The sequence below is a fragment of the Gasterosteus aculeatus genome, chromosome 4 (assembly GCF_964276395.1).
Source record: "Gasterosteus aculeatus chromosome 4, fGasAcu3.hap1.1, whole genome shotgun sequence".
NCBI lineage: Eukaryota > Metazoa > Chordata > Actinopteri > Perciformes > Gasterosteidae > Gasterosteus > Gasterosteus aculeatus.
In genome coordinates this window covers 34,847,066-34,987,806 of record NC_135691.1, presented here as the reverse complement: position 1 = coordinate 34,987,806, position 140,741 = coordinate 34,847,066, and the positions used below count along the sequence as shown (strand labels likewise).

The window sequence follows — 140,741 nt, the reverse complement described above, 5'->3', positions numbered from 1 at the left end:
TTGTAGTGGTCATTTAAAAGAATGTAAGTTTAATGTCACTGTAATGCAATCATCAATGTTAACTCTTTACAGCTGTAGTTATACTGCACTAGACTTCATCTAATAGCACAAAGAGAACATTACTATGGTCTGTATTTGCTCCAGCATCCCTCCTATGGACGGTTCCTTCAAGTAGGGCTTTACCACCTCAGAAGAGGTGCTGTCAAGCTGTTCCTTGGCCTACAAGAAAAGAAGGAACAATATTACCATCAAGACACAAAGAACTGTGCATTATGGTGGACGGAGACAACAGGATATGTTATTGTCTAAAGACTAAATAGATCGGTAGGTACATAGACGTGATTATGAATTCCACCTCTTTTCTGTGACATTTTTCAAGTTATATTTAGCGTTGTTGAGTGAGTAAAACACATGACCTTGTTTCTTGCGACAACCACAACGATGCCACAGATCAGCATGATGATCATTCCAACGCCCATGAAGCCTGCAAACTGCAAATGGAACCACATTCAAAGGTATATGTTGATTTGCTCATTGATTGAACAAACTAAACATATTATTTGTGCGATTCTACGTACTATTTTGAGGGCGATACTGTTCTCGGAACATCCCGCGTAGATTCCGAGGCCGGCGACCCCGAAGACAGCGATGGCGAACACCCAACCCCAACCCAGGCTTGGGCCGCCAACCATCGACATCTGCTCCGCCACCACAGGGAACAGGGGAACAACACAAACATCAGATCGATCCAAAGAGAGGACCAGGGAACAATACAAACATTGGATCGATCCAAAGAGAGGACCAGGGAACATCACAAACATCGGATCGATCCAAAGAGAGGACCAGGGAACAATACAAACATTGGATCGATCCAAAGAGAGGACCAGGGAACAATACAAACATTGGATCGATCCAAAGAGAGGACCAGGGAACAATACAAACATTGGATCGATCCAAAGAGAGGACCAGGGAACATCACAAACATCGGATCGATCCAAAGAGAGGACCAGGGAACAATACAAACATTGGATCGATCCAAAGAGAGGACCAGGGAACAATACAAACATTGGATCGATCCAAAGAGAGGACCAGGGAACAATACAAACATTGGATCGATCCAAAGAGAGGACCAGGGAACATCACAAACATTGGATCGATCCAAAGAGAGGACCAGGGAACATCACAAACATTGGATCGATCCAAAGAGAGGACCAGGGAACAATACAAACATTGGATCTATCCAAAGAGAGGACCAGGGAACAATACAAACATTGGATCGATCCAAAGAGAGGACCAGGGAACAACACAAACATCGGATCGATCCAAAGAGAGGACCAGGGAACATCACAAACATCGGATCGATCCAAAGAGAGGACCAGGGAACATCACAAACATCGGATCGATCCAAAGAGAGGACCAGGGAACAACACAAACATTGGATCGATCCAAAGAGAGGACCTCCCCCCTCGTTAGCAGTCTGTTATGCCATCGTTGAGCCCTGCTCCTTTTCCTGTAGCAGAGAGAGTCGACTGCGAGTGGAAAATATCCCCCTGTTCACATCTGCTTTGCATTAGAACAGAAATGTCTGGTCTTGGCAGGCCGCCCGCGTCCCAAATCAACACTCTGAAACGTTCACCTCCACGTTCCTAAACGTGTAAGAATACGTGTTCAAGAATTGGACCGTGGTCGGGGTTATCAAAAATTCGTAGAGGAGGACCTTCCAGCCCCCCGCATCTAAAGATCCGGTCACATCCGATGTCCGGACTCCTGACTCAACGTAAACATCAGCGAACAGTGTGTATGTTGAATAGTGTTGGTGTGTCTCTAACCCCCCTTTGGCTGGCACATCGGCTAGTTGACCCGCAGACCTTACATTCCTCAGCCAGGACAGAGACTGACTCCCCATCCTGTCAGACCCGGGTCTGCCTGCTCGGCACATCCTGCGTCCCCCCCTTACCTAACTCTTAAAACAAGACAAGACAGCGAACCCCCAACTAAGCCCATGAAAACAACTTTTCATTATCAAACGGAAAGAAATAGCTGCTTTTGTTTTATTCCAAAAATCTCCAGTTCACAGTATTTATGCTTTCATTTGCATTACAGTAAACAACACGAACCAACCCTGTACCCCCCCGTCCCCCCGTCCCCCTCTTAACGGATTCAGCTGTTTCACTCCGCGAATTTACGGTAAACCCGCCGCTCGCTGTGTACAGGCGCCCTGTACGCTGCAAATGTTTGCCAGAGACCAGCTGTGCGTAGTTACCACGAGGGGGAGGATTCATCCGGCACAGCCCGCCTCCCCTCTCTGTTAGGCCTTAGTCTGACTCATGTTTATGTTTTCCTGGGAAGCGGGAAAAGTGCGGCGTTGTCGTGGTCTGCCGGGAAAAAGTCCCGGGAAACCTTTTCAATCGGCAACAAACTTTGTTCAACACTCAAACCACATTTCCAAAACTCTTCACACATTCAGCGACACACAAGTGCACATGGACCCAACGAGGATTTTGAAACGGGTTGTTGTTGTTGTTGTTTACCTGGTTGCTGTAGCTGGTGGCCTTTGCCATCAGGAAGATCAGCACACATCCGAGGACCTGAAGGAACGTCACATTAATTAGTTTGTGTAGAAACAAAATGAAAGCCCAGCGTATGGAGGCAAAGGTCTGCAACCAAACATGGATCCTTAGGACAAACGAAAACAAAGAGTGCATGAAGTAGAAAGTATGTGGAACACAAGACAATGTGGAATAAAAAAGAGAACTTGCAGCGTGCAACATGCGATTGATTATTAATTAATAATTTAGTTGACAAAAAGTTTCAAAAGTTCACAACTTCAGAAGTGTGTTTACGGTCTGCGTTGTTCCCGTCGGGCTGTTTCATTCATTACTATTTCCTCTCTTTGGTTTCCTGCTGGAGTTCATGTCATTGCTGCTTTGAGCCACTGAAGGGAGACAAAGACTGAACGGAGACAAAGACTGAACGGAGACAAATACTGAACGGAGACAAATACTGAACGGAGACAAAGACTAAAGGGAGACAAATACTAAAGGGAGAAAAAGACTGAAGGGACAACTGCAGTCTCCTGCAAACACGGTTAAACGGTTCAATCTGGACACATTTTTTAACTCTCTGCCTCCATTGTTTTCATACCTACATTATTCAATATTCAATTTTTAAGTGGCTACAAAATAACAATATGATGTATCTAATTTAATGTAAAAAAAAGACACTTTCAAAAACAATCAATTGGAAAATATGAAATGAGGAAAATCCAGAAGAAAGAAGAAAAGTGTGAAGGTTGAAGAGGGAAAAGAAAAGGGTTTCAGTTGATGTGATTTATGTTGTTATGTTAGTGGTTTATAACACACACAGTTACATTCTTCACGCGGCCTTTTATTGTTTTTTATACAAAGGAAAAAAAAAGAAAAAGTCCTCAGATGAGCTCTGATTGGACACGGCCCTGAAGCTCCGCCCCCTTGAGGATGAAAACATGTCTATGCAGAAGAAAGGAATGAAACTTAATTAGAGAATAAAAGGGGGTTTAAGTGAAACTTAACTCGTGTCCTCACAGTCGCTGCAGGTATGCGGCTGCTTACGGTGTTTTACACCAAAACTCATGTGTACAAATTCCCTTTCACAAAAACAACATCCAGCACTTTGGCCACTTTGATAAGGAAAGAAAAAGGGAGATTTCTGTCTCTTTTTAAGCATCATAAACTTTTTCCCGCCCATTTTGTTAAAGCTGAAAAAGAAGAAGTCTTTTCTTTCTTCTTTCACTCAAATGCAAAACCCTTCTTTTTCATGAACATGGGGTTCAATAGAACCCAAATAAAAATCTCTAATTAATCATGAAACATATCTGGTGGAGTTTCTCTTTTTTAAATCTTTTTAAATAGAAAAATCCCCCCACAAAGGATCCGAAGGTGGTCTTCTACTCACTGCGTACAGCACATTGAAGAAGATAAAGAGGCACTTCAGGCATCCGTTGATTTTCCCCATCTTCGTTTTTTTGGGATCGCTTCTCAGAGATGTGAGCGTGTCGTGTGAGGAGGTCTGTGTGCGTCCGTGTGAGTCTGTGTGCGTCCGTGTGAGTCTGTGTGTACCCCCGAGGCTGAGCACAGAGCCACAACGCACAGAGCTGCAACACTAGAAATGAGACGTGCGCAGGACGTTTCTGGCTTTTAGCTTCAGAACTACCTGATGTGCTTTTTCCATCAAAATGGCTGATATGACACCAGCATTATTTTACACACTATTCATGTCCAGAACAAACTGTGCAAAAAGATGAATGTGTGCACATCTGTCTTTACACTTTGTGACTCTCTGGTTCCAGCAGAACTCAAATCTATAGTTTCACGTTGTGAAAAAATACATTTTCATTTAACAAGGGGACTATTTCCAGCGGCGGATTGATCTACATTTGATGGTGTTTGTGGGACCAAATTAACCACAAAGATGTGTTTTGATGGAAATCTATGGTTGGAGGTTGGCTTCAGTTTAGGGAAGAGAAACTGCTCAATTCTGGAGGGATTGTAACAGAAAGCAGATGGGCAGTGAAACGTGTTCTCAGGTGTCACACGTTTCCACAGAAACGTAAAAACAGGACTTTCGCTCTTTAGCGTTTGCATGCACACATTCATACGTTGTTCTCTTTACTGTGTATATATATATTTATCTTTAATCCAATTTTTCTTTTTGTATTCATTATTTTAATCAATATCCTGAATCTTGACTCTTGAAAGGAGGCCGATGCGTTGAGTTCACGCTTGTTGCGTAACGTCAGAGAGGAAAGAAGCTGTGAAATTTGGAGCTTTTTTGAAGAGAAGTTATTAGTTAAGTCACATTATTACCGACATGTGTTGAAGACATCCGTGAAGACATCCGGTGTCTCCACGTCCTCCTCGGTCCTTATATGGTCAACTTCATGTTCAATGTCCAAACACACCGTTTTATTAATATATATATATTAATTTATGTATACGGGTAAAATAAGTACTGAACACGTCTCTTTTTCTCAGTAAAGATATTTCTAAAGGTGCATTTGGCACAATGTTCATCAGATGTTGATAACAGAGTCTTTCAGAAATGTGTAATAGTGTAATATGTGTAATAAAGTGTTGGTACGAAAGCCTTCGTTGCTGATGAAGCTTCGTGACGCCTCCTGTGTGATTTCAGCTCATTCACTCAAACACCTCAAAGGTTCCGTTGGCTTCTATTAATCCTGTTTTTGGTTCTTTCCACAGAATCTCCATTGGATTCAAGGTGATTGGCGGGAAGATTCTAGCAGCTGAGCTTCTCCTCGGCGGCGTGTTCGGGGGTCACAGGTCCGGTGTTTTTGGGGGGGATGTGCAGCACCATCGGACCTCCACACGTGTTGTGAGTTCTCTTTTACTCTCGTGACCTGACTAGCCATCTTTAAACGAGTTTCAACAAGCTCGTTCTTCATTGCCAACCCGCTGTCGTCTTCTTTGAAACAATTGTACCTGCTGATTCCAGGTCTTTGTGAAGCTCGTCTTCTCTTCACTCGTCTGTCAGCGATGACCTGCTTTCCACTTCCTGATTGCTCTGAGGTGTGAATTTCATCAGAAGACCAAGAACTCGCACAGGAAGGACACACAAGCAGACTGAGAGACGGACGATGCACCGCCTGCCTGCAAAGACGGACAGAGCGGTTTTATTATATTACATTACAGGTCAGGTCGGTTTCACTGTAACCAAAGCGACTCGTGGTGACTTGCCTTGAGTGAACCGTCGACTTGGAAAGTCCCAAATGAAGCCTGTCTAAGCGTGCGTAGACGGTGTGCGTGTGTGTGTGTGCGTGTAAAATAGTTCTCTGATGTTTCCCAGAGGGGACAAACAAGTTTAATGTTTAAAAGTCGTCAGATCGTGAAAGAAAGAAACTTTGGCGCAACGTTGAAAAACTGTTTTGTAGAATAAAATAAAAACGAATGAACCATTAAAACAGTTGTTTGTCCTCTCTAACTTCTCTGGATCTATGAAGTGAAAACTACAGTATGCATGCAGGAGAATACACCCACTCAAGTGTGTGTGTGTGTGTGTGTGTGTGTGTGTGTGTGTGTGTGTGTGTGTGTGTGTGTGTGTGTGTGTGTGTGTGTGTGTGTGTGTGTTACAATGGCTCCACCATTCCTGTTTTCCCAGAGAAACAAAAGGTCCAATGAAAACATGTGTGAAGGAAACCTCATCCCAGTGGAGGAAGGGAATATAAATGGAAAAGGTTAGAGTATTATGAATGTGATATATACATATACATATATATATATAAAAGTATGTGATGGAAAAAGTTGTGACTGTAAGTAAAAAGGGGGGAAAGTACCAAAGGAAAAGTCCGGGGAGCCGAGTGAAGACGTTGAGGCATCGAGAGGCGATCTGCTGCAGATGTGACCAGTCGGCAGATGTAGATGTAGATGTTTCTTTAGTTTACTGTTAATAATGTAGACAAAGTAGAGTTAAAAAGCTAAAACGTTCACACACCACCAGGAAGTTTTATTGGGTTTTTAATTAGGAAAAAGTAGCAGAATTGGTGGTTTCCAGAGCAGACGACCTTTTACGTTGGTTCAATTACTGATTAATGCAACGTGGTTCCAGCAGAGTGTGTTTACGTCATTTTGAGGTACTTTTACTTAACTTGAGTATTCTATGAAATGCTACTAAATCGTTTACTGCATTACTAAACTACTAATATACCAAATAGTACAAGTACAAGTTGGCTTTAAATAGAAGACCTGCAACATTAAAATGCACATATGCAATAGTGATTCATATTACACTTTATAACATTGAAACACCTTCACAGTTAAACAAAAGTGAAACCTGATTCAGTGGCTGAAACTAAGGCAGGAAGAAGAAAATCAGTGACTGATGCTGACGGTAAATACTAAACTTTATGAACGTTCATTATCTGTTTCCAGGGAAATGGAGTTCTTTAGTCGTTAGACAACAGTATTTACAGGTATGTGTGCGGCGTAGATGAGTGGATTCTGGTGTAGAAGAAGAGTCCGGATTTCATGTGTCTTTGTTAGTGTTTACGAGGGAGAAGGGGGGAGAGCTCGGACAGGACGGGGGGGACCACGGGGGGACACTTAAATGTCAACGAATGCACGCAATGTTGCTGTGGAAATAGTTCACTTTCATATTGTTATTACTGTAATAACGGCTCAGTAGCTTCTCTTTGAAAGAGGTCGGTGACCTCTGGAGACGCCTGTAGAGGGATGAAACATTCACTGTGCGAGAAATCAACCAGCAAATCCTGACAAAGTATAAAAATAGTCATCTCGTCTTTCTGCACGAGGGATCTAAATCGGTCTGATGGTCAAATCTTTGGGTCGAGTCGATTGATGGTGACAGGACCCTAAAAAAAGTAAGAAACAATTGAAAACTACACTCACTTAAAAGCTGAACCTCCATTGTTCTCCCGTCTTATGGAGCTTTGTGTTGCTGATGAGAGGAAGTGGAAGTGTGAGGTGCGGTTGGACTTCTTGTGAGCTCACAGGCCTCTTACAGACCCGAGGTCCTCAACCTTCTGGAGCTGAAGACCAACTTCTGATTGTTTGTAAAGAAAACTGGTTTCACACGAATGAACGTCTATGGAGATGGAGAACGAACGGTGCTGTTAGCCGTGATTCAATCATCTATTTGAAATCATTCATCTTTTATTTTACAACAATTTATAAACTCCCTTTTTTATATGTGACTTTAAATTAAATACATATAAAGTAAACCTGAGATCAGGTCAATGAAAAGTCCTCCAGCTTTGTTCTTCTTCAGACACGATCAGACAAAGTGCTCTGCATGTACACAGGTACTAATACATGTACACAGGTACTAATGCATGTACACAGGTACTAATGCATGTACACAGGTACTAATACATGTACACAGGTACTAATGCATGTACACAGGTACTAATGCATGTACACAGGTACTAATGCATGCACACAGGTACTAATACATGTACACAGGTACTAATACATGCACACAGGTGCTACAGTTTTTTCCGGTTGCTAAACGTCAGCGGGCACAGCTGGAGTCACATGTGCAAAACTGTGACTCCATCTGCACAGCAGCAGCTCTCCACACTGATCACATGACATCTCCACAACCTGCACAACACTGTGGATTTACAGCACTTTGTTCAGATGCAACACACTGCTGTCAAAACTGAACCACACTTTCAACACGGAATGAGCCTTTAAAACACTGATGATTCTATTTCAGCTGAAAGGCTGAGCAGGTGTCTTGTTTAGACTATATATATATATATATATATATATATATATATATATATATATATATATATATATATATATAGGGTTAGGGTTAGGGGTCAGCTCTACATATATATACTGTAATATATTTATATATATACTGTAACATGTTACAGTATATATATAAATATATATACTGTTACATGTTAACATGTAACATGTTACAGTATATATATAAATATATTATAGTATATATATGTAGAGCTGAGAAAGACTTGTAAATGGAAGAAGGAAGACGGGTCGGTGGAGGGAGACAAAGAAGAGCTGTTGGAATAAGGCTTCACTTATGGACCATGTGGTGAACCACGTCTCTCACTCAGAGCGTTGAGGGTGGAACCCGATCTGCAAACATCCACAGTGGCAAGAATTGTTATGTTCTATAAATGTTAATAAATCTTGTGAAAAAATCTCACTCTTTGAAGAAAATCTTACTTTGTATGACGTCACTGAAATGGTTCAAAGTGTAAAGATGAACAGTGAGTATTTTGTGTGCTGGTGTTTGTACTCTCAGTGTGTGTTGTGAGTGACAGTGTGTGTTGTGAGTGACAGTGTGTGTTGTGAGTGACAGTGTGTGTTCTCAGTGTTTGCTGCACTGAGCCTGTTTGTGTTAAGAGTTGTGTTGCTTGCAGTGAGTTGTGCAGGTGATGTGAGCGGTTGAGCTCAGGTGACTGTTGGTGCTGCAGACTGGAGTCAGAGGTTTGCACATGTGACTCGTGCCCACTGACGTTTAGCAATCGCAAAAAACTGTAGTACAGGTACCCAGGTACTAATACATGTACTTTTCATCACATTTTAAATCCTTGATTCAAGTGTGACACCTAAAGAGAAAGTAGTTCAGGGCATTTGTGGTTTCCTGTTGAAACACGATCAGCACCTGCTGTGTGTGCAGCTATGAACAGCTTATTTAGTCGTAGTACTTTACCCAAACTCAAAGGTGCAATATCCCTTATGAATCTGTTAGATGATTTCATAAAATCCCCTCTAGAATCCGTTCTAGTAATGATGAGCTTATTCTTCTAAACTGAAAAGAAAAGGGGAAGTTGTTTATTCTTTATATATCTTGGTATTCAAGAAAGATGCATAAACTGTAATTATATCACAAAGAAATAATCGCACTCAGGATCAACTTGTGTGTGCTTCTCGAATTTGCTTGAGTTCCTCCACGTGAGGAGGTGTAAAACCTTTGTCCGGCCTTATTGGCCTCCACGTTGCTCCCACACACCTTCTCACTGCCGTGACCTCGTTACTCCCATAAAACCTTCAATGCTTCAACACTTTATTTATTACGCTTATTCCAGCCGTTGTTGCTTTAAAGACTTCTTTTTCTTTCTTCAATGCATGTCTACAATTCTTCTATTTTAGACATTTTAAATTTAATTCAGTTCTTAGTAACTTATTGCTGACCTCTTGTTTATATAACAACTTTTATTCACTCTGAATAAACAGGTTGACTAAACAATTCTCTGATATCTCCTTGTTGTCTCGCTTGTAAACCTGTTGTTGGATCATTGACCCCAAACTGCTTTTCTGTGTGCGTGTCTCACCCTTATGCTGTTTTCATTAAGCCCATTTGTTAACATATCAATTTATTTAGATTTGTCAAAATAAGGACTTGTGTGAACCCCAAACCACACAAAATCATTAAACCATTAAAATAAAAGTACATTTGCTACGCCCACTCTGTTAATTCCTTTCTTGCACTGGACTTTTCTAACGTTCTGTGTTTAACGCTGTTGGGATCAATAATCACACAACTTTATAAGAATTTATTTTTTCTTTCCACAGAATCTCCCTTTAGCTGCTATCACGCATGTGCATGTGCTTGTGCATGTGCATGTGCATGTGCATGTGCATGTGCATGTGCATGTGCTTGTGCTTGTGCATGTGCATGTGCATGTGCATGTGCATGTGCTTGTTCCTTGTCTCCTCACAATGAGCTTGCTGTGCAGCTGCAGGCCCGTTGGTTGAGAATCGGTCTCTCCTGCAGACATTCCTCTTTCCTGCATCTGTACAACCTACTGCACACATTGTTTGTTGCATGTTTCCTTTATTCTAGGTGTTTTTTTTTCTAACCCTAACCCTCTTAAACGGGGTGAAACCCGGATTTCCCTCTTTGCATCCATCCCACATCGTTATGGTTTCCTCGGTTTTCCCCACATTTTCACAGGTTATTTTGTTTGTTCACACGTGGCTTTAGAACATAAGAGAAATGACGCAATGCCCAATACTGTGAACTCAACCGAGGAGCTTCTACTGTATTAGAGGAATACGCCGCTCGATTGTTGAGGCTTATATCACTAGTTCCCTTGTATTGTTTTATATTGTATATGTCCTCTCGCCACAACATGAGATCAAATCAATGTGTGGTCTTGTAACATATGTGAACATAAGGAACAAAGCGTGAGTGTTTTATGGTGCTTGGTGTGTCTGTAAATCTCATTCTTATCAGATCTGGTCTGTTTCCTCTGACCTTGACCTCCTCAAGACAGTGACTCCCTACATGAGCAGTGGGAAAACCTTTGTGTACATGTACACATGTGTACATGTACAATACATGTATACAGGTACTAATACATGTACACAGGTACTAATACATGTAAAATGGTACTAATACATGTATACAGGTACTAATAGATGTACTAATAGATGTACAGAGGTACTAATAGATGTACTAATACATGTACACAGGTACTAACATGTACTAATACATGTACACATGTACTAATACATGTACACAGGTACTAATACAGGTATACAGGTAAATGTACTAATACATGTACATAGGTACTAATACATGTACACAGGTACTAATACATGTACACAGGTACTAATACAGGTATACAGGTAAATGTACTAATACATGTACATAGGTACTAATACATGTACACAGGTACTAACACATGTACACAGGTACTAATACATGTATACAGGTAATAACACATGTACACAGGTACTAATACAGGTATATAGGTACTAATACAGGTATACAGGTTCAAATACAAGCACAAATACAGGTATAAATACGGCTATTTTCATGGACCATCTTCTTAACCGCTTGTAAGAAAAGGACGTAAACGCCACGACGTCACTGATTGCTTCGTGGACTCGGTTTTGCAAACAGTGAACAGGAAGTTGACCGTATGAGGACTGAAGAGGACGTGGGGGACACTGTACACGTCTCATGAGCCTTTGCCAGCGTTGTTGGAGGTGAACAAGGGACAAGAGATCAGATTTACAACTTCTGAATGTGTATTTTTACAAAGATTAATCTTTCACTTCAGGTTGAGGGAGGTTCAAACCGAACATCAAGGTGTACAGTTCTGATCTGGTGCATCCTGGGAGTTGTAGTTCTCTCAGCGTTCCAGCTCGAATGGAGTTACTCAATAGCTTCTCCCCACACCTCAGAGGATCACGCGGATGTTTTTACTGCATCATCCGCTGCAGTTACTTGCTGCAGTTACTTTTTTGTTAATCCGGTTTAACCGGTTATCCGGCTCAGTGTCAGTGGATCAAACTATTCAATCATTTTTATTCGCGGGTCTGTTTTACTGCTTATTTTATTTGTGCTTTAATATAATATTGGTTTAGCAAGGATTGATTCACTCTTTATTTCAGTATGTGTTTTATTTTTTTATTCTTAATAATTAATTTGGTGGAAATTAAAAAATTAAAAAACGAACAATGATCTCATTATGGGTAAAAATGAAGGTGGAAAAGTGAGTCGTCGTTTAAACCACCCGCACCTCAGTGACCAAAACAACCAAATGAGTGAATCACCGGCGCCCTCTGGAGGACGCTAAAGAGCACACAACCCGCCGTGATAAAATAAACTTTATTAATATCAAACATTCAGTCACAGGCTGCTCCGTTCCTTCTTTAGGACTCTTATTTATTCCCTCCGCATGAACAGCTTCATGGAGCTCAGGCTGGACGGGTCCCTGGTTTTGGGGGTCAGGGGTCAGAGGTCAGGTGAGGGAGGGTTTGGGTTGGTACTTGACTCTGTCGAAGTCGTCGACCGTGGTTTCCACCGGGGGGGGCGTCCAGTACTCCTCCAGGCCGAGCGCCAGGCAGAGCGCCACGGCCGCCATCTGCAACGGCACGCCATGTCCGACTGATTGAACATTGACCAACTAACTCATGAACATTCTAGAGAGTCGAAATAACTCATTTATCTTTTCAAGTAACTCATAAACTGAACATTGAACTCCGAGGCTTCTGAAATGTTAAATAAACGTTCCTATGAAACATGTCTTCTAAAATATCTAGAAACTCTGGCACAAAAAAAAGAATTTCAAACAGTGAATGTTTATATTTCTATATTAAGTTCTAAAGTGCCTTAAAGACGGAATAGAAGGAACTCGTTGTGGCATTTTACCGCGATGGTGGTGAAGGCCGAGATGATTCCTATCCTCAGTTTGATGGGGAAGCTCAGGTAGCTCTTCAGGATGGGGCCGCAGGGCTGCGGGTCAAAGGTCAACATTAACATATTTAAAAGCAACGAAAAACACAAAACAAAGAGAAACACCTGGAGGGAAAGGTGGGGAAGGTCACAGCAAGAAAGTGAAGAAGATGGTGATGAAGACATGTTGTGTTACCTCGGAGTGAACCCACAGCCGGTCGGAGACCTGAGAGGTGGGAGGGTAAAGGTCACTGCCCACCAGCACACAGGAACCCCCCGAGCTCACGTTACCGGACTGAGAGCTGAGAGACAAAGAGTGAGAGAACAAATAACCGTTTGGCCATATATTTGTAGCAAAAGGAAAAATTACTCAACTTCCTGTTCACTGTTTGCAAAACCGAGTCCACGAAGTTTACGTCCATTTCTTACAAACAGTTAAGAAGATGACCCATGGAAATAGCCGTATTTATAGCTGTATTTGTGCTTGTATTTCTACCTGTATACCTCTATTAGTACCTACATACCTGTATTAGTACCTGTATACCTGTATTAGTATCTGTATACCTGTATCAGTACCTGTATACCTGTATTAGTACCTATATACCTGTATCAGTACCTGTATACCTGTATTAGTACCTGTATACCTGTATCAGTACCTGTATACCTGTATTAGTACCTGTATACCTGTATCAGTACCTGTATACCTGTATTAGTACCTATATACCTGTATTAGTACCTGTATACCTGTATTAGTACCTGTATACCTGTATTAGTACCTGTATACCTGTATTAGTACCTATATACCTGTATTAGTACCTGTATACCTGTATTAGTACCTGTATACCTGTATCAGTACCTGTATACCTGTATTAGTACCTGTATACCTGTATCAGTACCTGTATACCTGTATTAGTACCTGTATACCTGTATCAGTACCTATATACCTGTATTAGTACCTATATACCTGTATCAGTACCTGTATACCCGTATTAGTACCTGTATACCTGTATCAGTACCTGTATACCTGTATTAGTACCTGTATACCTGTATTAGTACCTATATACCTGTATCAGTACCTGTATACCTGTATTAGTACCTGTATACCTGTATCAGTACCTGTATACCTGTATTAGTACCTATATACGGGGCTCAAGTGTCACGCATTGAGCGAGACAGGGACGGCGAAAGGCTTCGGATTAAGAAGGTTAAAAGACAGACAGTCCGTCTGTCCAATCAGAAGGGTCCGCCCTCTGCTAAAAGGCCCTCCCCTTTGGACTTAATGTCGTTGTGTTTTCCTGTTTCCAATGTGACTTAAAGTCATTGAATGGTGTTTATTGGTGATTATCTTTCTGGATGAAACGTTTGTCAGAGTCTGAATCCCTCTCAGCTCTTTTGAGGACGTCTCGTGTCTCCGTCTCACCTCGGCTGCCAGTTGGAGACGGCGGGTTTGCAAAAACAAGAGACAGGAAGTTGATTCTCCCAATCCTCAAAACTCCTCAAGCCACAGCAGGAGTCCTGAGGAGCACAAGTCACGTCAGGAACCTTTAGTCAGGTTCAATTAAAAACTCAAACCGCCGCATCCATCACAACTAAATCCTGAAAGGCGTCATTGTATTTCACAGGGATACAATGTAAAGTTAATAAATGACTTGTTCTTTGCTGGTGGTGTTTCTGTGAGGGAGATGAAGAGCATTTACAATGTCGTTTTTAAGAGTTTATCTCTTAGAAATATTTAAAGAAAACTGTGAATCTCTTTAAATATTTACCTGAGCTAACAGGCTACGCTAACGCCCCCATGGGGGGCGGGGTCAAAACCATGCGTTACCACGGTGACAAGCATCCCTCTTTCTCTACGTTGTGATCTTTCCATGTGACTCTTGTTGTTCCCTTACGGAGGCCTGCAGCTTGCTCAGTTCGCTCTGGATGTAGCGATCCGCTCGGTGGAGGGGCGTCACGTTCAGGAACACCTCGTCCACCGCGCCGTCCATCTGCACGCAACAACAACAACAACAACATCAACAACAAGTAGTTAAGTTAATATTCTCTAAAAGCTGCTGTCATAAATCTAAAAAGGGCTTCAAAGGAAGTTGCAGAAATGCCCAAACTGTCCTCCAGGGGGCAGCAGTGTCTCCCACGGGCTGCACAACAAAGGTGGAGTTACCACAAGGGACGCTGACGGGTGGAGTTAGCAGGAGGGACGCTGACGGGTGGAGTTACCTGGGCTTGGACCTGAACCAGCGGGGAGGCGACGACCATCAGAGCCACGAACTCCACGAATATCAGCCCAGAAAACTGGAGGAGACATGACAGGTCAGCTCCGCCCTCTTGTGTGTGTGTGCGTGTGTGTGTGTGTGTGTGTGTGTGTGTGTGTGTGTGTGTGTGCGTGTCTCACCAGCAGCAGCAGAGGCTTGTGGTGCAGTGACGTAGCACAGACACCCAGAACGGACAGAACCACGGTGACCAGGCCGAACACCTTCAGCACCATCAGGCCGCCGCTGGTGGAGAGCTGCTCGAACAGCTGGAGAGGAAATCAATGTTTAATCAATCAAGCAATTGGATGCTGAATACTGAAATGCACCCTGGGAGTCGTAGTTGCCAAACGCTCAAAGTACTGATGTATTCTACATTCACATTCTTCAATACTTTATTTACGTTTTGTGGATTTTTAACGGACAGCTACAAAATAAATCCACGTTTTTCATTTTAGATCATTAAATGTACACACCTCAAAAATACTTATTTTATGATTTCTTCATAGTTTTAGATGCATATTTAAAATATCCTTTTTATTCAATTCAGGTGATTGTTTAATTCCTTCTCCAGTGAGGAGATTATCCAATTATGTTGCTCAGACAAACAGACCAGCAGGCGGCACACGGCACTAAAACCTTTAATTGCATTTGCTGAAGTCACGCACACACACACACACACACACACACACACACACACACACACACACACACACGGTTACCTCGGCAACCGGTGTGTTGCCCTCGATGGAGGAAAACCCGACGCCGATCATCACCACGCCGGACACCTGCAGGGAGGTAACGGAGATTAAACTGAGTGTTAGTTGGAGGAGGGGGAGGAAGAGGAGGGGGAGGAAGAGGAGGGGAGGGGGGGGGGGGGAGTCTGAAGCAACATTCCTGGGAAACTGTTGTTTCCCCCGGAGACGCTCATCAGACTCTCGTCACTTTAAAGTTTGAAATAAACCTCCGTCTGTTTTCCTCAGTTTAAGGTTTCCAGAATAAATCTTCTCACACGGACTCGTTTGTTTTCAACGAGACTCCAGCTGGACTTTGTGCTTTAGTTTCAAGTTATTTATTAAAATAGATCATAGATGTAAGAGTTAAAGTAGAAAGTGGAAGGTTGAATTCTAAATGCAACAGTGAATATAAACATGATCAGATTTTAAAGCATCAAAGCAAAAATTGAAGGTGATAATAAACCATTAAAATGTCCCTGGACCTGTGAACACATACGTTATACAATAATGAAAACTATTATTATTATATTAATATGGTAAAATAGAGCCTTTAACACAAACAAGCAGGTATTTTCCTACAATAAGTTATAAATGTTGGTGTAATCAGTTGATAAACACAAGAGTCAAAAGAGGAAAACAGCAATAAATGGAATATTGTCAGAATTGGTTTGTTACTGCGATTGAAAATAATAGAATTCGTTTTACTCCAATGTTTTGTCACAAATATTTAATTATTATTGTAAGAAAGAAAGACGAGTGCACAGAGGAAAGGAAATAAACAAGAAGCAAACGTGTCATCATCATCACGTCATCATAAATGGCCCCACAAACGATCCCTGAGGGACATCGCAACTATTTACACAATGAAACTAACACAACTGCTTCAGAGAGACTACGTCATTAAACTGGATCAACATCTCGCTTGTTGTTGTTGTTGTTGTTTAAACGTCTTTGATAGAGCGAGTTAAATGCTGGAGCTCGATAACAATCCAATCATATTTGTTTTTGGGAAGTAAAATATTATTTTTGCTCCGTGGTTGCAGATCCTCAGTTCCTCAACGTCACACATTCAGGCCTCTAAAAGAGGCAGTAAAAATAATACGAGACGTCCTGCATCCAAACACTATGAACACTATTAATCCAAAGCAACACAAAGCAAAATAATGAGCAGGAAGAAGAACTTAATTTAGAGCTGGTGGTCCTCACAAGCACACACGAGCTGCCTGCAGGTAGCCGTTAGCTCACCAGTAGCAGCACAGTGACACAGATGGCGAGTCCTCGTAAGTAACTCCTGCAGCGAGCCATGACCTTCTCCTGAGAGGGTCCAGATACACTGCACACACAGTGGAGACCCGAGGGGGGGGCAGATGTTTAAAGCTCTGCTGCAGAACGAAGAACATGACCAAGTTTGGAAGATCAGCTGGAGAGAGAGAGAGAGAGAGAGAGAGAGAGAGAGAGAGAGAGAGAGAGAGAGAGTTGTGGAGGAGGTGAGGAAGCAGGAGAGGAGATAAGGGGGCAGAATAAAGGAAAGGAGGGGAGGAATTGGGTGAGGAGAGGAGAGGTCAGTTATATCTCATTTAAGGGAGGATTCATTGAGAGCTGGATATGAAGAGAAGGAAAAACAGGCAGAAGGGAGAAGAAAGTGAAAGTGATGAAGATGAAAGAAGGAACAAGTGCAACTGAGGAGAGAAGAACATAGAGAACGTTTCATTAATAACTATTGACAAGGCTGCGATCAGCATCACGTGACCTTTAATGTGGAACATCTGACATGCAGGAGCTGCTGTTGCTCCACTCTAGAAGGATGATGTAGCGCAGCGACGTCGGGTTGTCACAGTGTTGTTTATATTTTATTCAACGGAAAAGTTCTGTTAGATGAAATAAAGAACAGGAAGGAATTCAGTGGAGTCATTAAGCTGTGAGCGGTGTTGACTTTAGACTAAAAATAACTAAAAGGGACGGACTCTGCGCGCGCGCGCGCGCGTGTGTGTGTGCGTGTGCGCGCTTCTCAGCAGACTCTCGGCCTGTTTCCATGACGTATAAATATCCTTACATAGTGATGATGATGATGATGATAAACAGCGGGGGACACTTCAGCTGCCGCGGTCACGCGCGATGGAACATCTTCATCCATCACTCACGCCCGACGTGCGCACCGACGCGCACGTGCACTGTCCGGACGGCCGGTGCGTGTTTTTCCGTCGTGTAGTTCACGCGCCGCCTGCAGGGGGCGCGGCCGGGACTTCAGGACATGACGTCATTGTTTGCTCTGACTTTCTCGTCGCCGGTTTAGAACCACGTGATGTGACTGGAGCGGTTTTGAGTCTGTGTGTTAAAATGAAGCCATCATTTGGGACGTGGATTAAAAGGTCTTTGTCTTAAAAGTAAATGATGACAAACCGCCGGCGGTCAAATGGAAACTAGACGTCTTATTAGCAACACCGTAATGTTTAAGTAGAGAAATAACACAGCAGGTTTCCAGAGGTATTACAGTTTTTATTTCAGTGTCAGAGAAAAGGCACTAAACCAAACCGGGAGAGTGACGCTGAATAAGAAAGAGATGCAGAGGAGTCATCTTTAAATGAACAGATTATAATACATAATATATATTATAAATACAGCAGGCTGGGAGACACCGGGGGACATTTAGTCAAAAGGACTCCACTGCATTCTGCCCTCACGTAGGGACGTTTGATTATTAACTCCTGCAACGACAAAATAACCGCTGGGACCTCTCAAAGAAAAGAGAAATTACGATGTTGTCTGAGAAGGTTCAGGATGTGACGGTGAAGACCTCCAGCGCCACAGAGCGGTCATGTGACCCGCTGCACAGGCGGGTTGGAGATGTGACGATTGTCTTTCATCAACTGCTACAACTTGAATTAAACCAAAGCTTATACACGGTTTCACAATGATTGGATCGTAGTGCGTTAAATGTTCTTCTTCCTCCTGTTAGCGGTGCTGTAAACAGAGCAACAAACCGAGGACACAAGACTGCAGATTCATTCATTGTCAGTTGAATTGGCTACAGAAATAAAATTGAATTTATGGGTCGAAATCCATATAGTCGATATTTAAAGTCGTACTTGAATAAGTCTCAAGTTACAATTCTTCTCAAAAAGTCATAATTCTTTTAAAACTATTAAAAAACAACAGTTATATGAGGATAACCTCATATTAATAATTAGACTAAATACCAGTTTATCAGAACTTTCTCCCCAAAATATTAACTTCTTATATATTCTATTTTTGTGATTGACCGTCTGAACTCTCCTCTCTGACTCCATCTTGTGTCCAGGGTTTGTCTTCATTTGTAGTTGACGATTTACTTGGTTGTTTGTTTTCAGAGGCACAGAAACAAAAGCTCCTCAGACGTGTTTTAAACGTGCAACTTCCTTCATATATCGGAGTGTTACATGTACATAAAGAAAATATCATATTTTGCATTTAAACCCACCAGAACTTCAGATCAGTAAAAACGACCAGCTTTTCTTTCTCACGCAAACAAATGGGGGGAGGCGGGGCGGGCGGGTCGGGCGGGGGTCGTGGGGGGGTCGGCGGTCCGCCGGTCACAGCTGGTCTTTGTAGTAGCCGAGCTTGGCGCAGGACATTTCACGGCGGAGCTGCATCACCTCCCAGAACATCTGCTCCGCTGCAAACACAGCAGGTCACATGGTCAGTTCATCCATTCATATCCTCTGATACGTCAGCGGCGAACCGCATGACGAGAGGTGTGTGTGTGTGTGTGTGTGTGTGTGTCTCACCGTCCTGCTGTTTGACCAGCCCTTGGTAGATGTAGCGAATGTAGGTGAAGAAGTTACAAACGGTTGTGATCTAAAAAGAACAATTCACACAATGTGATGAAACACACTGTTTATTTACATGGAGACATGCGTGTCTAAATATGTGACATAAGACTAAAAGACATAAGACGAGCCGTGTATTTATATTTAATTTAATGTGGCTTTATTGATCAGTATAAATATAATAATATGGTTAAATAGTTCTGAGGACATTTTTAGAGTTGTCATTGCACTCTTTACATTTCAGGAGGACTATTATCTTGGTTCTGTTGACAGAGGCGGAGCCTGTGTTGCCGTGGTTACTCACTTTATATCTACAATAGGGAGACACGTAGTAATAGTTGGACGAGTCCCCGAACTTGATTCTGTGCTTACAGGTTTTGGTCTGACCGCTCAGGGCACATTTTCTACCAGAGAGACAGAGACAGAGAGACAGAGACATCAGGTTATCTGTGGGTTCAAACTGGTAGAACAGAATGAGGACCAGGAGAGCGGGGAGGCCGTTATGGAAGGTTTGTCTCTTTGATAAACCCGGACAGAAGGATATTCATGAGGGGGCGGAGCCTCAGGGGAGACATTGAGAGATGCTGATGGGAGAGAGAAACTCACGTCACAAGCTCGTCCTTTCGCCCACTAGAGGAGGAAAGTGAGATGAAAGAAGATGGAGATGAAAGAGTGACAGCTTGATGAAGAGGAGAAAGCGCTTGTTTTTATGTGTGTGTGTGTGTGTGTGTTCTCACTTTGGTCCTCCACACTCCACCGCCGAGGCTTTGACCACCGGCAGCGGCTGGAAGCCGACCGGCTCCACGCTGAGCGTGTTCTGCTCCACGGCGTCCAAGATGGCCGACCCGAGCTGAGTGACATCACAAGACCAGCGCTTTATTAAAGGACTTCAATTTAGGTCTATTTGCCATTTAAAATGGAAATAAGCATTTTATTTTCTTAATCTGTTTGTTGTTGCATGCTACGATTAACAGTAATACTTTATTCCAGTTTCTATACATGAAATATTGCAGTAAATGAATTGGTCAGATTGTGACTTAATCTTTCGCATTGATTAAAATCTTGAGATTCAATACTGTGGGAGCTATTATTTAGTTATTTATTTTTGAATATAGTTTGCTTAATTGTATCACTAATTGGTTACTTAGGGGCATAGTCAGGTGGGACCAGCATGCACCTGGGTGACCAATAGTCTTTAACAGTGAGACGGAGCAACAGAGCCCTGCATAGGACGGCAGACAAGTTGTATCGTATGTGTTGGGAATGCTGTGCAATAAAAGCGAAACAAAGGATAACTTGGTGCAGCAGTTTCCCTTTGAGACGTACAGATTGGTTAGTAAAAGGACAAATGGCCACTACAAATACCATCGAAGGACTATTTAGTCTTCCATCCAACGACTTGTATATTATATAAAAAAGTATCTCACAATAAAAAGGGGAAAAGTGGGGCTCAAACTGCTCAGGATTACATGAACATGACTTTGCTTTGATTGGTACGTCCGTGCTGCGTGAAGCGAGGTCTTTGCGTACCTCGCCCTTGTTGAAGGTGAGGCAGGGGTAGATGTCCTCGCGGTAAACCCTCTCCAGGAAGCAGCAGCTCCGGTCCAGCGTCGGCTCCTCCCTCCACGCCTTGAAGTCGCTGAACAGCTGACCGTCCACCTGCGCCACACAGGTGAGGGGGCAGAGGTCAGGCGACGCAGACTGAACGCGCTCAGAGATTTCCATCTCTCCGACGGTCCTTGAAGACGTCGCCCCTCGGGGATACCTCTCTACACTCGCGTACGATGGGCTGCGTGGCCGCCGGGTCGGGCTGCGTGCCCATCATGGCGGAGGAGGTGCTCTTGTTCCTGCTGTGGCCCTTCCTGAAGGGCGTCTTCGCCCCGCTCCCTGCAGAGGGGAGTTCGCCCAGCGGGGAGGTGGGGGAGGAGAGCACCAGGGTCTTCAGGGCCTGGACCTCCGCCTGGAGGACGTCGATCTGGAGCGCGGGAGGAAGGCGGTGTGACGGGTGGAAACAAGCTAAAGGTTCACTCATGTCGGAACGTGTGAATCATCTCGTTACTCCTCAGTGTCGAGATGGTTCCACGGGGGCGAGTGACATGAAGACAAGGTCAAGCTAAACTTGTTATTCAACATCACTTCGCAGGCTTTAGTTGGTGAAACTAAACTGTGTTATATTGGTATATTCTGTTGTGTGTCACCTTTCCCAGCGCTTCTTTCAGTTGTTTCTCAGCGTTGGCCTGTTTGACGTTTGCTTCTCGGACCATTTTGTGCGCCTCCTGAAAGAAACACGCAAATGATTTGATGTTTTGGGATATTTTCTTCACTGTGGTGGGATTTAATTTTCATTGTGAGAGCGAAGCAGCATCAACACGAGGTTCAGGGCTTTTAAAGGAGGACATGAAAGTAAAGTAAGAAAGACAAAGTAAATGAACTGTTGAACACACACACACACACACACACAGTCTCAGAACCTTCCAAGAGAAGGAGGATGAGGAGGAAAGTAAAGAACACGTGGTGAAGGACAGCCAGACAGATTCTTCATGAGCAGCACAGAAACCTTCCTCTGGTCGCTTATTGATCGACCTGATTGATCTATGAATCCTTTGGTTTCTACGCCAGAAAAAAGTAAAAAATAAAAAGGAATCTCAATCTGAGGCAATCAAATATCAACAGTTGAAAAGCAAAATACTATTAAATTTACTGTGATTTAAGAAGCAAACTCTCCCATCTGCTCTTAGAACCCGGATCAGTTATCGGAATAAAAGCCCAATTAAATTCATGCAAATAAATATCTCTGAAGCTCGTTGGATTTCGAGGTTTTGTGAAGATGCTAAATACGATGTTTGAATCATCGGCAACAAGCTGCTAACGTGCTAGCTGCTAACGTGCTAGCTGCATCTTGTGAAGTTTCCGCCACATGTTGCTCCCCATTGACTCTGCTGCCGAAGAAAAGAGAGCAAAGACGTTCTTCATAGAGTTTAGGCCTCAGGAGGAAGGGAACAGGAAGCAGGAGACAGGAAGCGGAGGAGACGGAGCGACGGACGGAGGAGGAGAGGGCGAACCGACCTGGAAGAGACTGGCGGTGAGCTCCTCCAGCTCCTGGCCGAGCTGGTCTCTGACTTTAGACAATCTCTCACACTCCTCATCCTTCAACAGCAGATCCTTGCACACGCACACACACACAAAACAACACAAAACAGGAAAAACAACCGCCGAATGAAAAACACGTTACGGTGAAATCATATCAACAAAGAAAGGGATGAAGAACATAAAATTTGGGAAATATGTTTGACGAGCGGTTTCCTTTTTAAACAATAAAAACACGAAACAAAAATGAATCCTAAAATAACGAAGTGTTACGTGATGTCAATGTAAACAATGAGAGCGAGGAGATGACGTGAAGTCGTACAAACACACATTTTAAATGACAGGGACGTTGTCACGGTGACGTGAGGCGGCAACGTGCTGTAACATTCACATTTGCACCATTTAAAGCCCTCACAGACGCTCACACTCAACCGTGCACCAGGTGGTGAGTTAACCCGCCTCAGGGTCAGGGGTCAGAGGTCAGGGGGGGGGGCATTGGGCCTGTGTGCGTCCTACCCTCTGGGCCTTGGCCAGCTCCTCCTTCAGCCTCTCGTTTCCTTTCTCTCGGATCTCCATCACCGACGGGCTGCGAAGCTGCGCCAGGCTCTCGCTCAGAGCGCCGCACTCCTCCGCGCCCTCCGCACACAGGAAGCCGCCCTCGGCAGGCTCCGCCTCCTGGCCGGGCACACTGGCAGAACGTTTGGGGGGGAAAAGTGTGAGCCGAGGTGAGGCTGACAACTTCACAAATAAAACGTTTGTGTTAATCGACAGATAACGGACTGTTTTTTATTCGACTATTAACACTCGTGGTTCTCTTTACCTTCCATTGTGGCTCTGCCGCGGTGTGGAGTACACCGGCTGCGTGGGGAGCTGGTCGGCCCGCAGGGAGGTGGGGCGTCCGGCGGGGGGGGCTCCCAGGGAGTGGGTGCGGTACAGAGAGGCGGGCGGGGCGCTGTGACGGGCGGGGGGGCGCTGCTCCGCTTGGTTCTGGACGAACGACGTGGGAAGAAGAGGAAGAGCGGTCGTCTTCAGGTTGAAGGGAGAGATCGGTCACACCCGCAAACGCCCGAGAACAAAGCTCCGCCTACCTGGAGGTCGGGGGTCGTGGGCGAGGCCAAGTTCACCTCATGGAAGCCCTCCAGGTTTTCTGCATTGCTCTGACCACCGCTGCAGGCCATAGCAGCTGCTCTCAGACATCATCCACTCTGCAGGCATCACACACACACACACACACACACACACACACACACGCACACGCACACGCACCTGTTAGCGATGTTACAAAGTGTCGTGGGTGGGCGTAAAAGGTGGAGGTGTGCGTCGTACCATCGTGCAGCAGTGGGTGGACTGACGGAGGCTCTCAGACAGTCAGACAGGAACGAGAGGAACAGGAAGAACATCGGGTGAACGAGGGACTTGGCAACAGGTAAAGACACCTGAGACAGAGGGGGGGGGGGGGGGGGGACTTTAGTTTGGTATTTGTGACTTCGTGGCGTGACGATCCGATAGCGGCCCCTCTGAAGTGAGTCCTCGTGGGCATCAGCTTTATAGCCCCATGGACTGTGGCTTCGCCTTCTGGGTCAAAGTCCAACAGAAGGGAGGTTCACCTGCAGCAAGCGAGTGAAGACGAGTCCTCAACAAAGCACCTGGGACATCAGGTGGAGTAACCTCAGGGACACCTTGTTTCTGCCCGTCCTACCTTTTGTTTTGCCCTCCTCAGCAGCTGTTTTGACCACACACCGGTCTCACCTGCTCCGCGTCGCGTGTTACTGCGTGTGTGTGTGTGTGTGTTAAGTGGGTGTGTAACACTGAGTACATATATACAAAAGACTAAATTCAGCAAATGCCTCCAGAAGACAAATAAAGCCGTTGTGACTCACAAAAACGTCACAGAGTTTATTTAAAGATCCAGCTGGAGAACAAGATCTTTGTTTTTGTTTTTTACATCAGTTTCATTATGTCAAAGACACTCCTTCTTCCGTCAGACATTCCTAATAACTTGATTGCTTGGGATGATTCATTCTTTACAATAATTAATGGTTGGCATCATTGTTTTGGTTTCTCTGTTGTGTGATAAAATGCAGCTGATGGACTGCTGATGCATTCAAGGGCAATCGGACAACAGAGCTGAACAAAAACATCCTCTTATGCAAATTTGCTAACAAAATGTTGTAATTGGTCAAATTTCCACTTGCAAATTCAGTTAAAAAGGTACAATCCACATAGACATACAGATATATCATATAGTGATATGTATATATATATATATATATATATATATATATATAGGGTCGACGGGTGGGGGGTGGACGCTACGGCCCCGCTGAGCGGAGCGTGCCGGCACTCAGACATTCTCTCGGAGCGTTTCGCATAACAAACGGTTTCAAGGAAACATATTTGACATATTTTCTGCTGTATATTGGGGGGGAAACGACCGCCCCAAAGGATGCGTGGTTACGCCCTCGTATCAGTGTGAGAAAAAAGTTACACTTGGCTGATTCTGATTAATTTCAATCACATCGCAGTATTACGTTTATAAATAAGCAACAAACACAAACAACGCGCTGTTGGAGCATGCAGGCAGACAGACACACACGCAGACAGACACGCAGACAGACACAGATGGCATCGCAGGTGAAACCCCACCTGCCTCAAACCAACCAACCCCCGTTTTGCCCCCCTCTGCCCGTTTCCATGGAGACCAGTGCAGAGAACACTTGGTAACCCGACCCAGGGAGGGATGCTGGGTAATGGATCCAGTAACTCCGGCCTCCTGGAAACGGCTCATTTAGGCTCATATATATAATCCCTGACCAAGATGTTCTACCTCCGTTTTGTATCAATTCATTTATATCATTTTCTGTATATTCGACCTCTGCGAAGCAGCACTGTTGCGTTGTTGAAGTGTGAGTGTGTTTTTCTGTGTGTGTGTGTGTGTGTGTGTGTGTTGAACGATGGGAGCAGTAGGAGGAGGAGAGAACATCCATTGTTCCACTGATTGTTTTCAATACTGAAGAAATAAAGATCGCTTATAAAAACAAAGCAAGTCTAAATGTTTTACTTTGGCTAAAGACGTTCCAGCAGCAGCGGACGGGAACGGATGGTGGGGTCACGTGACGCCAGCAGGAGGAAGATGGCTGTCGCGGCATCAGTGCGCGAGCCTCTCGTTGAAGCGCCCGTGTGACGGAGAGGGAGGCGGGCTGCGTTGGAACGCACCTGTTCCAGGTGGCGCAGACGGCTAGCACCGGGCTAATGTTGGGCTAGCTGCTGTCTATTCAGTATTAGCAGGCGGGCTAACACGCTACTTGAACACGGGACGGGGGGGGGGGGCGCTAACGGTAAAACGGTGCGTTAGCATCGGATTAGCTGGCTAATGCTAGCGGACTCACTTAGAGTACATTCATTGTTGCAGGTGTGGTATTTGTGCCGAAGGGTCGGGATGAACTAACCCGAATTGGAATGTGTCCAACGGGTGTTTCACTACGACGCATTTGTCTTTTTCAAGTGTTAAAATGCATCTGTCTATTTCACTCATAATGAGAGGGGAAGCCCCACTTCCATTATCGGCCAACGGCTCTAACCCTGGACACGGCTAGCTAATTCCACTAATATGACTCGGAAAAAAAGGATGTATTGTTAATAACTCTGGTTTTAGTAACATAAGATATGGAAAAAACGCTGCTTTTTAGTGTAGATTGTCGATTGGTTGTGAGAAAACGGAATAAATAGAGCGCCCGACAGCTCTCTGTCCGATGATGGGCGCATTTAGCTGACGCTAAATGGACCATTTGCATTACGGCAAGCTAGCTGACCCATAGCTTAGCAAAGAGTAACAACAACCCCGACGTTAATAACACCTTCGGACAGACTCACCGGACCTCTGTGAACACAGCAGCCGGGCCGGCCGGGTCTTGCTCCCGGTAACGTGTAGAACAAACAAACAACCGGACACACCGGAGCGGTTGTTGACGCAGACCGGAGCAGGTTACTCCAAATGCCTGGAGGTGCGTTCAGGTACAATTGGGAAACAAGAGTGCCGTTTTCGCCTTATTCTTACGTCGTTCGATATGGGCAAAGAACCACAATGAAAACGTATGATAAATAAATGGAATATATACCCAATACAGTACATCAATGAGCCTTTCGTCGTACAATAAAACTGTCTTTTGTATTATATATATATATATATATATATATATTTTTTTTTTTCAGCAATCAGGAAACATTTATTGCCAAAATATGTCAAACTTACAAGGAATTTGTCTTGGCGGTTGGTGCGTGACAGACAACAAGACAGCAGTGCACAAGTAATAAAATAAAGTAAAATGAAATGCTAATGCAATGGGTTATATATATATATATATATATATATATATATATATATATATATATATATATATATATATATATATATATATATATAAAACTCGTACGTAACTATCATAAGATAAAACAGATCATATTTACATAGTCATGCATAAACAGTTGTCCATATAATCCCCCTAATAGCTGGAGTGTCTGTGTTTTACTCGTCAGCTCACTTCAACGGATCACGTCCATCATTAATGAAACATGTCACTTATTTCTCTTCAGGATGGTCATCGGTTCTGTGTAAATGATCCTGGATCAATATCATCAATATTTTGGCCAACAGACAGGAAGAAAGAGACTTAGAGCGACCACAAAGAGATCACGTGGTCTGAAATCCCATAAAAGAACCCGTATGCACATATTTCAATTCACACACAGTGCGGATGAGCTTCCGCGCTGCAGCCGGCAGGTGGCGCTCAAAACACACGAATCACGAGTGATACTCGGTGTCAATGAACGCTTACTTCATCATCCAGGAATTGAGCACATTCTTTGTCCTTAACATATGTGTATTATTTTTGTTTTAATTTTAACATCTCAAGATCAGTTATGTTTGAATTCAGATCTGATCAAACTGTATTTTTGTTGGGCCTTTTGTTTTTTTATAATAAAACGAAGATTAATGTTCGATCACAAATATCTACATTGTCCTCCTGTTTAAAAATATGTTCTTGTAACGTAATCATTTCTGGAAGAACTATTTGTGTTCCTTACTAAAATACCAATATCTCAATATATTAATACCTTCTGATAATAATCAAAACAGTATTATCAGCAAAATACCGAAAAGTAACAGAGTGGCTCCTGTTGATGTTATTTTATGATGTTATGTTATCATATTATTAGAGGTTAACATGACAGCTCATAATAATAATACAAATGTAAATGTTTACATTGTGTGCTCTTATTTTGAGGTGCAACGTGAGACAACATGTCAACAATCAATTTATATTCTAATATAAACCCTTTTTTGTATTTATTACCCGATTCCGTTTCCCTGAACACATTTGAATTTTACCCCACAATGTTAACACAGAAATGAAAGTGATCCTTTGATGACACAACAAGATGATGTGGAAAGATTCCAAGGACACAAAATCTCCGTGAGTCCAAAAAAAATGGACAAATGTCCCACTGCTCGTGAACTCATCGCAGTGAAACTCCGCGGTGGGTGTGTGAGATGACTTTCCACTGTGTCACCGCAGTCACCTCGCAACACTTGTTCACACACCTTGAATGAAAATACACACGCACGCACGCGCGCACACACACACGCCCTCCTGGCGGCCGTGGGCGGAGCCTCCTCGAGGTTATAAATCGGCGGCGTAACGTGCCGACGTGGTGACATTACGCACACGGACGCGGTCCCGGTCCCGGTCTTACCTGCGAGGTGTCGGCGCTCCTTGTCCACGCGGACTCTCTGAAGACTTTGCTGAAGACACGCGCGTGGAGCTGCGGGTAAGTCACCACGAGTCCTTCGGTTTGTGTTTCCACCATGGAGCGTTTCAACTAACAGGGAGGATGGAGGTCTCTGCAGGGACTTGTAATACTCCCACTCCTAATATTAATAATAATAGTATACATATATATCACGCGATATAGCATAATTAGGGCCTCCTTGTTTTATTTCAGAATATGATGCTAAATGTTCCAACGACATCGTTTGTTCCTTTTATATAGACTTTTTATTGAAGATATCCGCTGCATTATCGAGGACACATATAACGCGTAGCTGATGTCCCACATTGTCCATTGTACTTGTTCAGAAACAACAACGCATTAGTAATACACACTTGTAGTACATGGCCTCGGTGCTGCTAGCGTTCTGTTTGCTGATCCATTGGATAAATAAAAAGAAAACAATGATCATATTACAAGTTTAAATTATATTAATATCTGGTTTGAAAATCCTTCGGTAAAATAAATCGTGGGGGGAAAAAACTTTTACGCGAAAGAACCATAAAGATGATTCCGATACATCATCAGAATCACCGCATATTTGTTTTTGCGAATGATCCCCAAAAAGTGACTCAGTTTCTTACATCCAAGTGACTGAGGGAAACTTAAATGTACCCAGAAGTTCTTGTATTTCCACATACATACTTTCCTCAAACCTCTACAAGGAACTCTTTCTTTTGGAATTCGTCTGAGGTATTTATCAGATCAGCGTCACAGAGGAATGCGTCCAAAAGAAAAACCTCCCTGGTTTCGGCTCCAGGAGCCAGTTTGTCTCCTACCTGTTCCAGGCGAACTGGTCCATCAGGTGTGTCTCTCTGCTGCAGTGCTGAGTGCTGGACTTTAGTAGACGCTCTTATTTTGAAGGGTTTTTTTCTTTTTTTCTCTGACAACAATCTCATGACCCCTTTGATTAATCCGCCGACCCTATGAGGGGCCCTGACCCTATGTTGAGAACCTCTGGACCTGCAAACAAAGTAACTATTTTAACCCTAACCCTAACCCTAACATAATGAATACTTTTACTTTTGTACCTCAATTTTATTACAGGGATACTGCTTTTAAAGCAGTATGTTTACATTTTTATATTCTTGTACTGAAGTAAAGGATCTGAGTACTTCTTCTTTTGGTCTTCACAAAGTACACTGCTCCCCTCACAATGCTGTGACCTTGATTGACCTCTCCGCTCAGCTGATCATCATCTCTGTCTCCAGAATCTCGTTGGAAAGAAGATTAGATGATTGAGAGCGAGAAGAGATGTGATTGTTACCGCCCTCGGACCCCCGGATACTCCCTGCGATGTCCCAATGACCTCTGACCCTCGCACCATGGACGCCCGTCTCCACGGCCTCCCTAAGCTCCAGCACGGGGTCAACAGTGGTGGCGGTCAAAGCCCCCGACCAGGCGTAAGTCTCTCAGAACTTCAACCAACGCTCCACTGGACTCGCCTTGCAACATATTTCTTTTAGATATTTGCAAACAAAACAAAGTCCGATTTATTTGTGACCCCTGAGGACAAAGGCTCGTATAACTAAACCCTCATGGTCTCGTCCCTGTAAACACAATTATAAATGGATGGCTTCGCACAACTTTGTCATTATTGACGCACAAAGCGACACACAAACTGGTTCAGCTGCAGTTTTTCAAGGTCAATATGCGCCGTTGAGTCCGGCTGAAACCAGCAGACCGGCGTGTTGATCTCTTACTGTTTCAGTTGGGTGTTGCTGCAGGTGTAGTCGTGTGTGTGTGTGTGTGCTTGTGTGTCTGCGTGCAAAGAAAAAACAAGGCAACATCAGCAACAAACCCTGTTGCCGGCAAAGGTCGTCACCTTGAAATGTCCCTGAAATCAGCCGCTTCCCTTCGGTGGCTTTGTGATTTCAGTGGGACGCGGCTCGAGATCAGAAGGTCCCTTTAAAGTCTCCTTGTGCGTCACTCAGGTGATGCTCACTGTGAAGAAACCAGAGTTATCGTGGGTTCAGTTTTAGGGAGTTCTCTTATTCTCTTTGTCTCAGAGTTGAGAAGAAGACTGAAACCTCATCTGTCCAGATAATGTGAGCTTAAACGGGAGGACTGGGATCTTCATCAGGACAGAAGTCCAACCACCTCCCCCCTCTCCATCCTGACGCGTCCCATTTAGCTTTTATTTGGTCTCAGACCCGGTCTGAGCTGGACAGATAGCCGTAGATGTACCTATGTATGTAAGTGTGTGGCGTTTGAGCCCAATTTGGGGTTGGAAAGCAGCGCTTTGGGTTGGGACGCGGAACAAACGGACCTGTGTCCGGCCTGCACACATGACCCCTGTGTGAGGGAGTCTGAGCGCCTCGCTGCGTGTTACAGAACTGTAATCCAGTGGAAAAAGTCTTTCGAAACACAGAATTACTTAATCTTGAGAAACTATTTTTTAAATCTTGCCCTCTTAAATAACAGTCCAATTATATCTTATTTTGGTTATTTGGTATTTATGGGGATTCACAAGTATGTTAAAGAGGTAAAGACACCTCAGACCCTACTGAAAGAAAGCAGAAAAAGTATTTTATTGAAAATATTTTGATCACACAACTGATCTCCTTGTTCCCCATTGGCCTCGACAGGAAGACGATCCTCTGCACTACCTGAGCCGAGAGGAGCAGGAGTGCCTAAAGTTCTTCGAGAAGACCATTGACTCGTTGGATGAGAGCCTGGGGCCGGTTGACGGACCCCAGACCGCTAATCCCTCCCTCTCAGCCAGACGTCCAGGACCCAAAGACCAGGACATCATTTACCTGGTCCGCCCAGAACCAGACCTGGTGCAAAACAAAGCGCCGGCCTTCAATCCCAACAGCCCAGGTAGATCTTGTGGCCAAGACGACAATTATGGTTTATTCCATTCATACGCCGGTCTACAGTCAGCAAATGGCTCCAACTGCAGCTCTGAAAGGAGCCGCAGCTTCCCTTCTATCTTAGATTTTCACTTTGCAATTTGTTCCTCCAACCACAGATTTTAAGAGTATGATGCAGAACCCAGAGAGCCACGTCGAGATGAGGCCGAGGCGTGAAGCGCTGGACGGCCTGCCTTCGGAGTACAACCCTCCTCTCCCAAGTGGCAGCTATGGGCCGACAGACCAGCACTCCTCGTACCATCCTCCGGGCAGCATCCCCACCCCGGTGCTCATCGCACAGCAGATGGCCGATAACAGGGGAGGTGGAGCCTCCAACTTGCAACCCTCCTCCTTCCTCCGTAGTCACAATCAGGACCACGACAAGCCACAGAGCCCTGTGGGCGATCCTCACGCCAAATATGGTCCTCCTACCTCTGCTAAGGCATCCCGCTTCCCCACTAACATTAGCGTGACTCCCCACGGCAACAAGGAGAGCCAGAACCAGTCGCTGGGTAACGTGAAACTCCAAGAGAGGCGGTCGCAGATGCTGGCTAACCTGTCTGGAACGCCGAACGCTCTACTGCAGGAAGACCCTCAGCTGGCCCTGGATCCGTCGCCTCGGAATGCTCCCGCCCGCAGCTTCTCCTTCAAGGACTCCTCGCCGGACCAGTCCAGGAACCGAGCCATATCGGGAACGCCGAGTGCTCTGCTGCAGGAAGACCCTCAGCTGGCTCTGGAGCCGTCAGCTCGGAATGCTCCCACCCGCAGCATCTCCTTCAAGGACCCCTCGCCGGACCAGTCCAGGATGGAGGCCCTATCCAAGTTGGGCCTGAACAGGAACCGAGCTGGTGGCCGGACGTCCTTGCGCGACGTCCCCGACGGCACTCCTCAGAGTCCTCCGATGGACAAGGGAACCAGCAGCAAACCGCCGGAGGCCAGCAAACCGCCGGAGGCCAGCAAACTACCAGAGGCCGGCGCTCCCCAGACGCCAGACCTTAAAGTGCCAAAAAAAAACGTTGCGATGCCGCAGCAGAGTCTGATTCAGACTGAAACGAAAACAGAGATTCAGCGGTCGGATTCTCTGAGGAGGTTTGACGAGAGAAGGCATCTGCTGAGCCTCTCGTCTCTGTCGGTCGCCCAGAGCACCGCCTATCTGCCGCCTCCTTTGGACGACATGGCGTCTTTCCCTCCTCCGCCCGAAGTCACCTCACACGAGTTAAACAGCTACGGGGTGCGGTCCATCAACGTGAACCCCTCCGTCTCCACCAGGAGGGAACTCGCAGCGCCGCCTAGCCACGGACCCAAAGTCCTCCCGACCGGGCTGTCCAACCCCAGCGAGTTCAACTCCTACGGCGGGAAGACCAAGGTCATGAACCCCGCCCCCGTAGTTGGGACCAGGAGCAACCTCCCCGACCTCCTCGCCCCTCACGTTGACCGCAGTCAGACCTTACCCACCAGATCCGAGCCGCCGCAGCCCACCGAGCTCAACAGCTTCGGCGGAAAGAGCCGAACCTTTAACCCCGCAGGCGGGCTGGACCGCCCTACGGACAGACCGGCGAGGAGCTCCAGAGCTCCGCCGCCTACCCCGGCCCCGAGACCCGGCCGCCACTCCTACCACGGCGGCGGCATCGTCCCTCCTCACAAACCGGTGCCGCGAGCATCGTCCCCGGAACACCGCCGGAAGTCCGCCTCCACGTTCCGCCCCCAGGGCATCACAGTGCAGTTCTCCGGGAAGGGGGCGACTGACGAGTCGCGCAGGGAGGCGCTGAGGAAACTGGGGCTGCTCAAAGAGCCTTGAGGAAACTGTGGAGAGAAGCCGGTTGTGGCTTCCTGCAGAGGTTGCTCCTGGAAAGATGAACTTATTTAAATCACAAAACGTTTGACTCCAATGAGGCTGATTGTGAAAAGCCATTGCCTGAAAAGTTCTTCTCGAAAAAAGGGTTGGAAATATTTTTTATTTGATGTCAACAAATCCCGATGAAAAGAGATCAAAACCAATAATGTGGGCAGAAATCCTTTCAACTCCCGGAAGGTTGATTTGGCAAAAATTGCAGTTTTACGCTGCAGGATACTCAATAGTAGCTAATTATGCACTCGATAAAAAATTGTTAAATTATACATTATTCTATCAGCACATTTTATTTGAAATATTTTTAATATATTATACTCAAACAGATGTTTCTGTATCCAGTTTAAGTCATATTTGTTTTATGGTATAAATTAAAGCAGCTCACAGCACAGTGAAATTAATGTTCGAACACATGCTGTGAAAATACTATGGAGCCTTTGGCGGGTGAGGGGGGGGGGGGGTTGTTTACAAAGTTAAAATCATCAATGTCCTTAATCTCCCCATCGATGCCCTTAACCTCCCCATCGGTGTCCAACCTCCCCATCGGTGTCCAACCTCCCCATCGATGTCCAACCTCCCCATCGATGTCCTTAACCTCCCCATCGATGTCCTTAACCTCCCCATCGATGTCCTTAACCTCCCCATCGATGCCCTTAACCTCCCCATCGATGCCCTTAACCTCCCCATCGATGTCCAACCTCCCCATCGATGTCCAACCTCCCCATCGATGCCCTTAACCTCCCCATCGATGCCCTTAACCTCCCCATCGATGCCCTTAACCTCCCCATCGATGCCCTTAACCTCCCCATCGATGTCCAACCTCCCCATCGATGTCCAACCTCCCCATCGATGTCCAACCTCCCCATCGATGCCCTTAACCTCCCCATCGATGTCCAACCTCCCCATCGATGTCCAACCTCCCCATCGATGCCCTTAACCTCCCCATCGATGCCCTTAACCTCCCCATCGATGCCCTTAACCTCCCCATCGATGTCCAACCTCCCCATCGATGTCCTTAACCTCCCCATCGATGTCCTTAACCTCCCCATCGATGCCCTTAACCTCCCCATCGATGTCCAACCTCCCCATCGATGTCCAACCTCCCCATCGATGTCCAACCTCCCCATCGATGTCCTTAACCTCGCCATCGATGTCCTTAACCTCCCCATCGATGCCCTTAACCTCGCCATCGATGCCCTTAACCTCGCCATCGATGCCCTTAACCTCCCCATCGGTGTCCCTAACCTCCCCATCGGTGTCCCTAACCTCCCCATCGGTGTCCCTAACCTCCCCATCGGTGTCCAACCTCCCCATCGGCGTGTCCAACCTCCCCATCGATGTCCCTAACCTCCCCATCGGTCTCCCTAACCTCCCCATCGGTGTCCCTAACCTCCCCATCGATGTCCCTAACCTCCCCATCGATGTCCCTAACCTCCCCATCGATGTCCAACCTCCCCATCGATGTCCCTAACCTCCCCATCGATGACCTTGGACAACGATGCTGCATTGGTCGCAGTAAAGAGCTTCCTACAAACACACGACGCTGGAGGATATTTTTACTCCTCACACACCAGCCGCAGGCTGTGGGGGTGTGGGGGGTAGGGGGGGACTGGGTGGGACGGGGACGGGGGGGACGGGGGTACTTAAAGTGCTCTTCAGGACGAGCACATTGTACCAAACATAAGCACTGAAAACCGCAGTCCAGAAATACATCCTGGTTCACTCGTCTGGATTCCTGTCGAGCTGTTGTCAAATGCTTTGGGACATTTTGCAAGAGTGTGTGTGTGTGTGTGTGTGTGTGTGTGTGTGTGTACATGTGTGTACGTGTGTGTGTGTGTGCGCGTGTGTGTGTGTGTGTGTGTGTGTGCTGGTTTTACCAAGACTCCGGCCTCTGTGGCTCGCCTACAGTATCTTTCGAAGTATATTTTATTTCCACAAAGAAGTACAAAGGTGCTTTTCTTGTGTGAATATTTAGTTTTGTTTACAGACTCCGGTTCTCTGTAGTTCAGCTGCAGTCATTTTGAAGGATCTAAAGGTGCGTACAGACAGCGTAGGAAGACGTTTGTGCACAGGAGCACGGAACAGGGACTTTGAGAAGTGCATGCGTGTGTTTGGTGAATGGGATCATGTGAGCGGAACAACACCCGCCTACTTTCTGAATTATTTAAAATGTCCATGTTATAAACTGTATTAAGTCTGCTTGAAATGTATCATTAATATTGTTATCGATCATTAAACAGAATAACGTCTTCACTAAAGCTGTTTTTAATTGACTCTGGAATGTAAGGAACAGAGAAGTGCTGCTCAGCGATTGGACGGAATAATTCACCTGAGCGGAAACTCACAGGATTCTTTAAAGGTGATGAGGCAACTTTCTGAAAAGGCATCACGCGTATTTACACATAAAAAATCAGTTCACTTTAAAATGTTTCCCAGCCTCCGAGGGAAGAAGGAGAATTCTGGCAGCTTGCTTTTTAGCGGACGGTTGCCGCTTAGCTTAGCTTAGCTTAGCTTACTTTAGCATAAAGGCTGGAAAGAGAATGTGTTTCCATTAAACGTCTGACCAGTCTGGGAGAGCGACGCCAGCTTAAAGCGTCGGAAACAGAATCGCACAAAGATGCTTTTTGTTACGTCAGGCGTTCGTGCTTCACCATTGACTCTCTCGATGGAGCGTAAACGTCGCTCAGCGAGTCGCCGCCTCGTTACGGCGCATTCCTCACTGTCACCTCCAGGTATGCAGATCGCGTTGAGACGCCGGGCGGAACTGGAGAACAAAGACATTTAGTCAATTAACCGGTTCACTGGCTGCATTATTTAAAGGGCTGTTCCATGAAGGGTGGGTGTGCGACGTACTTCTACGCCGCATTGGACACTCGCCTCTTTTTTGGCCGCTCTGAAAATGGCGGCCATGATAAAACGTGTAATAACTCTGGAACTACTTTGTCTATTTGTACAATTTATGTTTGTAGGGGTAAAGGAACCACTGTAAGTGCTATAATGTGTAACAATCAGTGTTACTGTTGAAAAAATCTATCAATATTATGGTCCTGGTTCTGAGCTGGTTCTGGCTCTCGTTTCCAAAGGGAAACACAAGTTTACTCTACATGTAGAATATTTTCCCCTCTTGAAGACATTCATTCACGACGTGTGTCCCTCACACCCGATTTAGGAATGAAACTGAGGTGTTTAAGCATCAGATCACAAACACTCCATTCACTTGATGATCTAAAGTGATTAAAAAACCCACACAAACCTTGTGTTTACTTTAATTACATTTAATGTCAACTGTGTCCTTTGTCTTTTTAATTGTTACAGCAGGAAGAACCTGTTTGTGTCCCTGAAGGCTTCCGGGTGCAGCGTGAACTCAGCAGAGCTGCACAGACGTTCAGAGGCAGGAAGCAGGGACGTATTTATGTTTCCTCGCCCTGTAATTAGGACCTGGACCAACGCCCCCCCCCCCCAAGAACACACAACCTCATTCCTCACTTCCTTGAAGAAACAGCAGTGACCTTCAAACATTTATTGTGAAGATTCTGTCATGAATCTACTTCCGCGTGGGGGGGGGTCACTACAAATGACAAAAAGAGCCATGCAGCCGAGTATAATAATAACAACCATTCCCTCCACTACAGTTACACTTCAAAGCAAACCGAATATTGACCAGGAAAGAAAATCAAGTGGAATTCAAGCCACGCTAACTGCTCCCCCCCACTCACAGTCTTTGTGCTAAGCTACGCTAACAGCAGCGTCACATGTTCACAGTACAGATGATTAGTAGCGTGTTTGCACTGGATGGTAAATGATTATTAATTGAAACTACATCTCATAATTTACAGCATTTATCGGAATAAACAGTTGGCAACTCTTTATTTTAGGGGTCTCTTCATTTCACATAGTTTTGTAAAAGCGCTTATCAGTAAACATTTTGTAGGTAAAATCCTGGAAAATAATAAATATATATTCTCTTTATGAATGTAAGGAAAATGTTTTGTTTTTTTATTATTATTGATTATTTTCTCATTTAATATTTTTCGATTTATAAACTGTAAAAAAGAAAAAACAATTCACGGCCCAAAAACACCAAATATTTTGGACTGATGACAATATAAAATAGAAGCTACAGAAGTCCGGAATGTTTCTTTAACAAAAAATGATTTAAAGGAACAGTCAATCCCAAAAATAAATCTGCTTTTCTTTTCAGAAATCATGTTTTTTCATCAACTATTTTATTTCTAGGGAACTGCGCTGGGCGACCTGGACACGAGCTTCCTCCTGCGCGGAGCTAATCAATGCAGTTCCGAAGAAAGAAAACCGGTGGCTGTGGTTTTTATTTGGGGGTGTACTGTCCCTTTAACTGTTATGAACCAATCATACGGCCTCAGATCATCGTCTATTTTCGTCACGAGTTACTTTTTTTTTTCTTTACAGAAACTAAAACAAAGTGTTACCGAATTATAACGACCCAAAATAACGATTAATATCCTCTATGTAACCAGACAACCACTCCGGATCAACGTCTCGCACCAGCGGCCCACGTTTCAAAACACACCTGTGTTGAAGCCCCGCCCCCTCTGTGTTGCCTTGACGACCGTGTGCAGGTGTTTCCTTCAAAAGTTGCAAAACGGCAACCAACCTCCCCCACTCGCCGTTTTTCTCTTCTTGTTCCTGCAGCGCGGGGAGGTGGCTTGGGTTGCGGGGAGGGTTCGGGGGGGTCAGGGAGGGGTCGGCAACTCCGTCTTCCTGACTTCCTGTCCCTCCATCGCCGCTTCCCGTCGTCACGCCGCTGATACGGCTTTTGTAGTTCCGATCCAGACAGATTTTTTTTTCATTTTACATCTCAGCCAAACAGAAAAAAGAGGGAGGTCACCCCCCCCCCTCCCCCTCCTCCCACATACACACACACACCTCGTGACCTCTGACCCTTTAGGTTTAGTCTCTCCTCGTTGAGGCTTCGCGGCCTTTCGGGAGGGGGGGAGCTGTGTGATCCGGTCCAGGGTTTTCTTTCTGGCCTGTCCTGGCTTCCGGAGGGGTGGGGGGGGACTTCGGGGGCTGGGGGGGGGCGTCTGGAGGACTCGTTCCCTCTTTAGACCGGCTTCCCCTCTCATCTCTCTCCCCCTCTCTCTCTCTCGCTCTCTCTCGCTCTCCCTCTTCCTTGCTTGCTTGTTCAATCGCTCGCTCGTTCGATCAGCCCGGACCGGGACTCCCGTCAGCGTCTCCTGGGGACAGAGCAGACATTTACTGTAGACGGGACGAGCCAACGGGGGACAGCCGGGCGGGAGACACCAGCAAGTCCCTCTGGCTTTTGTTTTTTAGGAAAACAAATGTCAACCGCAATGAATTTGTCGTGACTCAATTGTGGCACAAATTAAACATGACGACGTTTGGTAATTTAATGGATTATTATGGGTTTTTTTCAAACAAAATGAGGACGCGGACACGTGGGACATTCGGATCAGGATGTGTTCTTCTTTCCTTCGGATCTTTCCTTCGCCTCATGGAGTTTATAATAAATGCCACGAAAAGTACGGAAGCTCGTAGAAGTCAGAAGGGCTTTAACCGAATAATCACTTCAAATGTAGTTTTACAATCGGTAATCTGTGTTTTAATTTACATAACTTGCTGCCACATAATATTAGTTGATGATGAAATTACAACTCACCATAAAAACCTCGTCCTGTTTAGCACATATTAGGCTAGTGGTGCCTTTCTGCCTCTTCTGGTGGAAACTGGTATTACAACAACAATAAACACTTAGAAATAAAAATAAAAAACATAACCTGTCTTCGCAGATGCTTTCCTGGCAAATAAAGAGTCGCTGGATGACATCAAGTAAGATATCATCATATAAGTTAGCTCGATAGCTAGCATGCTAACGGCCATGTTGGTGGCGTGGCGAGAGGTCGAAGTTCATCGAACGTTTCACACAAAAGTAAATAACTGTACCTCGGAGTTACCGCTTTGATTAAATAAAAAATGCTTTGTGTAGTTTATGGCACAGATAAAACAGCACGGCGTTAAGTTATTGTGTTACTGTTAGCTGGCGCTAACTGAGCCCGACGAATGATTGTGAGTCATGAAGCTGAAGGAATACAACAATGACGATAAGTCACGAATTGTGTGATAACACAGACACGTAAGTTATAGAAGATTTTTAGATTATTACGTCGTTCAGAACCAAATGTCAAAAACTGGGAAGAAATGCAGAGAAAAACCTTCTTGGATTAAATAATCCAGTCAATAAAAAAACCTGACGAAACCCTCTGCAGGACAAAGACAGTATTTTTATTATTTTTATCTGGATATTGTTACTTGTAATGTTTCCTTTTACTTACCTTTCGATACTGTTTAATAATATACTATTAAATAAACACATCCCAAAAAAATGTGTCACAATAATTATTCATTTGCTAAAATATCAGATTTTATGTTAATTAAATCAGAATAAATAAATTAAAAGACTTGAGTATGTAAATCAGAAATATATGAATAAATTAAAAAAACATTACAGGAATTGAGTATTTATTGTGTATATGAATACTTTGTGACATTTGAAGAACTGGCTTTTAGTTTCTATAATGTATATTGTTACATTTGAGAAATCCTTTAGTTTGAAGGTCGATTATCATAAAATCTCTATATTGCACTGTATTACAGACATGTATATATATATATATATATATATATATATACATACACACGTGTATTTAACACTTGAGAGGCCAATGAGGATGGCAAACAAATATATTCTATGCTTTTAATCCAAGTTCTCAGTCTGATATGAATTTATATTTTGCTTTGTCTTTTTAAATATCTTTATTTCCATGTGTGACAACAGCTTTGACATTTACTCAAATCTTTTCTTTTTTAATTCAAACAATTTATAATACTTATGAAATATCTAAATTATGAATCAAAATACATTTTTACTAGTTTACACAGAATTTAGAAAAATGATTCTGGCAAAACCTTTCAAGTCGCAAACGAAGAAAAAATGAATTTGTATCCCCAGAATCTTTTTTCTTGCTTCGCTCTTTTTTGACGCACGGAGACGTGAATCTTTAAAATGTCCCATGTACGTTTTCCAGGGACTACTTTCGGAGGCGGATGGATCTGTATTTGCAGGGTCGATGGAGATGAAGCAACAACAGGCTCTTTGATGTGTTTTTTAATGGAGCTCAAGGTTTGTTACACACACACTTGTTATAAACGTTTTATTACTGAAGCCAAATCACACATTTCGCTGTGCGCCTCCTGCACAGCGCCCTCTTCCTGTCTCTGTCCTCCCTCTCTGTTCCTTTATCATCCTCCACAAATTAAAAAATAGACCAATTTGCTTTAAAAACGCTCAGTACATGACATGAGAAAAAAAAGAGAAAAGAAGCGGTTCATGTTGTGTCGTCGTTCCACTTTACAGAAGCAAGAAAGACACACAAGGTGCTGTTGATGTTTACAAAGACTAAACTTCAAGTGATCTTTATTTTCCAAACGTATCCAGAGCTTTAAAAAACAACAACAACAACAACAACTGAAAACCAGAATCAGTTAAAAGTGCAAATACAAACAGGGGCTCCTCAAATATCCTCATTTCTGTCTGTCTGAGTCTTTTCTAACCAGCTCGTCTTTCCTGTCTCGCCTCTCCTGTCTGCCTCTTTGCCTCTTTGCCTCCTCGCTCCGTTCACAGAGACGCCGGCGAGGCGGAGAGAGCGAGGGGGGGACCGTCGGCGCAAACAGGCGCCCAAATCCCACGCGCTTGCATTTGGTTTTGTTTTGTTTTTGTTTTGCTTTGTTTCGTTTCGTTTGTTTGTTTGTTTTTTTAGCGCCGGGGCCCGGCCGCTCCAGCGAGCGCGTCTCACCTTCCCCCGGTCTTGAAGATGAGGTCGGCGTTGGGGGCGCCTTTCGGGTGCTGGTAGCGAGGCCGGCGCTCCCGGTTGGTGTTGGCCGGAGCCGGACGCTGCGCGAGGGACTGCATCATCTCTGCAACAGCAGACGCAAAAGACACAACGGGGACAAGTGGATGAAAACAACAGGCCGCGTGGCTGGCGTGCAAATGGCCGGCGACATGAAACAAGACGTCAGGATGTGGAAACACGAGAGCCCCGTCGTACCCTGGTAGTCCTCCTGCTCCTGCCTCTCGTTGATGTCCAGCGTGAGCTTCTTCATCTTCATGCGCTCCTCCTGCTCGGCCTGCTGCTGGTTGAAGTGGTTCGCCGCCAGGTGGGACGAGAGGGGCACGTTCAGGATCTTGTACTGCGGGCCCAAAACACACACACACACACGCACACACACACACACGTTTTTTCACATACACAAGAACAGGGACAAATTCGTGACGTTTTTAAAAGTTAAAAAGGTGCTGGATTTGTTTCATCGCCTCCATTCCTAATGCTAAGCTAAGCGGCTCCTCATCTGACCGTTGAAATGCCCCACGCTAAGCTAAGCGCTAACAGGCACACGCGGCATGGTGGGGGAGAAAAGCCATTTCCTCACGCACACAAAGATGCTCTGTGTTCCCTCTGAAAACGAGAGTGAAGGCGCTCGGCGCACAAGCCGGACACACCCTGCTGCCCTCAAACCACACATTCCACAGCGCCACTAAACACACACACACACACGGCACAGTCAATATTGTTCCTGGGCTCAGTGGGATTGTGTGAGAGAAGCAGTGAACGTTTATATACCTGCTGCTTGTTGCCCTTGCGTGTCAGCATGACAAACTGCATGGTGTCGGAGGCGTCGGCCTCGTCCTCGCCGATGCACGGCTCCCTGGAGCCGCCCTTCTTCAGCTGACTCTTCAGCTGCAGGGGAATGGCCACGTCCAGCTGGTGCACCTTCACCGTCTCGCCGCTGCGCTGCTGCAGGTCGAACAAACCCGCCCCCAAGAAAAGAACACAAGTTTCACCTCGAGGTCACTACCGCGATTGGTGGAAAGGTTCTTGTGTTTCTGTAGATTAAGATTCTGGTTAAAGTCACTACAGGTGATGTTGTTTCCATAGCAACACGTACCTGCAGGTTCTCCAGCATCATCTTGTCCAGAGCCTGGATGAAGTCCTCGTCCTCGGCGCACGCCACGTGCTTCAGTCCGCCGCCGCGGATGGTGACCTCCTGAACACATCAAAGGAAGCGTTACGCCGGGAGACAAAGGTTTCTGTAGAGAGGCCTGCGGGGCCGGACGTCTACGCCGCGCTCACGTTGTTCTCCTCGTCGGTCTCATTTTCTTTGTTGGAGTCGGTCAGGTAGTCGGTGTTCTCTTCTTCCTCTTCCTCGCGCTCCTCCTCTTCGTTCTCGGATCCCTCCTGCGTAAAAACCACCGCGAGATGAGACCCTCACCGCGGCCTCGGTAACCAGACGAGCATCCGAAGCGCCGCATCGTCGTCGCCATGGCGACAGACTCACGTCCTCCTCCTGCTCGTTCATCTCGCTCTCGTTGCCCGACTGCTCTTCGGTCTCGGCGCCGCCCTCTTCGTCGTCGTCGCCGTCGTCGTCCTCCTCGCTCAGGGCGCTGGAGCGGCCGTCCCTCCCCATGGCCAGACCTTCAGCAAGGACACACGTTATCTGGTGATTCTCATAAGGCAGAATATCGACTTTCAATTCTTTAACTCTTTAAATCAGCCGAGGATCCATTTAAATCCTTTATATGGCAGTTTTGTTCACATCCTTCCACTGTTGTAAATAAACCTTGAATGTTACTCGTTGCAATGCAGTCGTGTTTCACCATGTGATCACATTCTTCTTCTTGCGCTCACAACTCTCACAGCGGAGGTTTCGGGTTTTGAAACCAGCAGAGCCGGTGTCCCTCAGAGTTCCTTCCTTCTTCCTCCTCTCGCGCCCTGCTCTGTTATTTCACGTCTATTTTGTTGTTTTGCATTCCTGAAAAATCACTTCAGGGAGGGTGCGGCCGAGTCGAGCCACAAAAGGCTTTTACAACTTTAAAACAAACGGGGGGGCACAACGTGTTGGTTTTTGTGTCTCCGCGAGCCACAAAAACCCGTCTGACGGATGGAGCGAGGATGACGGGGCGGGATCGTCCTCCCACGCAGCGAAGGAATGCCGCTCGGCCGGGACGACAGAGAGAGACTCAAACACTCCATCCATCCCCGATGCCCCCCCCCCCCCCCCCCCCCCTCCTTACCTAGTTTGACGAGCACCTCCCTCTCCAGCTCGGTGACCTGCCGGGTGGCGTCCTCCAGGGAGCAGCTGAGCCTCATCTTGGGCCGCAGCAGCTCCAGCGTGTCGCTGATCATGTAGTCGATGTCGATGGGGAACGGGTGGTCCTTGGTCCAAACCTCGGTGCTCTTCTTCCACCAGATGTACCGCTGCAGAGACACAACGCGCGAGCCCGTTAGTCCGACCCGTCTTCTGCTGCGCAAACCATCGCAGGTAAAGGTTACTGAGCCGGCATCGCACACAAAGGAACACGTCTTTTTCCCGTCCCCCCCTCCCCCCCTCTCTTTGAAAACGAAGTTCTTAATTAAAGCACCAGAAATCCCAGGATGCAACGCCTCGCATGTCACCATGTGACAGCTTCCATTGCGTGACGTAGCCGCACAAGCCGCCCCCCGTCCCCCAACTCATCAATAAAGTTTCACCCCCCGAGCGTCCGGCCCACCTGGAAGTAGAAGAGGAAGCAGTCCAGCTTCCTCTTGCTGGAGCCGCGGTCAAAGTACTGGCCGCAGGTGTCGAGCAGAGTGCAGACCAGGCGGATGCGGAACAGGTGCTCGGGGGGGTCCAGGGCGCTGGGGCTGCCGTCCTGGTTGATGCCGAAGGAGATGAAGGAGAAGAGGGTGCGGAAGATGACGGCGGACTCCACCATGCGGTAGTTGTACAGCTCGCCCAGGAACTTGGCGCTGCTGATGCGCCGCTGGTTGAACTTGGGCTGGTTGACCTTTGGGGAGGGCGGGAGAGGAAATAACAGATATAATAAAAGTATCCTTTATGCAGCAGATGAATAAATGTCCCTGTTTTCTTATTGTTATCATCACCGACTCACATCACCGAAAGATTCAGAAAGAATTCAACACCAATTCATGAGGAAGATTATTAGTTAAGGAAAATCTCAATTATATGTTTATAGTTTATTCTCTAAAGATCAATGTTTATTCCCAACATTTCCATTTCATTTTTAAAAGAAAAACATTTTTTCTGCACAAATAGTGAAAAATACGCTCAAAATGTAAATCTTTGATAACTTTTTGGGGACATTGATTAATAGCTACAGCTGTAGTTATTAGAAAACATGCAGATGTTTTTATGTCTGAACGTCTGATCAGACATAATCATCTTGTTCCAGCATCGTTTCTCTCTCACTCCAGCTGGTCTCCTCACCTCCATGCCCAGCCGGATGTCCTCCAGGACTCCGTCCACCACGTGGATGCCCACGTCCTCCTGGTAGGCCACCAGGCCGGCCAGCAGGTTGGCCACGCAGTGGATGCTGTTGTACTTGACGTTCCAGATGTTGACCATGCAGCAGATGAGGTAGCTCTTGACCTCGGGGTCCTGCCAGGGCAGCTTGCGCATCTGCCTCAGCACCTTCTCCGTGGTGACCTTGGACAGGTCCTTGTAGAGCAGCTTGCGGATGTACTCCTGCAGCGGCGGCCTCTTCTTCCTCACCGTCTTCTCCATGGGGGGGGGGTTGCAGTAGTAGTAGGCGTTCTCCACCATGGTCACGTAGCGGGCGTCCAGATGCTGGGCCTGCTTTTTACGCATCATTTGCTCCTGCGAGACGCAGCGAGGCGAAAACAAACATCAGCTGTTAATGTCAACGTGGCACTTTGGAGGAACGGCTCCCGGGTTCTGTCGGCGGAGTGTCGGCTCGACTAACCAGCAGGACGCTGGTCCGCAGGTGGGAATCGGGGGATCTGAAGAGGAAGCGGCCGCTGGTCTCCAGCAGCGTGCACGCCATCTCTATGTGGTGGTGGGTGAAGTCGGACAGCAGCATCTGTCGGGACACGCACACGTTTTATATCACCGTTATCGTCACTTTATCCGCATGCAGGAGCTCGGATACAACAAAACCAAGCCGGCCGTCACCTTGAGACAATGCAGCGTGTCGGTTTTGGAGAACATCTTGAACTTGGCCAGTTCCCCGATGAATCGGACGGTTTTGTTTTTGGTCTCGATGTTGATCTGGTCCTTCTTCCGGATCTACAGCACAAACATCAGCGCGACTAAAATCAGCTGCAGATCACAACGCGGTTTGGTTTGCCTGACGGTTCCGTGTCAGAGCGGAGGACCTACGTGAAACCTGAAGTCTCCCTTCAGCATGGAGCTGAGGTCCTCGGCCACGTCCGACATGCACGGGTGAAGAGTCGCCACCAGGCGAGAGTAGAAGGGCAGAAGGTCCAACCTGCAACGGCAGAAAGACAAATATAAACAGTGATGGCGGCGCCCCCTGGTGGTTTCGAGTCAACTGATGAGTTTGAATCAAATATTCTCTCTTTCAGCCGTTGTCCTTTTGAAAGGACCAAACGAAGCCGCTAAACGCTCCGCTGTGTTGACCAGCTGACCTCGAACTGCGGCTGTCTGCTCGGACTCAAAACGACGAGCTGAAAGAGCTTCAAAAGCTCCTCGGAGCCGAAGGAAGCTCTGCAGCGCCATTTGGTCCGTTGGTAATGAAACAACATTGATCAGTCCAGCTATTTAAAAGCACATAAAGACCAACGTCATCTCCATGCTGATACCTCTGCCTGGGCACCGTGAAGAGGGCTCGGACCAGCTTCCTCCTGTTGGACTTGGTGTTCATGTTCATGCAGAAGTCCATGGCAGCCTGCAGGAGTCGATTCAAAAATAGAAGCTCATCACACAAACAGAGTTCATCATCGAGCAGCAGAAACCAGTACAAGTACCAGTACCAGTACAAGTAGAAACCTGCACTCGGTCACCTTATCGATGAGGTCTCTGTTGACGCAGTTGGGGAGCTGCTGGATGAAGGCGTCCACGATCAGCTTCAGGTGGGACCCGGTGTTGGCCTCTTCGTCCTCTTGTTCTGTAAAACAGTTCACACTTCACACACAAGGCCAACCGGCTCAAAGAAAGGGCGCGCTTCAGTGACCTTTGTCCACCTTGCTCGTCCAGCAGCTTCTTGGCCAGCTGTTCGCTCTCCGCCTCGTCCGGTCCCTCCAGTTCCAGAGGTTCGTCCGCAATGTCCAGAGCCTCCAGCTCAAGCTCCAGCTCCTCGGTGGTGGCGGGGGTGGGTGTGGTGGCGGTGACGGCCGCGTCCTTCGCGTCTTTGCCATCTGAACCTGGGACGGCAACAGCAGGGCGGTCTCAACAACAACAGCGGCGAAAGCAAAAAAAAAAACTCTTGAGTGTGCGACATATCAAGCGCACCTTTGCAGTCGTCCTTGTTTTTGCCCTGGCCGCTCTTCTCGTTGTCCTTGAAGAGGATGGCCGGGACGAAGGCCTTCAGGTCCACCAGGTTCTCGTAGAAGTTGCGGGCGTCTTCATCCTCCCAGATCCCGCCCTCCAGGTCGTACTCTCCGGGTTTGCCGGGGGTGAAAATATCGATGCCGGGGCCGTGCTCTGGGTGGGCGGAGACATGACGGCGTTAAAAAAACAACGGTCACTTCCTCGGGAGGAGCACGGATTGGACTAGGACACCCACCCTCCTGCACGGTCTTGTCCTGAGGCAGCTCGGGCATGTTCTCGTCCAGCAGGTCAGCCAGAGACTGAGTGTTGGCCAGCAGCTTCTGGTACGAGGTGGCGAACTCCTCGTACTGCTTGTGTCGGTCCTCGCTCAGCTCCCCTTTGGAGTGCAGGATACGCCTGGAGAGGGAGACAAACAAAGTGAGCGGGGGGGGGAAACCTCTCTGAGTCTACGTGACACAGTTTCACAACACTGATTACGCGTCTGGAAATGATGAACTAGTTTGTGGACATGAGGTATGAGTTCAGAGATGATTACAATTCCCTCGTTGCCACCGTGGAAGTTGCTTTTTGCGTTTTGATCTTTGAATCTTACGGCCCGCTCTCGGACGGGCACTCACCTGTTCTGCCTCTCGGTGTTCTGCAGCTCGCGGTGGTCCTTCTTCAGGTGCTTGGTGAGCGAGGTGAAGTACTCGCGCAGGAGGTTCTGGAAGGGCTGCTGTTTCTCGGTGCTGATTATCTCGCTGGGAGGGAAGCCCAGGCCGAACTTCTCGGCGGCCAGTTTGACCTTGCGGGGCAACAGGCCGGCGATGTCGTCCCCGCAGTGCTTGCAGAAGCTGATCACCACCGACACGTGGGTGTGCGTCTCCCGGTCGGTCCCGATGATGCTCTTCAGCTGCTCGTAGATCAGAGACAGCCCCTCTTTGTCGGTGAAGAGGCCGACGATGGTGAGCTCGGCGATGAAGCGCAGGTCGGTGCGCAGCTTGCTCACGTTGGGCGACTTGTCCTCCTTCCTGGCCTCAAAGTGCTTCTTCCACGCCTGCAGCAGCAGCGGGGCGAACTCTGTGTACCGCTGGTGGAAGAGGGAGCACAGGTGGACGGCGCAGCCCACGTCGGAGATCTTCAGCTTGGCCTCCACGACGGAGCTCACGGCCTCGCCGATGTACTTGCTGAGGTTCAGAGAGCCAAAGTCGTTGGAGAGCGAGTCCCGCTGCTGCTCGGTGAGCGTGCGCAGCTTCTTCACGAAGGCCGTGTTCTTTTTGAGGCTGGAGTCCAGGCGGCTGAAGAAGGCCTCCTCGGGCCGACCCTCCTGGGCGTTCTGGTTCTTGCTGCGGAGCTCCTTCCTGCTCTGATTGCGCTCCCAGGCCTCCTGGTGCAGCTGATGTCCCTCCTCCTTTTCCCTGCAGAGGAGACGTACAAATGATTAAGAGGAGACATGAAGCTGACGCATCACTCCCGCTTATCTTCTGATATCAACGTGCTGTCCAACAGGAAATGGACGCTAAATGTAAAAATCATGCAGGACGGACTTTCCCCTTTTTTTCTTTTGGACTCTAATGCTCAATGTGTGACCTCGTTCTATCCATCACGCTTATATTCTACATGTGTTTCTTAAATTAAAAAGGCTATTGAGTTGTTCTTTTCTTACTCCTAATCAAGCATGAAGTCTGTGAGCTGTAGGCCTAAAGCTTTTATTGAACTAGATGTGTTAACATAATTAAAATAATCAATCAGCTTTTAGCAGCTCACTGCATTACTTTGATAGTGAAGAAAACTCACATATGTGATGATTGACGGGGAATATCTGGAAGGAAGTCGATTTTCTATGATTTCTGGGGATATTATTGACATTTTCTACTATTTATGATTTATCTAGAGGTATTGATCATAATGTAGGATTTCATCAGCACTTACTTCAGGAGAGCTGCCTCCTCCTCACGTTGTCTCCTGGCCTCTTCCTCTTGAAGCTTCTTCTCCTCCTCCTCCTGCTGTCTCTTTTCCTCCTCTCTTTCTTCTTCTGCTCCTCCTCTGCTTTCTGCTTCTCCTCCTCTTTCTTTCTCCGCTCCTTTTCCTCCTTTTTTTTCTTCTCCTCCTCCAGTCGCTTCCTCTTCTCCTCCTTGCCCCCGTCTTTTTTGCCGCTCATTTTGGCCTCGTCTTTCGCTTTGTCTCGGCGGACGCTGGTCTTCTGTCGCTATCTCTGTCCTTCTCCTTCTCCTTGCTGCTGAAGGTGCAAACGTCTTTCTCATCCATGTTTACTGAGCGCTTGCGTTCAGCAGGCATACTGCGGAAAGACCACAAAAAACGCTTGTTCGTGAAGGTCGTCTAACCATCTGCGTTGATACATATTCGGCCTTTTGCACAGAAAATATATTTAAACGTCTTTTCCGTTTGTCCTAATTCCTGCTAGTTGTCTTTTCTCTTTTAGTTTGACATAAATAGACCTTAAACTTCAACCAACATCTATTACGGCATAAGGAAAAAAAGCAGCAATCTTTTCCTGCAGCAGATGGATTATTATATTATATGTATAACTGCAGTTTTAGTGTGATAAATTATCTCATGGTTCAAAGGAATTTATTTGCCCAAGAAAATAGAATGCGTGTGATCAAAACATCTATGTTTAGTAATCTCCCTTTTTTGGGGGGGAAAAAAGTTTAACACAAATGTTATTATCATTAAAACGTCATGTATTGATTTAGTCTACCTAACATATTGTTTGCTCTCCTTCATCTCTCTGTCAGCTTTAGTTTTCTTTTTGAGGAAAGCATGTTGATCTATGTCATGTAGAGACCTTGTTTCCCCAGATGTGTTAATGATGAATGTTTAAGACAAACGGAGGGCTGAAGCGTGCGTGAGAACATTTTATATTGTAATAATAAACTAAATGTAAAGCCCTTTTGATCAGCTGACTGTTTAAGAGATACCTGGTTCTCAAAGGACAGCAACGCTTGGAACACTTACATGTTATATTTTAAACTAGTTAGTAGTATTTAAAAGGGGGTACAAACAAACATCTCCAGCTGTAAAATGCAAAATAAATATTAATGCAGATATAATATAGCATATATTTTACTGCACAATACATACTGTTTAACTTGAGTTACTTCCATAATTTGTGCTTTCTGGAAGATTTTAAATACAGGACTTTTACCTCAAGTGTAGTAAGTTTACTTTAGTAAATCAATGGATTGCGTCTTGCAAAAGTAGCAAAATGGGCAGAATTGGAATAATAATACTAAGCAATATTAAAGTAAACGACAGAGTTCTCCAGCCGACAACACCTGTAACGTTGTCGTTCAACAGCTTCGTTAGCCATCTAGCTTAGCTGCCTAGCATTGGCTAGGAAGATAACTTCTTTAATGTACATGATTTGGCTGAAGAATCGGTTAAATGTTCACCTCAAAGGTGACAATCCGTTTCATGGTTTAGTTAATATGCTTTCAGGTTTTGAATGTGGACAGAAATTAAAACTGAAAAACACAGAGACATAAAGCTAGCGCTAGCATTGCTAATGCCGTTATCCACTCGAATGCACGATGTAAACAAACGTTTTGACAGCGTTAAACTGACAGCTAGCGTGTGTTTACTCCTAATCGTATAAACTTTACATAACATACACCCGAATGTCATGGTCAGCTTTTCTTATGTGCGTGCAAATATCACTATAATATAAAAATGTTTACCTGCTACTGTAGCATAACAAACATCGGTCATTAGCGTTGGTTTCCGTGTGAACGTCAGAAGGACCTCCTAATGTTGGTTCTACAAATTTTGCCTTATCGAAAATATCATAATTAAGTTACACTAAGTTTTATTTTAGTACATAAGTACTTTTTGGCAATGATCTTTCATACCATTGCATTATCATTCAACCAATATTCAAAAATATATGTTTCGTATTTTTTTAAATCAGATTAAAACCGTATCACATCGACAGGCAATGTTTAGGGCAGCTACTACTGTAGCAGTCCGCAAAGAGGTTTGCAGTTCTCTTTTTTATTTGGCCACGAGAGGGCAGCGCAACAGGTTCTAAACAAAAATAAATATTTCTCTCAATTGAATTATTCTTTTAAATATAAATACATAGAGGCGTAGAGTTGCAAACTGGTTTGGATTCTTTACACAATAACCAAAAGCATATTGTATAGACTTATTGATAGAATAAATATTTGTACACAAAAAACGTCTAAGTTTTAAATCAAAACAAAATGGGAAGTAAAAAGTTTTAACTCATCGTTCGAACCATCAGGGGAAACATATTCTGTAAGTCTCTGTAAGCAAAAAAGCTTGCAGGTTTTCCTCCTCAGGGAACTTTGAGTATTTTTAAACACACAATCTCTCCTCTCATTCGAGCGCTCCCCTCTGCACAGACGGACTGTGTGTGTGAACAAGGCCGATACTGTTGCAGCTTTATTGACACACACTTCTTTTATGCCGTGGTTACAATAAATTAAACCACATTAACATTCTGTGTCTCCGTAGAACAAGTACCTGACTCACTACTAGAGGTCAACTCAAAGCAGGTACTTAAAACTACTTTATAGACCACGGCCTACAGTACATCCCGACCCGCACTCTCCGCTCTGCATGTGATAAACTGCTTGTTCCTCCTCACTGAGAGCAAAACACTCGACTAGATCTCCACTCTTTGCTGTCCTGCTCCTAAATGGTGGAAGGAGGTCTGTGAAGACATCAGGACCACAGAGAGCCTTCACATCTTCAGACTAAAGACACACCTCTTCAGACTCTACCTCCACTAACACACTAACTAACTGCAGCACTTACATTGGACTTATAATGGTTCTTATCTACAGTGAGTTGTACATCGGCTTATTTGATGAAATCACACTTTCTGGTTTCTTGTTCTTCTGAGTTTGTCTCCTTATGGTTGAATGTACTTATTGTAAGTCTCTTTGGATAAAAGCGACTAAATGACATGTGATGTAATGTAACAACATCTTAGAGGGAAATGTTGCTCCAGCATTCACGGTATACAGATTATTTAAATAAAAACTATATGGAAGCTCTCCCGTCAATCAGCGGGACACAAGCAGCTGTAAGGTTACTAGATCAGTTTTTATTCATCAGACTGAGAAAGGTTCAACAGTGAAGTGAAACGAGAGTAAATCTCAGCTCAATTCACCCGAACGCAGAATATCTGTCAAAGATGCTACAAATAAAAGACAAATAAGGGAAAGCATAAATCAATGAAACAAAGATCAAAAAACAACTATAAACTGGAATACTGATATCATAAAAAATCTATTTAAATCTAGAAAAACAAGCATGTAATCCGTGAGAAGATCGTGAAGCAGGAATGCTGGTTTCTGCGGTTTGATCCTTCAGGAAAAAGTTCTGGTTAAAGACTCGACATTGTTTCACTCTTTAAATCATGCAAACTTTTTCTTTGGTGAATTACGGCGAGAGAAATCTGGGCAGACCGACAGTGAGGAGGAATAATACATATAGATCAAACAATATCAGATCAAATGTATAAATATCAAAAAAATCCAAGTGAGTTCTCTTTATTTATATTAATGCTCTCTGACTACTTCATTACTTTAGTCTCGTGGGGAATCAATTTATTCTCATCTACACTTAACAGACAAAAGTCGATCAAACGGTGTGAAATCATCTTCTCGCCTCGTGGGTCTTTTTGTTCAGTCTTTACTCATCAAATGAAAACATGTAAAGTCCTAAATAAGAAAAACGTCATCAACAATACGGAAAAAAAAAAACAACTCGTCAGGTCTTTAAGTCCGTAGCTTTTGATTGGACATGTGATTTGTACTGAGGCTCATAATTGTGTATTAACAAACACTTAAATACTATTTGATTGGTTCTCAGGCGTCGGCTTGAAATAGTTGGATTGTTCGTGTGTATCATTATTATCAGTCATTAAAAAATCCTAAAGAAACTAAGTTTAGAAAAAAACAAAAAACTTTTCATTTAATAACAAATCGGCTACAGAAACAGACACGACTTCCTTCAACCCGTCCCGCATGCAGAGTGGACGGAGGCCGGACGATGAAAGTGAGAAGACGCCATATTTAGTTTTAGTTTAACTATTTTCCACTGGACTACAATCACTGTGTGACTAAATCTCTTTTGTCTTCGGCCTCTGCTTGCAGCTGCAGACTGAGATGTTTTTTTAAATGGAGTTTCTCTCTTAACTTAACGATGACATAAACCTGTAGCCTCCTTTTGATCGGACCTCCGGGAGGACATTAAGCTTAAGAGTTTGACTCATTTCCCAGAAGGTTTCCGTGCTGCAGGAAGAGAAAGATGAGCTGAAACGTCCAGACGCTGCCATGAACAAAAGTACTCTCCTTAAAAAATACTCATATTGAGATAAAAAAATACGTATAAAGTTGTCTCTGCAGCCGGCGGTCTCTGCCGTTGATTGACAGGTGAGCCGGCCTATGGTCTCTGAGCCAGCCGGCTCTTCCCCTCCTCCTGCTCCGCCAGCTTGAAGTGAGTGTAAGACAGGATACCAGCCAGAGTGCAGAGGATCCCCAGGGCCTGAGGGTGAGACGGGAGGACAGACAGACAGGTCACCGCGGGGTCGGAGCCAGCAGGTTGTCGGTTTGGATCACCAGAGCAGCGCCGGAGGACTCACCTGGTTGAGGGACAGCGGGTCGTGGAACAGCAGGTAGCCTCCGATCAGCGTGATGCAGAATTTGAAATGACCGAACATGTTGTAGCTGCAAGGCGGAGTCAGGAGAGCAACAACACACATGGAAACACGTCTCCGCCTCCACAAGAAGACATAAAACCCCCACCAGAAGACACAAGGCCTCCAGAAAAAGACACAAGGCCTCCAGAAAAAGACACAAGGCCTCCAGAAGAAGACACAAGACGTTCCTGAGTCCAATTGGACGATGGTGCCAATTGAGGAAATCCCTTCAGACGTGATTTCACAAGAGAAAAGAGCGACCTGAGAGCAGACGTCCTACACTGGTTCAGAGTAATGAACTAAAATCTAAAGAATGACAGAATCCCGACGAGGAAGTTCTCACAAGGTTTCTCACAAAGCCGTCAGACTTCGACTAAACAAGACCAGGAACCTTCCAAAACACCCGGAGAGAAAACCTAAGAGCTCTTCAAGGAACACCAGAAAGGTTCTTCTCCAAAAGCTTTTCGCTAAAGCTATCAAGTCCCCAAATAAACTAAGCCCTGAACTTCCCCAACAAGCTGAAAACATCAGTCAAATAGGCTGTGAAATCGATTTAAAAAGACAAGAAAGCTCCTTGAAGCAACCTAAACTAGTGCAAGGCCCTCAAAACGTCCCAGGAACCCCCCAACTCCCCCAACACAACCCTCTTCCAGAAGAACCCACACCAGCACAGAAGCACCCAGAACCTCCTCCTCGGGCTCTCTGGACATATTTAAGGATACGTGACTGCCGAGGTGTTTCCGATGATCCAGTAGATGGACAGGTTGACCAGGAACGCCACCACGCCCGAGAACAGCACCATCACCTAGGCAACAAGAGAGGGGGGAGGAGGCTGTTACCACAGCAACACGACAATGTATGAAACCAATAAAGCAAACAAATCATCAGGGCCTTCACAATAAAAGCCTGGAGCCAGTTGTCTTGAAAGACTTTACCAACATACGCATTTAAACTTGTGTGTGTATGTGTGTGTGTGTGTGTGTGTGTGTGTAACATTGAGTCCAGAGACCAGAGCAGGAAGTGACCACGGTCCAAATATTCCTTTGTCTCCAGTGAGCGGCTCAAACAGAGGAACGACGCAGAGGAGGAAGCCCGAGGACAGAGGAGCCTGAGAGGAGTCACAGTGTTATAATAAGACATCGTTACTTCAGCGGTATTACGGACACAACACTACAGTCACTAGATCATTATCATAAAACCAAGAACTCCCACATCGAGTCCCACGTGAGGACCAACAGGTCGAGGTCTAAAAGTTCCAAGAAAAAGGTCACCAAGACCCAGATAAAAAGCCATGAAGCCATAAAAGCAGGCGAAAGGACTCAGAGAGGAGGAGGGCAGCGTGACCCCTGCAGGGTTATCAGAAGAATCTGCAGTAGTACGACATCATAACTCCTACCTGATAGTACAGGAGCTGCATGGAGTTCACCTGCAGCTCGTGCTGCTTCGCTCCGACCCACTGAGAGAGAGGGGGGGGGGGGGGGGGGGGGGGTATTAATTGGTTGCTCCCACATGTGCTTCTGTGTTTTTTCCCCCGAGTGTACAAGTACTCACCACCTGGTAAAGAGACGTCACCAGAACGCCCAGCGACGCAAACACGGTCCCCAGCAGGTTGAACCTCACGTCGAAGTACGAGTTCAATAACACCCCCAGAGTGATGGGCACCTGAGGACACGGACAGGGGGGGGGTCACAGAAGAACCTCCCGTTTATCCGAGGCTCAACACAGGCTCAACACAAAGCATTTCATCTTCTCTCACTCAGACGGAATAACTAATTAGGCATTGGAATGGATAAAGAGCTGCTCACCAGCGTGAGTTTGATCTTGGTGGAGAAGGTCTTCTTGTAGTAGCTGGTCTGGATGAGGATGATGACGGGCGTGGTCATGGCCTTGGCCAGCTGGTACGTCCCTATCGAGTTGTTCTGCAGCGAGAGGTTGGTGAAGGCCACAAAGCCGCAGAAGCTCAGCGCCAGCCAGGCGATGCGGCGCAGCGGCAGCCTCTTGGGAGAGAAGATGTCCATCTTCTGGCACAAGTAGAGTCCCAGCCAGGTGACCACGAAGTGCACCAGGGTGAGCGCCATGTTGGGGAAGCCGTAGCGGACGTAGATCCACTTGTTGATGAAGACGATGCAGATGGAGGAGAGCAGATTGACCAGCAGGCCGGCGACGATGCGCCGGTTGCCCGACAGGTCGAGCAGCGGCATGACGGAGCGCTGACGGAGGTCCTCAGAGGAGCTGCTCACGCTGCAGGAACAGGAAGTGATGCTTTAACACACGTGCACACCAATAACAACACATGCACAACGCTACCGTCACGCTTAATATTACTCTTCATCACCTCTCACGCACACATCACCTTTGGTTGAACTTTAATTATTTTCTTCACTCTTCTTGCTTTTGTGCTCTATTTTGCGCTGTTGACAACAGTTATTTATTTTAATTGTAATTGTTATTCAACGGTTAATTGGTGTGTATTTTATTGTACTGTTGTTCATAAGTATTGTCAAAGTACACAGCGATAAATACTAACCTACATGCTTTTATCCTAATATAACACGTAGGAAGTATATCGTACATATATATTTAGCCAAGTAACATGTACTTGAGTTTGAGGTATTTAAAATTCTACTACATTTTATTGTACCGTGACTTTAAAAAGTCACTTTATCAACCAATATTTTTTTTTGTTTTCTAAACTGAACAGTATATTAAGTAATATAAATATAAAATGCAATTATTAAAACACTAAGATAAAGCAAACGTTATTATTATTAACCGTTATTACATTACATGTCATTGCTAACGGTTATTAATGGGGAACTAGATGTCTTTTTTAAATAGTCCGTCTGTCTTTCTGTTTGTCTCTGTGTGTGTCTGTCTTTCTGTTTGTCTGTCTTTCTGTTTGTCGCTCTGTCTTTTTGCCTGTCTGTCTTTCTGTTTGTCTCTCTGTCTCTCTGTCTGTCTGTCTGTCTGTCAACCTGCCACGCAGACGAAAAAAGTTTACCTGGGGTCTCCATCTTTCCATCTGTCTTCTTCTCCTCGTCTCCCCGCCCCCTCCGGTGAGTTAGCGTATCTCTCCCCCCGGCGGTCGGTGCACCGGACACCGAACTTCCAACCGACGAAACTCCCGTAAGTGTGCCGGGGTTGGTCGTGATTCCTGGGTTAAGTGCCCCCCCCCCCCCTCTCCGTGTGTTCCGGTTTCCGATGTGGGGGGTCAGCAATGCGCTCATCGAGCAATAGCAGCCGCTAGCGGAGCGGAGGAGGAAGTGCAGCGGGGCTCTTCTATGACGTCAGATGACGCGCTCTCAACGGGATTTGGACGTCCGACAGATTGCAGTACATGAACACGGACCTATAGGTGGCGGCATTGCGTCTCACTGCGTCGCGTCTACATGGAAATCACAGTGTGAAGAAGAATGTGTAAAGCGCACGAAGAAGAATCCTGTCAAGCCTCGTGAAGCGGGAATTGCAGCCCACTGTACCATGGACTGGTTAGTTAACTTACATTTCACAACATTCCAAACATGAGCCGTCTCATACACCCGCAGTAACATGTTTTAGTTTTGTATGTCGAACCGTTGGCTCGTCGTTTATCCCGCTTGTGCGGATACTTTGCTGCATTGGCTGTGTGCTAACGACACCGTGGGTAATCATTGCTGGTGCTAAGCGGCTAATCAGTGGTTAGTGCACTGTTGACATGTTTTAACCGGAGCTAATCGAGTGGTTCTCGATCAGTTATTGGGAATAACTAGTCGATGCGTGTTATGGATTACCTAGAATCTAAATGAAATAAACCAATTACAGCTTTTTATTGTTGTGAGTTAGCCGAACTGCTGCTAAACTGTTTTCAATGGACCCGTTGCTTTGCTTGCTTTCTCTCTGTGAACTTTCAAGTATTAATAGTTATTAGTTAAGTGATTCATATTTAATCATCATTAGTTATTAATCATAACCTCTTATGTTACATGAGAGAAAATCACCTGTGGTTCGAGCCCTCATGACACTAAAACACTCCTCAAACCAGAAGCAACCTTGAGAAATATACATTTCACTACCAAGTTTCACCCTCAAATCATCATGTAATAAACATTATATATATATATATATATATATATGTATATATATGTATATATATATATATATATATCTAGATCTATATATATAGATATCTATATATAGATATATATATATATATATGAAAAATGTTTTCTAGATCTTACACCGCAATGAGATGTATGTAATAAACAAACTTAACTACAGAATATTGGGAGCTTCATCTGCTTTCATGTTAAAGTCACCTGATGCTTTGGACTCATTGGGAAGAATGCAGCGGTGCTTTGTGGGGGTGTTTGCTGCGCTTGCATTGAGACACTACTGCGTTCATACTTGGACTCCAGGGGTGAGAGCGAGCTGCTGTCTCCGGTGGTCCGAGATGACTTGGTGACGACCGCCGCACGGAGGATGAAGAAGGTGGCTTGTATCCTTCAGCTGGAAGAGAACGTTTTTTTAATCTTCTTCAGGTTAAATACGTCTCCATCTGGATTACATGAACACACCTGTTATTACGGATTATTGATTGATGTGAGGAAAAAACAAAAACGTATTCAAGTGTCAGAAGTGTGAGTGTTGTTTTCCTGACTGATGGTCTCAGTCCCGTCGCCCGGCAGCCCCGTCCTGTCCTCTGTAACGCCAGCGCGCCCCAGGACGAGGACCACGCCGGCTTCACTCTTCAGACAGGCTGGTACGACACACACACACACGCACACAAACAATGATTATCTTCTCGTATCAAACATCTCCGGATTTCACTAACTCCCCACCCGTCTCTCTCTCTCCCGTTTCCTCTCAGTAACTCCCAGGGTTCCAGATGTCTCCTCCATTTTAGCTCCGGGAGGTCGAACGCCTCGATACACACACACACCCACAAACGCCTTCAGCGGTGGGGTGAGACGCACACGCACGCACGCACGCACACACACACTATGAACAAATGAAGTTGCTCATTTCATTTAGTAACATTTAAATGAATTCAAAATAAGCTGGTCTCCTTTTTATTTAGTTTGCATCCATCTTTGAGGAAAATTAGATTTATGTGAAGTCAAAAGTTCTCCGAAGTCACTAGTGCCTTTAGCTTCTAATGTGAGTCTCACTCGATCACAGAACATGGGATCGCTCAATTCGGGGCTTAAAGCAACTTTCGGCGTCTCTCTGTCCAGAATTCGGATGACAGCGACTGGACCGACAGCGTCTACGTCTTCCCCACCCCGGGAATGGAGAACAGCAGCTTCTTCACAGACGACATCGCCAACCTGAGCTCCGCCCTGCTGAAGGAGGATGACCCCGGCGAGGCTGGTGAGCAAAACCAGCGCTCCCCGTTCACACTCTGCACGTTTAAGAGCACTGAAAGTAAATAACATGAGATCAAATATTTTTCAGCGGCTGCCAGTCTTTTTCCAGAATTCCTCGAGTCCTTCCTGAAGCACTCTTCCACTGCGGTGTTTGAGCTGCTGGAGGAGTACCAGCTCATCCTGCAGGACAAAGTAAGCTCTGCGTGTGATGTGTTGACTTCTGGCAGAGCCAGGCTACGCTACGCTAACAGGCTGTAGCTTCTTCTTTAGCACCAACACACACAAGAAAGTATTCAACCCTCATCTCACGCTCTCTAGGAAGCCGAATAAGCATAATTCCCAAATCGTTACGTATTACTCTTAAGACGCTGTTAGCTTAGCATTGAGACTGAAGGAGCGCTCGGTTCACGCATTCCCCCCCCCCCGTGTTTTAAGGTGGACGTTCTGCAGTCTGTGGTCCTCAGAGCGGGTCAGAACAGTAAGACAGCAGGAGTCCGCTGGCTGCTGCAGCAGGAGAACTGCTCCTGGAGACTCATCACCTCCCTGTACAGGTACCTGTCTGTCCGTCCGTCTGTCCGTCCGTCCGTCATCTATCTCTGGTTAACCACCTGTCTTGTCTCCGCAGGGACCGGGTCCAGTTGGAGCTAGAAGAGGACATTGTGACCGACATGGTGGTGAGTGACCTGAGGACGCCCACCGCTGCATTAATGTTGTGAATCCTGAAGCTGACGCACACACACACACACACACACGATGAGGTTAAGAGGACGTTGTGTTTGTGTGTGAAGGTTCCCAGTGAGAGTGAGAAGGTCGTGGTTGAGCAGCTTTTTCAGCGGGATGCTGTCATACGTCAGAGTCAGGTAACACACACACACACACACACACACGTAAATGTAGCACCCCCAACCTCTACAGTAAGTTTTCTAAGTGGAGAAAGAGGGGTGTTTGAGTTCAATTCTTTCTCTCTCATCCACACGTGGTTAAAATGACAGGACCATATGTTGCCTGTGTGTTGCAGCTTGTTGTTGATTGGCTCGAGAGCATTGCCAAGGATCAGATTGGAGACTTTTCTGATAACATAGAATACTACGCAAAGAACGTCTGCTGGTGAGTTTTTAAAACCTCTCGTCTGCAGTCGAGTCTCTTTAAGATCATGCACTGAAGTTGTGTGTGTGTGTGTCTGTGTGGGTCACAGGGAGAACACCCTGCACGCGCTGAAGCTGAGGAGGAAGAGCGGCGCTGCCTTCTCCATCCCTCTGGTCACTGAGCTGGTGAGGCCCGTTACCACGCCAACAGAGCCTCGTCCCTAAGTGTGTGTGCGTTCACAGACCTGTGTGTGTGTGTGTGTGTGTGTGTGTGTGTTCAGGACCCAGACGCTCCCCTCCGGCAGCAGCGCCCGCTGGCGAACTTGGACAGAGAGGACGACGCCCGACTGCTGAAGAACCTGTTCACCCTGATCAGAGCCGGGATGACGGAAGAGGTAGAGGGACGGACAGCGATGTAGACAGAGGGACGAGAGAGGAGGTGGACACTGGGGGATGTAGTAAGGAGGGCAACCTCTGTGGTAGCGCAGCAGAGGTGCAATATGAATAATGGAGCTCTATTCAGTAAAAATAATTATGTTGCTCTCCTGATGGTTTTCCAATGTCTTTTTGGAAATCGGATCATCAGATCGTCCATTATTTGTACATTAATGAAAGGCCTCCAGTTGTTAAAGTACCCGATGCGCCAGCAGGGCACAGATTTAGGTCCATACTGTGTTTAAAGTGTGTGTGTGTGTGTGTGTGTGTGTGTGTGTGTGTGTGTGTTTAGGCCCAGCGGCTGTGTAAGCGCTGTGGTCAGGCCTGGAGAGCAGCGACTCTGGAAGGCTGGAAACTCTACCACGACCCCAACAGGACCTCAGGTGACCTCTGACCCCCAACACGGTGCATGACAGAGAGTCTCACCATGATGTTGCTCTAACCCCCCCCCCCCCCCCCCCCCCCCCCACCTCCCACCCTCTTTCCCAGTGAGTGCAGAGCTGCAGGCGGTGGAAGGAAACCCTCAGAGAGGAATCTGGAAGACGTGCTGCTGGAGGATGGCAGAGGAGGTAAGAAAGGCCTTCGCTGCCCCACTCCTACGTCACTCCGACAGGTGGAGGTGGAGCACTAACGCGGAGTCTGTTTTTCAGGAGCAGCTGAACCGCTACGAGAGGGCGATCTACGCCGCGCTCAGCGGGAACCTCAAACCGGTCAGCTGAGGAGTCTTAAGTTCTCTTGTTTTGTCCAAAATGTTCACATTGGAACCAGAAGATCACTTAAGATTCCATTGACTTTCATTCAGCAATTATCCAAATGGGTGAATCGTACGGTGACTTCCCTCCTGCTGAAGTGTGTGTTTGTGCGTCTTAGCTGCTGGTGGTGTGTGAGTCGTGGGAGGACTGTGTGTGGGCTCACTTCAGAGTGATGGTGGACTCGCTGGTGGAGAAGGATCTGATGTCGTCGGGTATGGCCCAACAGGAAGTGGAGATGCTTCCGCGGGAATACCTGGAGGCCAAGTACGACACTCGCACAGACACACACACACACACACACACAAATGCAGTGGTGCAATGACGCGGTTTCACTAAATTTTCCCTCTTTCTCTCCAGTTGGACGATGGAAAAGGTGTTTGAGGAACTTCAAGCCTCCGAGTTGAAGGTGAAACACACACAAACTGAATGATTTTTCAGTCATCGTTGAGTCACATGACCGAACACACACACACATTAAAACCGGCTTTTCTGTGTTTAGAGGGTGTTGGAAGAGACAAAAGAACATTACCACGTCATCCAGAAGTTTGTCATTCTGGGAGATCTGGACGGTGAGACCCCTCTGACCTTTGACCCCTGAACAGGAACTACATCAGTGGAAAACCAGACGGGGAAACAATCCCATTATTATTCTTTTCTTAATCCCGTTTGGGCCGACGTGCCCTTAAAACCCCTCCTGACGCTAAATTTCTCTCTCTCAGGTCTGCTGGAGGAGTTTTCTGATTGGCTGACAGCCTCTAAGCCCCTCCCCTCCCACATGCTGCGTTTCATGACGCACCTGCTGCTGTTTTACCGCTCTCTGGGTTTGGCTCTGAAGGTGAAACATAACAAACAAAATGATCACATTATTATTATTATTATTATTATTGCAAAAAAGTTACTAGAAAAAAGTCCCAGTTCTCGATAGAAACACGACTCTTCATGAATCCTTTCTGACTTCTTATGGTGTGTTTTGGCATTTGGAGGTTGTGTTGTGTGTTTTTAATCTGATCCAAGAACAGTTCTGACCCGTCGCTCTGCCTCTCTCTCCCCCCCCCCTTAAGGAGGAAGTGTGCGTGGACGTCCTGAAGGCGTACGTCTCCCTCCTGATCCGGGATCAGCAGACGGAGCTCGTGGCGAGCTACGTCAGCCAGCTGCCAGCCGACCTCGCCACCGTCCAGTACGCCGCCTTCCTGGAGACGGTCAGCCAGCCGGAGCTGCGTCCTCGTTGCCTGCAGCTCGCCACGGACGCCGGTGAGACGCAAAAACCACAAAAACTAAACACAAATCACGTCGGTTTGATTGTGGACCGACTACTGACCCGCCGCCTGTGCAGGTCTGGATGTTGCCGCGGTAACCAAGCTGGTGGTGGAGAGCGTGCGGGAGAGCGACGCCACAGAGTTCACGCACCACAACCAGACGCTGGAGATCGGGACCACGAAGGTACGGAGTCAAAAAAAACGACATTCGTCGATATATAAAAATAAACTTTTAAATGTACACGGTTTGTGGAAGAGTGGGTGGAGTTACTGTGATGCTGCGCTCTGATAGGAGGACCTAAGGAAGATTGACGTCATCGATTGGCTGCTTTTCGACCCCGCCCATCGATCAGAGTCCCTGAAACAGTCCAACGCCATAATGAGAAAGTTTCTGGGTAATTTATTCGTCTCGACTGTCTCGTCTCCCTGTCTGAGGACCATGATGCATTGCGTCAATCTGCCCCCTCTCAGCGCTGCAGAAACACGACGCAGCCAAGGCGGTCTTCTCTAAAGTTCCAGAGGATTCAATGAGGGAGATTTACTGCCAGTGGTCGGAGGTCGGTCAGACCACGCCCCTTCCTGCTGAGGACGAGAACGCCATCAGAGAACACCTGTGTATCAGAGCCTACCTGGTCCGTCACCTGACTCTTAGATAACAGCCACAGTTGGTTACCATGGCTGGAATATTTTAATTTAATGTCCATTTAATTAAATTAGGTTTTTTTTGTTCTTTAAAAAGTCTTTATTCTTTATTTTTTTAAATTAGGAGGCTCACGAGGCGTTTACTGATTGGTTCAGCCACAGCAGCTCGCCCCCCCAGAAGCCGGCACCCGCCTCCGAGGCCAAATTCACAGAGCGAGTGGCCAATGAGATGAGAGAAAAGGAGTACCAGGTACACACCCCCTAATGATAGTTTTCATTTCCATTAATAGTTAATGTGCACATTTAAAAAGTGTGTGTGTGTGTGTGTGTGTCAGGCCGCTCTGTCTTCGTGGTCGTGCCGTCTGGACGTCCTAACGGAAGATGTGAAGGAAAGAATCTACAACGTGCTGCTGTTCGTAGACGGAGGCTGGATGATCGACAACAGAGAGGTGATGGTTCACTGGAGAACCGATCTCCTTTTTCTCTCTCAGGGAACCGAGAACCTTTCCAGTACCTAAAGGAACCAGCTGCTAAGAAAAGGCCAATTGTGGTCCTGGTTTAGCTCCTCTGGTTCCTTCGTACCAGGATCTACAACGGGAGATTCTGTCTGAGTTCTCTGTATCTCTGCACTCATTAATGCACATATTGCGCTCTGTGAGGACTAAACTCTGCCTCCAAATGTTAACATCACCCCAGCACCTCTTAGAAAAACACATGAAGCCTTATTAGTGCTCAACGAGATAATCAAACTCCAATAGAAGGCTACTTACAGACACAACTTGATTGCTGTGTTCCTAAACGCGTCGTTTGGTGCCTTCAGGACTCCGAGCCGGATCCGGAGCGCGGCCACCAGACGGCGGCGTTGCGCTCGCTGTGTCTCCCCCGCCTCACCTTCCTGCTGCTCAGCGTGCTGCAGAACTCCTCCAGGCACCAGGAGGCCCTGCGCCTCGCTGACATCATCTCCTCGGACCAGCACCGCCTCTACCAGGTGACCGAAGAGACGCCATCGGATCCGTACGTTGAGCGCATGTTGTTTTATTTATTTATTTATTTCATGTTTTTTGTTTTCGCTCACAAATTCAGGTTTTCTCCAAAGAGGAGCTGAGGAGATTCCTGCAGAAGCTGAGGGAGTCGTCGCTCGCTCTGCTGGACCAAGGACTCGACCCGCTGGGCTACGAGCTGCAGCCATGAACACACACATACACACACACACACACATCGGTGTTTGAACCACTGTTGTCTTTGTTCATCTTTTTTTGCTAAATAAAAGCCTGTTTTCGTATAGTGGTTGTGTGTAAAGTTGATTTAAGTGTCTTAATGATGCTGGTTATAAAGAGCTGTTGATGAGCTAAACACCATCACAAACAGTTAAATATTGTATACAAAATTGGAGATTTCAGTCATTTAAATTACAGTAAAAAGTTAATATAGAGAATCGGAGGGAAAGATAAGTAATGTTCATGAATAAAGTCAGAATTTCTTAAAGAAAAATCTATTACAATATTTCTAGAACAAGTGCCATATTTTCCTAATGTTAATTGAAAAAGTAGTACAATATTAGGAAATCATTGGTGGTGAAATGGCAGAAAGTGGGGAGACAAACAGGACATTTGGGCTTTTTGTTTAAGATATTGTAATTATAAACTCAAGTGTTCTCGCTTGTGTAAAATGTAGATAATAAGAACACATTTCAATATTCAATAAATTACTTCATTCTTTTTTACCAAAAAGTTATTTTAACGAGTCACAAAGAATAAATGGGTTCATTATTATGAGTATAATTAGCTCCACGCTGTGGCGCAGTGTTGGTGTTTGGCCACTAGAGGCGCCACGCGCACAACTGTCCACAGGATCAATCGATTCCATCCGCTGTCATAAGAAACTCCGGTAAACTGACCGATAGACGACGTCTACGGATATTAATTGATATTCATCAGCGCCTGAGGTACGTACTATATACATACAATGTTATATTAAGCGTACATGTCATTACGTCGGGATGATATTACTACAAAAGCAGTAGCACAAGTTAGCAGGAGGCTAGCAGCGTGCTAGCGGGCCGCGCAGCCTCGTGTTTTCCTCGTTGAATTGAGCCGAAACCGACTGAGCCGCGAGCCGGCTGCGTTCTGCTAACGAATTAACGGTTACAAGACACATTGTGCCCGTGAAGCCTAAACTAACTGCTTTTAACAATGTTCACTCTCGGCTCGGGCTGTATAGCCCTTTACGTATTGCTTTAATGCAGGGAAACGTTAGCATGTTTAATGTTTAGACACACCTGTCGTTGCTTGCTAGATGATTCCTAATTTATTCATTATTGGGATTGCGAAGTATACCAGAATTGCCTTAATGGAAGTTATGCATTGTTTTAAATGAAAGTACGTGACCGTTATATTGTTTGCGTTGTAAAGTTGTAACGTTTACGTCTAAAATTGGCAACCAAAATATAGTAGCGGCTACAATGTTTTCCTAAAAGACGTCAGTTAAGTTCGCATCAGCAGACAAACCATCGAAAGCGAAACCTTTTGTACGAAACGTAATTCATGTACTGCTTTTACGTCTTTTTGTTAAAATGGAGTTTCGCCGATTAATCCACGTAACGTTACACGTGTAAAAAGCATAACGTTAACTTATTTTAATCTCTGAATGGCGAATGGGGCTAAACGTGACGTCATCTCGGTCATAGCTGCTAGTGGGTCGACGTCACAGGGCCGAGCGGGACGTGCCCGGGCACGTCTCCTTCCCTCCGCGCGCTCACGTGCCGCTGTGACCCGCGTCTGTCAGCTGGAGCCTCTGTGACTGCTGCCCGGACACATTCACCCTGAGCAGCGGGGGGCAAACGGGCCACAAATACACACTTTGTTGTTGTTTAGTGGAGTTTGAGTTTTTACCCAGCGCGCATATATATATATATATATATATAATTCCCAACTCTACTCTAGAAGTACTTTTTTTAAACTTATAGAATTGACTCCAGATGTATTTGCGTATTCATCTTTCAGTGATGAGTCACAACCTCCAGGTGAAGAAATGTAACTAGAGAACACATAAAATCCAAATTCATTATTTACGTTTAGTACGTTTAATAAATGTTATCTCCCCTGTCTTTATTTTTCTATAATATTTCCCCATGTAGCATAATAACTTAAACTTAAAATATCTAGTTTTAGGTGTTAAAATGTTTCACATGAAATGGTCATCAAACAATCAATGAATGAACATAAACATGTTTCATATAATCTGTGCTTCAGCACTAGTTCATGTTGGTTAGTTTCACTAGCAGGTTGTCTCAGGGATGACTCATCCTGGACTAGTACCGGCATGTCTGCACACAGCTGACTGATTGAATCAGCTGTTCCTCTCTAACACGCCTGACTCACCACAGCTGACTCGGCCCTGGAGGGCCCTGTTGGGCCCTGATAGGCCCCAGCTAGGCCAGACCAGGGCCACCTAGGCTGGTCTAGTCCTGACATGTCTGAGCAGGTCTATAAGAGCATGACGCTGCTCTCTGATCCTCTCTGAATGCACTTTGTCTGTACTTTGCACAGGATGAACAGCTGATTCTCTCCACTCTGAATACACAGTAAGACTTTTAACTTCTTTCTGATTTATATCCGTTCATTCCTATTTAACTTATTTCTGGTGTGGTTTTGCTTTATGGGGTGGTTTTAAAGGCTCATGCAGAATAGTGGAGCACAGAACCTTTTTAAATGATGTGTCATTTTCTTGGCACACATTTTTCATATTGTTATATCTTTGTGATGAAATGGCTGTAGCATTTATTTAATTAAATTCTTCCTGCCTGCTGTAAGCAGTGGAAATGTTTTATTTGTCTACTGTAAGCTGCTGTAAATCATAGCAAAATAATTTTTCGGGTTAGTGATGTTTTGCGTTGCGATCATTTGGAACGGAACATATTGTTTTCCACAATCTCCTCACGTTCTCATGGACGTTAAATAGTTTGCTACGTGGAACTGAGCACCAGTTTGTGTCTTTTATGTGCAGAAACAAATCCGCTTCACAATGTCTGCTGACGGGCTGAACAGCGACACGGCTGACGACGACAAACTGGTGAGAGAAACTGGGTGACGGCCAACTTTACTGGTTAACTGGTTGTTTCAGGGTTTCACTCCGAGTGTGTGTGTGTGTGGTCAGGTCCAACCAAAGCTGGAATTCAGGACGTTGCTGCACCAGGCGGGAGCGACTAAGGAGGTGTTCACCATGAAGGAGGTTGGTTTCTGTGGTGGAAACTCCAAAGTATCGTAATCGAGTAGTTTGTGCGCGTTGTGGAGGCGTCATTCAGCGTCTCCAGCGATGCATCTCACTCTCTCTCTCTCGCAGGTGATGTTCTACCTGGGTCAATACATCATCCTGAAGCAGCTGTACGACCAGAAGCAGCAGCACATCGTCCACTGCTCCCAGGATGCACTGGGGCGGGTTCTGGGGGTCGACAGCTTCTCTGTTAAAGAGCCACGGTGAGAGAAAGTCAACATGTTTGTAATGTGAAGCACCTTGTTTTGACATTTTAATATTCCTCCTGAGAGCTGACGGAGGAGTTTTTCTGTGTTTCAGGGTTTTGTTCGCGATGATCACAAAGAACCTGGTGGCCGTGAAGAGCCAAGGTACAGCGACTCTTCCACCCTTTAGACCACGTGTCGCCACGTGGTTTGGATCTTCTACTCGCTTTGACTCCCATGTTCACAGTCACACCGACTAGTTAGTCAACGTTCGCATTCGATGATATAAGCTACAGACTTTAAAATGAGCTACAGCACAATAAACCTAATGAGGAAACGTTTGGATTTGTACAAAACTACCAGCTTCTCCCTCTTTTCTTTCTTTAGAGTCGCCTGCGAGCTCGAGTGAAGCGGCCGGCGCCTCTCGGACCGAGGTACCGTCACCATGGTTCTCTTTACAAAACGTAGACATGAGTCTGTTTCCTTTTTTAAAGATGAAATACTTTTAGGGTCACTTCAGATTCAAAGATAAAATGTCTTAATATTTCAACGTGCATGAAGGAAAGGAAAAATATTTTAATGCTTTAATGCCAGTTTTAAGGAGATAATACTTAATAACTATAATTATTATACTACTAAGAACTCGTGGCACAAACTGTCACTTTACTATTAGGAGGCCGAATCAGAAAGTCACTCACCAGAAAGGAGGGGGAGGAGGAAGAGGAGGAGGAGGAGGAGCTTCCGGAGCAGCAGCGAGCCAAGTGGCTCCTCGGGGCCCTCGGACTCCTTAGAGGGAGACAAGAAGGAGTCAGAGGAGGAGTCGGGGGAGGAAGACGACGACGATGATGGTGAGGTGGAAGGCAGGAAGAGGAGGAGGTCCGACAGCTACTCCCTGACCTTCGATGAGAGCCTGTCGTGGTGTGTGATCGGCGGACTGGCGAGCGTACGGGACCGACACAGCAGCCAATCATCAGACTCCCACAGCACAGTGAGGGCGCACACACACACACACACACACACACACACTCACTGGGTTTGGCTGATTTAGTGTCTGTTCGTAACACCTGCTGTGTGTGTGTTCATAGTCTGGGAGGTCGGAGGTCACCGCCGCAGCGTCGGACTCTGACAGCGATCACTTCAGCGTGGAATTCGAGGTGGAGTCGGTCGACTCGGACGACTACGACGAAGACGATGCGTCTCTCTCTGCGGACGACCAGGTACCCCCCCCTCCCCCCCCCCCTTCCTCCCCCCCGTCTCTAGCTCTCCTCACGATGATGTCATCAGTCCAGAAGTAAACGTAAATTTGTCTCCAGATTTACGAGGTGACCATTTTTGAGGCGGAGGAGAGTGACTCCTTCGATGAGGACACGGAGATCACCGAAGCCGTGAGTCTACACACAATAAACCGCACACCTATTGCATATACTAGGTTTTAACTGTGTGTGTGTGTGTGTGTGTGTGTGTGTGTGTGTGTGTGTGTGTGTGTGTGTGTGTGTGTGTGTGTGTGTGTGTGTGTGTGTGTGTGTGTGTGTGTGTGTGTGTGTGTGTGTGTGTGTGTGTGTGTGTGTGTGTGTGTGTGTGTGTGTGTGTGTGTGTGTCTCAGGACTACTGGCGCTGTGCCAACTGTGAAGAGCTGAACCCGCCTCTCCCCAGGAACTGTCTGCGCTGCTGGGACCTCCGCAAGGATTGGCTGTCTGAGGTGTCACTCAATGTAACAAAGCCCGCCTCCTCCAGCCCCAATGTCCTGCCCCCAAAGCCAACTGACCAATCGGCAGGCAAAGACACTCATGGTAGGTGGGGGACACTTTACACCTGATGAGACAAAGTGTCGTTTCATTACTTGTTTACTTGTAAATTGCCATTGAAAAAATGACAATGACAAGTAAACATACGTTTTTCAGGAAAAAGTACAATATCAAATGAATATAAACAGTTGTTGGGTAAAATAGAAATGGCACTAATGTTAATCTAATGCAAAATAGATTCTGGATACCACACTTGTTATTGTGACTTTGTATTGTAACTTGTTATAGAAAATATAGACATTATGAGATAGTTAAAGTCAATTGCACGGTGAAGTTTTAACCCCTAAACCATCGACGTGTCCCCTGAAGGTTCCGATGTCGAGGAGAGCGACGGAGTAGACGTCCCGGATGGGAAGAGAGTTAAAACCCCTCCCCCTTCGCAGTGCCACTCAGACTCCTCCCTCTCCTCCTCCCAGCCGTCCTCCACGGACTCCCAGGAGTCCTGCCCCCCCCCTCTTCCCTCCGCCGCACCCAAGCTGGACTGCGGCGCGGCGTGGCAGCTGCCCGAGTCGTGTTTGGACCCGTGCCTCATCTGCCAGTCGCGGCCGAAGAACGGCTGCATCGTGCACGGGCGGACGGGTCACCTGATGTGCTGCTACGTCTGCGCCCGCAAGCTGAAGAAGAGGAACAAGCTGTGCCCGGTGTGCCGGCTGCCCATCCAGTCGGTGGTGCTGACCTACGTCTGCTGAGACGCAACATTTACCAAAGCGAAAGAAGTTTAGTTCCACTCGTCTGGCACGCGTTTGCACTTTCTATCCCTCTTAGTGTTGTTCATTAAAGACCCAAAACCAACAATTCTCATTTATCTTTATTTCCACTGAAGACAAATCTGTGGAAGTTCAAACAATTTATTACTTTAGCGGTTTTATTTCTCTCATGTGGTCCCATCAGGTGTTATTGGCCTGAACATCTGGAAGCATCGTTAATTTGCAGTATAGTGATGTTTTAAGTTTTATTAACATCCACTATTGCGTCAATAATTATATAAACATAAGATACTTCCATCCAAATTAAATGTATTAATGCATAAACCTTTTCCATAGCGTGACATTTAGATACGATGGACCCGTAAAGCGTTAATTTCTTCAATTTTTATTGTATATATAGTTTTGTGTGCTAGTCTCTTTATTAGAACAATGTTCTTGAAATTACAGCCAGAGATCCTCTTATTTATATCATGTATATTTAAGCAGAGACTTTTTCAATGATATGGATATAACTATATTGTTTTATAGATTTTCTGTTGCCAAATAAAGTTCAATTTGTGGCCTGTTATTTGGATTTGATCATTTTTTATACAGAATCTTTAGTTAAATAATTGCATTAGTTGGGGTGCAGTAAAGAGGATCAAAATGAATCGTGTACAAATACTGCCTCGTCTTAGAGAACACTTTCAGAAATACTGTGTTTATTTGTATTCTTTTGAAACCGAACATCAGGACAATTAATGGCTTCAGAATCGAATCAACAAATTTGAACTGTGAAAATCCACAGCTTTGATTGCTAAATATGATGGTGGTTATTGTTAATCAATGGGGGCAGTGTGGGCATTCAAATGATTGTCTGATTTTTCATATTTTTTATTAACTAGTTGCCAAAGTCAAGATTTAAGAGAAAACTATGGATTTAAATTTTAATAAACTTGTAAATCAGCAGTTCGTTATTTCCTAATTGTAAGTCAAAATAGAAAGAATAAAAAACGTTCTTGTGCATATCTTTACATGTAATAAAAGGAAGTTCTGTGTTTAGAACTTCCTTTGCATCATTCTGTCGAGTGGATTTATGAGGAAAACGAAAGGAAATTGTGAAAAACAAATATTCACTCTGCAGCAGCGCGTTAAAGCCCCGTGACGTTAAACTTGGGGGCAAATGAAAGAATGACCACCAGGAAGCTCCTCGTCGCTTCAGGCCCCAGCGTGAAGAACACAATGCTCCTCCTGTGAAGCATCCACACACAAACAACTCAAATCCACCGTCAACAGTCGCACAAAATCTGGGTTCACATGCCGTGAAATTCTGCTTTTGTTTGTTCAGAAAAACCTTTGAGTCCCTCAAATTGTGACGGGAGGAGAAAAGGAAAGAAGTGAAACAGAAGACTTTCCATTTGTATAAACATTTTATTGGATATTTGGACTTTCTAGATTGTTTTTTTTCATTTATTATTTTGTCCACTTCTCCACTTCCTCACAAGAGTTACCGATTTGGGGTCCAGACCAGTAGAGACCAGTAGGTTCCTGGTTGAGCCGTTTCTAAAGTCCACACTTGATCCAGTTCAGAAACAACAGAAGACACGAGCTTCCTACGACGATTACCAGAACAAACCCAACGTTACACAACGGCATGAACACATTTAACCTCATGATATCAGAGGCTCCAATTTATAGTTTTAACATTCAAAACCTCTCAAAATTCGTTTTACTTTGTGCCTCTAAAAGCTTCATTTCAGTTAGTTTCCTGTTTACCTCTGTACCCAAAATAAAAGAAACATCCGCCATTCACAATTCAGTACAAGTTTGAATTAAATTGAAGATAAATCCTCCAAAATGTGGACACATTAGTCATTGAAATCCCCGCCAGCACTAAGAGGATCCGACGAGTTTAAAAACGTCTCTTTTTAACACTTTGGCGCCTTCTAGTGGCGAAGATTGCAGCCAACTGAAACTTTAAAAAGTTGAAGTTTGAAGACAACAGATTTAACCCTAAATAAAAATGTATCAATCTGCATTTCTATCAACAGATTCAGAGAAAATACGGTCACGTTACTGAGTGAGCAGAATCGTTCCCGCCGGCCGCCTCGTTTCCACCAGCGTCTGTCGCTCAAACGTTCCTGCGATTACCGGAATAGAAAAGAACGATAAAAATGAAACTGAAAACTAAGATAACGACTCAACAACCGTGGCTGCCAACTGTTGGCTAATGGTTAGCTAGCGATACGTTGAAATCCTGCTAACAATCACAGGTCTGTGCCTTAAATAGGAGAAGCTAACTGTTAGCCTGCTAGCCAAACATACGTTTAATGAGTTAATGTCTGAATATTGAGCTAGCTTAGCATGAAGACGCTTCCCGTCTTCATGCTAAGCTAGGCTAACCACATTGTGACCAGCTCTGAATTACAAAACAGGCTAAGCAGACGGTTCAGCAACACTTTCCATCTTTTGATGAGTGATTAATTTAAATTAAATTACATTAAATTACATTTAAATTGAGAGCGCCAATTTGAGGTATTTTGTGTTAATGAAGTGGAATACAAATTTAAGTAGTTTTAGGTCAGATTTGTCTGCTGAACTCTAATAATATTTTGTGGAGTAAAACCCGTCTTAAGTTAGACCTGCTCATTTGTGCTGCTGAGTTTAGATTTATGTCATTTATTAGTTGCGTTTCTGTTGTTTTTATGCTTCAAGTCATGATTGAATCTAGTGGGTTTGGATTTTTTGAAGTTGTGGTCGATAATTAAAGAGGAGATGACGTATTTGCACTCTGAAGTGCAGACGGACTCGTTAAGGCACTCGGTGGAGGAACACGTATAAAGATATATATTTGAATCAAATGTCTCATATTTAACAGATTCGCAGCTCTAATGTCAGAATAATCACTGCACGCTGCCGCTTTGATTCGAACCCGAGCAGAACATGAAGCACGTCTGGGCTCAGAAGGCAAAGAGGGACGTTGAACCTTCTCAGTGATCAATTACTTTGTTTGAACTTCAGAGATTTTGTAGATTCTTCATAGCTCTGCTTTTGGTTATTTAAAGTCTCCTTGACATGTTTGTGCAGGTTTCATCAGGACAGGAAGTCAAAGCTGCACTTTGTAGTTAGACGTGTTCATGAGCATCATGAAGCATTTAATGTGCAGAGGAGGAGACCATCAGGAGACCACCAGAGTCTACTCGAGGCTTTTCTGTGTGCATCATGAGGATTTAAAACAGCAGCAAACTAGTTAACACAATAAAGATAAAACTCAATTGTTTTCACGGTGCATGTATTCAAACAGCATTCAAACGTTACAATGTGAGAAACTGATCAGAACACTTTTAGAGGATTTATGTGCGACTAGATTTCGATTCATGTCAAAATGGAAAAACAATGAATTCACTCAATAAAGGCAACTTATAGTGGTTTAGCTTTAGCTGACGGCCTCGTTTTATCATTTCGAATCTTCCACAGAATGAAGTTTCCGATGTTCGTACCTCAGAAGCAGAAAGCGCTTCACTGGACGAGTTTACTCGACTCATCAGAAGTGCATTTAAACACATTTAAACACGTTTAAACACGTCACCAGCGTAACTTTGGGTTTATTTGAGGACCTTTTGGAGTCTTCAGAGGACACTTGGGCTCCACTCGTGTGTACAGAAAACAAACGCACCTTCATACGCGTGAAGGTATTTGCAGAAGTGGCGTCGTACAGATTATAAAAACAAAATCACACTTTAACATAAAAGTGACCACGTGATCAGGAAGTCGTGGTTTCTTACACGCTGATTAACACTTAACGGGAAGAAGTAAGCGAGCGGCTACTAGGAGACCACGTGTGAGGAAAGTTCACGGCGTTGTGGTTTGATTTCATGAAGTCGTACCCTCAATTCGTTCCCATCAGCCCGAGCCGACGCCCCCGATTGGCCGGCCCGGCTTTTCATTGGTCGATCGGAGAAGCTTTACTTCCAATACAACTCCTCCAAAAAATGCAAAAGGAAAAAGGCCGAGTGGACACATGAGGGAGGTTTGCTGATGTCTCATCACTCTTCGTTCTTGCGGGAGCTTGTTTTCATCTTGAGGTTAAATCTTGATTTGTGGGGGCGAAGCCGAAGCCACGTCCTCGCGTACCGCTGCCAAAGAACGCTATGATGTCCCTCATCGCGCTCGCCGTCTCGCATCCCAGCAGGAGGGGGGGGGAAGTGAAAGTCCTCCTCACGCCCGCTTACACCATATTTCAACACTTGATTTGTCCAAACTCAACCCCCCCGCTCCTCGTTAGAGTCCCGTAACCCCTCCCTCCTCCAGTCCTTAAATGGTCAACAGCCTCCTGCCGCTCCACTGGCCCCTCCCACTTCAGTCCTTACACGGTCAAACATTCGGTAGAGTGCGCGAGCTCGAGTCCTTAAATGGAAAACCACAGTCTGTGATTCAGTAGCCGCTAGCTCCTCCCCCCCGACCTCCTCCGCAAGGTCAAAGGTCAGAGGTCGGTGACCTTGTTCTCCAAGGCGGCGGCGATCTGTTGGAGGCGGAGCGTGAGCTGCTTGTTCTGGGCGGCCGGGTCCTCGTCCAGCGACTGGATGATCTGGAAGGACGTAAAACATTTACGAGGACCCTTTTTCAGCGATGAATTTAAACTTAATTAAAGTGAAAGAGGCGAGAAAACTAAAATAAAAAGTCCTTTACAAGAAATATTGTGTAATCGGGTGAAAGAGGCGTTTCTCACCACGTCGTAGTACTTGCTGGCGTACTGGTACAGCTGGTGTAACGCCAGCTGCGTGTTCAGCTTGTCTGTGTGCTGCTGCAGAGACAACGGTCATTAAACACTACGACAGCATCAACAGAACAGAACTCAAGTACACACAGTACTGCTAATGTGTGTTATTCACACGTCGTACCCTGGACACCTCGGCGAGGTGTGTGTTCATGTCCTGGTCGCTGACCGGAACCATCTGTCGGATGCCTTTGTAGTAACTGGAGCGCGCGCACACACACACACACACAGACGCACACACAGAACATTTTTAGTAAAAGGTTAAAGTGTGAAGTGTGTGTCGTGTTCATCGCGTTCACACTCACTCGTCCACCATCTTCTTGTAGGTGGAAATCTCTCTTGCGTACAGCAGCTTGTTGCTAGGCGACTCCTGCAGAGACAAAGACAAGCGATTAAAGACGGAGATCTTTCCACAGGGGAGAAATGTTAATTCAGCATCAAAGGGATCCGGGGATCTTTGTTTTAAGGCCAACAGGAAGTGCTCATGGAACGGTCCTGCATTGAAATCATTTTCAAAATAAAAGTAGAAAAACATCTTCAAAATAAGTTGAAATGCAAGAGTGTGAATAAACATCTGGATGAGATTAAAATAAACTGAACGTAGATAACGCCCCCCCCCCCTCCCGTGTGAGGGAACCCACCCGGCTGAGCTTGTGCTCCGTCTTGGTGCAGGCGTCCATGAAGGTCTGAGAGATGACGTGCAGCGACGCGTCCACCACCTCCGTCACGTGGACGTCAAAGACGTAGTGAGGGTTCCTCAGGATGGTCACCCAGAACCTCAGAGGCAAGCTGACACACACACACACACACACACACGTGGTTAAAGGAGTCTTCCTGCTGACCCACTTCACACGTTTCCTACCTTCGTCATTTCATCTCTTCCTCCACAGAGCGTAACCGCCGTCAATAATGCAGCACAAACCGCGTTAATATTTCATTGGCCGACCCGTGCGTGTGCGAGAGAGATGATTGACAGGCCGAGCTCGAGGCCAGCGTGGAGCCGCCCTTTGTGTCCGCTTCCTCTCCTCGTCTTCATCACTTATCTGTCCTGAAGAGGACGGCCAATTAAAGCGGCTTTTATGTCAACGACAACCTAATTACACTCTAGTTAAGCTGAAGAGGACACACACACACACACACACACACACACACACACACACACACACACACACACACACACACACACACACACACACACACACACACACACACACACACACACACACACACACACACAGCTGGAGAAGCAGGTTGTGTCTCCAGCTGCTGTTGGATCAGTGACATCATGAGGCTGTTTAAAGGTTTTAGTCACTGGTACGTCGACCTGATCTAAACAAATACATGTGTATATATTTATTTATTTATTTCTATCTCCACCTGTTGGTCTTCCAGATGTGCAGCGTCTCCTCGTCCACGTTGTCGTGTCTCTCCGCCTGCTCGTCCAAGAAGTCGAAGAAGTATTTGACGGCCGGAGGGACGACGGTGCTCGAACACAACACGCTGCGGAAGAAGTCGTCCACGAACTGCTGCAATGTGCCCTGTAACACGCACACGCACACGGTCTGAGGAGCAGGTCGTATCTACAGCAGATCTCATTTGTAAACTCAAGTCTGATGCGCGGAATACCTCGATGTTGTACTTGTACTCGTGTACTCTGTTGACCCACCTTGACGGACAGCAGCCGGGTCAGGTAGATCTCCGTGATGGCTTTGGTCATCGCTTTGTCCTTCATGCTGCCTCGCTTCGACTTCCCATAATCCATCTCATCAGCCGGACGCACCAGGTGGTACGTGTTGTCCTCCTCCAGCAGGGCGTTTTCTGTGAGGGGGCGGGACCAGTAAGGCTCAACTCACAGAAACACCTCGGCACCCACAACAGGAAGTGAGAGCCGGTTCCACAGTAATAGGTGTGCGTGTGTGTGTGTGTGCGTGCATGTGTGTGCGCGTGTGTGTGTGCGTGTGTGCGTACTCTCTTCGTAGCTGTCTTGGTGCTGGTGGAAGGACCTCGTGTGCAGAACTCTGGACAGAACCAGCGTGGCGTTGTCTCGAACCTGGAGACGGAGAGAAGAAGACCTGAATGAGCCCGATGCTCCACAGACAGTTATAGGAGGGGGGTCGTGTGTGTGTGTGTGTGGGGGGGGGGGGTGGTCTCACGTTGTAATGAGCCAGCGTGTTGAGTCTCTTCCAGCGTCCTTCCTGTTGGGACGTGAGGTCCATGTCGGACAGGATCTGCCCCGTGGAGCCGGGACGCCACTCTGTGGACGCCGCGCAGCGCGTGTGAGTCAATAAATGTCGTGTATGAAGAGCAGCTTAATAAAGTCACATCATCATCATCATCAATGTTGTCAGCGCGGGACTTTAACCCCCCCAGGTCACGTGGGAGCCGCTCTCACCCAAAGCGACGCTCTCCACCACGGGCCTCTGCGAGTACGGCAGGTTCCTGTACACCTGATCGATGATCTTCTCCTTCACCTGGGGGGACGGGGGACGGGGACGGGAGACGGGGTTGTGTTCAGTTGTATCATATTGCATCATAAACACACAGCGGTGAATGATTATCTTATTGTATCATTATTATTGCATCGTTTTGTCATCATGTCCTAATGAGTCATATCACAGGTGGTAATGTAGCTCATTGTTCTGTAATGTATCACAAACAACCTTTAAGGCGTCCTGGTGGATCATTTCCTAATGTCGTATGTAAGTATTCCATCCTATTGCATCTCATCTTAATATTTCATTTTCAGCCAAAAATACACATTAATGTCCATAGTTTTACATGTAGATATGAATATGAATATCTATATGTAGGGAGGAGAAACCCTCACCTGTGTGATGGTGTCACAGTTCAACACCTTCACCGGAGTCACATCTGGCCCCTCCCCGTGCACCAACACCTGCAGGGTCTGACATCACAAGCACACCTGTCGCTCAGACCTCCACTCAGGTGCGATCAGATGATCTGATTTGAGGTAAAAGTACCTCTGAACACAGGTGTACTCACCAGGACGGAGTACTCCACGTCGTCCCCCAGCAGCCCCGTGTCGTTCAGGGTGTACTTGGCCTTCTTCAGCATGGCGTCCACGGGGCCTTTCTCCACCTGGTGCTTCAAGGCCCTGAACAGCTTGTACAGAGGCTCTCCGGCCGTGTCCTAAACGAGGGAGACAACAGACGCCATGTTGGTTGGAGGGAATTCAAGCTGAAGGACCACAAGAGGAAGTAAAAGGATCTGTGTTACCCTGAGAAACTGGTAGATGCAGATGGACATCCAGTTACAGAGCATCCTCTCCACCACCGTCTCCGACCTGCGCACACGCACGCACACACGCACACGCACACGCACACACACACACACACACACACACACACACACACACACTCCCTTTAAAGCGGCTCCTATAGAAGCCACGGCGGCAGCCGGCCGGGCTCTTTCCTCACCTGCGCAGCATGAGCTTCGGGTTCTTGTTCTGCACGTGTTCGTCCATCAGCTCCAGCAGCAGCGTCCTCATGATGTCCGTGTAGTACTCCAGCTTCCCGTGCAGCGCCACCGTCAGCAGCGAGGCGAAGTAACCGCGGGAACGCGCGTTGAAGTCCGGCCGGCTCTCCAGCGTGCGGATGAACTGAGGGGGGAGAGTTTTACGCCGAGTTGAGTGGATGGAAAGAGATATGCCTCTTGTGAAGGAAGGAGGAGACAAGGGAAGGAGGAGAGACAAGGGAAGGAGGAGACAAGGGAAGGAGGAGACAAGGGAAGGAGGAGAGAAGGGGGAGAGAGAAAGGAAGGAAGAAGGAGAGAAGGGGGAGAGAGAAAGGAAGGAGGAGAGAGGGGAAGGAGGAGAGAAGGGAAGTAGAAGAGAAGGGAAGGAGGAGAGAGAAAGGAAAGGAAGGAGGAGAGAAGGGGGAGAGAGAAAGGAAGGAAGAAGGAGAGAAGGGGGAGAGAGAAAGGAAGGAGGAGAGAGGGGAAGGAGGAGAGAAGGGAAGTAGAAGAGAAGGGAAGGAGGAGAGAGAAAGGAAAGGAAGGAGGAGAGAAGGGAAGGAGGAGAGAGAAGGGAAGGAGGAGAGAAGGAAAGGAGGAGAGAGAAGGGAAGGAGGAGAGAAAGGAAGGAAGGAGGAGAGAAGGGGGAGAGAGAAAGGAAGGAGGAGAGAAAGGAAGGAGAAGAGAAGGGAAGGAGAAGAGAAGGGAAGGAGGAGAGAGAAAGGAAAGGAAGGAGGAGAGAAGGGGGAGAGAGAAAGGAAGGAAGAAGGAGAGAAGGGGGAGAGAGAAAGGAAGGAGAAGAGAGGGGAAGGAGGAGAGAAGGGAAGGAGGAGAGAGAAAGGAAAGGAAGGAGGAGAGAGAAAGGAAGGAGGAGAGAGGGGAAGGAGGAGAGAAGGGAAGTAGAAGAGAAGGGAAGGAGAAGAGAGAAAGGAAAGGAAGGAGGAGAGAAGGGAAGGAGGAGAGAGAAGGGAAGGAGGAGAGAAAGGAAGGAGGAGAGAAGGAAAGGAGGAGAGAGAAGGGAAGGAGGAGAGAAAGGAAGGAAGGAGGAGAGAAGGGGGAGAGAGAAAGGAAGGAGGAGAGAAAGGAAGGAGAAGAGAAGGGAAGGAGAAGAGAAGGGAAGGAAGAGAGAGAAGGGAAGGAGGAGAGAAGGGAAGGAGGAGAGAAGGGAAGGAGGAGAGAGAAGGGAAGGAGGAGAGAGAAGGGAAGGAGGAGAGAAGGGAAGGAAGAGAGAGAAGGGAAGGAGGAGAGAAGGGAAGGAAGAGAGAGAAGGGAAGGAGGAGAGAAGGGAAGGAGGAGAGAAGGGAAGGAGGAGAGAGAAGGGAAGGAGGAGAGAAGGGAAGGAGGAGAGAGAAGGGAAGGAGGAGAGAAGGGAAGGAAGAGAGAAGGGAAGGAAGAGAGAGAAGGGAAGGAGAAGAGAGAAGGGAAGGAGAGAAGGGAAGGAGGAGAGAAGGGAAGGAGAGAAGGGAAGGAGGAGGCTCACGTTGATCAGGAAGGTTTTGCTGTTCAGCAGGTTGGAGAACTGGTTCAGGGCCTGAGCCACGATGGCCTTGCGGGCTTCTGGGATTTGGATTTTCCCCGTGATCATGGCGTCGTTGGCGCCGTCTTTGGAGGGCAGGAAGAAGTTGCGATCCGTGTAGGTCTTGTAGTCCAGGAAGGGGATCCGGGCCTCGCTCAGCTCGCTGGTGTGGTCCTCCATTTCGATCATCAGATCTGAGATCAAGAGAAATCCTCTGGTGACTTTGTACAAACTGTTACACAGAACAGACCTGCAAAAATAAAGCCTTTAAAACAAGTAGATGTTCCTGATGCAGACAATGAGTGAGGCGCTTCTCGGGTGCGCTTGATTTCGTACCTGTGAACTCTTTCTTGCAGCGATCTCGAACACTTTCCTCCAGATTCGCCAGCTGGTTTTTCACCTTCCCGTATTCCCGCTCTGCCTGCTGACTCTTCCTCCTGTTCCCACACACACACACACACAGGTCATAAAACCCATCGACACGGGCAAGCCAGCGTGTGTGTGTGTGTGTGTGTGTGTGTGTGTGTGTGCGTGTCTGACCTGTAGCAGTACACGGACACGGCGATGAAGAGCAGCATCGGGATGATGACCGAGGGGATGATGGTGGCCAGAGGGATGTCGTCCTTTCTGGCGTAGGAAACCGAATCCACCGTCCACTCGCCGTGACCGAACTTCACCTGGAGACAGACGGACGGTTAAATCACATCAGACATGTTGAGATTAAAAAGGACTTTCTGTCTCTTCAGGAGGTTTTTATTCACCACGAGCTCCAGCATGTTGTCCGCTGTGTCTCGGCGCTGCCGTCTGGACCCGGGCTGCGACTGCGGAGCGTCCAGGATCAGCTTATCGTCCTGTAGACCGGGTGGGGGGGGGGGGGGGGGCACATGATGTAAAAGGTGCGTTGCATTTGCTCCCCGGTTGGTGGCGTCGCTTAGCACACGTTAGCTTAGCTGACGTGTTAGCTGACATGCTTTGTATTACATTATAATATAATGACACATATTACATTTAGTGTGTTTGGGTCTGGAAACCTTTTAAAAACAAATTATTTGGATTTTTTTCTCTCACGTTTCCAACCCCAGGCAACTGAGGAGGATGAATATAATAATATATAATATAAGCTAAACTATATCTTTATAGTCAGAAACAATGATTAAAGTCTGTTTGGAGGAAGCGACTGTGACCTGCAGGATGTTGACGGGACACGAGGCGTCTCCCACGAAGGCCTGCGCCTCTTTGGCCGTCATGGCTTTGGCGAATCCTCGCCCCTGAAACAAAGAAGAAGAGAGTGACCTCGACTGACCCGTGGAGGGGGGGGGGGGGGGGGGGGGGGGGTTGGGGGGATGGGGGGATTGGGGGGGGCCGGGGTGCTTCCTCACTGTGACGATGATGACGCCGGTCTCGGTGATGACGTTCTTGTCCAGCTTGTTGAAGGACGGGTCCGGGTGGTAGACAAAGTTCTTCAGCTCCACCTTCTCGTTGTCCAGGTGCAGGAAGGTCCTCAGCGCCTGGGGGTCCACGCCGGCGCCCGCCGTGGGGGAGAGGAACTGCAGGACGGTTTCGTTCTTACTCAGGGCCTCCTGGACAAACTGACCCAGGGAGGAAGAGGAAGAGGAAGAGGGGGTTAACTTTATACCTGGTCACATCTTATTCATATTTAGCTGAAGCTCTCGTAATAATCCAAGAGGTCGACAGCCAAGCAACAAAGCCAATAAAAGCGGAGGCTACGTGTTGAGCGGCTGGCCGTGGTCTCTTACCTCCACAGGTGAGGCGCTGTGGGAGAACTCGTTGGCGAGGGGCACGACCTTCAGGCTCGCTCTCTGGGTGAGATCGAAGCCGCTCCCCACCACCATGATCCTGCGCCCGCCGCTGCACACGGAGCATTAAAGCACATCGGCCTTCAGCGAGTCTCCATTTCATTTGTCATCGGATTTTTACTCATAAGCCCCTTTTTCATTTCCCCGGTTTGTTTACACCCCCCACACTCACCACAGGAAGCTGTCCTTGGGCAGGAAGTTGGTGACCTTGGGGTCTTCCAAGTACTGGAACGCGGCCCCCACCTCCTTGGTGGTGTTCTTGCCGTAGAGCACCGTCACCGGCAGCAGCTCGGAGGGAACCTTCGTCCCGCGGAACCTCCCCGTCCTGCAGGTGATCTGCTCGCCGAATGCCACGCTGGGGGAGGAGGGGGGGAGACTTTTAGCGTCGTGCCCGTCTGTGAGGCGGCGTGTCATCGTGATGGAGTTTCACGCTTACATTTCGCAGGGGACCCCCCCCACGGCGACGGAGACGTCGTCCCTGGTGCCGGTGTCCAGGTTTTCCCCCTGGACGGTGATCAGCGTGCCGCCGCCGGCCGGACCCCTCGATGGGACGACTGCCAGCGGCTTGGGGTCCTGGACAGAGACAGTTTGTCCACTTAAGACTTTGCTGGTATTGACTTTATGTTATAAATGATTCTTAGAAGTTACATTTACACAAGTGCAGGTATTTGTATTTGTATTTGATTTTTCCTGTATTAGTTGTTTCACGTTGTACTTTATAATGTATGTATTTGATAAACGGCATCTTTAAAATATTACAAAATATATTTCACTCATCAATTGTGAAATATTATAGATTATTCAGCGACGTATATGAAGTAAATAAAATGAGCTTCACCAGCTGCAACTAAAAAGTTTAGAACCCAACTAAATAATGTAATAAGTACTTTTACAACTGGTACTTCAGGTAAACGGTGCCAACATTTATTCTGCTTTGCTCCTAACTCCTTTTATTCTTTTACATGTTTTGTTATTGTTGAGGTTTATTACTCAGTGGTAATTTATTCTCCTACGAAGTCTTTATAAAAAACAGATTCATAGACTTTTCAACCCGTTTGGCTTCACACGTACCCGATAGGTGAAGATCACCTGAGACGTCCCCTTCCGTCCCCCCTCCAGCTCCACCTCCACCGCTCCACGCATGGGGACGTCCATGCGACTCGCCGGCCCGATCTCGCACACCACGCTGCGCCACAGAGGACAGGTTAGAGGCGCCGGTACTAGTGCCGGTTAGTTAGAGGCGCCGGTACTGCTGCCGGTTAGAGGCGCCGGTACTAGTGCCGGTTAGAGGCGCCGGTACTAGTGCCGGTTAGAGGCGCCGGTACTAGTGCCGGTTAGAGGCGCCGGTACTGGTGCCGGTTAGTTAGAGGCGCCGGTACTGCTGCCGGTTAGTTAGAGGCGCCGGTACTGCTGCCGGTTAGTTAGAGGCGCCGGTACTGCTGCCGGTTAGAGGCGCCGGTACTGCTGCCGGTTAGAGGCGCCGGTACTGGTGCCGGTTAGTTAGAGGCGCCGGTACTACTTCCGGTTAGTTAGAGGCGCCGGTACTGCTGCCGGTTAGAGGCGCCGGTACTAGTGCCGGTTAGAGGCGCCGGTACTGCTGCCGGTTAGAGGCGCCGGTACTAGTGCCGGTTAGAGGCGCCGGTACTAGTGCCGGTTAGAGGCGCCGGTACTAGTGCCGGTTAGAGGCGCCGGTACTGGTGCCGGTTAGAGGCGCCGGTACTGGTGCCGGTTAGAGGCGCCGGTACTGGTGCCGGTTAGAGGCGCCGGTACTACTTCCGGTTAGAGGCGCCGGAACTACTTCCGGTTAGAGGCGCCGGTACTAGTGCCGGTTAGAGGCGCCAGTACTGCTGCCGGTTAGAGGTGCCAGGTACTAGTACTGCAGTATCACACGCTCTGCTCCTCCACTTGACCTCAGAGGTACACGTTGTACTTTATACTACACCGGTATGAGTATGCGTGAAGGAGTATCTCAGCACCTGGTGGAGACGGAGTACCGGTCCGCCTGGTGGACACATTCCACGCCGGCCACGGTGATCTTCTTGACGTCTTCCCTCTTGATGCCCATGTTGGAGCCTTTGATGGTGACGGAGATCTGACCGTTCGGGGGCCCGAAGCGAGGGACGATCTGAAGACGCAGAATGTGTTTCATCGTAAACATTCCCTCCCGTTGGTTGAGCGTCTCTCTCTTCATGGTGAACAGACCCTGCAGTGCTTTACCTTCTCACCTGGCTGCAGGGAGGCCCAGGTATCACTTCACCGCTGACCTCGACCAATCACAGCAGCCTGCTGTCCCACATTTAGCCACTTGACTCTAATCGTCCATCCCATTAAAATATCTCAACATGGTCTTGTCTTATTTCTGCCCTCAACTGTACGGCCTGATTTTAGAAAACTACATATTTAAAACACATTTTTTTAACACATTCTGCCTCCTTGTATCGCATTAAAATCTACTAGACGTGACTAGAATCAGAGGCCGTCTTAGATTGAGACATGTGGGGTGTTTTAGGAGCTTTGTGTGGGCAGCGCGTGTCTCACGTCGAGGTTCTACTGCACTGAGCTCTGCTCGACCAAAACGAGGTTCAGAGGGAAACTCAGAAGAACTTCAATGTTTAAACATTATCCTGATCATCTGTAACGTGCGCGCAGCTAAAGTCGCATCACGGCTCCATTTACTGTGATCAAAATACTTAAACGCATCCTCTGATGAATAACCAAACATCTACAAACATACTGCAGCGTCTAACGGCAAAAGAAATGTCCCACTGAGCAGGAGAGGATTTTTCCTTTTTGTCAAAGAAGCCGCACGGATTCTCCAAAAATGTGATTAAACGAAGACAAATCGTCAGACTGAATGAGGAGAAGAAACGAGGGAACTAATGGAGGCGATTACCCGAGCAGATGGAGGGATTACGTGTCCCTTCTTCTAAAGGTAGAGGCGCTGCGTGTTATTGTGTCAGTCGATGTGCATTTCACAGGAGATTAAATATATTTAGAGGCCTTAAAGGAAATAAAACCATAATCTATGTTTAGAGTGGCAGCAGTAATTAGAATTTATACCTGCATTCATCATAAGAAATGGGACTAAGGTGTTTGTAACAATAAAGGTAAATTACTCTTTAGTAAATATGATTATGAGGTTTCTCCATAACCTTCTACCACAAAGATGGTGAAAGGCCTGATGGGAATATGAATATCCCAAGCTAAGGCTACAGAAGCTCGTCGCGCTCTTCCTGCCTGCTCTTCCTCCCTGGAGGAGCCTTAAGGTTCATCCTCCCGGGAGCAGGACAACGATCAGCTGGGTAAGTGCTGGGAGCTAAAAGACCAACAGAAAGAACCTCCCACATCAGTTTATTATTGTTCTGTCTGCGGGATCCGTGTCCTCAGCGGGCCGTGTGATTGCTTCATTTCAGCTCGTTCCTCTTCACTCGTTCCCTTCGACGCGCCGCGTGCAGCGGGCTGCCGCTCGGTGTCGTGCTTTTGGTTTTCATTAACTACAGAAAGACGTGTGTACATTGTCCCTAACAGGACATTTCAGCAGTGAAACACTGATGTTTTGCAATAGTTTGGATCCTGTTTGATAGTTTAGATACTCAACTCTCAGTAATGAGAAGGCCGAGGAATCTCTCCACCATTTTATCTCTACTCTAAAATGAGTGCACATTTTAACAAAATAAAACAAGTATGTAACTGAATGATATAACGCATACAAATGATGAGATGTTCCTGTATTGCTTTTTATAAAATCGTATTATATAGAAACACACGCTTTCATCTCCTCCTATGAAGTGTGAATTTTGCCTTGTTTTAACATATTTCCCGAGCTCCTCTGCCGGTGGTAAAGAATCCAAAGGGGCTTCTCCTCCATAACTCACGTCCGTGATCTGCGGGGGGGGGCACTGCGCCGCCTCGGGCCCCGGGCACCGCTCCCGGTAAACGCAGCGGCGAGTCGCGGAGCACCAGACGCACCGGTACGCCGCATCGGCGTGTTGGCACAGACTGCAGTCCTCCCTTCCCACCGAGCAGTTATACAGCACCACTGGGGGGTAGAAGAGGAAGAGGAAGAGGTTAAAGCTAATTAGCATTTTCAGGAGGGTCTTGCTTTCACACACTTGATGTACGTGTGTGTGTGTGTGTGTGTGTGTGTGTGTGTGTGTGTGTGTGTGTGTGTGTGTGACAAACCAACCTGTCAGGGTGCTGTCAATCTTTCTCAGAGTCTCTCTTTCTTTGATATGGAAAGATATGTTCACCTCCTGCTGCTTGTCAAAGGAAAACTGCACACACACACACACACACACACACACACACACACACACACACACACACACACACACACACACACACACACACACACACACACACACACACACACACACACACACACACTTCCCATTAGGTTTGGATTAACACACAGTCACTTAACATTCCTCCCTCTTGGGAGCTCAACACTAAATGACCATCTATCTTGCTCCAAAAACACACTCCTGCAGCCCCAAATCAATGTGTGTGTGAGTGGGGGGGGTGTGGGTGTGTGTGGGGGGGAGGGGGGGATGGCGGAAACACACACTATTTAACCACATATTGGAAATCTTTGGGGCTCAACGTGAGGCAGAGCTGCAGCTGGTGGGTGACAGCCCTGCGGTTGCTTAGCAGCCCTTTGGAGGATTCAGAGTCTCTAAGTGGACCAAATGGGCTCGTGAGGAGAGGAGAAGGATAAACGACGTGTGTCACTGGACTGATTTCTTTATGTTTATTTCATTATTGCCAGAAGCAGAAAGCTCTTTTGTACTTTGCTGGCTGGTGGAAAGAAAACATCTTTGTCTTTTTGCGTCTGTGGGTTCTAACTTACATTCAAACATCTCCCACTGACCTCATAGCCTGTGAATTTGAACTTTGACCCCTGCTCCCGAGTCACCGCGGCCTCCGTGTCCTTCATCAGCTCCGTCCCGATGGAGAAGCTATGTTCCTGGGGACGGAGAGGGACGTTATATTGCGCGATCAGGTGGTCCGCGGGGGGTTGGGGGGGTCACGCTGGGGTCTGGTCTCACCGTGTAGATGTCCAGGTTCCTTCCCTGGAAGCTGATGGGGACCTGAAACCCAACGGGGATCAGTGGCGGCTCCAGAGACTCGAACTGAGGACAGCTGCCGGCCTTCGGCACAGGAGGACACGCAGGAGGAGAATGAATGTTAGCCACCTAGCTAGTTAGCCATCTCCTCAATAGTCAAGTATGTTCTATAACCAGTGTAGCATTAAAGCCTGCAGGAATTAGCTAGCTAGCTTGCTAACTAGCATACAGGTTAGCAATCATACCCTTTCCACCATGCTGTAATGCTACATTGGTTGTAGAAAGTTGGACTAAACACTGGTCACTCCGCTAGCTTGCTAGCTAGCCAGCTATACGTCCCCAGAGGTGCACAGGCGCCACGTTACCTGCTGTGGTTTGATGATGTGTTTTCCACCTGCAGCATCGTCCTTGTCGCTGCAGCTGTAATCCTGGGCGTTCCACTGACAGCCCCATTCACTGGTCACACACGCTATGCACCTGGAAACACCACGTACTTTACTCACACACACGCGTGTGTGTGTGAGATTCAATTGTGTGTGTGTGTGTGTTGTCGGTCTTACGGTGAGTTTGGGTTCTTTCTGACCGTGGCAGCACAGTTGTAGAAGTGGTACTGTCCAGACGTCACCTTGATGTTGTTCACCAGGACCGTGACGGGGACGGACACATAGTCTAAAAAACACACGGCGTTTAAAGTATTTATGTGTTGGAATTTATAGTCAAAGGAAAAGTGAAACATTGTCAGAATACCATATTCGCATTTATGCCAAAAGTTACATTATAATATAGATCCCACTCCCTTGTTCTTTAGTTAGATATGAAGCTAGTTTGGTTAGCTTAGCATAAGCACAGGAAACAGAACATCCAAATAGACCAAAGCCTCTGAGGCTCACTAATTAACATGAGACATCACAGGTTTTGTTATTTTTTGACAGAACGAACCAGACATGTAATTTCCCCATTTCCAGTTTTCCTGCTAAACTATGCTAAGCTAAGCTGAGCTAAGGATTGTAGCTTCACATTTAGCGTACAGAAATCCTCTCATCTATCGGAACTCTATGAAATTACATAAAATATTGTTAAATAATGTTGAATGCAACAGATTAAACCGGATTTACAGCAGTGCAGATCTGCACAGAATGAACGGAACTCTAAAATGTAATTAAACGTAATGTCAACAAGAGTTTTTGGTCTTTATCTGAAAGAGTTGGAGCTGTCAAATTAGATCATTCAGTCTTTTCCACAGGAAATATGTATACATATTAAAATATTAACACAGACGTCTTCCTACCCTGCTGGTCTGGCGTTGGGGGGATCTCCACGGGGTCCGGCAGCGAGCAGGTGACCCGTACCTGGCTGTCGGCGATGACCATCACGGCCTCGCTGATGAAGGAACCAAACTCACACTCCAGCTGGTCCAAGCTATTCAGGGCCGGCAGGGCAGGTATGTTTATATCCACCTGGACGAGAGCAGCGGGTGGAGTTACCAATCTAATAAATGTCTCTATAAGTAGGTCACATATAAACACGTAATAACTCTTTACATAACTGAGCAACAAATAAATGTGTGTGAGTGGGGGAGAAGGAACCATAAATTGTGTTTGTGTGTGTGTGCGCATGTAACCATGAGCAACTGTGTGTGTGTGAGCGTCATAATTACTATTCAACCGGGCTGTTCACACATCATTGTCCTCATTAGTCCTCACTGACCTCAAACCGGTTTCATTTGGTCGCTGATGTTTGGATTTTAAACTTTTTGATCTCGGGTGGCGGAGAGAAGCCACGAAATAAATTCCTCTTTTTAAGAAAGCTACAGCTGCAGGAAGCCGACGTCTTTGAAGGCTTTAAAAATCAGATTATCCGATCACAAACAAGGAGCCTCTCCGTGGACAGAAAGTCGCACAAAAACATTAATGTTTGTATTAGAGGACCACAGTTCTTCAGACGTCACACCTCCCTGAACATCCTTTACGTCTTTATTATTGATCAGTGGAGCTTTAAAGGCAGAATATTGTTATTAACTATCAAGCTCATATAAGAGACATATTTAATTCCACAAGTAGAAATACAAATTAACACGGCTTCAACTGAGTGAAGCAAATTTAAATGCCGTGCAAATCAAAGAATCAGCATTCAGATGTTTCACAGATGTTTTAGATCATATGACCACGGCTGAGATCAATTATATGGACCCCTGATGAGAGATTACATGTGTCCAAAGCTGATTCAATTATGATCAACCAGTGGTGACATGTTCATTCCGACAAAAACTGCTCATCTGGGCAGAAGCAGCACTTTCATTTTGTCTTTTCAAAATAAAATGTAGACGTTAACATGTTGGTTCGCATCCCCAGCATCACTCTCTCGTACCTGCCGCGTCTCCTTGCAGCTCAGGTTCGGCGGTTGGAAGGATTCGATCTGAACACACTGCTGATTGGGCGACCACAGCCAGATCTTCTCCTCCCCCCCCCTGCGGCACTCCGTCTTCTTGGTGCACCTGGTGGAGGGGGGGGGGGCGGGATGTCAGTCAATCAAAGGTGAAATATTTACAAGCTTTGACCCGACAACAGAAATCCTTTCACACGTGAATTTCATTGAACAGCTGAAAAAGTGATTGAATTGAATTGTTCCAATTTGTCTGCATGTTGGTTTGTTTGCATGTCAACTATGCAGTTTTATGAAAATGGGTGGACGGACACACACACACACACACACACACACACACACACACACACACACACACACACACACACACACACACACACACACACACACACACACACACACACACACACACACAGGGACTCACTTTCCCTCGAGGACACACCAGCCACAGTACGGATCCTTCATGGAGACGCAGGACTCGCAGTCCGTCTTCAGGTGGCAGGCCTGGACGGGAACCTTGGTGATCTGCAAATACGTGACTCAAGCTTTTATTGTGAAGGAGAACCGAATAACAAAAAGAAGAATGCTTATACAACACCAATTTAAAACCTCCGCTCTATTTTAGTTTACGTTTTGTTTTTTTTAAACATGTTGAATTATTTACCAGCAGCTATCAGTGAAAACATCACTTTGGAAATGAAGAACGTTCCAGGAAAGTTCTGCAGCCTCTTTTTCTACGACTTCAAGGAGGATTTTTCGACTTCTTTTCTCGAGGTGGAGTCAGAAATAATGACATCTGCAGGAAGTCAATATATCTTTCTTTGCGTTGAGATTTGACTCGACTGACAGCACACGGGAGACTTGTGCTTTAAATATCATTTTTCTCTTGAAGAAAGAAATGCGTGACGGAAACATTTGGGAGCTTTTTGGTTTGTTCTTTCCGTTCCGATGAGTAGAACCCCGAGATACGTGATGCATTTCAACGTTAAAGACCTACGAGCTGTACGGAGTCCTACGCCGTGTTACGCCTGTCCATCGTCCCTCCATGTGTCCTGCAGAGGGAAGGTCGTGGACGGACGTCCTTTCATTTAAAAGCCCGACAGGAAGAAGGACTCATTTGAATGAGCCGATGGCGCCGGGCCGAGTGTCCTCACTTCACTTGACGAAAGAGAGCCGGCCTCTTCAAGCGCGTTTCTAATTAATTCATTTCAAAATCAATAACATCAATTTCACTTTTGGTGTGGCGGCGGGAGAAGGACGGCGAGTGAATAAATCAATAGCCGTCTTGTGCGTGCTAATGTAGACGGATGCATTGGTGCGACCACAACGAACGAATAAATGATCCAATGAGACGGCAGAGAGAATAAATTAAAGTCTCATCAAGCCCCGCCCCCCCGATGACGCCCCGTGACCTTGGCCGAGGTGAGAGAAGTGGATTTGGTAGAACGAGGAGTCTGACCTTCTTCTCCGTGGTGACGTACAGGTGCTGCAGGCGGGGATCGAACAGCAGGTTCTTGTTGACCTTTTCTCCCGTGACGTCGCCCTGCGCCTGCCCGTACACCTCCGCGTGGCCCGACAGGTGCACCTTCAAGACCTGCACAGAGCACGAGGTAACCAGGCGGCTTTCACCAGAACTGCCGACAGACCAGAAGAAGAGGAGGAAAAAACAGCGTCCGCCTCTACCTCTCCGTTGGCGGTGCCCAGGAACGCCACCGCGTGCCCGTTCTCCACCGCCACGGCCACGGCGGTCATGTGGCCCTCGCGGGCCAACAGGGGCTCGGCGGTGAGGGCGAACTCGGCCTTGCTGGCCAGCGGCGAGGGCAGGTACTCGGCTCCACACCTGTTGTTGATGGCCATGTTGTTCTGGCGGAGGAGAAATCAGCGTGTTCATTCATGTCGGACGTTAATCGCACGTTGAATTGTTTCAGCGCGCCGCCGCTCACGGGGTTCTTGTTCTTGCACAGCTCCTCGGACTTGGAGGAGTACGGCGAGTAGACGGCGGACTTCTCGTCGATGTTGCCCTCGTCGCTGTAACAGGCTTTTATGATCCTCACCAGCCTCTCGTTGATGGAGAGGAGAGGGTACATGCCTGCCAACAGGAGGAAAGCAACGTTTGTACCCGTTTCATGCAGCTTTTTATCAGAACAACCACTGATTTTGACACATGGTAACTACGTATATCCTTTAAATACTAGAGGCATGTATTATAATGAATTATGCTAAATTAAAAGACAAACTGATGCTGATCACACGTGCATGAAACTGCTAAACTAATGAAGAAAACAGTCTGACAGTGAAGATCATGTGACCGACAGGACGACACCTACACAGGGCTGACGTGGACGGGTCTTCATCAGAAGTGAAGGTGACGAACAGCACCTTGTCGGAGGCCGACACCGATCCGTACCGGCCCGACTCGGTCATGTTCCGAGCCAGAACCTCGCCCGGCGTCGCCACGTAGGCGGCCTGCGCAGGTGAAGGAGTGAATGTTAGGTTATCCACTCGAAACGCGCGCAGTGTGGAGACCTGCACACCTCGGCTTCAGCAGCTTTTCAAATCCAATTTACAACGCTTATCAGCGGTCAGAGCTGAGGGCTTCTCAAGCCGAGTGAAGACAAACTCATTCAAACGTAAAATGCCCAAACGTGCCCCCCCCCCCCCCCCCCCTCTCTTTGACAGCCTGCAGCAGGAGCCCCCCCCCGCCCATCACCTGAGCTTTGTTGTACTTGTTGGTGCTGCTGCAGTTGAGCTGCAGCTCCGTGTACGAGTAGTAACCCTGGTCGTCCTCGCACATCCTGGACACGAAGGTGAAGTTCTTGGTGTCCTGGACGCCGAGCGTCCGCGAGAACAGGAAGTACACGAAGCCGCCGTCCTTGAAGGCGAAGCGGAAGTCGTGGAGGTAGCGCAGGACGAAGGGGTTGGCCTGCACCGCCGAGGCCTCGATGATGCTGTCGAACACCACCCAGTCGCCGTAGTCCTGGAGGATGCGGGTGGAGATGAGCTTGGTGCTGTCGTGGCTGCCGTAGCCTTTGCCGACCTGCGTTGGGGGGTTGGGAGGAGGACGGGGGGGCATTAGCTCACGACATATATTTTACCAATTTAAACACAAGAGCTTCAAGAAGCTCAAACTCAAGGCGCCAATAGCACAGTTATAGATCTGAGACTCGATGGAGACCTTCGACTAGTCCCTGAAGAAGGTTTCAACCATCAATCATCAGGTCTCAACTTCTCAGAAGCGGAATGGAAAAGGCTGCAGCTACTTGGTTGTTGTTGGGTGAACCTTCTGGAGGACCATGATGTCCTCCTCGCTCCCGCCTCAGGCCCCCCGCAAACAGAGACAATTACACATCGACTGATTAGATTAGAAACGCCGCGGACGCGACGCCATGAAGACTCCGCCCATACGTGAGAAGAAACAACAGCTGCTGAACACGTCCCGATAACAGACGACGCCGCTCACCAGGAAGACGGTGAAGTTCTTGGTCTCCTTGGTGAAGTAGGACGTCACCCCCACCACGGAGACGCCCTCCTCGGCGGTCGCCACGTACGACTTCTCCCCTTTGCTGTCGCTGAAGTACAGCAGCTGCTCGGCGGCGCTCAGGTTCCTCAGCGAGCAGATGCCCCGGAAGACGCTGCCGCAGACCACCAGCACGTCCGTGGCCTCCTGCACCAGCAGCAGCTTGTTGTGGTTGTCGGTGTCCACGGCCTCCTCGCAGGCGTCCGTGACGGGCGGCGTGCACTGCTTGTTGTCCCTCTTGGGGCCCGTCTCCGTGCGGGACTCCACCTGCAGGTTGGCGCTCAGCTGGTAGAGGCGGTTGACGGCGCCCACGTACAGGCGGCCCGAGCGGGGGTCCGTCACCACGTTGTTGATCAGCGTGTCGGAGGGGAACTCTTTGTTCTTAGCGTGGCAGGGGGCCGCGCAAGCGGTTGCCAGGGCGACGAGGGCCAGCTGCCACGCCCACTCCATCGTGTCTGGAGGCGGGAAAACAAGATGAGAGACATTTTCAAGCGTGTGGGGAGGAAGAAACGGGTTAAAAAGTGCGGAGAGACAAAGGCAGGAAGTGTGTGTGTGATTGAACAGAGACTGAAATTAGTTGTGTGACATTGTGAGTTTCTCCTTCCATTAGTCAGGGTGCGTTTGATTACAGCCGAGGCGTCACTGCACCGCCGTTAACGGGGTATTTTTGGTCGATTCTCATAAACTTGATGAAGTATTTTAAATATTACTGAGTGAATAGTAAAAATGTAATCGCGGCGGCCTTCTGCCGGGTAAATGAAAGCGCTCAGAGTCGCATCGTGGTCGTTTATTTCACGAGCATATTTTACCGGCCTATTAGATCGCTCTGATTGGTGGACGACACCCCCCCCCCTCCGCTCCCAAATGGAATAGTCTTCAGCTCGCTTCATTGCAGAAAGGATCTACTGGCGTGAAGACTAATCTCTGCACCACCTGCCGGCCCCGATTGCCGAGCCTCAGATATCAGGAGTCGGGTGGTCCCCTTTTATTTAACGAGCATCACTGACTGAGCAGATTATAATCTACAACGACTGCGTCTCTAAGTGCTCTGCAGACAAAGTTACACCAGCAGCGTAGTCCGACTTAACAGGAAAATTAATTCATGATCCGGTCTCTGGCCCCCCTTGGGTTCTAGTGTCATCTTCCTCCTCCTCCTCCTTCACTTGGAGACTCTCGGAGGTGGAAATCTGTGGCATCTCACTTCTTCTCTCGGCTTTCGCTTCTCTTTGTTTTACTTGTTTGCCTTCATCCTCCTTAAAGTCAGACTCTGTATCAGCCCACGAATAAGATGTGTGTGTGTGTGTGTGTGTGTTCTTCTATTCTCGTTTGGCTTCAAGATTTTTCACTTGGAAGATGCCATTTCCGCTCTTTTTTAGCTCCATCTTTGGTCTCCACCACCATCAACATCAGGAGGGGGTTGGTTGAGTTGGTGGTTCGGCATGTTTTGGTTTAACAGAATGTTGTTCAGTCTGCTTCAATGTGGCGTTACAACTCAGTGTGTGTGAGATTACATTGGCAGAACACACACACACACACACACACACACAGGAGGGAACAGCAATCTGTGACTCATTAGAATCAGAGTGCGTGCTTTGTGAAAGCCTCGCTGACCCGCTGTTAGAACGTTTGGAGGGAAACTGAATGCAGGAATGTCTGCTGAAGCCGAGGGAATAAACCGAATCTCTGTCGCCGTCCAAGCTTTTCTCCTTCTAACTTCACATCCTCCCTCCCTCCCTCCCTCCTCTCCTGCGTCCTCACATCCTCACCCTCAGGAACGAGTTCAAACTAAAAAGTGGGTTTCTGACACTGGAAATCCCCAGAGACTATCCAGAGACTATCCAGAGACTATCCAGAGACCATCCAGAGACCATCCAGAGACCATCCAGAGACCATCCAGAGACTACCCAGAGACTACCCAGAGACTATCCGGAGACCATCCAGAGACTACCCAGAGACTACCCAGAGACTATCCAGAGACCATCCAGAGACCATCCAGAGACCATCCAGAGACCATCCAGAGACTACCCAGAGACCATCCAGAGACTACCCAGAGACTACCCAGAGACTATCCGGAGACCATCCAGAGACTACCCAGAGACTACCCAGAGACTATCCGGAGACCATCCAGAGACTACCCAGAGACCACCCAGAGACCATCCAGAGACCACCCGGAGACCACCCCGAGACTACCCAGAGACTACCCAGAGACTACCCAGAGACTACCCAGAGACCACCCAGAGACCACCCAGAGACCATCCAGAGACCACCCAGAGACCATCCAGAGACCACCCCTGTCTGTCTGCTGAACCCGTCTGTCTGTCTGTCTGAGATCTGTCTGATTGCTGAACCCGTCTGTCTGTCTGACGTCTGTCTGTCTGCTGAACCCAACTGTCTGTCTGTCTGTCTGACGTCTGTCTGCTGAACCCGTCTGTCTGTCTGACGTCTGTCTGTCTGTCTGCTGAGTCTGTCCAAGTAAGAAGTCTTTGAATACACGACAGATACTCCAGAAAATCTTATGATAACATATGATTGAAAAACACAATATGTCTTGTCTCGTCTTCTCCACCTCTTCCTTCCGTCTGCCACATCTCACACATCTAGACTGAACTGATAAGACGCTCGTCTTTTGATTTCTTGTTCTTTATTTTCTGGCTCCAAACTTCTGACTTGATGTTTGTGGCTGAATCGCTCTCAGAGTTCGGAAAGCCTTGATTTCCATTCATCGCACCACCGGGCGCCATCCGCCATTCACGACATCGGGTCGGAAGGAGCGCGGCGGCTGATTGGCCGAGCCTGCGGGGAAATATAGAGTTCTTATTGGTGGCAATGAAGGGGCCTGAGAGGAGGAGGATGGCGCGCACGCACACACATGGTTACACCTCCATCTAGAACCAAGGCCCAATTGGAAAAGGAGGTTGGTGCCTCTAAATTGGCGGAACCAGGAAGCGGTTTCGTTTGGACCCGAGAGGATTCATATTGTTACGCCACTAAGCCCGTGTTGGTGCACATTATGACCCAGTGAGGAGAGGATTAGTCTAATGACGGCACTCACTACACACACACAGACACACACTGTGTGTTGTCTGCAGTACCACCGGGTGACATCTCAGCAGGGACCAACAAAAGGCCGACTGTGCGGACAAAGACACAATCTAGCGCAAACAACGTATGAATCAGAAGCAGCATTGAATAAACAGCCCTCAGAGACCCTGTGAGAGCAGAAATCGTCCGATTAGTTTTATTTTTGTTGGAGGGACTCTGCCGGTGCGTTCAAGGACACCAAAACCGTCGAAAAGGAATTGACAACAACGAGAAGTTTGACCAAAGTGAACGCGAGGAAATGTCCCTTGTGATTACCAACCTGAAATGAGGTGAAATCTGCCCTCTGCCTGCAAGGAAGGAAACCAATCTCCTTAAGCAAATATCGCTCTTCATTAATGCACAACAGTCCTGCTGCTGCGCTGAAGTAAAGACGATCCCATTTCATGCCGCTGATTAAGTCGGTCTTATGCAAATGTAATTTCGCGTGGCGTCCTCTGCGAGCGCTTTCTCTCCCGCTTCAGAGCTCCCGGGTTAAAGGAGTCGGTTGGCGAGGACTCGTCCTCAGGAGAATCCCGCTGCATGGACACAGGTACCGTCATGCAACATGGGGGGCCGGGGGGGGCTTCATTAATTCCTTTGACAAATGCCATTATAATGACATATTAACATACAGTTACTATGCGCTCATCACAGTGTGTGTTTTTTCCAACGGTCACCGCGATGATGTGGAAAGTAAAGGTTATTTTGCTCCACGACGTCACCAACTTGGTTATTAATTGGTGTGTGATTTAAAACGACCATTTTCCTCTTTGAGGCGACGCTGTGCTCGTTACCCAAAGTCACCCAGTCAGGACTTAATTAACCGTGGGATGAAAATACCTCGTTAATAGCCTAAACGCAAATAAAAATAATCGCTTTACATCATCTTTTTGAAGACAACCTGGAAGTACTTTGGATTATAAATCACTCCGGGCCGCAGATTAAATGTGGATGAATTAAGAAGGAAAACAAACAAAGTTGAGTCATCGTGGACACGATCCAGCAGATCCGCAGCGTCACTGCGATTATCGAACCTCCAGAGAGACGCAGAGGACTTCAGGAGAGACGCTCTGCGCTGTGTTCATGCTCACGCACGTGAGCCTCAACGTGCATTATTCAAAAAGTTAAAAAGTTAACGTTGTCCCGGTCGTCTTGAACTGCACAGCCAACCTTTACCCACATACTCATACATAACCAGGGGGGGGTCCTCTGGCTCTCAATTAACAACAAAGCGGCTGCGATTCAGCAGCGTGTGTGTGTGTGTGTGTGTGTGTGTGTGTGTGTGTGTGTGTGTGTGTGTGTGTGTGTGTGAGAAAGAAGCCTGCGTTCCGCTCAGATTAAAGGATTTGGAGCGAGAAGCCTTATTGCAGAGGAAGAAGAGGGGAGAGTTCTCCCTCCGCCTCCGTTCAGACCCGATTAAAGCCCAGAGGACTCTCCCAAGCCAACACACACACACACACACACACACGCGCACACGCACACACACACACGCACACACAGGAACCCGTTGGACGTTCCACCTCGTGCCGACATGCCTGCAGAGAGTCAGGAATCCTCCAGCACCAACACGACCGCCGGTACGTCAACTAACCCCTGCTCTAAGCCCCGCCCCCCTGACGCAGGCGGGCCAATGGGGTCCAATCTGGAACGTTAGCGCTTCGTTAGCTTGCGCACCTGGTTTAATACACTGTGTTAATGATAAAGGCCCATTAAGATGAAATACTGCATGTTCAGCTGCGGTTTAATCCAAATTTGGCGAGCTAGTGAGTGTTTTCACGGTGATGTGCGCGTGTGTGTGTGTGTGTGTGTGCGTGCGTGTGTGTGTGGCATGTCTTGTCACGGCACACACTCCGGGTCGTTACTCCTCTAAAACATGGCGGCGCGCGCTGAGCTTCCTCCAACGTGTAGCTCGTAGAAAGCGTGAGCCGCACACGGCGGCCTTTCTGCTGGCCTCTGCTGGTCCCACCACGGCTGAATGTTTGTGTCCATCTGGGGTTTTAATCCAGAACCACCTGACCGGAGAACGCATGCGGAGACGAGACGTCGCTTTTCACCGTCTCCACATTCTCGTTCTGATTTTTTTAGGATTGTCCTGCCAGATTTTGCAGGGGAAACATTTGTCTTTCTGCGTGTAAAAGTCTCTTTAATCTCAGACAGACGTGAACTTATGCTCTCCAGGGGAATCGCTGTCATTCAACACTACCGCCTCCGTCCACAGGGGGCGCCAGAGTCCACACTAAAGGAACGCTCCCTGTGGCAGCTTTAACAATAAAGAGTCAGAAATAAATCATTATGTCACTTGCGTGTGATGTGGGTTTCTAAACAAATATCTAAACATCCGTCTTGTCCATCGTGTTAGAGGACGTTACGCACCAACCGCCAAGTCAGATTCCTTGTATGTCTGACATGTTGTGGTGATAAATGTGCCTCATGTGTTTATTTAAAACCCTTTTCCAGATTGGCCGGATTGAAAAGACTCCAGACTGGTTTATAACTGATAAACAGTTTTAATAAAATTGTTTGAGCCACATTTATAAACAGAATCACTTCGACTTCTCACTTTAAACTCCAGCGTGCAGCGCGGCGTGAAGCAGATGTTCCGTCCACTCACTGCACAGCTGGGGGCGGAGGAGAGGTAGTAGAGCGTCGTGGTGGAGCTGCTCCACCTTCTCAGACACACACACACCTAATAAATTCCGTCACATCAGTAGGTGGGGATTTGAAATCTCTGCATGTTGGCCTTGTTTTTGTTGTCACGTCAATCATTCGAAAACCCTTTGAATTCAATTCAAAGTGCGTTTGCATTATTTATCGGCGTGTGAATGTCGTCCTCCGCCTTGTTCTAAAGCTGCTTTATGAATAAAACTTTAGCATCGTGGAGAAGAGGATAAAGTCTGGCGGTCAAGAGCGACGGTCCACGTTGCCGTTCCAACAATTTTCATCAGCGAAGACGTTGATTTCAGTTCATTATTCCATAACGCAGGAATACAAATTTTTTAAAATAAAAATAAAGCCAAGCTGTGTTCCAAATCAGACCTTTTTCTTAGTGCAGTGTTTCATGGTCTGTTTGACTAGATGATCATCAATTGTGTTAAAGAAGAGTTGGGTTTACAATGTTTCCTGAGGGAATAAATCAAGTCATTTCCTCATAGACGTCTATGGGAGCAGAGGAGTCGCCCCCTGCTGGTCACTACAGAGAAGTAGAGTCATTTCCTCATAGACGTCTATGGGAGCAGAGGAGTCGCCCCCTGCTGGTCACTACAGAGAAGTAGAGTCATTTCCTCATAGACGTCTATGGGAGCAGAGGAGTCGCCCCCTGCTGGTCACTACAGAGAAGTAGAGTCATTTCCTCATAGACGTCTATGGGAGCAGAGGAGTCGCCCCCTGCTGGTCACTACAGAGAAGTAGAGTCATTTCCTCATAGACGTCTATGGGAGCAGAGGAGTCGCCCCCTGCTGGTCACTACAGAGAAGTAGAGTCATTTCCTCATAGACGTCTATGGGAGCAGAGGAGTCGCCCCCTGCTGGTCACTACAGAGAAGTAGAGTCATTTCCTCATAGACGTCTATGGGAGCAGAGGAGTCGCCCCCTGCTGGTCACTACACAGAACGCAGCTTTAACTCATGAAGCTCTGACTTCACGCTTTAGAACTGGAAGGTTCCACCTGCATGGAACTTTAGTCTTCCAACTATTGCAGCTTCGACCCGCTCGCTCTGTATCTGCTGCGCTAAGGATTGTGGGTAGGAATGGCCAAACCTGCGAAGCGCTTAATCGCACTCTTTGTCGAGTCATCCCATCGCTCAACAAACGGGGGATCCGTGTGACGGCGGCGTCCACGCCGAGACGAAGGGAAGCGGCGAGGAGACGCTCCGTTTGATCTCCCAAACCGTTCATAACGAAGAGCGGCGTCTCGCTCACACACAGTGAGGCGCCAACAAAGAGGTAGAACAGATCGCACATCAATGTGTATTCATGAGCCGCCGGGAGATAAAAGGGAGAAAATGAAGAGTCAGAGATTCGGGCAGGGAAGAGGTGCATTCTGGGACGGGGGGGAAACTAAGCCCTAGAGAAAACTAGCCGGGAAAGACACACAGGACGGGACTCGTTAGACTCCCGAGTAGGACGCGGCTTTCAGCCTCCATTTTCATATCCTCTGCTTCTTATTTGCAAACGATCAAACTTGCTTTTATTTTATTATATTTGAGCATCGGAGAGAAGCAGGAGGAGAAAACCTCCGGACCCCGCGGCAGTAAAACGGGACACTACCGCTTCAGCCCACAGGGGGCGACACAAGCAACGCTAAATTAAACCTCTAATAAAACAATACGTCAATTAATGATTACATACTTCATACTACACCCGCATTAGAAAACGTTCAGCTGGTTTCCATCTTATTAATAACTCCCTTCACCCAGTTTCCTGATACGACACCAAAAATAATACAGGTGTGATAACGTACACGCGCACACACACGCACACAGACACACACACACACACACACACACCTTTGTACTGAGGGAAAGCAGCCAGGCTTTGATATCCACAAAATAGAACGAGTGAGTTGTTTGTTAAAACTATTTGGGTCAATGGGGAGTTCGCTGAGCAACAATGCAGGAACCGAAGGTACACAAAGACACGATGCGCGCACACACACGTGCACGATCAGCTGAAGCATGCACAAACCCAACACGCACGCACAATAAGTGTGTCTGACCCAGTTCATTATATGAGGGTGTTAGCAGGAAATCCGCACCAACATGCAGTGTGAATTTAGAGGGTATTACCAGCTAAATGGTACGATGCCACCATCCATGTGTGTGTGTGTGTGTGTGTGTGTGTGTGTGTTTCACATTTGACAAAATGAGCCTCTGAGCGGAGAACAAGCAAACAAAAAGCTGGAGGTTGTGTAACAGTGTGCGTGTTGTCTGTGCGTGTAAAGCAGCAGTAGAAGTTGTTGTGGTATCAGCCGGTGACAGCCAGCTGCTGCAGAGCGATAAAGAGACCTTTGGTTTCCACGTCTCTCTCTCTCAGCCCTGAGGACCAGCGTGTGTGTGTGTGTGTGTGTGTGTGTGTGTGTGTGTGTGTGTGTGTGTGTGTGTGTGTGTGCGTAAGCTGCATAAATAGCTCGAAGGAAACAAATACAGCGACGCTGAACAACAGCCAGAGCATTCATCGACAGACACACACACACACTCGTTGACTGAAACTGTGTCCCTTCCTGATGAAATTAATAATCACTGAAATGTTTTGTACGTTTTCGGCCCAAAGGCAAGTTTTATTAATTACTACGAATAAATAAAAAAGAAAAGCTAAAGTTAATTCTCATTTTTTGTTTTTTCCACCACAAAGTACAAACTTCCACCGGTGACAATCATGCTGCCCTTTCAAAATAAAGTACCGTCTTCAGAGGAAGCGACGTTGTGAGGTTCAGGAAGGTGGAGCCAGGTGAGTCAGGAGCCGCTCTGAGGAGGCGGGACTTAAAGGGAAGCCCCCCCAGCCATTAGTCGGGTCCCGGTGAGTCTGTGTGTGTGTCATCAAGAGCGTTCTATCTGACGAGGCAGGTAGCGACGTTTAGCTGAGCTGTCCTACAGTATGAGGCGCTGATTACACCACTGTGGGAACGAGACACAGAACAGCAGAAGAAGACGAGAGGACGTTTTGTGCGTCACAGGGGAGACGAGGTCGTCCTGAGTATCAAAGTACATTTAGAAAGTATGCAAGTAGTTTCTCTTTTCAGTAAACGTTTACTTCATATTTGAAGGCGGTAGTTCCAAACAGTGGTAGTGAGTCCTTCCACACACACACACACACACACACACACACACACACACACACACACACACACACACACACACACACACAGACTAGAAGCTGCCTCTGTCTGGTTATGTTTAACCAGCGCCTTTAAACTCACTGTGTGTGTGTGTCTGTTGAAAGTGACATCAGCTTCTTAATTGTGTTTCTTTTCCTTCTTTGGACCAAAATTCCCCAAAAACAAACACTGAATAAATCAGCAAATTGTTCTCTGGATGAACCAAAAATACAGAATTCTTTGCTGGTTGAGCCGCCTGAATTATTTAAAGTTCTTCCTCAGTGGTTTATTCCTGACATCTGAAGCGCTTTCCATTCACTCATTGGGTCCTTTGTCTAAATAAAATATATTGATATATATATATATATATATATATTATATGAAAAAATAAATACAATGCAAAAGAATTCTGGTGAAATAAGTAGAAATGAACCCACGAGGACAGTTCATCGTCAAGCGTCCTCAGGATGTCCACCAGCATCCACACGGACAAAGTCGCTCTTTTTGCTCCACTTTTGGTCTCCACCGACTCTTGAAGGGGAAATGTACGCTCATCATGGGAGTTAAAGGTTTAAAACTATGATATGTGATGATGTGTGACAAATGTTTTAATATAAAGCTTCTCCTTCGTTTCCCCGCCAACAGCTGGATATTAATATACGTCGTGTTCGTCCCGCTCAATATGGACGTTTCACAGGACAGAACTCATTCCTCACCCCCCCCCGGCTCTGCAAACTCTGAACATAAATTATGTCACATGTGTGTTTGTTTAAAATTAAAAATGTAATCTTCTACTTTGAAGTGAAGATATTAGACCATAAAATGTACCTTTTGTTTTTAAAAAACTGGTATTTGGATATAAAAATGTCAATCAATCAAAAATGTCAATCAATTGTAAACCCAGTTACACCAATTAAATCAGATTTTTTAGCCTAACTTTATAAACCTGAACATTTCAATGTTTTTTAAATATAAATTTGGAAAATCCCAAACAAACGTCCATTTGTTGTCCTTGTTTTCTTCCTCTGTGCTCAGCTTCCTTTATGCATTTATTTATGGTTCCACTCCTTTAAGCTTCGCAGCTCCTCCACCCTCTTATCTTGCTGATGGAGTAAGCACAGCTCCTCCACCCGACCGCAGAAACACTTCTACGACCTGGAAGAACCAGAAGAACCAGAAGAGCTTCTTTGTATCAACGTTTTCCGGAAGCACCAAGCTTCTTCTTGCGTGTTCTTTACATTATTTGTGTGCCATTAAATCCTTAAATTCTCTTAAAAAAAGTGTTCTTGAATAAAAATGTATCTAGTTTTACTTTAAAATGAAGGGTTCGATCTTTAATGATAGTATCATTTGTGTTACTCCTTTGTCTTCTTAAATAAAATGTGGGGGATTTCCACTCGCGCTGCGTCCTGATCTGTTGTGTTATTCAGCGCTTGTGCCTCCACGTGAATAATAGGAGCAAAATAAACAGCAGGTACTTTAACTCCTGAGGAATAAATGTAAAGTTTACAGAAGAAAATAAACTTTGCTTCACGAGGCGACACCCGCCGTATAAAATCTATAACATGTAGCCGCTTTGGGCTTTGAATAAGGCTGGTGTGTATTGACTGTGTGTGTGTGTGTGTGTGTGTGTGTGTGTGTGTAAGCCGCTGGGAAAACGAACTGGTCATTTTCTCAGGCCTCTATCTGATCTATGAGTGGAGGAACAGAACACACACACACACTTTATGACGTCTGTAAAACCCGTCATTATCCTCTAAATTCCTCCTTTCCAACGGCCCTTGAACACATCACGCAGGACAAACGCTCGTAAAAAAACTAAAACAAACAGAAGCTTAAAAATTAGATATTTCATCAAAAGCTATTTGATTCAACGCGTCTCGTTGGACATTTGTCCCCAGATGAACCGTAAGAACATTACGGAGCTCCTTGTTGGCGCCCTGAAGCCTCATCGGAGAACTTCCACGGAACTCCTGCAGAGAGGCTGCAGATAAACGTCTCATGTCCATATGACATAGAGGCGGGACAAACGCTGGACATACAGAATGATTTATGTCATAACCAGAGACGCGTGTGAGAGCACCTCGTCCTCCCACCGCCCCCACAGGGAACCTTCACGGGAAACAGATCAACGGACGAGTCCCCACATATAGATTCCAATCGCTAACGGGTCAGAATATATTACATATATTTATAGAATACAACGTCTCAGAGGCTTTAAGATTCTAATTAAAAAGTGTCTGAAATGGTCTCATATTCATATAATGAAGCGCTGAAGTGTTTTTAATCGAAAAGGTTTTTATGCACAAATCTAAACCCCCTTCGGGGTGAAAGCGTTATTATATGATATGATATTATAATGAATGGAGATGGATTATTACCGGTGATCGTTTAAACTCATGAGAAGTTAGACGTGACTTTCTAGGATCATACAATCAGCTTCAGATCAATATTCATACCTCGATGTGCCATCGACCGGAACACAAACGAGGGATTTATGACGTCTGAGAGGCCTTTATTCAACAGAGAGGTTCCTCCATTGTGGAGAAGTATTAAACATTAGGAGTTTGCACATATGAATATACAATATAATAAATACAGAAACTGACACACGATGTCAATGCGACTTTGTTTACATTGAACACACGTGTGAGAAGTCGCACAGAAGCAGCGACCGCGTTCATTTCCTGCTGCCGACTACTTCCTGCTCCCCAGCCAGACCGCTCTCCGGAGGTCACGACCTCTGGACACGAGCCACTCCAAACAACGCGCTCCCCCCCAAAACGCCACTCAAGACTTTCTGAATCCGAAACGACGGCTGAATCGACGCTGATGAACACATTTAAACAAATAAGGGTACGAATGCAGCAGACGAATAAGAAGAAATACGACTTCTGGAAATACGTGTTTACAAATGTGACAGAAAATGAGATAATGGAGGAAAAAAAAAAGACATTTCATATCTTTTAATGAGAAAACGACCCGTTTATATTGAGCACGAACTGACTTCCACTAATCTCCCTCCATCGATGGCACTCGATGGGAGAGGAGGGAGGGGGGGGGGGCTGCTTCAATCAGGAGTAATAATCCTTAAATACGCTTCCAAACAACGGGAGAAGAAGTCTGTGGAGCTCGGCAGAGACATCGAGGCTCCGGTTGTTCGTCTGGGAGTTCGAATGTCGCCGTTTGTTGCTGAAGAGGCAGTCTGGATCTCAGTGGGGGGGGGGGTGACATATTTGACATCTCCATCTCCAAAGACTGAGGAGAAGACGTGCGGCGGAGCCCTTTTGGGGATTGGCGTTGATTTCCTGTCTGAAAAAATCCCGATGACACGCTGACAGCAGACGCAACACACACACACACACACACACACACACACACGTTTGTTATCGCTTAAGTCGCCTGACAGCCGGGGAGGGGGGCGGCTGGAGGGGCGGCTGGAGGGACGGATGTTTGAGGGACTCGATGGAAGAAAACCTTGGAGGATATTGGGAACGTCAGCGGATCCTTTAAAAGTTTAATCTCACGACTGTAATCTGGATTAACGCTCCGTTGAAGCTCCATCGGGCCCGCGGAGTCGCCGGAAGGATGCGAGCGTCACAAAGAGATTCTACTTCCTCTGATGGGCCGCCACGGACGAGGACGGAGGTGGGATGCTATCGCGCTAACGTGCTAATTTTAATGACCCAGGAAACGTACGTGAATGAAGCAAACGGAGGACGTGAAAATGCGTTTATGGTGTATAATAATATAGTTTACCAACACATACATTCGTTCTACTTTTCTTTACACAAACAGCAGCTTTTAATAAAAAAAACATTTTCAGTGAGAATAGTTTTGGTCCCAAAACAAGTTAAACGATTCCAATTTTTTTTAATTAATCTATTTTAATCAAAGTAAATATTTGTATAAAAAGTGATTTAAGCGCTGTGATTCGTCAGAAGCGTCAGACTGAAGAAATGCTATTCGCCGCTTTATTGTGAAACAGGAAGCTGCTCAAATTCAAATCACACACGTCCTTCAAACTAAAAGCATGCAGGACATTTCTGCTCTCCTCTGTGTCGGCGCCTTGTTGCTTTTCTCAACAGGAAACTCAAGTGAAAGAAAAGCTTGGACTGACCCCCCATCCTCATGCTACAGCTGACAGATCCCCCATCAGGCCTTTGTGAGGACCATCATCACTATTTGTGCCCCAGTGCATGTTGGGTTGAGACGGCAGGAAGCAGAGTCTAATATTCAATTGGATTTTTAGCAGTAAATTAATCCTACAAAAGATCTTTAATCTCAAAAGAGTAATTCAAGCAAAGAGAGAAGGTTCTCTATTGGGGAGGAGAAATTAACGTTTATTTTAGTGATAATAGCTTTATACAGATAATTTATATAGATAATGTTTTGGGATGTTTTTTGTGCATAGTTAAACATTTCAGGTCAAATAAATGAAAAAAAAATTCTGCAGTGACTTCTTTTTTTTTTAGGCCTTCCAGTCTTTCAGAACGTGGATGAAACTCAGATTGTTGTTGGCAGCGTCTTGGTGAATACGCCGATCCAACAATGTGGAGGTGACGTTGCCTCACAAGCGACCGCTGCTTCTGATGACGAGTCCACAGAACCTGGTGGCAGATGGAAACTTTTCTTTTGAAATAAATACGCTGGATATCGTTCTAAACGACGACGTCTGATCGGCGCTTCGCTTAAAGTTTGCCTCTTTTTGGCCCGATCCTCGTCCTGCTTTCTATTTAACGAGTGTGTTTGTGCTCATCTTGGCCCCCACAAGGGCCCCTAATGACCAATTTACATAATTAACACGCTGAGGCGGCGGGCTGCTGAGGCAAGTTCTTTCTTTGCGTCCCCCCCTCAAAATTTTCTCTCTTTTTCTCTTTATGTTAATACCTAATATTCAAATGATGGATTTCTTGAGATATAAACAGAAAATTGATATCATTATTCTAATTAACATTTCAGTGGCGTGTGGCAATTTGGCTCCAAATAGACTTTTTTTTGGTCTTAGTGATGCTAAAAAAAAAAAGACAGGACCATTAAATCCACAATATTTGAGTCCATGAAATGTAAAACATAAATAGGGTGAACGTGAGGTTCTCGCCATGCGGGACGTAAACGCGCTCTGCTGCAGAGTCTCACCGGACGCTAAATAATCAGGCGCGTTCTCGCCGGCTCGCCGTGGTTAAACGCCGGCGAAGCGGGCAGACGGAATCGAACCGGATTAGACGGACAGCACATTTTAATCTCGTGAGACAACGTGAGGCCGAGTCCATCTCAGGGATTCATTTACCTCCAATCAATGGCTGCAAACACACGGAAACCATCGTTTCCTTTTCTTCTGGGAGACGAGTGAGAATCACATCAACATTTTAAACATCCTCCAATATTTAATATTGACTTTAATCGACGTGTTTTCCTCCGCTGCCACTGACGGAGTGTCAGTCTCACTGATCTCAGATCATCATCATCATCATCATCATCATCTCCCCAGGACTGACAGCTAATAGAAGAAGGGACTCGGTAAATGCAAATACAGTTTAATGTGCAGGGAAAGAGGAGTCCAGCCGAGCGGAGGTGGACGGTGAGCGAGTGCCTGGTGTCCTCTTTCTAATCTGCAGGCAGAATACAGAGTGCAGGAACACACCCGACTGCAGTAATGACTTCGCCTCAGTGCTGTGTGTGTGTGTATAAACAGGCTGAACCCAAAGCATTATGGGTACTAAGAGAGTGAAGAAAAGGGGCCGAACGTGAGATCAGACTGCTGAAAGAGGGACAAGAATCCCTCCTCTTCTTCTTCCCTGTACAAACAGGTCTCCGCCCTCATCCTCTTCATCCCCCCCGACACACACTGCCTTTTCAACTGCCCTCTTTATCTCTCTTCCTCCTCCTCGTCTCTCTCTGAAACCCAAAACCTCTGTGATCCCGGCCTGTGGCCCAAAGAGGGACTCCGGGGGGCACGACGTGTTCTCATCGTTGCTGAATGAAAAAGCTGATTATCGTCACGATTTCCTGGTTCACAAATAAACTTTGATAGTGAAAAATGCTCTTGATGACTTTAGAGGTGTTTATGGAACAAATTAATGCAGAAATCTTTGGCCTTTTGCAACGAGTAGAATCAAGCACTAAGCCCCGCCCTCTTAAATTGGATTTAAACCATAAATGTACTAAATGAACATCACGCTGAAACTACAGATTGAGACCATCAACTCATGTTTACTGAGGGAAGTAAGTCGTTTCCTCATAGACGTCTATGGGAGCAGAGGAGTCGCCCCCTGCTGGTCACTACAGAGAAGTAGAGTCATTTCCTCATAGACGTCTATGGGAGCAGAGGAGTCGCCCCCTGCTGGTCACTACAGAGAAGTAGAGTCATTTCCTCATAGACGTCTATGGGAGCAGAGGAGTCGCCCCCTGCTGGTCACTACAGAGAAGTAGAGTCGTTTCCTCATAGACGTCTATGGGAGCAGAGGAGTCGCCCCCTGCTGGTCACTACAGAGAAGTAGAGTCATTTCCTCATAGACGTCTATGGGAGCAGAGGAGTCGCCCCCTGCTGGTCACTACAGAGAAGTAGAGTCATTTCCTCATAGACGTCTATGGGAGCAGAGGAGTCGCCCCCTGCTGGTCACTACAGAGAAGTAGAGTCATTTCCTCATAGACGTCTATGGGAGCAGAGGAGTCGCCCCCTGCTGGTCACTACAGAGAAGTAGAGTCGTTTCCTCATAGACGTCTATGGGAGCAGAGGAGTCGCCCCCTGCTGGTCACTACAGAGAAGTAGAGTCATTTCCTCATAGACGTCTATGGGAGCAGAGGAGTCGCCCCCTGCTGGTCACTACAGAGAAGTAGAGTCATTTCCTCATAGACGTCTATGGGAGCAGAGGAGTCGCCCCCTGCTGGTCACTACAGAGAAGTAGAGTCATTTCCTCATAGACGTCTATGGGAGCAGAGGAGTCGCCCCCTGCTGGTCACTACAGAGAAGTAGAGTCATTTCCTCATAGACGTCTATGGGAGCAGAGGAGTCGCCCCCTGCTGGTCACTACAGAGAAGTAGAGTCATTTCCTCATAGACGTCTATGGGAGCAGAGTCGCCGCCCCCTGCTGGTCACTACAGAGAAGTAGAGTCATTTCCTCATAGACGTCTATGGGAGCAGAGGAGTCGCCCCCTGCTGGTCACTACAGAGGACGCAGCTTTAACTCGTGAAGCTTTGGCTAAAACAAGAGATGCAGTTGGATGAAACCCGCCGGCGTTCACACAGAAGCGCTGTGACCACAACAAAAGGCCTCTGTTGACCCCACGGGGCAATCGCTGGAGGGGGGGAGACGCTCTGCGCAGACCGGAGCCATCAGAGCGGCGCTATCGGAGGGCTCCAGGGCGGCGTGCCGGTAATGAGAGTCTGTTAGCGCTCCGCTCTCCTCAATCCAATCAGGACAAAAGCAGCAAAGCGTCTCGGCGCCGGCGGAGGCTGTTTACATGGCGCTTAACTCCCGTTCCTCCGTGTTCGCCGCGCGGCCTTCAGGGACCGGAGAATGTTACCAAAGAGCAGAACGCCAGCTCCGGTTTGGAAGTTTCATCCTCGTGAAACAAAAAGCCGTTTCTCAGCGGATTTTTGCTGTTTTCTCTATTTTAATTTAATGGGGTTGAATTTCACCGCTATGGAAAAGAGTAAAGAGAAAACAGACGTTTTTTTTGCATGTTTCTTTGCCTTAAATCACAAAAAAGAGAGAAAACAAACATTATTAGTAGTATTTTTTCAAATCTGTTCATCCGAAAAGTCTCTGAGTGTCCCCGTGTTACCGGAGTTAAATGGAGTCTTCATGCGCTGTAGATATTAAACTGTTTACATGTTTACATGCCCTCCTCCCAGCTTCTCCTCGGTGTCCAGTCAAAGGTCACCTGAAGGTCACATGACCGCTGGTCTCAGGTGAATCAATCACAGAATTCAATCATCTATTCAGAATCTGGTTAAAGCAAACGTTTTAGTCTTTGGATTGAAGCCTTTGCCACAAGTGATGCGTTCAGGGACCGTGTGAAAGATGATAATCCAACGATAAAGCTCAACTAAATGGTGTAGTTTACAAGGAAAGATATGCTTCTCACTCCCTCGGGGGGGGGGGGGTTTGGGGTTCAGGAGGTTTGGAAACATTTTGCACATCCTGCAAACTACAACTGACTTAATACCCAGTTGGTTTAAAAGCAACGAGACGACAGAGGTCAGATCTCAAAGTGAGTGAGGTCATCTCACGTGACCTTACCCTCCTAAAGACCTTTGACGCCCTCGAGGTCGCTGCTGGACGTTTTAAGACGCACGGGGAAAGAAGCAGGTTGAATAGAACAATAATTGCTTCTTGCTGCACAACGCTGGAAAATAAAAGCGGCGCCGATGAGCTCGAACCCGGACAAGAGCGCCGCCTCAGCACAAGAGGCAGCGAACCATTCAGGAGAATCAAAATGATCCAGGAGATTAAAGAACCAGCCTGGAGCAGACATGGAGGATCAGGAGGACAGAGATGGTGGACCGAAAAACATGAAACAACCTTTAGAAAATAGTCTTACTCAATCTTACTCAATCCTCGATCCCTCCTGAAGCAGCTCCGGGGAAATGTTTGAATAGTTGAAAAGAAGAAACACACACACACACACACACACACACACACACACACACACACACACACACACAAACACACACCTCTAAGGGGAGATAATCTTCAGAGAATAATTTCATTCTCACAATAAATCCTCCCAGATGCTCACGAAGAATATATGAATGGGGAAGATAAAAAAAACCCATCACACGCTGGCGGTATTCATGCTTCCTGATGGAAGTCGGAAAAAAATACCCGTTTGTCAGAGCCTGGACGCGCACACGCACACGCTTACGCACACGCTCCTACTGTTTCTATGCATTAACATCCTAGTTCATTAATTCTGACGACGCTCCACAAACTTTAAACTCGACGGGTCTCAGAGGTGATCAAACCAAGCGCTCATCCTGCAGTGTGTGTGTGTGTGTGTGATTTGTATTAAATAATCATGTCGGGCTACAAGCGTCTATCCTTCAATCAGCCGTTAATCTTTCACGGTCTTTTAGAAACGATTGCACTTGTACAAACTGCCCAAAACTCCGATCTATAAGGCAGCTGTGGGTTTGCGTTTCAGTGCTCGTCGTGGTTTTCGCGCTTTCTAAACTCGTTTCAGCCCCTCGGCCTGTGGATGCTCACTTCTATTAAATCAATTTTGTTATTTCAAACACTTGGGACAAACTTCAGAGGCGACACAAAGCAGAACTCGGATCAATAAAGTCGATTGTGGTGAAAAACTGAAAAGGTGAAAAAACCCACAAACCTTCTTGACTTTTAGCATTGATGTGTTTCGCAGAAGGAAAACCCTCCTTTTAACCTCACACGGTGTCTGGACTGTCTGCACTGCTGGAAGGCTCCGGAGAAATAAGAAACTAGAGATCAATGTGTCATCAAACCGCTATTTCCAAGGTCAATAACAAAGCTTCTCCAGACAGAAATGCCTGTTCGGTTTAACCATTAAATTCTATTTTTAAGACACTTCAAAGTATCTTAAAAAATGTGGATGTTACGCAATAAATAATTCATGATTGAAGACTAAAGAAAACAAACCTTTCAACTAAACTTGGGGCGAGAAAAGACGACACTCGTCATTTACTCAGCGACGCTTCTCCCAGATCTCCACATGTGAAACACATTAACCCTGAGGCACACACACACACACACACACACACACACACACTTCAGAGGCGAGGACGCAGGAGAGTAATGGAGACCGTGGAGCGCAGTGAGGTAAGCCGTTAAAGCCCTCGGAGGCAGGGAGGGTTCCTGCTGTGGTCCATGAGAGCTCAGTCTGCTTCAGTACTTTCTCTTCTTCCACTTTGAAAAGTTCACATGGAATAAAAACATGGACTCCAGGTTTCCCCCCTCAGACGCTCTTTGTGCTCCAAACAAGGACTCAAAAGGAGTGAAAGCGGTCGGCTCGCTGCTGCGTAACAACAAAGCGCCGCTGTGCGCACAAGTCTTCTGCAAACGCTTGAAAAGAAACGCTACCAGGCGACCGTTGGCACAATGCGAGCAAACGGCAGGCTAACGACGGGCACACTGCGAGCAAACGGCAGGCTAACGACGGGCTAACGACGGGCTAACCACAGGGAAACCACAGGCAAACTACAGGCAAACTACAGGCTAACCACAGGCCAGCCAATGCCACACTACGAGGCAACCACCGGCTAATTACAGGCAAACTACAGGCTAACTAAGGGCCAACTACAGGATAACCACAGGCAAACTACAGGCTAACTAAGGGCTAACTACAGGATAACCACAGGCAAACTACAGGCCAGCCAATGCCACACTACGAGCTAACCACAGGGAAACTACAGGCTAACCCCAGGCTAACAAGGGGCTAACCACAGGCAAACTACAGGCCGATAAAGGATCCACTAAAGACCGACCAGGGGTCGACTACCAGCCAAAGAGTACTTTCCAATTAGAGCCAACTACCTCTGCTGGTTACGTGTATAATGCAAAATGAACTGCGTCTTTAGGCAACATTAGCACTTGGTCAGGCTTTGTGTTGTGTTTACTGGACTCTTCTCGCTCGCTAGGCTCTCTAAAGGTCTGATATTGATGAAGGTGGGTTTCACAGTGCGAAGGGATCAGATCCAGACAGCGAGTCCATTATGTCTCCTTCAAAAAATAACCGATCTGTGAACAACTATCAGCCGTCGGATAGATTTACTGAAGGAAACTTTGCAGCTCGGCATCACTGTCAAGACGGAAATCAGAACCAGATGTTCCCCTGAAACCCTTTAAAAGAGAAGATAAATGAGCTGATAGAAAGCAGGAGCCACAGTCAAGAGAGAAACAACAAACCTTCACAAAATTATGAGTAAACAAACAATGAACATATTTAGAAGAACAAAAAAAGCAGACTAACTTCTTTTTTGGTCCAATTGCGTAGCTACACGCGGCGCAGCTAAAAGAAAAAGAGCTTTGCTGCACGAAGGAGACACAAGCCACAGAAGAAAACAAACCACACATTTATCATGCCTTCACCCACGCCCTGTAACACACACACACACACACACACACACACACACACACACACACACACACACACACACACACACACACACACACACACACACACACACACACACACACACACACACACACACACACACACACACACCTCCTTCTCTTCCATCCTTCTTTCAATCATTCACTCCTTTTTTCATTTGATGCTTATTTCCTTCAACCCTCGCTCCCTTCCATCCTCCCTTACCTCCTTCCTTACTCACATTATTCTTTCACTCCCTTCCTTCCATCCTTTAACTCAGTCTTCTTTTCCTTCTTCCCACATTCTACTATTCTTTCAATTCTCCTTCATCTCTCAGCACCATTAAGGCTTTGGATTAATGAGCCAATGAGGGATTTAATGAAGAAGACGGACACACACAGTTTCCTCAGGTCTGAGGAGATGTTCACCATCTGTGTGAGTGTGTGTGTGGAGATAAAGATGGACTCCAGTCAAACCTCCGGCCCTCATATTTCACACACTGAAATGCAAACAACATTCAGACGAACACACAGACACACACACACCAGCAGCAGCAGACCTGGGGAGATAAGTGATGGAGAAGATGAACCCTCCTTGAAAGCTCCCCTCATGGTTCTGTTTACTGAACCTCTGGAGAAATTCATCTCTTCACAGTTCGACCGATGCGGCTTCGAGTTCCTGGGTTTATTTTCTGGACTGAATCTGGTGTTTGGTACCAAATTCCATAACTGTTGCAGAACCAAAAACCAGGAGAACTCCAAGTCAAATGTGAGTCAGAGCCTTAAAGTCCAAACAAGCCTCGAGAGTCGAGGGTCTTCCTCCTCTTTACACATCTGGACTACGTCCCGAGGCCAAGTTTATCGCTCGAGGTGTGTCGCTCTGCTGAGTCGGGTCAGAACCTCAGACCGGAGCGTTTTCAGGTCCCGAGCAGGCAGCTCCCTCGTGGCGAGTCCAAATCCCAAAGGCACATGTATATTTAGGTTTTCCGTTGTAAGCACAGTGATGGTTACGGGCCAGACACAAAGGAACATTTAAAGGAACATTTGAGCCTTTATGACTGCGGGTTGGACCGTTTTTTTCCAGAAGACAAAAGCTAAAAAGGAACAAACCAGAGCGGAGCAGAACTTCACCAGCCAGGTCTTTACACCTCGAGTGTGAGGCAGTGATGAATGACTGCGAGCGTGAGAAATGGATATATGAACACACACACACACACACACACACACACACACACACACACACACACGGTTGTTTGCTTTCAGAGCGACGTGGTACAAGCTCCCTGGGAAGGCTGAGGAAGCAAAGCGGTTTAAAGGGAACAAGAACCAATAAAACGCACACATTGTTTAACACAACCGAGCGGGTGGAGGTGCAGGGGGGGCTGTATTAACAACATGGAGGCGAGAGGAAAACTGATGGCTGGAAGACAGAAGGGGAGGCGGATTTAATTGAAGATGAAGGCGGCACATCTGGACTGATGCGTCTACCAATTAACCTACATAGATATCTATATATTTATATTAATACAACCGATGAGCATCACCAGTAAACTGATTCTTTGCAGGATGGAAAAGCCTCTGAAAGGATAAACTGCCGTAGGAGCCTTAAATGGACAGAATCACTGCGCATTGTGTTTGTGGTAGAAAACGTGCCTCGCACAAAGAATAAAAAGGACCCGAACTGAAGACGGCCCAGATGCTAAAGCGCTAAATAGTTAAAGATGCAACTACTTCCAAATAATATCAAGTAAATCAAAGTTAAGACCTCTCCATGTCTCCACCATTGTCAAGTCGTCTTCTCCACCCGGAGTCACATGTCATCTTCTCCACCCTCAGCGGTCATTGAGAGGCGGGTCACGTGTTTCGGTTAAAATCAGCGCCTTCCAAACATAACTCCACCCACTTTAATGATGGAGCCATCGGCTGGTTTTGTTCCCCCCGCCAGCGACGCTTTGTGCCGAGCTACGTCAGAGCTGGGTGTGATCCCCAGAACGCGACCCCACCCAGCGTTCCACACACACACACGAGAATGAAGCTCTGGTTCTTTTTCTCCATTCAAACCTGCCTGGATTGGACCCCCGTCCCCCCCCGTCCCCCCCGTCCCCCCCCAGGAAGAGTCTACAATCAGGGCTGAACGGTCTCACAGATATGCAAAGCAGGACAAAGGGTGAACTGACAACACAATGTGGACGCGAGATGGGACATGTCTGTCCCCAAGACCCTGTGATGTGTGTTTGTGGACAAACAAACTGTGTGTGTGTGTCTTTCATGAGAATTACTTTGAATCTATGAACTGAGGACATTTCTTCTTCAGGGTTAAATTCAACTTTTACGGTTGAAATTGTTTGTTCTTATTCTTTTGTTGGTTTTTCTTTGTCCGCCGTTCTCATTCATACCACAGAAGAAGAAGACTGTGATGTTGGTTGTTTTTGTACATTAAAGCGAGAAGGGGCACAATAGGAGAGGAGGGTGTGTGTCAGTAATTGTCTGATATGTGAGACGGGGCAGACGGGTCTCTGCAACAATTCATTTCTGTAAAACAGCCTGAAGCCTCCAATTACACACACACACACACACACACACACACACACACACACACACACACACACACACAAAACAAATTCACGACCCCCCCGGGACAAATGATGCAAACAAATACGTGAAGACAAAGTAGTTTGACCAGACGCAACTTCACAAAAAGAACCATTTCAGAGCAGAAGTCCGTACGGTGAAACGCTTCGTTACCTGATCAGCGTTCAGGCCGCGGATCTCTGATGTCATCGACCACCTCGCTCTCCTACAAGGAACAAACAAAAAGTGTTATAAGTTTATGTGTGTGTGTGTGCACTTTAATATCAGCGAGCCGCTTCGGGTTAGTTAATAACACAACACTTACAGCAATGTTCATTAAACGTAATTAATTCACTAAAAAAAAGAATAAAAGAAAAAAAAGAGAAAAGCATTTTGCCGCCTGGAATAATAACAAATAAGCTCCCGTTTAAAACAGGCCCACCGATCAGCGCATGAATCGAACTAAAGGCCTTTCCTTTGTGACAATGAGTCTCGGTTCTTCTCTCCCAACGATCGCGTTCATGCGCAAAAGCTCCGGAACAAAAAGGGACTTTTTCACTGAGCGGATAAAAGAGGAATCAATTAGTGAAGTAATCTCCATAATGAGAAGACACCGACACAGCGAGAGGAACACAGCAGGTACAAGCCAGTACTTTACTTTGAAAATACTCCACCGCAACATTGATTGAGCAGCACAACCCTTGATACGATATGGTTCCTTTAATCTACTTCATTATTCTATAAAGTCTCCCGGGTTCTCCAAGAAGAACAAAGCTGTGTGACTCCAAGAGGCTCTTTAGGAGGATTCTGGTCACCGCTTGAAGGAACCCGTCACAAGACCAGATTCAGGCCGCAAACGCGCTTCATTCCACCGACGTGAACAAAAGGCTCCTTCCACCTTTTGTGACGCGTCAAAAGTGAACCTCAGTGAATGAAAATACCAAAGTACTCGGTTACTTCCGGCAGACGTTGCTCTCCTGCAGGAACACGGATGAACGCCGCCTGTTCGCTGAAACAAGCAGCAAAGTGGGCCGCGAGCCGAGGCGCTGCGTGTGCGTTTGCGCGTTGTAGTTTGTTTGGCAGCACTTGTGTCAGCGCCGAGGCCCTCGGTGCGATGCAACAGAATGGGCCCCGTCTGTCCGCACCATATCTCAAAGAGCCATGTGCCCGACTGGTTTCAGACGCGTGTGCGTCCATATGTTCGAGCGTCTCGCATCTGAACATCCAGATGGCGAAGCATCAGTCGGCGCGATGTTTCCTTCCATCGGCCACGAAGTCGCTCGAAAAACCCACAGATGAAAAATGAATATTCATCTCAGGCGGCTTTTTTCCCCACACACAAAAGCAGCGTAACTCTTCCTCCATCACGAGGAGGAGGAGGAGGAGGAGGAGCCTCGTTCTAACAAAGACAATCTTGTTAAGAGTTCAAAGACGCACTTTGAGGTAGTTGTGCGTTCTTCTCTCAGCTCGACCTCCTCTGACCTTTCATCATTTCCTTCTTCTCTTCAGGACACAACTAACCGGCCGCCAAGTGAACCACTTTGTCTGGTCGTGTTTAACCGATAACGACTCATATTGGATCAAAGAATAATCCTCTCAATGTGAGCGATGATGTCAGCGACTCGTTCTCCACGTCGGTCATGTGACTAAACGTCTTTAAAATGAGTTTCTTCTCTCTGATCCAGAAGTGTCCTTCAGGAGCTTCATTCTTCTCTGGATTCTACTACAAACAAAAAAATGCTCAACTCCCAAAACCAAAAGTGACTTCATCGGTTTGTCCCGTTTAACCGTTCAGAGCGACTTACGGGTGCACGATAACGGCGAACAATCACAGGCGAAACACTGTGAAGACGCAGAGAGTCGAGGAAAAAGACGAAGATTAAACTAAATAAACAGTGAAAATGATAAATGTGTTTAAATACCGCGAAGAAGATTAACGAGTCATTACGTCAAAACAAATGATGGACGTTAAAACTTACTGCTCCATAAGTCCTTTCTATACACGGGTGTGTAGATGTGACAGTGGGACGTGCGCATTAGTGTGTGTGTGTGTGTGTGTGTGTGTGTAGAGGCTTATTTGTGTAGGATTTTGAGCAATTAGGACAGGAAACTGAGGCGCTTTGGCTTCCCTGTGGAATTAAGTTATGCGCACGCACACACACACACACACACACACACACACACACATCTCAACTGTGAAACATCACACACACACACACACACACACACACACGTGAAACATCACACACCTCCTCAACGGGAAGCAAAGCAGAGGTCTTCTGTTTAGTGTCATGTGACACACACACACACACACACACACACACACACACACACACACACACACACACACACACACACACACACACACACACTTTACGGCCCTCGTGGGTTTACTGTGACCCCTGTGATGTACGGTGGCCCGGAGGCTCAAACTGACCAACGAAAGCAGAGCAAACTGCCGATTGAATATCCCACAATGCAGTGCGCTAGCTGCTTGGTTCAAACACTTGGACAGGAAGTGTCCCTGCACACGGACGACTCGCTTCATTCCACACATTCCTGACAGCACTTTATCTCTTAATTAGCTTTTGGGATTGTTGTGTTTTTAAAATGGCAGAAATTATCTAAAAGATTTTGGAGACAGAGTCTCACCCCAAAGGGGCGACTGCAGCCTCCATCACCCCCCCCCCCCCCCCACCCGACCCCCCGACCCGGCTCAATCAAGCACAAAGATTATACATTCCTAAAAACACACCATCAAAACCCTCCAAAGACTCTGTGAAAGAGCCGTTAGCAGGAGGCCTCATCAGCGGCGCATTCAAGCCGCTCAATGCCGCTGATTCTCCCTCTGAATGCTGGGATTTAATAAGAGACACGGATCACATTTCATACATGTATTTATTTTCATATCCAGCACCAGTTGAAGAGCATCAGCACATTCACGGACGAGGGTCTTAGTAGAATATATATATATAATTTTATATTATTTCCTATTACTTCCTCATCCTTCTGCTACTTTTATTCTCCGTCTGTCCAGCATTACTGTGTCTGAATTCAAATTCCAGACTCTTCATACAATATTCTATTAAATGCTGAATTATATATAATAAGATTTAGTATTCAAGCTATAGCCACTATAGATGAAGGTGAATGAGGAAGATTGCTCTCTGATAATCAAAGTTTCTTATTTTTTAGATACTTTGTCGGAGCGTCACAGCTGCAGTTTCCCCCCAAAGCGCCCACAGGTAAGTGTGTGTGTGTGTGTGTGTGTAGATGGAATGTTACATCTCAATTTGTGTTTTGTAATAATTTGAGTGTGTTTTGTCGTATGAGAAGCGAATGACAAACGTACTTAAAGTTACATAAATATACACTTAATTATTAATACATATTGTGAAATTGGTCTTTAGCTCTAGTGTGAGAATCCTCAGGACCTTCAGGAGAGTTTCAGAGCACTCAGAGTTCTCCGAGCTGCCGTTTGAAGGAAGGTTGATTATGAGGAGAAACTTTAGAGGAGACAAGCCGCCGCCCGCCCGCCCCACCACCCCACCAACCCACACACAGCCCCTAATTACACCTAATGGAGGAAACACTCAGCTTTCAACTTTTTCCCTGACTCAGCCCAATCAGACTTCAGTGGTCCATGTAATCTGGACCGAACTAATCAACCACCTACGCTGCCAATCAGCCCGGAGTCAGATCACTCGACCCCCCCGAGTCTATTTTAAAGCGATAAAAAGGACTTAATGGCGTCTGTGGTACGGGGATCTTTACCCAGTTTCCATTGGGCCTCGTTAATTATTGTATTAATCCAAAAGTCTTCGATACAGCGTGATGTTCATTTAGTAAATGTTGGTACATTTACACTCGAACAGACCATAAAGCAGGTGATGCTTTAGGGCGGGGCTACACGCTGATTGACAGGTCTCTAGTAGACCATAAAGCAGGAGATGCTTTAGGGCGGGGCTACACGCTGATTGACAGGTCTCTAGTAGACCATAAAGCAGGGGATGCTTTAGGGCGGGGCTACATGCTGATCGACAGGTCTCTAATAGACCATAAAGCAGGTGATGCTTTAGGGCGGGGCTACACGCTGATTGACAGGTCTCTAGTAGACCATAAAGCAGGAGATGCTTTAGGGCGGGGCTACATGCTGATCGACAGGTCTCTAATAGACCATAAAGCAGGTGATGCTTTAGGGCGGGGCTACACGCTGATTGACAGGTCTAATAGACCATAAAGCAGGTGATGCTTTAGGGCGGGGCTACATGCTGATTGACAGGTCTAATAGACCATAAAGCAGGGGATGCTTAAGGGCGGGGCTACACGCTGATTGACAGCCTCTACTCCTCCGCAGTCCTAATATGGAAAAACAAGATGGCGACAGGCAGTTTGCTGGATGAGGCTTTGAAATCTGACCACAAAACCAATTGGTGACGTCACAATGACCACGCCCACCTTTCACATGGGCTGTGTGGTCGTTTACTGAAGCATATACAAAACAAGTAAAGTTGGAATACTGCATTTGTGACATTTCCACATTCATGTACATTCATGAACAAATTTATTCTACTCTTCCCTTTATCTTCTACACGCTGACATTTATGGTCGATCATCTCGTCTCCTGAGCTCAATCAAAGTCGACGCCACAGCACAGTGTCCTCACACACACACACACATTTGTACGACCAGGCGTCGCCACACTTATTCCAGAACACATTTAATGAAATAAGGTCCCATGGTGGATCAATGGAAGGGGCGGGGCTTTGGGATGCGCAAGTGCACTTAGGGTGCGGCCAGGGCACTGTGACATCACTGCGGAGGGGCGTGGCCAAAGTCGGGAGCTTTGCCCGGAAGAGATCAGCGAAATGGAACGCTCCCCGGCTCGGTGTTGAGTTACTCTGGTAACCTCCGGCGTGGAGAAAAAGCCCCCGGGCTGGAAATCCAATAAAAGGAAGCGAGACGACGCCCACATTCTTAGAATTCCCGTCCCCGCGGGATCTGGACGCCAGCATCAAATGACGACTACGAGAAGTAGCCGAGTGTTTGGACGGCTAGAAGGAACCCCGGTGGACAGACAACACGCGGGAGGACGGACAAGGGGACGAGACTTGAGGTTCAACATGTTGTGAAACCTGCATGTAACACACACGCGCACACGCATGCACACGCACAGCCTTGTGAATCCCTTCTGCTGGCGGCTCCTTGTCTAAACTCAGAAGGCCTCTACCGACTCACCTCATTGGACGAGCAGTTAATGATGAAACGCCGTGAAACGCGGCCGGGTGTTTGATGTCGTTCCATAACCAGCGGTGTTGGCGGAACGCTGAGCGGCTGCGTTCACATGCCGATGGGCGACCGGCTGCAAAAAAGCCAAGAAGGCGAAGTCGGGGCTTCAAACCAAATCAGCCAACAGGAAGTGACTGAAGAGGACGCGGGGACGTCTCTGGTAGAGGCCTGTCAATCAGGCTGTAGCCCCGCCCTAAACCAACAAGCTACGTCGGCTTCTTTGATTTTAATGCCAGAGAGTTGATGGCGAGCCGCGCTGCAGCCCCCCCCCCCCTCATTGAGGTCTGGCATGACTCTATATAATAAGCGTGTATGGCTTTGGGCAGATGGAGGAGAAGAACGAGTTCTGGAGCAGAAAAAAACACAAACCGTACTGTGAGAAAATCCTGCAGGAGAGATTTTTGCAGTCAAACCGATAAACTGAGAACCTACAGGCCTGAAAATCATCGATCCTCAATCAAGACTCAAAACCAACCAACGCTTTTCACACCAAAGTTCAGCAACATTTCTACTCAACATGTTCACAGTCTTTTCAAAATAAAGCTCCACCTCACAGGGAACAGGTGATGATTAGGAAATAGTCTGCTGCTCAGACGCTTTAGTCAGTCTTCACCTCCTTGTATGCAAGAGTTCAGCTCACAGAAGGAAACACCATTAAACTTGTAGAATTGAAAACTAATTAACGACGCCGGTAGTTTATTTCCTCCTTTGAGCCCAAAATGTTTTATTTTCATCGTCCGTTTCTTCTTCGCTCTTGTTTGTCTCTCTGAAAATCCCTCCTTCACAGCCTCAATGTTACAGCTCGTCTCCGTGGTTAATCCACCGTGACACACACACACACACACACACACACACACACACACACAGCTGTGTAAATATCACACCAACATCCCACACAAACATCAATAGCACAAACACAATGTTAACGTGATATAACATGCAGCTTAAACCTCCCAGAGAGACGACTTTAAACGGCCAACCTTAACACACACACACACACACACCTACACACTTACAACCACACACACACTGTGGGAGCGTGCAGACAGGAATGTGTTGAGACACAATTACAACGTCGAGTCTGAGCAGCATCCGATTAAGAATTCACTGCAGGCCTTTGAAGAGCAGCAGCTCATCGCGCACACACGCACACACACACACACACACACACACCCCCATTGTGACGTCCTGTCACTTTATATTTTTACCTTTGATATTTAGCTTTCTGGTTACACGGACTACAACGAGCATTTACATCCAAGTAAACTACATTTTGGGATTAAAAACATCTGAAGGCTTCACCTCAGAACACGAGAAACTCTGGTAAACGATTTATCGATCATCTGACATTTTTTACTCCATAATAAAATCAATTAGTAGCAGCCGCAGTGTAAATGACATTTAATAAGAAAAAGGTTTACGGCGCGACATCGACTAGCAGGCGGCCTGTAGTGATTAATGGAGCCGGATGAGGAGGGAGGACGATGACGGCGTTAAGAGAACTTGATGCTCCCTCACAACCTTCATCAGCCTCGACGTCTCATGTTCACATGATGGTATGATGGGGGGGGGCAAATGTAATTACCCGACTCAAGAACTTTCCACAAGCTGCTATTGATTTCCTGTGATACTGTGAATGTCTTCCATTTTAAGCCTTGTAATGTTTAGTTTAACTGCCAAACTCATTTATCTCACATCAAATTTAAGAGGAAAGACATTTACGCTTTAAAACTGAAGAACAATGTGCAGGTATGTTCCTTGCCGGTTATCACAGTACAGAGATGCCGGTTATCGCAGTACGGAGATGCCGGTTATCGCAGTACGGAGATGCCGGTTATCGCAGTACGGAGATGCTAGGTTATCACAGTACGGAGATGCCGGTTATCACAGTACGGAGATGCCGGTTATCGCAGTACGGAGATGCCGGTTATCACAGTACGGAGATGCCGGTTATCACAGTACGGAGATGCCGGTTATCGCAGTAAGGAGATGCTGGTTATCACAGTACGGAGATGCCGGTTATCGCAGTAAGGAGATGCTGGTTATCACAGTACGGAGATGCCGGTTATCGCAGTAAGGAGATGCTGGTTATCACAGTACGGAGATGGACATCGTCAGGTGATCCGAAGCCAAGAGACACATTAACTTAAAAAAAAAAAAAAAAAAAGTGCTTTTTATGTGCAGACGACTCATTTCCTTTTTACTGAAACTATAAAATCTTGGTTAAGTACACATCGGAGAGCCAAGCAGAACTAATAAGCAGTTACAGGTTTGGTTCTGAACCACACACACACACAGCCTATTTCCATAATGAGGTTCAGGAGGTCCCATCCCGCCTCAGTCTCTCTGTTGGTGGGCTTTGGTTGGAGCTCATTAGACTGCCTGAAGCTCCACCAGCTGTGCGATCGATCGCTCGGGTTTGTGCGATCTGCCTCCAGAGCTTGGTTTTTAAAACCACGTCTCAACATCTGATACCAGATATCAATCTGGATCCATCAGGAGCACCGAGAGCGACGTTAACAAGTGAGGACCCGATGAGTGGACACGCTGGTGCTGAAGGACCTCCTGGGTTTAAATATGGACCTCTAAGGTGATGAGACACTCCTGCCCCGGGGGAGAGTGTTTGCTGACTAAGCTCCATGGCAGAGATCTCACCTCCAGCAGCCACCAATCAGAGAGGTCGTACAGCATCATCAGGAAACCACCGAGCTGCAGGCGGCATCTCATCCCATCATCCCTCCTTTAGTCAGCTTCACGACTGCGTGAGCAGGCTTTCCATCTCTTCTCGTACCCGCCGGCCCTCATTCTCCAACCCAGACAGTTTTTTATCTTCCGATCTGTTGAAGACTTTTCCTTCTGTCAGCAGCCTCTGTGTTCAGTCTTCCTCGTTCCGCATGCTGAAGACTAAAACCTCCTTTCTGACTGCAGCTCATCGTTCACTTGGTGAGTAAAGAGACCAGATGTTAAAGACAACGTCAACCTGAACCTGCTTCTACCTGCACGCACGTTCCTCAAACCCACCTGAGCTCTGATCTCCAACGGGAAACCGGGGAGTGACAAAAAGGCAGGAAACAGAACGTCCTGCTGACTCGCTGAGTTGGAGAGCAAAGTCACATCTACACCAACTTGCATCTAGAGACACTGATGACAACTGTCAATTAACCCCACCCTAAAGCGTCCCCTGCTTTATGGTCTATGAGAGACCAGTCAATCACAGTAAGCCCCGCCCTAAAGCGTCCCCTGCTTTGTGGTCTATGAGAGACCAGTGAATCAGAGTAAGCCACGCCCCCAAAAGCGTTTCCTGCTTTATGGTCTATGAGAGACCTGTGAATCACAGTAAGCCCCGCCCCAAAGCATCCCCTGCTTTATGGTCTATTAGAGACCTGTCAATCACAGTAAGCCACGCCCCCAAAAGCGTCCCCTGCTTTATGGTCTATGAGACACCTGTCAATCACAGTAAGCCCCGCCCTAAAGCGTCCCCTGCTTTATGGTCTATGAGACACACCTGTCAATCACAGTAAGGCCCGCCCTAAAGCGTCCCCTGCTTTATGGTCGGTCTGACTCTTCACTTTGGAGGTGACGAGAATATTATGGAGTTCCTTAAACACAAACCCAGGACCGTTGACCCCACGTGACCCCTGTTTACAGCCATCATCTCAAAGCAAGAAATAAAAACAGGCCTTTGTTGTCTGATGCTGGAGGCTGATGGGAAACTCGCCTCCATCCTAGAGGTTAGTGGCAATTTGCCTAAACAGCTCAAGGATGACTGGGAATCAAGCTCAGGTGGAGGAAGTGTGAATTTTACTGCAGAGGAAAATTACACAGGCTTTTAGAATATCGCTTGGCACAATTGTTAAGAGCAATTTGACGGAACAAATGGAAATATTATTCATGATGGGTTTGAAAGTGTCAAATTGAATTCGATTCAGATCCGCTGCTCGATAGAGGGAACTAAAAAACGACTTTATCAGACACAGCTGCATGAGACGCTTCCTCCCGCGCCCAGTTTAACTCATTCAGCGAGCACCGAGGAAACGCCAACCACCGCGCCAGCCGGTCACATGGAGACACTCGCATGGATTGTGCAGAGCGTCAAGACATCACCTCTACGCGTTCGTAGGGAGCTTCCGTGTGCAGCGGTACCACCAGCCCGTGTTTAAGACGTCTAGACGTGTTTTGGTTCCTTTAACCTGCTGATCATGGAATGAAGCGCTGAGCAGGAACACGTCCTCCATCACACCGAGTTAAAGCCCTAAGTACAGCCGTCGGCACCTTAAAGAGGATACTTGCTCATAATAAGAGGATGCATCAACGCCAGCTGTGTGTGCAGTTGCATTATGGGAAATGTTTGATGTTTTAAACGGTCGGCGTGTGGACGCAGAGGGAAGGTTCGTTTCAGCAGCGTCAACGGGCGGAAAGAGTCAGAAAACAACTTCAATCGTGGCGTTATCTTCAAGTTGGAACAATGGGTGTCGGATCCCGCTCGGTCGACTTTCCCTTCCTCGCCACGCTAATTAACGTCAGCGCCTTATCGGCCTGTGGCACGCGGACGAGAGACACCCACCGCTACTACTGATAGCGTCTCTGCAGATAAAAGTCTGTGTGTGTGTGTTTCAATACATCTCCAATACATACAGAATGCTGAGGGTCCAATTTCCTGACGAGATGGCAAAGCTGTGTGTGCGTCTGTGTGTGTGCGTCTGTGTGTGTGCGTCTGTGTGCGCGAGCCAGAGTCTGCACATCCAGCGTCACCCGAGGACAGATGAGCAGCGCTAGAAGAGAAACGTGGGACGGAGAGCAGCGAGAGGAAGGACGAGACAATGAGGACGTGCGGCCTTTATGCCTGCAAATCACTGGACACACACACACACACACACACACACACACACACACACACACAGATCCTGTCTGCTGCGTACAAACACAACTGTTCACGCCGAGCCGCTTCCCCCACGCCACCATGAGCACAAACGCCTTGCAACAGAGACTCTTTGGTTTCGGCGCGAGGAAGACGGCGCGAGGAAGAGGCGCGTCGGCGAGCGCGTACCGGCTCCGCCTCCAGGCCCGCCGAACTGACGACGAATCAGCCCCCTGAACCCCGTCGCTCAGCTTCTCCTCGTGTGTCGGTTTCACTTTGGCCGTCCGAGGTTCCTCTCAGCCGCTCCGAGAGCTTCGGCGTGAGACCCGAGCCGCCACTCAAGCGTCGGATGGGAACGCGCGAGCCGGCGAGTGGAGCGACGGCTCAGATACCAGCTCGCTGCATTTATCTTCTCATGAAGCTGAACAGTCGATATTTGAGCCGAGACGGAATTTAACCAGTTTAATGCCTTCAAAAATCACTCAAATGTCTCACACACACACACACACACACACACACACACACACACACACACACACACACACACACACACACACACACACACACACACACACACACACACACACACACACACACACACACACACACACACACACGTTTCATCTCAGAGTCCGGGAACATCCGGCGGGCCTTGAACTCAGCGGCGTTTACTTATTAATTTCACGCGGGACCTTTGGACCGAATGTCAACGAGCTTCCAGCCGCCTCGTTTCATGCTAACGGAAGGAACGATGTTCATCGACGTTCTTTAAGAACACGGGATCCACTTGATGACTAATTGGGTCGCCGTCAAAGGAACGTAGGCGCTTGTTAACCTTCAGGCCCATTGCCTTCATATACGAAGGATTGTGACATCATGTGTGTCATTAAAGAGTGTGTGTACCGTTTACGACGTAAAAGACCCTTCCAGCGATGACGGAGTCGTTCCCATCGAGGTCAAACCACTTCCTGTTCCCGTCCCGTTAAAGAAAGGCGTGTTGCTTCTGTTTGCCACGGATTCCCCCGTTAACTGACAACATTAAGCTTATTGGAGTGCGAGATGCGTGAAGATCTTTCATCAGCGCCGACCGGCGTAATTACCCATCATGCAACTAGAGAACACGACTGATCGGGGGTGTTGGTTTTCAATTAATCCAACAAACGTTCCGCTTCTTTTAGGTTCAGGAGGAGAGTAATTGTTTCAAAAAGCTGGAAAAAAAGAAAAGAAAAACGAGCCGTTTAAAAAAATGTCGGAGGTGAAAAGAACCCGATAAAGAGGAAGGAGAGAGGAGTCAAGAAAGTAAATAACATGAGCATAAGGGTGGAGGAAAGGAGGAGGGAGGGGACGCGGGCAGAAAGAGGCGGGTTTGTGTTTGTTCTCTTGGCAGCGACTGGTTTTCCGTTACTGGCTGAATAAAGTGAGACCACGTGACCCTCGGCACTGGAGGAGGAATTCACTTCAGCACGCCACATACGTGTGGAGAGAGACGGAGGCAGAAGGGCGGAGGAGACGGTGTCAGGCAAACACTCCTCCAGGAAATACCCGCCGATCTGAGCGGTCCCAAGAACCCACAACAGGAAATAACAGCTGGCCCCAGATCAGCTGCTGCTGATACACAACAGCGTGCCAGGGATGCTTTCCTGTGCGCTCAAACCTCCCGTTACCGTGGAAACGCAACAGACTTAACAACGCCGCGCTCCATCTGCCAGACGTCCCGCGTGCACGTCGGACTCGTCACGCACACCAATTAGATGTCAGACGCGTGTGAAAAGGTTGCACACGGACACACGCTAACGTGCTGACGTAGAGCCCAACAGATGACAGTCACATGTGCTGAGGAGCTCACTCACGTAGGCCGAGTCAACAATGTGCTGTACACTGTGTGTGTGTGTGTGTGTGTGTGTGTGTGTGTGTGTGTGTGTGTGTGTGTGTGTGTGTGAAGCAAACACACACCTTCTCATACCAGCAGCACCACAGCTTGTTAAAGTAATGTCAGTACGGTACAATCATCATCATCATCATCAGAATCACTGGCTGCAAGTCCACTTCCTGTAGTTATTTCACAATAAAATCCCTCAGTGTGTGTGTGGGGGGGGGGGGGGTTAATGCAAAACATCTGCAGGAGATGGGATAAAAGCGAAAAGCTAAAAAGGCGAACAAAGCTCCAGTATAAAAGGAAATCAAAAACATCTGTAATAACAGCTGGTCTCTGGAGGTAAAGGGTCATTTTTCTCCATTTAAACTAAAAGGCGGATGTTCAGAAAAGAAAAAAAAAAAACTTGTGTGGATGTTTTTTTTGAAAAGGAACAACAAGAAAACCCCAAAAGTGGGAGAGAAGAGAAAAGCAAGAAAGAGGCCCAGAGGGAGGAAAGAGAGAGAGGGAGGAATGTGGGAGCCAAATCATAAGAGGTCAAGCAGGCACCGGGCCAACAGACAGGAAGTGGAGCGCACACACTCACACACACACACTGTTCTGAGGGGCTCATGTGACCCTCGATGTGACTCACACACCAAACACAAGCCAGTAATCAGGCTCTGAGGACGTCTCACTGGACCCAAAACGTCCTCGTGCAGAAACCTTATGAAGAGATGGTTCAAGTTAATAAAGAAAGTCAAATATTTACGTCCAAAAGGGTCAAAATGCAGACGAGGAGGCGAAATATTCGCTTCGATATTCCATTGTTTAAATCCGGCATCTTCTCCTCTTCTCCGTGGCTCTGACAGCAAAGTTGGGTTTTATTGTGTTATTTCCTTCTTCCAGCCGGTGAACCCTTCATGCACCGCTGCAAGCTGCCTTGCCCGAGGGCGACCTGCCCTTCCTCCGGGCCCCCGGGGCTGTGATTGGTTCCTAAGATGCCGAAGGTTTCAACGCCCGCAGACGAGTAACGAAAACATTTCACGGAGTTGCAGAGTTCTCACCCAGCAGGTTTTATGGCCGAGGTCGCACACACGCACACGCACACGCACACACACACACACGCACATGCACGCACGTTGTGTCAACAGCTACTGTGTTTAACTAGTTAACTCTCATATCCAGTGGAAAGTACTGCCACAGATTAGTGTGTGTGTGTGTGTGTGTGTGTGTGTGTGTCCCCTCTCCGGCAGCCAAACGGGAAGCACTTGACAACATTACAGAGACCTTCAGCAGCGAAGCCTCGACCTCAGCTCACCTCCTGCTCCTCGCACGCCGTTGACCTCCATTTGAACCAAGTTACATCTCAAGAGAACAAAACCATTAATTTATATATATATATTATATATACACATAATTAATCTCTGAAGATCAGCTGAAACACAGAAACAGTCTCCTGCTCTGTGAAACTGAAATTCTAGACATTATAATTATTACAGATGAGGAACATAATCCTATTTAAATGTAAACCTCACAGGTTACACACATGAAATCTGAGTTTCTGCAAATAGAGACAAGAAGTAGCAGTAATCTATTTGAAGGCTGGACGTTAACGGAAAGCGATCACGTGATCCCAAAACACCCACGTGCCTGTAAATTAACCTTGAGAGAACGTTCTCTCTCTGCACGTTCCTTCACACGTGAAATGAACGCGTTGATTGCTGCTTTAATCAGCCGGTTGATTACAGACACCAAGTGTTGATTGTGCGACGAGGAAAAACGAGGAAAAACGAGACGCACTTCTACTCGACAGAAGGAAAGAACTCCCGTGGAGTGTTTGTGTCCATTTAATGCTAACAAAGGAAACACGATTCAAAGAGGGAGGAATGAGAGAGACGGGTGGGAGGGGGGAGGCGGGCCGAGACCCCCGTCCCTTAAAAAGTCTCCGTTTGTTCTTAACAACATTTTTCCGCATTTAGGGGGATTTGTTCTCATTTCAAATAAACTTGTTGGGTTTGTTTTATTCCGTTTGGTGACGTTCTGAGGCAGATTGGAATAGAATGATCCGATCCATTGAAATGTCCCACAATGCAACTCAAACACACAGTTCATTAAACACTTCTTTCCCCCTGAACGCACACTTTGTGCGTTCCGTCTGAAGAGACGAGCGGGACACACAGCGGTCCTCGCAACGCACCCTGAGGACTCCAGGAGCAACATGTGACCCGCGAGTAAAACTGAGACCCAAAGACAGAACAGCAGCAGCGGAAGTGGAGGACGGATGAGTCACAGGATTACGAGGAAAAGGTGGAGGCGACAACGGCGAATTCAACAGGAACGAAACCGCAGCAGTGGAATTTCAAAATAGGGGACGGACAGATTTCAGGGGAATCGCGAGGACGTGCAGCTCAAGAGGGGAAGAGAAAGTAAAGAGTGGATGTCAGGCGGCTTCATCCCCTTATCGCTGTTCACGGACACACACACACACACACACACACAGCAAACACAACCTTCGGACCCACACAGGAGACAAACGCCCTCACATGTGAATCAACAAAGAACTGACCTGAAACTTCAAATTAAAACCACAGAATCAACGTGTATAGTTATTAAATCATATCAAACGATAACGGAAGCCTTCGGGGGGGGGGGGGGGGTCACCTGTTAGGTCACCTAACGTGACTTTTAATACCTTTAAAATCTTGCTGGTGGTGCGTTTCGGGTGCTAAAGTGCATATCGGACAACAGAGCTCTCTCCTGCGGCTGCAGCGCGCTGTAAGTCAATGGTTCTTTGGCCCAGACAGGCGGCGTGGTCCTTTCCGCGCGGCGCACCTCTCGCTCCCACGAGGGACGGACCCCCGGCCGGCCCACGCGCTGACGGAGGCGACCGCACCAGCTGATTAAAGGCATTGTGAACCTAATCATCGGGCCATTGTGCGTCTCTCACCCGCGTCCCTTTCTCTCTTTTTGTCTCCACGTCTCTTTTCATGTTTTCTGTTCTCCGTTACGAGGCGCCGTCCTTGTAACGACGCCGCTCGTCTCTGACTGACGTGACCCTGAATTAACGGAGAGAGGCGAGACGCACAACGTCCCCCCTCCACCCGGAGTCATTAGAAAAGCCTCAGTTGCTTAATTAGGACAACGTGTTGTTCTTTTTTTTTATTTACTAAGTTAATTTAACTCAAACTATTTACTGAGATTTGGACTCTACTTGTTCCAGACTGAGGGAACTTAGATGAAATCAGCTGAAACCCACAGCAGGAGATGAGGGACTGCGTCATCGTCTCAGAGACTCGTTATCCAACTCCCATCATGCATTGCTCATGTGGGAGATGTAAAGTGAGATTTGAGGGCCGAGGGTCAGATGAAGCTCAAGACATTCACTCGTCCAGCGACGATGCATTCAGGCACAAAGAAAAAGAGAGAGAGAGCTCCCCTTCAGACCCCCCCCCCCCCTCCTCCCCCGTCTCACATCCAGAGTCTGTCTCACCCGCCAATCACCACCCAGAACTTTAAAAGTCGTGCAGCCTTGCAGAGCAGCGTCGTCATGGAAACCAAACAGGCCGTCTCACTGAAATAGAAATTGCTGCTTACGCCGACTTCACCACGAACAAGAACTTCAGACTAAATGCAACTTAAAATAGAGCAGCAGAGAGTGAGAGGAACACTAACGAGGGAAACGCACACACACACAAAGAAGTTTTCCACTTGACTTTTACACCTACAGACGGGTAGCTTCATCACGCGGACCGGAGACAAACGAGTGAGAGAAGACTCGGCTCCCGTTTCCTCCCGTTTCCTCCCGTCCTCCAGAGGACGGCTCTGCATCAACGTCCCTCTAAACCGGCCTACAAGTTAAACGTTAAAGCATCAAATCATCTCGTTATCGTTTCCTTATGCGGAAAAAAATGTCTTTGCGACTCCGCCCACGTTGACCTTTGACCTCCAGCGACGTCTCGCTGTGTTCAACCACTGGAATGGAGGAGAGCGCTAAGGAGCGATACACAGCACATCTGCTTCACGGAGGACACGTTGTGGCAGATTAGCAGACCCAAAATATACAGACGTGATCTGAATAAGGAACCGAGTTAACGGTTTTATATTAAGCGTTCTACACGTTTATCCGCAATACACGCGAATCTGTAATCTAATGTTAAACAGCCTGAATGAATTGATTTATTTGAAGGTTAAATGTTATAAATATAATATCAATGGTAACATAAATATAAAAGTGAACAATAATAATCTTTTATTATTCATATGAAAGTTAATATTGATAATTATATTCATATACAAATAATTTTAATTAAATCATTTCAGAATTAAACAAAGGAAAATGAAGTACGATGAAATAAGTAAATCATCTATTGAGTGTGTATTTATTAAACACACACTCTCAGACGTTTCACCACCACCGTCCATTACTTTCTGCTATTTGCCTCCTCAGTTCGCTGCCTGCAGGCTTTACTTTGCAGCCTCGGGGAGAGCAACAACAACAACAACAACACAACAACAACACGACCCCCCCTGGTGCGCGAGTCCGGCCGCCTGCATTCCGGTCCAACAGGTCTCCTGCTTGAACAGCAAACATTCTTGTGTTTATCTTTTCTCATGCGTTGACTCCCTTTAACGGGATGAACGTCCTTTCATCCAATCAGGACTTGAAGGGGCAACTTCCTTGGTATTAAACGTGTTTGTGTACTATTCGCTTATCACGGAGCCGTTTCGCTCGGGAGGATCAAGCGAACGGCAACGAGTGACCCGGTGAGCAGAGCCGTTGCCGTCTTTATGCTAAGCTAGGGTAAAGTCCACTCCAACAGACAACAGATAAGGGGCGATAGAGACGCGTCCGGCTGCACTGTGCAGAAATACTTTAAGCTGCCGACTGGATGGCGAACGTCTCACCGACGTATGATCACGTGTGCTGATCGCGCTGCCTTGGATCCCTTGAGCAGAACGCAAAGACCGGCGGCGTCGTCCCCATGAAAAAGAGCTTTGTGCTTTTATACACAATCGTTTTCAGCCACTTTTGATGGATTTCTTCCTCGGGTTCTCGTTCCATCGTGAATGTTTACCTGAATGGATGCGACCCCCCAGATCCGGACGAAGGGGCAGTAAATTCACACTCGGCGGCCTTCTGAGCGTGAGGTCACAGGCCTTTAGTGCGTGGAGGCCACGGCCGTTCGTTCGCCGACACCACGGCAGTTACCTCCCCATCACATACGGCGACGCGTGGAGGAAGATGGCCGCCGTGCTTACAGGAGACATGAGACGCTAACGAGGTCAATGCGCTTTAAAGACCTTTGGAACCAGATATTTCTTGGTCAATGAAACATCTGCAGCACGTGCAGCACATTAGTGAGCACGCAGGTTTTGAAAAGATTACGGATTCGACGTGGAGAATCAGTGGAGGTTAAGGGTCTTTGCACAGGTGTTTTAAATGGCAGCGTGTGACGTAAGCACCGGAAGGAAGTGGTGAGGAATGCGTCGCTGGAGCCGCTCGGCGGGATCAGCTCCAGATGTTGCGCATCGGTCCTCCCTCACGCCAGACTCCGTCCAAAAATCCGGTCATTTAAAATGAGCTCCGCTGTCAACGAAGACTGGACCTCCGGGACCATTTTAAACTCGTGTGAAGAAAAAAAAAACACATTCAAACGCCATTTTTTTTTTTTTAAGTTATGTCACTGAGCGTGGAGAAGCCCCGCCCCCTCGCTAATAACGACGTCTCGCTCGTTACGTCGATCGCGTCTTAATCGACGACACGAGTGTCTTCTCCGAACGGCGCGCACGCGACGACGCTTTTCACCGTGAAAACAGCCGCTCGGGTCACGTGGTGGTTTTCCCCCGTTGGCCATCAAGCGGTTAATTATTAAAGCCGAAGTTCTGTGAGCGGAGTTCGGTGTGACGTTTGCGGGAATATGGGACGAAGGTAAAGCGAAATCAAAGTGATGCTGTCCCGGGCGGGGGGGGGCACAGAAAACACTTCTTACCTCCGGGTGCGCCGATGCTTTCCCTCTTGCCGAGTTTTTCTGTCTGTATTTCCCCCAAAATGTACAAAAAGTTGGGAAATAAAAAGTGTGTCAACGGTCCTTCACGAAAAAGCAAATAGTTCCCGAACGTAACATCCCGGCGTGAACGCGCCGCTCCGGCAGCCCCAAGTTTTCACTCCGGCAAATATCCCCCCCTCCTCCAAAAAAAGAAAGAACTAGTAGGCGAGCTTCTTCCTGCGTGCTTCCCCACGCCCAGAAAAACCCGCTTCGCTACCTGTCCGCCTCAGGTGTGACAGATCACACGCGCACGCGCCCGGCAGTTTGTAGGCGACGCGGGAGCGCGCTTTCTGCGGACAGGAGAGTATCGGGATGAGGCGGTTTCCCCTGTTCCTCCTCCCGGCACCAAATCCCCAAATGCCGGTAGGTTCACACCAGGAGTCAAGCTGCCGGGAGGCGCGCGCGCGAACACCGGAAGTTTGATCCGGGTGCACTTCAGAGTAAAAGGGTGAATGAGACAGGGAGGTAGATGAGACACGATGAACCCTCGATGCTTTGTGTGTTTGGGGCATGAACTGAAAACTCATGCTTCGGATAAAACATCAGCGCAATGCGTTTTAATTCAACTGCATATAATGTTATGTGAAACGAGCATACAAAGCTGGAATTTTAAAATAAGCATTATCAGAAGGAAGGAACAAATGAGTCTGGAAGTGATCTAAAGTAAAAAGGTGATCTGAGTGTTTGCAGCCTGAAGCTCTGTGAGTCTCCGGGTGAATGTGGAGACAGAGTGTGGAGACAGAATGTGGAGACAAACCCTGGAAGAGAGCTTCAGACGAACCGTGCTCTTCTCTACATCTGTACAGTTGTTTTGAGCGACAAAAAAACCCACAGGTCCAACTTGCACAAATGATGGGACGTTCAGTTTTTTCATTCATCCATATTATTATGTTTTTAAACCAAAAGCTAAAAATAATCCCACACACACCAATTGTAAATGTATCTTTGTATATATTCACTCTAAACAATTATAGAGTGAATACACTTTTATACGTTAAGATATTAACCAAATTATTTAGTAAATTATTGTTTATTATGTAAATATCTAGATAATACTGTGATAGAAGACCAATTTGAGCAGTGAAGACGTACTGACTGGAACATCAATAACTTTATTTAAACACACAAAGCAACGCAACATAGAAAAAGATAAAAACTGCTGATAAAGTTTTTAGACTGAAGAAGGATTGATGCAAACGTTGCATGTTTTTTTTATATAGAATGGTACGTTAACGGGACCAAAGGTTTCTTTAGGCTTTCTTTAACTAACACTGCAGGCTGTCCCAAAAGGGATTTTATTTTGAAAAACCGCATCAGGAAGCCCCCCTCCATGCTTTTTCTTCCTTGATGGAAGCAGTTAAACACGGGTTTAATCCAAAGGCCATTAAAGAGACTAACTACCCCTTTCAAAGCAAAGGGGCAACACAATCAAATGCTTTTCACATTTTCAATAAAAACAGTAATCAACAACCGAAGACTGCATCTAAATACCAAACACGCTGAAAACAACTTTCCTCTGACAGATGTTGTTTGTGCTTGAACTTAATCAATCCTTCAGTTCTAAACAGATTATGGAACGCTTCATCTGCATCCACAATAATCTGTTTAGACTCCTCGGGGAAACCTGAATTGGATTTGTTGTGATTTGTCTTCAATCTGTACATTTTCCTCCTGCTTCTATTGTCCCGCACATTTGATCCTCAGAGGTCCGTGAGAGCGGCGGTGCCGTCCAGCCGGGTCGCACCCCGCTGCTGAGTGGAGGGCCCGGCGGCGCCACAAAGGACGCTTTGTTGCAGGAGAATTCGCCTGAGAAGTAATCCCTCGTGGGGGGGGCAGAACCTTTTGTTCCACGAGCCTCCTGCAGGTTACAGTAGAGTCGTGCGGCGCGGCAGCAGAGATCTTCAGGGAGTGAACTCTGTGCTGCGGGTGTGGAGAGTTCAAGGGTCAACGAGCAGGAAGTGAAGTCGAAGCGGCCGGCTGGTGGCGGTTCCGCCTCGTAAAGGATGAGATGTTCTCGCGTGGGACGCGGCGGCTTATTCGCTGCCATGGAAAAAGTGAAGCCGCTTTTGTTTGAGAGTCTTCACACGTGTGAGCGTCACCAACATGGATCAAAGCTCAGCCTCAAACTCAGAAAAACCACCAGGGAGCATCAATTTACTCATGAACCGGGGCAGAAAACGTTTTAATCTTCCAATCTTTAAATTTTATTTTGGTAAAAAGAAATATTGTAAATTTGCAATATTCTCAAATTGATTTCTAATTAAGTGGCTCAAAGATTCAGTAATTTCAGTATGTTTATTTTATCCCTCACTGACAAACTGTCCATCTGTTCATTAGTCTGGATAATTATCTGTGTGTGTGTGTGTGTGTGTGTGAGAGTAATCATATGAATGTTTATCTGGTCTTTAGGGTTCACTGGTTCGCTAAATGAGCTGTTAAACACTGTTGGAATGACTACTCCCCCCGTGTGTGTGAGTGTGTGTGTGTGTGTGTGTGTGTGTGTGTGTGTGTGTGTGCACCTCCAATGTCGTGTATTGTGGCCGGACGAACATCGATATTTGGCTGAATATCGTGGGCACATTCAACGTTAACGCGTGTTGGGTTGAGGAAAATCATAAATAATCATATTTCCCCAAACATCTGATCCAGACAGACAAAGTCGTCCATTTCTGCAGAGGTTACTGAACTAAAAACTAATACATATAAAGTTTTTATCAATGTTGATAAAACGCTCATATTATTCTCTCCACTATGAGAGAAAACCTGCTCAAATTAAAAAGTTTATCTTTGATTTAAGAAGAGAAACTCAAGTGAAATGTTGTCTGTAGTTTGTTTGAAGTGGTCTCTCTAGCTAACACATTAAGCCTCTCTGCTCTCACTCAAAGCCTGACCTTGACCCGTGACCTTTGACCCGGTGCAGGCCTGGCAGCCTTCAAGCATCCCATCGCGTCCGGTCGGTCATGCCTGCGTGAAACATTCCTGCTGAACGTCCTCTTCTGCGCCTCACGTCCATCGTCTCTGAGTAGATAAGAACGCTGGTATCGTGTGAGAAGAAAAAACTTAAAGGGTTTGTTACATCGTGGGTGGGCTTAAAAAACACCAACCAACAGTCAGGATTAATTAAACTACCAAACCAAGAGTCAGGATTAATCAAACTACCAAACCAAGAGTCAGGATTAATCAAACTACCAAACCAAGAGTCAGGATTAATTAGACTACCAAACCAACAGTCAGGATTAATTAAACTACCAAACCAACAGTCAGGTTTAATTAAACTACCAAACCAACAGTCAGGTTTAAACTACCAAACCAACAGTCAGGTTTAATTAAACACCAAAACTAACAGTCAGGTTTAAACTACCAAACCAAGAGTCAGGATTAATTAAACTACCAAACCAACAGTCAGGTTTAATTAAACTACCAAACCAACAGTCAGGATTAATTAAACTACCAAACCAACAGTCAGAATTAAACTACCAAACCAACAGTCAGGATTAATTAAACTACCAAACCAAGAGTCAGGATTAATCAAACTACCAAACCAAGAGTCAGGATTAATCAAACTACCAAACCAAGAGTCAGGATTAATTCGACTACCAAACCAACAGTCAGGATTAATTAAACTACCAAACCAACAGTCAGGTTTAATTAAACTACCAAACCAACAGTCAAGTTTAAACTACCAAACCAACAGTCAGGTTTAATTAAACACCAAAACTAACAGTCAGGTTTAAACTACCAAACCAAGAGTCAGGATTAATTAAACTACCAAACCAACAGTCAGGTTTAATTAAACTACCAAACCAACAGTCAGGATTAATTAAACTACCAAACCAACAGTCAGAATTAAACTACCAAACCAACAGTCAGGATTAATTAAACTACCAAACCAACAGTCAGGTTTAATTAAACTACCAAACCAACAGTCGGGTTTAAAATACTCAAATTAAAATTCAGGCCGAGACCCCAAAGTTTCCAATGACACCAGAGACTTTCTTCCTGTTGAAATTAGTTTAAAGAACAGAACTTTGAGATCGCTCCATTCTACGCGGCGCTGCTGCATCTCGACTTGAATAATTCATTCGGAGGAGACGACATTGGCACACGGAGCAAACAGTGCAAATAAAAAGTTGAGCTCACACGTGGTTAACTGGTTGATCCGCTCAGTGCACTCGCCGGTTAGCTCGTGGGTAGCGGACGCTCGCTATCATAGCATCAGGGTTCAAAATGACAGTCACCATCCCTCCTTCCAAACATTCCATCCATCCAATAAAATCAATCCATCAATCCACTAAATTCAATTCGTTGTTCTAAAAAATCCATCGTAAATCCAGCCATTAATAAGAATTTGGTTTATTTTTGTTTCAGCTGAAATACGTATTCAAACAGCTCATTATAACGAGGCCCACAGGTGTGTGTGTGTGAGTGTGTGTGTGAGCGAGATGTCAGACGTGAATGATTTATGAGTATGCAAATTAGATTGTTGAACTGTTGAAGGACAGTGAAGAGCAAGACACACACAGACACACACTTTCACATTAACACATAATCTTCTGCTCCGTCTAAGCCTCCAATCTAAAACTATTCTCCATTCCAGATGTGAATTAAACATTATCTCTGCTTCTCAGCCGGTAGAAAGTCTCCTAATCTAAATGAAGTGTTACAGAGAGACGGACCCGAGCTGCACGTCTCTAAGAGTAAATGCAGATCGATCTGTGCATCACTGGGGAAAACAAACGCGTCACATGCACAAAGAAAATGGTTTCAACATGAACATAAATTACAACATTGACATTTCTTGCAGGCTTTTGTGAGAAAACGTACCACCATTTTTTTTCATTAAATAATCAGAAATCATAATAACAAGCTGCCAAGCATCATCAAAATGACACAGAGTGCATCCATGCCCCCCCCCCCCCCCTCCCCCCATCAGGCGGTGGGATGCAATCTGAAAGCAGGACGAAACAATGAAGCACAGTGCTTCATGATGTCATCTAAAAAAAAAAGAAAAAGCCCCATTGTGTTTAATGAAGCGTTTTTCTTGCGCACAAAACGCACCGCCTCTCGTTCTCTCACGTCTCCACGCCGAGGCCTTTGGAGAGGAAGAACAACGGGGGGCAATGAACCCGCTGCAAGGAAACCTTCAACTGCTCTTCATGAACAAGTGTCAAACTCCTCCGTATCCAGATAAAGACTCGAGAGTGTGAAGAAAAACCAAATCAGCAGCTCGCAGAAGGGCTGGAGGGATGGAGATATGAAGGGATGGAGGGATGGAGGGATGGAGGGATGGAGAGCTGGAGAGATGGAGATATGGAGGGATGGAGATATGGAGGGATGGAGATATGGAAGGATGGAGATATGGAGGGATGGAGGGATGGAGAGCTGGAGAGATGGAGATATGGAGGGAGGGAGGGATGGAGATATGGAGGGATGGAAGGATGGAGATATGTAGGGATGGAGGGATGGAGATATGGAGATATGAAAGGATGGAGGGATAGAGATATGGAGATATGGAGGGATGGAGGGATGGAGATATGGAGATATGGAGGGATGGATATATGGAGGGATGGAGATGTGGAGAGATGATATATGGAGATATGGAGGGATGGAGATATGGAGATATGAAGGGATGGCGATATGGAGATATGGAGGGATGGAGATGTGGAGAGATGATATATGGAGATATGGAGGGATGGAGGGATGGAGGGATGGAGATATGGAGGGATGGATACCTTGCTCTACACACGGGCTCTGTGTGAGTGTGTGTGTGTGTGTGTGTGTGTGTGTGTGTGTGTGAGTGTTGATGGGAAACAAGGAGCCGGTAGATTGATGATTGATTGCTGCTGACTGAGACTCATTGGCAGCCGTCATTTTGATGAATTACACCGCTGAGAGAAACACGCTGGACTCTGATTACAGCAAGACCGCACACGTGTGAGTGTGTGTGTGTGTGTGTACCGCGGTCGGTGGTCTATATATGTGACTGTTGGTGTCCAACAAGATGGCCGACAGGTGTGTTTCTTCCTCCCTCCGTCCCGAGCTGAGCTTCACTAGACGAGGACGGTGCGACGGTGGTGGTGCTGCTGTTGTTTGAATGGAAGTAAATGTCGCTCAGTGGCGCCTTGTTGTTTCTTTTTCAACACAAACAACCTTACATGTGAGTCACTAACAACTGTTACGATGTGAGTCTCTGTTGACGAGTTCTCCTCTCAGCTCTCCTTCTCTATGAGCTCATTTCGAGACCTCTGACCTCTAATCCCTCCTGGGTGAACGCCGACACAAAACGTCCTTTCTGGCTCCTTTCTTCTGAAGGAGAAGCCCGCTCACGAATGTTTCCCACAGAAAGGATGTGTAAATAAGTGGACGCCGCTCTCATCTGTGACCCGTGAGGTCAAACGCAGCGAGGACGTGAGTCAAGAGGAAGCTTCTCTTACAGAACAGCATGAAAACAGTCAGCAATCCACATTGTAACAGTTATTATTTGTGTTGTGCATTTAAATGTTGTAGCAGTGTGTTTGGATCATGTGCCAGAATGTTAGTGAGTACATTTGGAATCATTATTTGACCCATGTGGTTGTTTTAAAGTTAAAGCTGTGCGCGGCCAGTGGGACGGGTCGTCCAGCCTGCGACAGAAGAAGCATCGACCTGAAATTATAATTCACAGAACATTAAAATCAATGTTGCCCCAATGATTCCTTTTCTTCAAACCAGAATACGCTGCTTTATTTTCACTAAAGTTAAGGCAAGGCCGCCCTCTGCTGCTCAAAGTTGTCATTTCTTTCTGTGTAAGTAGTTTTTACTCAACATAATTAAAGATTTAATTATTAGATATTAAATTAACCGTTGCCGTAGAATTAAAGAGAGACATTGAACAATATATTTAAAAGTTCCAACGCGATTTATTCTTTACTAAATAGTTAGTAGTAAAGGTTTTTACTGCAGCAAAAACAAAATAAAAGTATAAATAAATTCTAATTCTTGGACACACTCAGACAGTGAAACTGGTATTTTTGGTGAACTGAATGTTTTGGGACACATATTTTTAATACCATGAATGTACGTCATAAAAAGGTGGGAACATCCTCCAGCAATAAGCGGCGGGTCACCAGACATTTGTTCCTCTGGGGGTTATTACTCATGCAGCTTTTGTGTGTCCTCCCTCGTCTCCCATCCGGCCTGATTAAAAATTGAACTAATTTCCTTTAATCTCCCGGAATCCGACCGGCGTCACATCGCTTATTTCCTTTAGCTGCTCGCCGCCGTCAAATAACGGAACAATACAGTAATAAAAAAGTATTCAAATGTGCATCAAACGTTTCCCTGTGCCGGTTATCTCATCCGATGAAGCCCCTCCGTCACCTCCGTGGACGGATGGAGGAAATGAAAGATGGAGATCTTACTGCTAATCCTCAGTTTATTAGCGTTTGATTTATTGCTTTTTGCTGCCGCAGCAAGTCAGCGACAGTTTGAAATCAGTGTCAGCAACTCCCCCCGAAAGATGGCAGCACAGGCTAATAGCTCATCTGTGTGTGTGTGTGTGTGTGTGTGTGTGTGTGCGTGCGTGTGTGTGTGTGTGTGTGTGACTCATGGTTCCCAGAGGATGAAGCCATTGTAATTTGCGTCTCCTGCTGTGTTAAAGCTGCATTCTGTGCAGTGACCAGCAGGGGGCGACTGCTCTGGTCCCATAGACGTCTATGAGAAAACGACCCCACTTCTCTCTGGATTTACTCCCTCAGTGAAGGTTGCAGACGTGAGTTTATGGGGGAAGCGCTGTGACTGAAAGGGTGCAAGTACCAACGCGCGTGTGTTCCGTAGGAAAGGGGGTCGGCCCCCACTTCCTGTTGCGGGTCAGTCAAAGGCTTCCCTCGGGAGGAGCGCTTTCTCACGCTGTCGCCGGGAATAATCACACGCACACGCGTGCACACAAACACACACACACACCAGACACACGGACGCACGACGCGTAGACACTCGCAGCCGATGTTTCCACACGTCGACGCAATCAGAACACCTGCGC

At 46.8% G+C, this 140,741-nt stretch overlaps 9 protein-coding genes and 1 long non-coding RNA gene across 29 annotated transcripts in view; 3 read left to right on the top strand and 7 right to left on the bottom strand.

Annotated features, from left to right (window-relative positions):
* LOC120817175 (tetraspanin-5) overlaps positions 1–4,344 on the bottom strand; it is a 6,940-nt gene extending 2,596 nt beyond the window's left edge. Inside the window, exons 1-5 of the mRNA XM_040173066.2 lie at positions 3,934–4,344; positions 2,532–2,588; positions 579–698; positions 417–491; positions 124–219 (exon numbers count right to left, since the gene is read on the bottom strand). Coding sequence (XP_040029000.2) covers positions 124–219; positions 417–491; positions 579–698; positions 2,532–2,588; positions 3,934–3,993 — 408 coding nt within the window. The 5' untranslated portion in view covers positions 3,994–4,344. The remainder of the gene's footprint in view (positions 1–123; positions 220–416; positions 492–578; positions 699–2,531; positions 2,589–3,933) is intronic.
* Positions 4,345–12,095: 7,751 nt separating this feature from the next.
* Positions 12,096–17,343, bottom strand: LOC120817932 (uncharacterized). Its single transcript, XM_040174615.2, has 9 exons — positions 16,910–17,343; positions 15,650–15,715; positions 15,071–15,196; positions 14,896–14,970; positions 14,571–14,666; positions 14,099–14,193; positions 12,875–12,980; positions 12,655–12,738; positions 12,096–12,367 (listed from the first exon to the last, which is right to left on the bottom strand). Exons 1-9 carry the CDS (start codon positions 16,967–16,969, stop codon positions 12,245–12,247), a joined length of 831 nt encoding a protein of 276 aa, XP_040030549.2. The 5' UTR covers positions 16,970–17,343; the 3' UTR covers positions 12,096–12,244.
* A 796-nt stretch (positions 17,344–18,139) lies between these two features.
* Positions 18,140–26,653, bottom strand: rab3ip (RAB3A interacting protein (rabin3)). Of its 4 annotated transcripts, XM_040174611.2 has the most exons (14): positions 26,431–26,653; positions 23,884–23,993; positions 23,646–23,762; positions 23,378–23,544; positions 23,074–23,245; positions 22,537–22,632; positions 21,669–21,746; positions 21,236–21,445; positions 21,001–21,129; positions 20,208–20,320; positions 20,077–20,100; positions 19,775–19,874; positions 19,429–19,498; positions 18,140–19,316 (listed from the first exon to the last, which is right to left on the bottom strand). In XM_040174611.2, the coding sequence occupies exons 3-14, from the start codon at positions 23,733–23,735 to the stop codon at positions 19,234–19,236; spliced, it is 1,332 nt and encodes a 443-aa protein (XP_040030545.2). In that variant the 5' UTR covers positions 23,736–23,762; positions 23,884–23,993; positions 26,431–26,653; the 3' UTR covers positions 18,140–19,233. The 4 variants fall into 4 exon arrangements, with proteins under 4 accessions (XP_040030545.2, XP_040030547.2, XP_040030548.2 ...); XM_040174613.2 differs by lacking the exon at positions 20,077–20,100; XM_040174614.2 differs by lacking the exon at positions 22,537–22,632 and having other exon boundaries at positions 26,431–26,595.
* Positions 26,654–28,105: 1,452 nt separating this feature from the next.
* Positions 28,106–34,028, top strand: proser2 (proline and serine rich 2). Its single transcript, XM_040175032.2, has 4 exons — positions 28,106–28,386; positions 29,598–29,789; positions 30,975–31,209; positions 31,361–34,028. The coding sequence occupies exons 2-4, from the start codon at positions 29,691–29,693 to the stop codon at positions 33,037–33,039; spliced, it is 2,013 nt and encodes a 670-aa protein (XP_040030966.2). The 5' UTR covers positions 28,106–28,386; positions 29,598–29,690; the 3' UTR covers positions 33,040–34,028.
* LOC144406133 (uncharacterized) lies at positions 33,551–36,136 on the bottom strand. Of its 11 annotated transcripts, XR_013467329.1 has the most exons (6): positions 34,563–34,678; positions 34,418–34,501; positions 34,315–34,377; positions 34,111–34,190; positions 33,949–34,070; positions 33,551–33,891 (listed from the first exon to the last, which is right to left on the bottom strand). It is a non-coding gene; the product is annotated as an uncharacterized LOC144406133 (long non-coding RNA). The 11 variants fall into 11 exon arrangements; XR_013467328.1 differs by having other exon boundaries at positions 34,439–36,136; XR_013467333.1 differs by lacking the exon at positions 34,315–34,377 and having other exon boundaries at positions 34,111–34,171; positions 34,460–34,480; positions 34,563–34,669.
* Positions 36,137–36,919: 783 nt separating this feature from the next.
* upf2 (UPF2 regulator of nonsense mediated mRNA decay) lies at positions 36,920–48,732 on the bottom strand. The gene is given in 22 exon segments (XM_078100738.1): positions 36,920–38,306; positions 40,944–41,064; positions 41,196–41,337; positions 41,769–41,942; positions 42,094–42,192; positions 42,279–42,383; positions 42,484–42,620; positions 43,220–43,403; positions 43,697–43,972; positions 44,413–44,802; positions 44,909–45,025; positions 45,118–45,231; positions 45,325–45,433; positions 45,768–45,853; positions 45,969–46,072; positions 46,149–46,328; positions 46,417–46,608; positions 46,691–46,851; positions 47,073–47,852; positions 48,367–48,460; positions 48,463–48,624; positions 48,627–48,732. Coding segments are annotated over 22 exon segments (3,843 nt in total). The 3' UTR covers positions 36,920–38,296.
* A 2,777-nt stretch (positions 48,733–51,509) lies between these two features.
* Positions 51,510–56,533, bottom strand: slc35e3 (solute carrier family 35 member E3). The gene is made up of 8 exons (XM_078100737.1): positions 56,130–56,533; positions 54,934–55,369; positions 54,680–54,790; positions 54,525–54,584; positions 54,138–54,236; positions 53,851–53,933; positions 53,072–53,156; positions 51,510–52,974 (listed from the first exon to the last, which is right to left on the bottom strand). Exons 2-8 carry the CDS (start codon positions 55,327–55,329, stop codon positions 52,873–52,875), a joined length of 936 nt encoding a protein of 311 aa, XP_077956863.1. The 5' UTR covers positions 55,330–55,369; positions 56,130–56,533; the 3' UTR covers positions 51,510–52,872.
* Positions 56,322–63,927, top strand: nup107 (nucleoporin 107). The gene is made up of 27 exons (XM_078100736.1): positions 56,322–56,616; positions 57,523–57,602; positions 57,777–57,866; positions 57,975–58,069; positions 58,342–58,477; positions 58,562–58,665; positions 58,909–59,024; positions 59,099–59,147; positions 59,262–59,333; positions 59,492–59,580; positions 59,669–59,744; positions 59,840–59,953; positions 60,286–60,376; positions 60,483–60,562; positions 60,644–60,703; positions 60,864–61,009; positions 61,103–61,151; positions 61,245–61,314; positions 61,465–61,580; positions 61,807–61,996; positions 62,079–62,185; positions 62,294–62,396; positions 62,473–62,633; positions 62,768–62,893; positions 62,979–63,092; positions 63,464–63,631; positions 63,727–63,927. The coding sequence occupies exons 1-27, from the start codon at positions 56,420–56,422 to the stop codon at positions 63,832–63,834; spliced, it is 2,907 nt and encodes a 968-aa protein (XP_077956862.1). The 5' UTR covers positions 56,322–56,419; the 3' UTR covers positions 63,835–63,927.
* A 510-nt stretch (positions 63,928–64,437) lies between these two features.
* On the top strand, positions 64,438–70,180 carry mdm2 (MDM2 proto-oncogene). Its single transcript, XM_040172550.2, has 12 exons — positions 64,438–64,588; positions 66,192–66,226; positions 66,649–66,714; positions 66,799–66,873; positions 66,985–67,118; positions 67,216–67,265; positions 67,488–67,534; positions 67,774–68,088; positions 68,186–68,317; positions 68,414–68,485; positions 68,704–68,890; positions 69,215–70,180. Exons 3-12 carry the CDS (start codon positions 66,667–66,669, stop codon positions 69,592–69,594), a joined length of 1,440 nt encoding a protein of 479 aa, XP_040028484.1. The 5' UTR covers positions 64,438–64,588; positions 66,192–66,226; positions 66,649–66,666; the 3' UTR covers positions 69,595–70,180.
* An 822-nt stretch (positions 70,181–71,002) lies between these two features.
* On the bottom strand, positions 71,003–133,089 carry LOC120816874 (plexin-B2). Of its 7 annotated transcripts, none has more exons than XM_078100728.1 (42): positions 132,668–133,086; positions 114,850–114,901; positions 92,081–92,592; positions 91,331–91,657; positions 90,948–91,086; positions 90,564–90,709; positions 90,304–90,483; positions 90,080–90,214; positions 89,045–89,145; positions 88,606–88,732; positions 87,527–87,695; positions 86,799–86,907; positions 86,604–86,715; positions 86,221–86,322; positions 86,043–86,138; positions 85,359–85,446; positions 85,048–85,211; positions 83,149–83,297; positions 82,244–82,358; positions 81,609–81,745; positions 81,345–81,527; positions 81,113–81,224; positions 80,735–80,944; positions 80,540–80,623; positions 80,117–80,206; positions 79,896–80,032; positions 79,692–79,792; positions 79,320–79,549; positions 77,806–77,987; positions 77,606–77,672; positions 77,372–77,518; positions 77,196–77,273; positions 76,761–76,839; positions 76,522–76,622; positions 76,337–76,418; positions 76,035–76,186; positions 75,746–75,906; positions 75,010–75,157; positions 74,674–74,738; positions 74,493–74,568; positions 74,321–74,395; positions 71,003–74,179 (listed from the first exon to the last, which is right to left on the bottom strand). In XM_078100728.1, the coding sequence occupies exons 3-42, from the start codon at positions 92,585–92,587 to the stop codon at positions 74,075–74,077; spliced, it is 5,568 nt and encodes a 1,855-aa protein (XP_077956854.1). In that variant the 5' UTR covers positions 92,588–92,592; positions 114,850–114,901; positions 132,668–133,086; the 3' UTR covers positions 71,003–74,074. The 7 variants fall into 7 exon arrangements, with proteins under 7 accessions (XP_077956854.1, XP_077956861.1, XP_077956858.1 ...); XM_078100735.1 differs by having other exon boundaries at positions 74,321–74,392; XM_078100732.1 differs by lacking the exon at positions 132,668–133,086 and adding an exon at positions 131,753–132,533.
* Positions 133,090–140,741: the final 7,652 nt, after the last annotated feature.

Coding starts and splice junctions, on each gene's coding strand:
- LOC120817932 (XM_040174615.2), bottom strand. CDS start 16,969: ATGGCTCGCTGCAGGAGTTACTTACGAGGACTCGCCATCTGTGTCACT. Junction 14,971..15,070: donor ACAAGCCTCTGCTGCTGCTG/GTGAGACACGCA, acceptor TGTCTCCTCCAG/TTTTCTGGGCTGATATTCGT. Junction 12,739..12,874: donor GGCTGTGGGTTCACTCCGAG/GTAACACAACAT, acceptor TTTGACCCGCAG/CCCTGCGGCCCCATCCTGAA.
- rab3ip (XM_040174611.2), bottom strand. CDS start 23,735: ATGGCCTGCAGCGGTGGTCAGAGCAATGCAGAAAACCTGGAGGGCTTC. Junction 21,747..22,536: donor TCACCGCCAGTCTCTTCCAG/GTCGGTTCGCCC, acceptor TGTTTCTTTCAG/GAGGCGCACAAAATGGTCCG. Junction 21,446..21,668: donor TGAAAGAAGCGCTGGGAAAG/GTGACACACAAC, acceptor CCCGCGCTCCAG/ATCGACGTCCTCCAGGCGGA.
- proser2 (XM_040175032.2), top strand. CDS start 29,691: ATGACCTCTGACCCTCGCACCATGGACGCCCGTCTCCACGGCCTCCCT. Junction 29,790..30,974: donor GTCAAAGCCCCCGACCAGGC/GTAAGTCTCTCA, acceptor TGGCCTCGACAG/GAAGACGATCCTCTGCACTA. Junction 31,210..31,360: donor CTTCAATCCCAACAGCCCAG/GTAGATCTTGTG, acceptor CTCCAACCACAG/ATTTTAAGAGTATGATGCAG.
- slc35e3 (XM_078100737.1), bottom strand. CDS start 55,329: ATGCCGCTGCTCGACCTGTCGGGCAACCGGCGCATCGTCGCCGGCCTG. Junction 54,585..54,679: donor TGACGTCTCTTTACCAGGTG/GTGAGTACTTGT, acceptor CCTCTCTCTCAG/TGGGTCGGAGCGAAGCAGCA. Junction 52,975..53,071: donor ACCCGCTGTCCCTCAACCAG/GTGAGTCCTCCG, acceptor TCTCACCCTCAG/GCCCTGGGGATCCTCTGCAC.
- nup107 (XM_078100736.1), top strand. CDS start 56,420: ATGACGCGCTCTCAACGGGATTTGGACGTCCGACAGATTGCAGTACAT. Junction 58,666..58,908: donor AGCTCATCCTGCAGGACAAA/GTAAGCTCTGCG, acceptor CCGTGTTTTAAG/GTGGACGTTCTGCAGTCTGT. Junction 61,010..61,102: donor CGGGAATACCTGGAGGCCAA/GTACGACACTCG, acceptor CTTTCTCTCCAG/TTGGACGATGGAAAAGGTGT.
- mdm2 (XM_040172550.2), top strand. CDS start 66,667: ATGTCTGCTGACGGGCTGAACAGCGACACGGCTGACGACGACAAACTG. Junction 68,089..68,185: donor CATCAGACTCCCACAGCACA/GTGAGGGCGCAC, acceptor GTGTGTTCATAG/TCTGGGAGGTCGGAGGTCAC. Junction 68,891..69,214: donor GGCAGGCAAAGACACTCATG/GTAGGTGGGGGA, acceptor TGTCCCCTGAAG/GTTCCGATGTCGAGGAGAGC.
- LOC120816874 (XM_078100733.1), bottom strand. CDS start 92,587: ATGGAGTGGGCGTGGCAGCTGGCCCTCGTCGCCCTGGCAACCGCTTGC. Junction 80,033..80,116: donor ACAACATGCTGGAGCTCGTG/GTGAATAAAAAC, acceptor GTCTGTCTCCAG/GTGAAGTTCGGTCACGGCGA. Junction 74,569..74,673: donor TACAAGAAGATGGTGGACGA/GTGAGTGTGAAC, acceptor CGCGCGCTCCAG/TTACTACAAAGGCATCCGAC.